General features: G+C 42.9%; 6 protein-coding genes across 16 annotated transcripts; 3 read left to right on the top strand and 3 right to left on the bottom strand.

The window, feature by feature from the left end:
• Positions 1-539: 539 nt before the first annotated feature.
• Positions 540-30,485, top strand: heatr5a (HEAT repeat containing 5a). 5 transcript variants are annotated; one of them, XM_019263223.2, is made up of 43 exons: positions 540-694; positions 3,407-3,554; positions 3,780-3,990; positions 4,080-4,291; positions 4,434-4,542; positions 4,646-4,795; positions 4,871-5,042; positions 5,144-5,307; positions 5,382-5,631; positions 5,815-5,970; positions 6,329-6,579; positions 6,974-7,085; positions 8,438-8,590; positions 8,676-8,775; positions 9,784-9,893; positions 10,079-10,248; positions 10,434-10,597; positions 10,712-10,817; positions 10,950-11,140; positions 11,906-12,065; positions 12,202-12,391; positions 12,485-12,654; positions 14,015-14,041; positions 14,713-14,857; positions 16,011-16,193; positions 16,368-16,607; positions 16,691-16,869; positions 16,979-17,047; positions 17,166-17,345; positions 17,771-17,978; positions 18,109-18,213; positions 18,285-18,419; positions 18,524-18,651; positions 19,154-19,301; positions 19,574-19,747; positions 20,002-20,103; positions 20,207-20,299; positions 20,921-21,097; positions 25,264-25,409; positions 25,710-25,817; positions 26,207-26,309; positions 27,057-27,210; positions 27,357-30,485. In XM_019263223.2, exons 3-43 carry the CDS (start codon positions 3,865-3,867, stop codon positions 27,514-27,516), a joined length of 6,180 nt encoding a protein of 2,059 aa, XP_019118768.2. In that variant the 5' UTR covers positions 540-694; positions 3,407-3,554; positions 3,780-3,864; the 3' UTR covers positions 27,517-30,485. The 5 variants fall into 5 exon arrangements, with proteins under 5 accessions (XP_019118768.2, XP_019118769.2, XP_019118767.2 ...); XM_019263224.2 differs by lacking the exon at positions 3,407-3,554 and having other exon boundaries at positions 5,147-5,307; XM_019263222.2 differs by lacking the exon at positions 3,407-3,554.
• A 2,171-nt stretch (positions 30,486-32,656) lies between these two features.
• Positions 32,657-60,368, top strand: hectd1 (HECT domain containing 1). Of its 4 annotated transcripts, none has more exons than XM_027289853.1 (44): positions 32,659-32,893; positions 37,953-38,119; positions 38,296-38,445; positions 38,531-38,765; positions 40,529-40,756; positions 40,831-41,112; positions 41,211-41,481; positions 41,601-41,677; positions 41,894-41,992; positions 42,134-42,248; positions 42,565-42,739; positions 43,017-43,155; positions 43,468-43,638; positions 43,984-44,206; positions 44,321-44,656; positions 45,130-45,341; positions 45,462-45,608; positions 45,724-45,818; positions 46,601-46,706; positions 46,805-46,939; positions 47,040-47,179; positions 47,342-47,554; positions 47,638-47,748; positions 47,853-48,019; positions 48,114-48,290; positions 51,406-52,260; positions 53,488-53,709; positions 54,808-54,941; positions 55,067-55,223; positions 55,318-55,388; positions 55,480-55,631; positions 55,724-55,778; positions 55,866-56,094; positions 56,180-56,262; positions 56,395-56,522; positions 56,725-56,926; positions 57,045-57,182; positions 57,298-57,782; positions 57,876-58,034; positions 58,276-58,354; positions 58,463-58,556; positions 58,914-59,064; positions 59,219-59,363; positions 59,531-60,368. In XM_027289853.1, the coding sequence occupies exons 3-44, from the start codon at positions 38,306-38,308 to the stop codon at positions 59,666-59,668; spliced, it is 7,671 nt and encodes a 2,556-aa protein (XP_027145654.1). In that variant the 5' UTR covers positions 32,659-32,893; positions 37,953-38,119; positions 38,296-38,305; the 3' UTR covers positions 59,669-60,368. The 4 variants fall into 4 exon arrangements, with proteins under 4 accessions (XP_027145655.1, XP_027145654.1, XP_027145653.1 ...); XM_027289852.1 differs by having other exon boundaries at positions 51,256-52,260; XM_010754973.3 differs by having other exon boundaries at positions 32,660-32,893; positions 44,321-44,584; positions 51,256-52,260.
• A 15,090-nt stretch (positions 60,369-75,458) lies between these two features.
• ap4s1 (adaptor related protein complex 4 subunit sigma 1) lies at positions 75,459-77,976 on the bottom strand. The gene is made up of 6 exons (XM_010749130.3): positions 77,670-77,976; positions 77,027-77,167; positions 76,858-76,944; positions 76,573-76,641; positions 76,469-76,480; positions 75,459-76,355 (listed from the first exon to the last, which is right to left on the bottom strand). Exons 2-6 carry the CDS (start codon positions 77,162-77,164, stop codon positions 76,227-76,229), a joined length of 435 nt encoding a protein of 144 aa, XP_010747432.2. The 5' UTR covers positions 77,165-77,167; positions 77,670-77,976; the 3' UTR covers positions 75,459-76,226.
• Positions 77,516-97,430, top strand: strn3 (striatin, calmodulin binding protein 3). 3 transcript variants are annotated; one of them, XM_027290424.1, is made up of 17 exons: positions 77,516-77,532; positions 78,318-78,887; positions 90,458-90,561; positions 90,676-90,749; positions 90,958-91,036; positions 91,919-92,080; positions 92,163-92,301; positions 92,438-92,573; positions 92,688-92,830; positions 92,916-93,094; positions 93,558-93,605; positions 93,811-93,932; positions 94,087-94,254; positions 94,380-94,520; positions 94,649-94,756; positions 95,072-95,158; positions 95,323-97,430. In XM_027290424.1, exons 2-17 carry the CDS (start codon positions 78,609-78,611, stop codon positions 95,490-95,492), a joined length of 2,139 nt encoding a protein of 712 aa, XP_027146225.1. In that variant the 5' UTR covers positions 77,516-77,532; positions 78,318-78,608; the 3' UTR covers positions 95,493-97,430. The 3 variants fall into 3 exon arrangements, with proteins under 3 accessions (XP_027146225.1, XP_010747431.1, XP_010747429.1); XM_010749129.3 differs by lacking the exon at positions 77,516-77,532 and having other exon boundaries at positions 78,124-78,887; positions 92,691-92,830; XM_010749127.3 differs by lacking the exon at positions 77,516-77,532 and having other exon boundaries at positions 78,124-78,887.
• A 1,643-nt stretch (positions 97,431-99,073) lies between these two features.
• Positions 99,074-103,958, bottom strand: LOC104933625 (dynein regulatory complex subunit 2). Its single transcript, XM_010749126.3, has 8 exons — positions 103,799-103,958; positions 103,184-103,351; positions 102,935-103,104; positions 102,428-102,578; positions 102,168-102,338; positions 101,646-101,864; positions 101,434-101,568; positions 99,074-100,491 (listed from the first exon to the last, which is right to left on the bottom strand). The coding sequence occupies exons 1-8, from the start codon at positions 103,940-103,942 to the stop codon at positions 100,204-100,206; spliced, it is 1,446 nt and encodes a 481-aa protein (XP_010747428.1). The 5' UTR covers positions 103,943-103,958; the 3' UTR covers positions 99,074-100,203.
• Positions 103,959-109,477: 5,519 nt separating this feature from the next.
• coch (coagulation factor C homolog, cochlin (Limulus polyphemus)) lies at positions 109,478-131,694 on the bottom strand. 2 transcript variants are annotated; one of them, XM_010749124.3, is made up of 15 exons: positions 131,537-131,694; positions 129,585-129,626; positions 128,124-128,168; positions 122,366-122,522; positions 120,674-120,807; positions 119,306-119,371; positions 117,972-118,025; positions 117,162-117,309; positions 116,815-116,918; positions 115,832-116,058; positions 115,579-115,693; positions 114,949-115,092; positions 114,703-114,859; positions 113,966-114,060; positions 109,478-113,863 (listed from the first exon to the last, which is right to left on the bottom strand). In XM_010749124.3, exons 2-15 carry the CDS (start codon positions 129,616-129,618, stop codon positions 113,691-113,693), a joined length of 1,653 nt encoding a protein of 550 aa, XP_010747426.1. In that variant the 5' UTR covers positions 129,619-129,626; positions 131,537-131,694; the 3' UTR covers positions 109,478-113,690. The 2 variants fall into 2 exon arrangements, with proteins under 2 accessions (XP_010747426.1, XP_010747427.1); XM_010749125.3 differs by having other exon boundaries at positions 131,541-131,694.
• Positions 131,695-141,998: the final 10,304 nt, after the last annotated feature.

Raw genomic sequence — 141,998 nt, 5'->3', positions numbered from 1 at the left:
GAAACGATAGTCACTGTATCATGGAGTCTGGCAAGTTGTTCACCCATTTTCATTATTTTAATGTTGTGACATATTTCATATAATCTGAAAGTATATTTATATGAACAATAACGTGCATGTTTGTTCAACTGCAGAATTTTATCTGTATGTTCATTGAAACATTATAATATATTATGAATATTATGTTATTTATATTATATTATCATATGATATAATATATAATATATATGTTTGATGATGAGTGGCTGAATACTTTAGGTGTAAATTAAATTTAAAAATGTCTTTACTGTACCGACACTGAATTTTTGACCAACATACTAATTTATATAAATGAGACTGAGACTATTACTCATTCAGCAGAGAGAAGCCGTAAAGCTATAATGTGATGGTGTTTGGTACTTAAAATACAATATATCTTCTTATGATACCAACATTTCAAATATAACACAGGAAAACTCTAAATTTTACAAACGACCCTGTCTTATTTTATTTGACAAACATAAACCGGATGTATTGCCTTTTAACTTCCGCTAACTTGACAGTGACTCCGTCAGCGGGTCGGTCCGGTCGCAGCTCAGCTGTTTTTACGGTGACATTAAGAGCATCAACATAAACGGGGTCAAAGTTTCTGCTCGGGGGTTTCTGGACCGTCACTTTTCTGTATGGATGAACGACCTTCAGCCGACACCAACAGGTAAACAGAGCCGCTTTTATCTCGGTGTGTCTCTAAACTTTTGCTCCTTAGCTAACCCGGTTAGCCACCCAGTGCTAGCAGCGGAGCCTGTTTGTTTTTTAAAACACCAACGAAGAAGCTTCGTTTATAACGGCTTATAACGGTCTGTGTATCATATATGAGCCGTTAAACACTGCAGGGCTAATGACTGATCAATAAAGCGTTAGCAGGTCTGTGGTCTGTGTTATTCTGGGTAATTTAAACTGAACGTAACAGAGACGATCTGTGAGCTGAAGCAGTCTCACTCTCAGCTGAACCTCAGCGTTTATTTACGAAGAACTAAATAAGTCTTGAAGTCTGGACTGTGAGCTCAGAGAACCAGGGGAGTGTTAGTGTTTGTACCACAGGAGTGTTTGACCACTGAGAAGAAGAAGAAGAAGAAGAAGAAGAAGAAGAAGAAGAAGAAGAGGTTTACAGGCAGGGGGAGCGGAGCAGGTGTCGTGCCAGAACAGGAGCTGGGCAAGCGGGCAAGGTAACAGGGCTCAGCAGCCTCTATGGACATAATGACAGAGGAGAAGAGACTGAAGAGGACGTTGACGGAGGAAGCTAAGAAGAGAAAAGGAGAAAGTGAGCGAGCAAGAAGCCGCCGGACAAGAGTAAATGTGGGACTGATTTTTAGTGGTTGGTGAGAGCTTGGTGAAATAAAAGGCTGAAAGACAGACACCGAGCTGGGCTGACTGCTGTTGGACTAGTCAGTAATATTAGCTGCTGCTGTTAGCAAAGTTGTCGACTCGCTAGTTTTTGATCATGAGTAGGTTTGCAAGGGGGTGTAAAATTTCCAGAAACTTTCCATGGGAAATTAAGCTGTGGAATTTTGGAAATATTCCAAATCAGAAACTTACGTAAATTTATGGGAATTAACTGGAAATTTAGGAGAATTTAGTAATTGGTGGTAAAACAGAGTCGTGCTAAGATCCTCATAGATTGCTTATTTAGCATCTAACCTATCAGCTCATGTTCTGTTTGCAGGTTAATCACATTTCAGTATAAAGAATGGACAGAGCCTGAGAGACGTCAGCCGTAGGTTTCTGAAGCTCTGTTTTGAGCTTTGAAGCTCATGTTGGATGTACTGCCGCTTCTTTCTCCTATCTAATCTAAATATGGGTAAGTGCGGTGGACCTGTGACAGCACTTACCTGTCAAAAATGTGAAATTGGACATTGTAGTACAGTTACTTATAGAGGTTGACTTACTTCTGCAGCCAGCCTCAAGTGGAGGAATTACACTTTTTAGCACTTTGGCTTCATTTCCCAGCACCCAAGGCTGCCGCTTAAACATTAAATACATTTACCACAAGCTCAAATTTGTGTCTTCAATAGTCTCTGTGTGCTCTGGGCTCTAAAGTGTGGTCCAGGTACAGTAATCACCTGTGCAGGTAAGGGGCGTGGCCTCAATAGCCCTGCAGTAAGCAGTGTGCTATGTGCATGTGATTGAGCAATAGCAAGTGTACCTGCATGAAATGTGTCTGTTTTAGTCCAGATTATGCTAAAATATATTTTATCAACTATATTTAAGTTCCCTGTTCAGAGCCAATCTTAAATTTTGTAAATTCCCGGTTTATTCCCTTTTGTTCCCATTCATTTCCATGGAAAGTTTTCAATGTTAAAAATTCCCAGAATTTTGCAACCCTATACTCATCCTTAATAAAAAAAAAAGCTTTAACTTTCATTCATTCATGTTCTACAACCAAAACTTATCATCATTTTTTGTCCTCTCCACCAACAGATGTGTCAGAACCAAGTAGCAATGTGCCTGTGCCAAAAACAGTTCCTCAAACGTCCACTTGTAAACATGTTTACGGCCTGGCACAAAAAACTGGTCTCTATAGCTGATTTCCCCATTCATGACAACTGTACTATACGCTTAAAGTTATGCAGAACCATCCGGCCAGAAGCTTTGCCTTAGCTGCCATAGCTGCCTTAGCTGCATGGATTGCAGATCTAATTAGCTCGCTGTAGCTGAAACAGTTAGCTACTTTAACACGTCTATCAGTGACTCCACCTCTCCTGTTGTCAAACTGGCCCCCGTCTGTCTGTGAGGTTCAGTCCTGGTCGGGTCGTCTTCACTGGGAAGCTGCTGAGCTTGTTTCTGTTGCATTAACAACAGCGACAGCAGCAGGAAAAAACTGATGTTTCTCATAAAATATGATCCAGTTTAAAGTTGAGTCATGAATACAAGTCAAAGATTGATCGATTGGTGGATAGCATGACATTTTTGGTTGAAACTGATCGATTGGTTTTAGGAAAGTAAAGCTAATAGATTTCGATGTCTCATTTCAGCTGGACTTTAATGTGGATTTGTCACATTTTGGCTGGTAGGTGGATCAGTTGATCTCCAGTCGATTAGAGATTAATCAGCAACAGTTTTGATCATTGATTAATCAGTAACACTATTTTTTAGTTGTTTGTTCAGTTGTCGAACAAAACAAGACATCTGAAGATCTTGTGGAAACCTGTGATGGACATTTCTCTGGCAGTGAAAGGTGTGTTATCACGCATCTTTAGCTTAAACACACACTCTGGATGGTGAGGATGTTTCCTCTGCGGTACAGTGTCGGTGTTTCTGTGGGACAGGAGGTTATTTTTAGAGTCTTCCTTTGTGAGCAGTGTGTGTGTTAATGCAGGAGACAGAGTTGTGCTGGTGAATAATTTATGAGCTGCTCTCTCTCTCTCAGATATTCATCCAGCGTCCGGCGGCTGAGCTGCCAGCGTCTCTTCTCTCCCGTCCTGTTCTGGTCCGATCCGCTCTGTTAGCTCTCAATGGGGGACAAAGACTGAACAGTCCCTCAGCTGAGCTCCCACTTCCTTCAGCAGCTCCGACAGGTTGTTTTGTTCGTTGTTCGGTGGGGTCGGGTTTTTCCCACAGATGCTGAGCACGAGTCTGAAATATGTGGCTGTTGGACAGGCTAACAGAGTCTAATTCAAAGATGCTGCTGAGTTGCATTATGGGAAATGTAGGAGCCTGTCTTTGCTGTGTGTGCCTTCATTTTTTGGAAGTGAAATATTCACTTTCTTCTGTTTATTTCTCCTCTGCCTCGTGTCTGACAGGATCCAAAAGAATGGCCGGATTTCAGTTTAACTGAGAGGAGAAGAAGAGGAGGTGCAGGAGGAGGAGAACTGGTGGAGGTTCATAATGGAGCAAGCTCACAGCCTCCTGCTGAACGAGGAGGCGTGCAGTCAGCTGGGTGAACATCAGAGGGCCGAGTTCATCTTCGAATGGCTGAACCACCTGAAGAAGCTGCTCCCCGCCACCGACAGGGTGAGAGCTAGTGCGGTCACGTGATTCTAGAAAATAAACCTGAATGTTTAATTTTAAAACCTTATTTTAAATCTCTTTCATCCCTCCAGGCCGACATCAAACACAACCAGCGGCGGCTGATCGACCAGATGTCGGACATTCTGATTGGCTCGCCTGGCCCGCCAACCCGCTGGCTCCTGGCTCACTGCTTGGCACTTCTCTACCGCCTGGGAGACTCCGTTCCTTCCAGCCTATTGGTCGAGAGGTGCAACGACATCATCTGCAGCAAAGACGACTCTCCATCAGGCCTCCCAACCCGGCTGTAAGTCTGGCTATGTACACGGCACACGGGAAAAGATGGGAAAAATTACTTACTAAAGTTTCAGGGTCGATATATTTATGTCAACTTTAACCAATTAAAAGAAGAAGTTACAACAATAAATGAATTCATCTGTGTGTTTCAGGGCAGCCATTGCGTGTCTAGGCGCTCTGTTCGAGCAGCTCGGTCGGATGCTCGTCGGCTACTTCAAGGACACGCTGGCCAACCTGCTGAAGGCCATGAAGAGCGCCGAGGTTTGTCAGCGTGTTGTGTCACCAACAGAGACCTCACATTTATTGAAATACATATTGTTCCACAAAACATGTTAGAGAGCTAAAAGAGAAACGTCCCTCCCAGTCTCAGGGTCGGTATGAGATCATGTTGAGTCTGGAGAGGATCCTGCGAGGCTTGGGGGTGAGCGCCATGCCGTGTTACCGTGACGTCTACAAGGCGGCGAGAACCTGTCTGACGGACCGATCAATGGCCGTGCGCTGTGCCGCTGCCAAAGTAACGACCTTTCTCTAAATAATCAGCTTTTAGACCGTCGCTGCAGTCTTGAACATTTCTGTGTTGTCCCATCAGTGTTTGCTGGAGCTGCAGAGGGAGGCCGTGTTCCTGTGGACCAGCGAGCTGGAGAATGTGGCCACTCTGTGCTTCAGAGCCTTTGAAGGATCAAACTACAACGTGAGAGTGTCTGTGGCCAAACTGCTGGGAACGCTGCTGGCTGCTGCCGTGGAGCCCAGACAGCCCATCGGTACTGATGGATGAACAACCGTTAGACAACATGTTGAGCCTGTTATCAGAGCCGGCGATTGAGCTCCTGTCTTCTTCCCTCTCCTTATTTGTTTCTCCCAGCAGCCCCCAAACAAGGCGGGCGGGGTCGAACTTCCCTGGAGGAGGTGATGGATTTGTTGTCGGTGGGGTTCCTGCGGGGCGGGGCAGGTTTCCTCCGAGCCAGCGGAGACATGCTGAAGGGGACCAGCTCTGTTAGCAAGGACGTCCGAATCGGAGTCACGCAGGTGGGTTGCTGTGACCGCTGGATTTATTTATTGACCTTGAAGAGCAGATTTAAACGACTCCTTCTCCTCCTCAGGCATGCGTTGTCTTCGTCTCCACCCTCGGCAGCTCCTGGTTGGAAGCAAACTCCCCGGCCTTCCTGTCTCTGCTGATGGAGTTGGCATCCCATGGCAGGGCCACGCAGACACCGGGTGATGCCGTGGTGACCCGCCGTTGCGTCTCCTTCATCCTGAGGAGCACCCTTGGGTCTCTGCTGGGAGAGAAAGCTCAGACCAACGCCGCCAAACAGCTGTGCCTCGCTGTGGCTGCACAGAAACGAGGCATCGGTGAGCAGAGAGGGAGGAGAGACTCTGAAGACTTAAAGGGATAGTTTGTGTTATTTGAAGTGTGGTTGTATGAAGTACGCATCCAAACTAACATTAGTTGCTGTGGATTGAGGCAACGTTAGACCATCGTTGTGCTTCTATAATCGGTGAGTGGCATACATTTGCATATGTCTGTGTGTTTAGATGCAGCTCTGACTGATGGGAACGTGGAGACCAGAGTTTCGTCTGCAGACGTCTCAGCCAGTCAGCATGTGTTGGTCTGCTGCCTGCTGGAGCTGGGAGGACTCATACAGGGACTGGGATCCACGGCTGCCCCCCTTCTTACTGACAGCAGCACAGGTTTGACACACACACACACACACGAACACACACGAACACACACTGATCTGTATCTGTTACATAGAGGAGAGGAGGAGAGCTGATGCCTAAAACAGACAGACTGTGGATCAATAAGCAGAATAAACTCTTAATGTTCAGCAGATATTAAAGCTCTGATTTGCTCTTTTTGACCTCTGCAGTGAAATCAGAGATCACAGTTTGTCTTCTTTCTGTCCATAGCTGATGTTCTCAGGTTGAGACCGAGCTGATTAACTGGTCACATGTTTCTGGCTGTGTTTTTATCTTTTGCTGCCTTTGCTTAAAAATGTGAAGTTGACGTGGTTTCATTTGGCTTCTGATGTCCATTCGTCTGTTGCAGCCCTTCTGGACACGGTGATCTCCGTCCTCCTCCACCCCACCGCCTCAGCCTGTCTGGCCGCTGCTTGGTGCCTGCGTTGCGTTGCCATGGCAATGCCGTCCCAGGGGTCCTTGCTGCTGGATCGCTGTTCCGAGCGGCTGGTGGCGCTGAAGTCATCCCCTGAAGCTGTGGCCGGGTATGGAGCCGCTGTCGCCGCCCTGGTGGCTGCAGTGCAGCACGGCCGTCTTGGAATACCACACACCAAGGGCATGGTGGGTAACATACACCGACACACGTGATGGTCATGTCGAGGGTTGGGGTAATGAGGAAACATTTTCTAGCACCATTTTACTACTTGGTAGCACATGACTCCGATACTCCAGGGTGGAACACGTTCCTGCAATTTTTCACAATAAAAGCCTTGTTGAATAAGGGTTTTTCTCCACCAAACTGCTAGAGGGCCTTTAATTTGAAATGGAACAGGAAGAGTTAGATCAAAACGAGGCTTTGTACTTCTTCTACATTCAAAAATAGAACATGATGGGCTCATGTAACACAGTATAACTAACAGGTAAGGTTTCAGGTAAGGAAACTGTATTACCCAATATATATTAATGTATTTATGTGTGTGTGTGTGTGTGTGTGTGTGTGTGTGTGTGTGTGTAGGTGGTGCTGGGTCTGGCTGAAGACCTGCTGCGTTCAGCCTCACAGAACAGTCGGATCTCTCTGCAGAGGACTCAGGCCGGCTGGCTGCTCGTCTCCTCCCTCATCACATTAGGTACAACGTAACTGTCAACGTAACTGTCAACGTAACTGTCAACGTAACTGTCAACGTTACTGTCAGCGTCGCTGTCAACGTTACTGTCAATGTTACTGTCAGCGTTGCTGTCAACGTTACTGTCAGCGTTGCTGTCAGTGTTACTGTCAACGTTACTGTCAACGTTACTGTCAACGTTACTGTCAACGTTACTGTCAGCGTTACTGTCTACGTTACAACGTTACTGTCAGCGTTACTGTCAATGTTACTGTCAGTGTTACTGTCAGTGTTACTGTCTACGTTACTGTCAGCGTTACTGTCTACGTTACTGTCAATGCTACTGTCAATTTTACTGTCAGCGTTACTGTCAATGTTACTGTCAGCGTTACTGTCAGCGTTACTGTCAGCGTTATTGTCAAAGTTATTGTCAAAGTTATTGTCAAAGTTATTGTCAAAGTTATTGTCAACGTTACTGTCAGCGTTACTGTCAGCGTTATTGTCAGTGTTATTGTCCACGTTACCGTCAACATTACTGTCAATGTTACTGTCAGCGTTACTGTCAACGTTACTGTCTACGTTACAACGTTACTGTCAGCGTTACTGTCAGCGTTACTGTCAGCGTTACTGTCAACGTTACTGTCAACGTCACTGTCAGCGTTACTGTCAGCGTTACTGTCAGCGTTACTGTCAGCGTTACTGTCTACGTCACTGTCAATGTTACTGTCAGCGTTACTGTCAATGTTACTGTCAATTTTACTGTCAGCGTTACTGTCAGCGTTACTGTCTACGTTACTGTCAATGTTACTGTCAATGTTACTGTCAATTTTACTGTCAGCGTTACTGTCAACGTTATTGTCAAAGTTATTGTCAACGTTACTGTCAGCGTTACTGTCAGCGTTATTGTCAGTGTTATTGTCCACGTTACCGTCAACATTACTGTCAATGTTACTGTCAGCGTTACTGTCAACGTTACTGTCTACGTTACAACGTTACTGTCAGCGTTACTGTCAACGTTACTGTCAACGTTACTGTCAGCGTTACTGTCAGCGTTACTGTCAATGTTACTGTCAATGTTACTGTCAGCGTTACTGTCGGCGTTACTGTCAACGTTACTGTCAGCGTTATTGTCCACGTTACCGTCAATGTTACTGTCAGCGTTACTGTCAGCGTTACTGTCAACGTTACTGTCAACGTTATTGTCACGATGCTGGACAAATGTGACAACGAGACGTTTTTTCACTCCACTAGTGACAAAGTTTTGAGAAAATGAAAGTTCTTGTTCGACAGTTACATTTTCTAAACTGTGTAATTGTGTGTGTGTGTGTGTGTGTGTGTGTGTGTGTGTGTGTGCGCGCGCGCACACACGTGCTCAGGCCCAGCTGTAGTGGAACACCACCTGTCCCGTCTCCTCCTGCTGTGGCGGTGTGTGTTTCCTGCTTCCCTCAGGGAGCAGGAGATGGAGCTGCGACGAGGGGACTATTTTACGTGGCAGGTTACACTCGGGGGACGTGCCGGGGCACTTTGCGGTCAGTGCGTGACACCTTGTAGTCCGTTCTTGTCTTTGATTAATGAATGAAAAATGAAAATAACCGTGTTGGTCTGTTTGAACAGCGATGAAGAACCTGCTGCTGCACTGCAGGGAGCTCGTCACTGATGACATCATCAGCCGTCTGCTCACACCATTGGCCTGCGCTGTGGCCCTGCTTACCAAGTCAGTACCTGATTGGTTTTAAATTATTAATTAAGTCTGAAGATACTCCATATTTTTTATGTTGTCAACAAAGTACCTTCTCACACACACACACACACACACACACACACACACACACACACACACACACACACACACACACCATCCTGCTGCATCAAATACTCACTAGACCAGTGATTCTCAAACTTTTTACAGCCATCCCACCTCCCTTATTTATTTCTCAACAGAACTGGTTCTACTGATCCGCACTTCTTTTCCTGTTATTTCCAGCATGGAGCCACAATTGCAGTTTTTTAAATCTTATTTTAATGAATCATTTTAGCTTGTAATCAATCACGGATGTGTGTGCACTATGTGCAAGAACGTAACAAAATATTCTAAATATTCAAATATTTTGATTGAGCAACAATTAGTAGATCATCCGTCTGTTGAAGTTTAAGATACAGGACTGTATATCAGGACCAAGCAGTATTAAACACAAACATTTGAGAAATAAAGTAACAAAATATATGTAATTAATAAAAAGGAGAAGTAGGTTAAGCCTGCAAAACTTAATTTGACTTAAATTCCTTTGATCTCAAAGTTTCTCAAGTATTCTCATTTGAAATTTTGTAAATATTGTTGTAATATTCAGGTTTTCAAATCATTTATTTCAGTGTTTCTCAATCCTGGTCCTCTGGGACCACTGATATATTTATTTAAGCGCCACCAGTGGTACTGAATGGTACCACCGTTTGATAACCAGTGCACCAGAGCACCAAATGTGGTCCCCAACGCATGTAATATTTCTTTCACATATCTGAGGTGTCTTTGAGTCATTGTAAATAACTGACAAGCATTTCATAACATTAGAAGTGTCCACATGATATTATTAGAAAAATCTCTTTCTTGTCTCAAAAGAAGGTTTTACTGACCTTGGGGTTAAAATGATCTGACTCACTGGATGTAAACTGTTAGTATAAGTGTGTGTGTGTGTGTGTGTGTGTGTGTGTGTGTGTGTGTGTCCAGGTTGCCTGCTCTCGTCAGGTCTTACAGCAGTTCAGTTCGTAGCTGGTCGGTCATCTACAGGCTGAGAGTCTACGAGCTGCTCGCTCTGCTGCCCCCACACAACTACCAAGGTAACGACACACCTCCTTCGCTGCTTCCTTTCATCTCTCCTTACTGCCTCTTTCTCATCTTTCTTTCATCTCTTTATTTCTTCATTCCACCCTCTCCTTTCTTATTCTGTCATGGTTATTTTCTTCCTCCTCAGTGTGCTATATTAAGATAGATTTGAATTCTTCTTCCTCTCGTCCTCCTGTAGAGAGTTTTGGTTTGGTGATGAACCAGCTGGTGACTGATCTGTCCGGTCAGGATAACCTGAACCAGCTGTGTTCAGAGCTCACCCTGCTGCCTCCACTCTGTCACCATGACGACCTGCCGCTGGTCGGCCCCACCCTCCACGACACCGACCACAGATACATTGAGGAACAGGTGACGAAACTTTACTGATTTATTTTATTTTGAAGGCACCACATACCGTGTAAAAGATAAATGTCCATTATTATAGCTTTTAGCTAGTTTGCGTGTGTAGTCACTGAGTCAGGTCAAAACAAAGAAACGGTACATTGCGGGACTGAAGCACCTTGTAATGTTTGTGTGGTGTGTTTGGGTTTCAGCTCCATGGCAGCAGTGTGGGAGGAGGCTCTCTGGACAACGATGCCTTCAGCCTGTGTGAGAGGACTTATGAAGCTCCCGCTCCTCTTCCTCCTCCCATCGCTCTGACCGCTGCCGCCGTCCGCCTCTTTGGAGTGCTCTTCCCCCACATCATCTCTGCTCAGAGGTAACTCACCTGCTGTCAGCTGCACTGCTGGTCGGCCCTGCTGCCTACACATGTTCACAGCTTGTTTTCTAAAGCCAATCTGTGGATAACTGATTGTCTCTCTGTCGCTCTCAGAGTGAAGATATTGGAGCAGTTTGTAGAAACAGTGAACCAGCTGAAAGGTCAACGCCAACAGACCGTCCGGACCCACGTCTGTGCTGCCCTCTGCAGTCTGCTTAAGGTACGGCACCTGTCAGCATCAAGATTTACACCAAACATTTGGTTAGAACGAGAGTTAGTTTGTCCACAGTTAGTTAAGTCTCCTTAAACACTGGCTAAAAAACATGACCATTGGACGTGTCCTCCTCCTCAGCACCAGGGTGGCATTCGAGGGTCTCTGGGTCCGGAGGAGGTGCGTTCCCCAGCGTTGTCCCTCCTATCGGGGTCTCTGGAGAGTGCCAGTCCTCTGCTGCGCTGTCTGGCAGCTGAAGGTCTGGCCCGGCTGGTTCAGGTGGTCGGAGACCCCGGCTTCACTGTCTCCGTGTCCCTCCTCTGCTTTGACAGGTAGGGGGATGTTAACAGTCGGCTTTTAGTTGTCAGTGTTGGATTGGACTCTCACTGCAAGAGGGGATACGAGGAACGCTCTGATAAATGCAGCTGATAAAATGAAAAGTCTGAAGATTCATCTTGATTCAAGTCTTTCATCTCTTGTATCAACAGCAGAAACGTATCAGTTCTTGATCTAAAAATATTCACAACACGAACAGATGGTTACATAAAGAACCAGAAATAGTCCAAAAAGGTTTTTAAATAACTAAGTGGAAGAATCTGAATCCGTGTGTTTTGAGTGTGATGTCATGTTTTAGTGCAGAAAGTTGGTAGTTTGCTCATTGAGAGCTGTATTTAGGGCAGGAACAGATTCAGTGTAGGAAGTTTCACAGTCATACCATACCGATTCTTTGGACATGGAATTTCAGCAACACTCTGTTCACTTGATGTCAGAAAACTCAGGATGAGAGGAAAACACAGCAGCTTATTTCCACAAAGAAATTCAACTGAAGCGTCTTTTATCTTTAAAAACAGCTGAAGCTGACATGGTATCTATAACCGACTGTATTATATGGTTTGAATGGTGTAAGTGCCATGGGAAAAGGTTTCTTAAAGATGATGATACGGATCGACCTTTTCACTCAATCAAAAATCTTTGTTTCAATGAATGACTCGTGTTTGTGTTTAAAAGCTGCTATGCACAGATACACAGAAAAAGTACTACATCTCCAAAATCTCCTGCTACTGCTGCCACTAACCGTACTGATCACGACTGTTCAGGCTGAAGACGGCTCGAGACGCAGCATCTCGAAGTGGCTACGCTCTGGCTCTGGGGGCACTGTACCGCTATACCGGAGGAATCAGCTCACCACAACACCTGTCTACATGCCTGGGTGTCCTGTTCACCCTGAGCCAGGACAGCACCTCACCTGAGGTCCAGGTACGCATTAAGAGTTGTTTTGTTTTTTTTGACACTTGCGAGGACCTTAAAACAAAACATTTCACCCAAGTCCTGACGGTGATGAGCGGACAAAATGTCCTCACGTTCCCTGTCGCTGTGTGTCTGTTGGGTCCAGACCTGGTCTCTCCACAGTCTGTCTCTGGTAGTCGACCTGTCTGGCGGTTTGTACCGCGCCCATGCTGAGCCATCCTTCACCCTGGTGCTCCGGCTGCTTCTGGCAGCTCCACCCACCCACCCCGAGGTGCACCACAGCCTGGGACGCTGCCTGCATGCCCTCATCACCTGCCTGGGCCCCGACCTGCAAGGTACGAGCCAAGTGTTCAAGTGGTGTGTGTATGTGTGTTGTATTTGTCAGCTGAGGGTCCAGCTGTGATGTGTGTGTGTGTTGTGTTTCTCAGATGAGGGTTCTGCAGTATCCGGTCTGCGCTCCAGCTGTCTGGTGGGATGTGAAGTGATGCAGGCCGGTCCAGAGTGTCTGGTTCAGGCCAGAGCCATTTCCTGTCTGCAGCAGCTGCACATGTTCTCACCACCACACGTCAACCTGGCCAGCCTCGTACCTGCACTCTGTGTGAGTACACCTGACCTCACTCTGTTTTCTATCGACAGATCTGTTACGTAGTCATATTTTCAATATGCGCAGTGAAGTATGGGGGTGCTGTCAGTCTACACAAGGTGCTTGAAGGCTAATGTGCAATAATGTAATGAGAATGAAGAGAAAAAGTGTATATAGGAGCTTGTTCATCTTATCAATCAACACTTTACCCTCAGAGTCTGTTTTTTGTCCTCTGGTGCACCTAATGAAGTCAAAGCTCAACACACAGAGAGAGATAATGATAATAATAAACTTTATTTAGTATTATTATTATTTATTATTTCGATACATCAAGGCATCGCAGAGATTTTGGCCCACTCCCTGTTTGGCGGTGTCGCCACTGAGTTTAATTGGCTGCTACGGGCAAACGGAAGTGAATTTAAAAAATCCACACAATAACTTTTGTGCGGCTTGGTCTGAAAATTCTATGTGTCAAGTCTTGTGGAAATCGGACAGTTTGCGTGACCTGAAATGCTTTTTGAAGGTTTTTGCTAAAATGCCAAATGCAGGAAAATCCAATATGGCGCAAATTGACGTCATAGTTGAACTCATCCTGACCCAAGGATCCCAACGGTACCTCATTTGTGAAATTTGGACCAATGGGTCCAAAGTTATGAAGCTGGATGCACTTTAAACTTTGAAATTTTGGTGGCACTTCGCGGTACGGGCATGACAATTCTTGAGGTTGACCATGGGACTGTCCTGAATACATGTGCCAAGTATCAAAACTTTTCACCATGGCGTTCTAGGGGCTGCCATAGACTTCAATTGCAGAGGAAACGGATCAATAGGAAGAAGAAGAAGAAACACAGTGGGTGCTTCGCAGCTCGCTGCTAGGCAGACTGTTAAAGCAGGTCTGCTTTAGTCCTGAGGATCTGAATAAAAGGTGACCTGCGCAGATTTTTAACGGGTTTCAGTGCAATGCAATATAGTCAACAAGCTAAGTTAGCTGTTTGAGCTAAGGCATGCTGACTCGTTAACAGATATCAAACAAAAGTGTTGAGTTGCTGTGAGCTGTAAGTTCAGATGAAGATCCTCACCGGGCAGCCGGCCTGCGTCACACTCGGACTCGCTCTGGGTCCTGGTCTAGACACAGCAGATGGATTTTACCTCGAGAGCACAATGATCGACTGGAATCTCAGCCGTCTGAACGTTCTCCAACTGATGATTCAAATCTTTGACTTTCAGGGGGCAGCACTAAACACAGGAATATGAAAATGAGTGTGATATAGATGTTCAAACGTCTGTTTGTTCATCATCCTGATGGTTTCTGTTGGAGTCTAGATGAGTTCATGTCCAGTTAGCAGTGTTTGTGACCCTGTCTTATGTCTTGCAGGAGATCTTGTTGGATTATTCCATGTTGGTAGGTTCTCTCTCTCTCTCTCTCTCTCTCTCTCAGGCCTGAAGCTGCTGTTTGTCTCACTTTCTTTTCAGCTTCTTTCTCCCTCAACACTTTTCTGTTGTCGTTGAGCTGTTTAACACTTTTCTGTCACCGATTCTGAAACCGTTTTGTGTTGCACTCGTTGGTTTTGATAGTGTATTAACTCACTCATTAACACCAGCACGTCTTCTGTTGAACAACCATTAACGCATCCTTCCCTGCTGGCTGTTTTTATCTCCTACCTATTATTATTATTATTATTATTATAATATAATAATAATAACAACAACAACAACAACAACAACAACAACAACAACAATAATAATAATATTGTGATTGACATAAAAATATGGAAATAAATATAGAAAATTAGATTTGCTCTTCCAGCTTCTTAGTGGTGAAAAAAAGACTTGACTAGATTTGAAGATGCCACCTTGAGCTTTGGGAATTTTATCACTATTTTCTGACATTTCATAGATAATTACAGAAAATAATTCATATTAATCAGTAATTAAAATATGTCTTTATTAATGTAAACCATGTTTAATTAGTGAGTCTGGAGGAAACACTGCCTGTAGGTGCATGCCTCCTCTGATGAACCCGTTAACAGTACAACACATATGAACTCTGTTGATGTAATCTGTGTGTTTCAGGCCAACCTGTGCGGCTCGTACCTCTGTCTGCGACGGGCCGTGGTGGCGTGTCTGCGGCAGCTCGTGCAGCGGGAAGCTCTGGAGGTTTCCGAACACGCCGTGACTCTGGTCAAAGAGCTGCCGAGACGGGACAACACACAGCTGGGTGAGACGGCTGCTCGACTCTGATCAGGAATACCTCTCATTGATGATGCTCTTTAAGGATCACCTGCAACACGCTCCGTGCTTGGAATTATAAATTAAATCTGATATGTTTTTTCCACAATAGTTCAACTTCCTTAAATATATATCTCAATGTATATTTATTCTTTTTCTCTCTTGTTGAAAAAAGTACCTTTATCAAACAAGCACCTTTGAAGAGCAGAACATCACAAAGTGCTTCACGAATAAATTAACAACTGACATAAAAACAAAGAAATACAGAATTAGGATGAATAAAACATGATATAATGGAACTTCATTAAAATGAGAGTCGACAGAAAGTTACCCCAAGGCTAGACATCTAAACAGGTGAGCTGCTTTTTGAAGGTTATATATACAAAAAAAATTCACGGCCACTAGAGCAGCAGCATCTGAGATCTGAAACGAATCACATCTTTAAGCATCTTTAATAGTCTTTTCAACAATGGCTTGTTCAGAACAAACACTTTGAGTCAGTTGTGAAAATGATTCAAAGTAACGGGCAGCAGTGGCAGCGACGTAACATCTGTCAAAGTACGTCCAGAGGTTCAGATTGTCTGACAACATTTAGTTTAAGAGTAAGATCTGTTTGTTGAACCAGAAACCGCCCATACATCGATCTCACCACCAGACTCAGTCCGAGTCCTTACAGCAGCAGCGCAGTCTCATTTCTAGTCTGTGGACCTTTGCTGTATGTGACCCCCTCCTGTGTCATGTCCCTCTACAGCTGCTGCTATTCAATAAAGACAAGTCCAAAAAACTACTAGGCAAGTCAAGGATAGCAGAATATTTACAGGCTTGCAGGACCCGTACCATTCATCAATTTTATTTGTACGAGACAAATTGTGAACATGATAAATTACTCATACTATTTAAGAACAAATCTGTCATCAGTGTCTCCATTACATGGTGCAGTTTGAGCTCCACATGTTTGGATCACCGTTCATTAAGACCCATATTTATGAATCTATTTCTAATGATACTTTTATGTTTAAAAAAAAAAAAAAAAAAAATATCAGACAATAATATGAGATTAACATCACCTTCAAACACAAGTCTTGTCAGACTCTGGTGAAGTATTTAGATTTTAAAGTCTTGTTGTTTTATTTCCTGTGCAGACGTCACCATAAAGGAAGTGGGTCTGGAAGGAGCTCTGTTCACTCTGTTGGACCGGGAGTCAGATCCAGGTCTGAGGAATGACATCCAGGAGACTCTGGTCCACATGATGGCGTCCAGCGCCACCAGTGGAAAACTGGGACACTGGCTGAAACTCTGCAAAGACGTCCTGTCTGCAACCACCGGTGGGTTGAATCTGTCAAAGGTTTTCTGCTTCATGGTAAAAATGTTTTTTTGTTTTTTTTTAAAGAATTTAATGAGTCTAAATTTATGATCACATGATGGAAAGAACATAAAACATCTTCAGATTGATTTGGTATGAAGCTCATGAATGAACTTTCATGCTGACTCTCCCTCAGATTGTCAGACTCCGGTTGAGGCAAGTCAAGAGGACGAGGAGGCAGACCCCAGCAGAGACGACGACTCCTCTGCTTTCAGAGCTCGCTCAGAGTCTGGCGGCCCGTTCACGGCTCTGCGCTGGGCCACGCGCCGCTTCGCCATGGAGTGTGTGTGTCGCATCATAGCTCAGTGTGAGACTGCAGACCCGGCTCACTTCGACATGGCTCTGGCTCAGGAGAGACGGCTGCATGAGTCCACTGGTAAGACCCCCCGCAGTGGACCCATTCAGTTTGTGTTTGAGGATGCCGCAAACCTCCCTGACACTTCGCCTGGCTCTCTGCAGACTTTCTGGTCCTCCATCTTGGTGACCTGGTCCGCATGGCGTTCATGGCGGCCACAGACCACAGTGACCAGCTGCGGCTAGCGGGTCTCCAGACTCTGCTGGTGATCATCAGACGCTTCTCGGCCATCCCCGAACCAGAGTTCCCCGGTCATGTGATCCTGGAGCAGTACCAGGCCAACGTAAGGATGCCACACAGAGTAGTGTGGACGAGAAGACTGTATTCTGATTGGTTGGAGGCTCTGATACATCATTTGCTTCTCTTTAATGTTTGTGTGTTCATGTGTGCAGGTTGGAGCTGCTCTCAGACCTGCCTTCACTGCTGACGCTCCTCCTGACGTCACCGCCAAGGCCTGTCAGGTGATCAATCATCAATAATCATGTTGATCATCCTGACTGACTGTTAGACTCCGGTTATCTCAGTTAAACCAAACATCTGGGCTCTGAGTGATGTGTAAATGTCTAAACCCATCTCCAGGTCTGCAGTGCCTGGATTGCCAGCGGTGTGGTCAGTGACCTCCGTGACCTGCGGCGAGTTCATCAGCTCCTGGCCTCCTCATTGGCTAAAGTCCAGGCCGGGAGGGACACGTGCAGCCAGCTGTACAACGAGGCCACCGCCACTATGGAAACACTGGCCGTCCTGAAGGCCTGGGCTGAGGTGGGCGTTTCACTGTTTATTTATTGTTTGATGTAGCAACAACGACTGCATCAAAATTGATCACTACGATCTCTGATTTGACCAAACATTGTAGCCTCAACCTCCCAAACAATATTCGCCTTAGCTGCTAATCGAAAATGACCTCAGGTGATGCAAACAGAACAGAGAGTCACTTCAAATAACCTCGTCTGTGTCATAACCGTACACATCTTAAACCTGAAGAGACCGCTGCAGTCCTGTGGGCGCTCTTTTAATCACAAAATTCTGAAACGAAAAACAACAACAAACTCTGCTCACTGAATGTTCTCTTAAACACATTGTGACACAAAATATTATGTAGATAACTTGAAGAATTTGTGTACACAAGATAAAACACTGAGCCTAATTCAAATCTGCTGATGTCTGCGTTGGATCACTGTCTTCAGGTTTACATTGTCGCTGTTCAGAGGAGCAGACAGAAGGAGAGCTCCTCTCTGGCTACCGAAGGCTCGGGCTCTGATTCAGGAGGCGCAGGCCTTCTGAATCTGGTCCAGTCAGATCTGTCGACACTGAGCCGTCTGTGGTTGGCGGCGCTGCAGGACTATGCCCTGCTCACCCTCCCACAGGAGTACACACCACAGCTACCAGCAACAGGTAGGAGACAAGGAGAGAGGGGGGGAGGGAAGGAAGGGTGGGAAGATTTCTTGTTGTGACTTGTTTCCTTGCTCTGTCGTTTGATACTGTTTGACATTTGACGGCGTTCACCCTCCTCTTCCTCTTACAGGAGGTTCTTTCTACACGGCGGAGACAGTGAACCAGGCCAGAGCTCATTACTCTTCCTCCTGGGCTCCCATCCTCCATGCCACTTCCCTCTGGCTCCACAGCACCGGTCAGTGCTCCTCCTCACTCCTCACTGTTCTCTGTTTGACCTGAACAGTCAGGTGTGACTGTGTGTTGCAGGTTTTGTGATGTCAGACGATACACCTGCCAACCTGTCCAGACCGGCCACGCCCACCTCCATGGGACACACCGGCTCTATGGGCGGAGCCAAAAGTCCAGAGGACATCAACTCCGACAGACTGCATCTCCTACTGGGTAGAAAACTGGTTTCAATACAAAACCCAGCAGAAATCTGAAGACCAGAGAGTGTATTTATTTTCACTCACTTTAAATTGTTTGGTTACGTATTCTTCTGTCAGGGATCAGTGTGGAGTTCCTGTGTTCTCCACACTCTGAGGACCAGATGGAGAACATCACTTCCTGTCTGCGAGCTCTGCAGGCACTGCTGGACGTACCCTGGCCCCGAACTAAGATCGGAAACGACCAGGTGAGACTGCGTAATCCAGGATACAATCCTCAAGGCCAGATTTCAGACTGAAACAGTTTAGATCACAGTCCAGGGCCAATTTCTAGACAAGACTCCAGGTCAGATTCCAGGCTATAAATTTAGCTGGAATCCCGATGTCCAGAATCCAAACGAGATTATAGACGTTCCAGACAGGAGTTTAAAGCCAAAAATTTGAAAGCAGATGAGAATTCAGACAAAAATCTAGGCTGGAATCCAGATTAGATTTAAAATCCAGATCCAGGCCGGGATTCAAGCTAGAATTCAAGGACCAAACCAGAATCTAGGCTAGAGGTATGATCAAAGCCTGGTTCAGATTCTAGACCATAAACTTACCAGAATCCAGGCTGGAATCTCAAAGTCTTTAAGACTTAATCCAGGTTCGACAGACAGAACTGAACATGACTTTTTGTCCTCAGACCCTGTCTGTCTGTCTGTCTGTCTGACTGACTGTCTGTCTGTCTCTCTGTCTGTCTGTCTGCAGGCTCTCAGTGTGGAGCTGCTCAGCGTACTCCACCGGCTGATGGTGACCAGAGAGTCAGTGTCCGTTCAGCTCGCTGTGTTGGATTTACTGCGACAGATCGTGACGGCCGCTCAGGAGCACGTCAGGGAGAAACGTCACAGCGCTGAAGGTGAACACACGCTGTCAGACGAACTGTACGGCAGTACGGGTGCCCATCATGACCAGTATTCATATTCGACTCTTGATTAATGTGAAAAAAGTGAGACATAATTGTCAGATTGAGCACAAACAAAAAAAACAAACACAGTCCTCTTACTGTCGTAGCTTCTTCCAGAGCTTTCAACCATGTTCTAGATTCTTTATCAGGTGGAGGAGTCTGCACGTATGTCCTCTCCTTCAGTTTGAATAATGTTAAATAAGAAAACTTCTGTTGTTCCACAGTGGATGACGGAGCGGCGGAGAAGGAGACGCTGCCGGAGTTTGGCGAGGGACGGGACACCGGAGGTTTGATTCCTGGACGCTCGCTGGTGTTCGGAGCACTGGAGCTCTGCCTCTGTGTACTGGTCCGGAAACTTCCACAGCTCAGTCCCAAACTGGCTGGAACCAGCCCAACTGGTACGAGGGAGATGGGGGAGGAGGAGGAGAGATGGGGTGGGTACTGAGAGGAGGAAGAGCTGAAGGAAACTGTGGGTCAGGTGAAAGGAGGAAAAAGATGGAGGTAATTGTAAGAGGAGTCCAGGGAACATTGACAAGGAGGGGTGAGGAAGAAGAAATCAGAGAGGAGCTGTTAGATTAGTCTTGTTGTGGGGATGAAATACAAGACGTCAATGTATTTTTAAACGTGTGTGTGTGTGTATGTGTGTGTTTAGGTCCTGGCGGCTCAGTCTGGAGTCTGAGCGACAGCGACTGTCAGCTGGTGTCGTCGGCTCTGTGCGTCCTGTCTGAGCTGCCGTCCGTCTGCTCCCCAGAAGGTGAGGGCCTGGAAACGCTAATGTTAGCATGTTAGCGTTAGTAAAGTTTGTCGATGATGTCATTTCTCTGCATTTGACTCGACGGCTGTCTGTCCTCCTGCAGGCAGCGTCTCCATCCTACCCACTGTCCTCTACCTGCTGCTGGGAGTCCTCCGAGAGCTGGTCCACCAGTCCAGCACGCACATTGCTAACACAGGTGAGGATGCTTAAAAAGAAATGTTTAAAACCTGGATCTGATTTCTTTTTTTTTTATATATTTTGATATTGAAGTGACAAATGGGAAGTGACTTGACAAAATTATGGTGAGGACTCTACAGAGTCACCAGACTTTCTTCGTAACATTGTAACACTTGCTTGACAGAACAAAAAGAAAACTCACTCCACATGTTCAACAATCACCAACTCTGATTGGTCAAAATAAACTTTCATTCACAGAGTGTTCAGTCTCTGCACACTGTATAACCCTGTCACCTCTATCTCACTCCTCTCCTGATGTTTCACATCTAACTGAATTAAAGATTTATTTATGAAACTTTGGCTTTGTATATATGTGTTGTGTAGGATACATAGTTTTTGCAGTAAATGGGGCAGAAACCACCACCATTAATAATGTTACAGTTCCTAGAAAATTGCACAAAAACTTGACTGACTAACAATTATGGACTGTTCAGTAAAAGTACTAATGTAACATCATAAACATACTGTTATGTAAAAAAGCATTAAAACTGTTAATCAGGAAAATGGAGTCAAAGTGTTTGTAAAAAGTGAGAACTTTTTTTGAAAAGTTCCATTTACCCATGTGTGTTTCCTTTCCCAGGTGCCCCTGTGGCGGGCTCGGTGGGCGGTGCTGGTCTGGGTTCGGTAGTTCAGGCGGCCCTTCAGGCTCTGAAGTCCGTTGTGACGTCTCCGATGAGCCGGCAGGAGAAGAGCCGAGGAGCCTGGAACCTGCTGCTGAGATCAGCTCTGAATACTCTGCTGAGACTCTGGGACAGTGGTACAAAATTTAAAACTATTCAAATATCTTTAACTTAAAGAGAAATGTTTCTAAATGTACCTGATGGAGGACAACGTTCAAAAGATTATTTCTGCATGTACAGTGGGTACGGAAAGTACTCAGACCCCTTTACATTTTTCACTCTTTGTTTCATTGCAGCTATTTGCTAAAATCAAAAAAGTTCATTTTATTTCTCATTAATGTACACTCAGCACCCCATCTTGACAGAAAAAAACAGAAATGTAAAAAATTTTTGCAAATTTATTAAAAAAGAAAAACTGAAATATCACATGGTCATAAGTATTCAGACCCTTTGCTGTGACACTCATATTTAACTCACATGCTGTCCATTTCTTCTGATCCTCCTTGAGATGGTTCTACTCCTTCATTGGAGTCCAGCTGTGTTTAATTAAACTGATTGGACTTGATTAGGAAAGGCACACACCTGTCTATATAAGACCTTACAGCTCACAGTGCATGTCAGAGCAAATGAGAGTCATGAGGTCGAAGGAACTGCCCAAGGAGCTCAGAGACAGAATTGTGGCAAGGCACAGATCTGGCCAAGGTTACAAAAGGATTTCTGCAGCACTCAAGGTTCCTAAGAGCACAGTGGCCTCCATAATCCCTAAATGGAAGAAGTTTGGAACGACCAGAACTCTTCCTAGACCTGGCCATGCAGCCAAACTGAGCAATCGTGGGAGAAGAGCCTTGGTGAGAGAGGTAAAGAAGAACCTAAAAATCCCTGTGGCTGAGCTCCAGAGATGCAGTAGAGAGATGGGAGAAAGTTCCACAAAGTCAACTATCACTGCAGCCCTCCACCAGTCGGGGCTTTATGGCAGAGTGGCCCGACGGAAGCCTCTCCTCAGTGCAAGACATATGAAAGCCTGCATAGAGTTTGCCAAGAAACACATGAAGAACTTCCAGACTATGAGAAAAAGATTCTCTGATCTGATGAGACAAAGATTGAACTTTTTGGCACTAATTCTAAGCGGTATGTGTGGAGAAAACCAGGTGCTGCTCACCACCTGCCCAATACAGTCCCAACAGTGAAACTTGATGGTGGCAGCATCATGCTATGAGGGTGTTTTGTCCTGCAGGGACAGGACGACTGGTTGCAATTGAAGGAAAGATAAATTGTGGCCAAGTACAGAGATATCCTGGAAGAAAACCTCTTCCAGAGTGCTTAGGACAGGCCTGGCCAACCCGCGGCTCCGGAGCCTCATGCGGCTCTTTAACTAGTTTCATGCGGCTCTTCAGGAGCTTTCACATGACATGCGTCAAATATGCTTGGCTGGCGTTGACATTCATTCCCCCTACGGCTAGATGGCACGCTGACCATGTAAGCCTGTTTGAGTGACAAACGCGCGCCAAGAGAATCTTTGGCCCGACATAATTTGCGTTGTAAACAATTTCCGTCATGTTAGCTCTCAAAATGGCAGGTAAAAAAAGCACAGCCAAACGAAAATATGAAGAAGAACACAGGACGTTTTTGACAGAGTGGGAGAGTTTATATTTTTTTGTTGAACGTAATGGCAAGCCGATCTGCCTTATATGTCACGCAGCATTAGCGCATTTCGAAGCTTCAAATCTTCAGCGTCACTTCAGCTCACTCCATCCTAACATCGAACAGGAATTTCCAAAAGGGACTGAACTTCGCAAGCACAAGTTGGTCGCTTTGAAAAGTCAGGCAGAAAAGCAGATGCAGTTTTTCCAAAAATTTACGAAACACTCGGAGACCGTAACGTTTGCATCATATCAACTGGCTTGGAACATAGCACGGGCTAAAAAGCCATACAACGAAGGGGACTTCATTAAAAAATGCCTCATTGACGTCGTTGAAATCTTGTCTCCTGAAGACGACAAACTAAAACGGAGCGTATCAGGCGTCCAACTGTCCCGCCACAGTGTTGAACGCAGAATATCGGATATTAATACGGCTGTTGAATCACAGTTGCACTCTGACCTTCAAGCATGTGAGTATTTTAGTGTGGCATTGGATGAGAGTTGTGACATACAAGACAAGCCTCAGTTGGCAATATTTGCACGGTCTGTGTCAAATGAATGTATGATCAAAGAAGAACTCCTTGATATTGTGCCATTAAAAGACAGAACCCGTGGCATAGATGTGAAAGAAACAATGATGGCTGCATTTGCAAAAGCAAATCTGCCCATACCGAAACTAACTGCAATAGCCACAGATGGAGCGCCAGCCATGATCGGATCCGTGAACGGGCTTGTGGGGTTGTGCAAAGCTGATCAAACATTTCCCGACTTTTGGAATTTCCACTGCATCATCCACAGGGAGCAACTCGTGTCTAAGTCATTGAATTTAGACAACGTCATGAAGCCTGTGATGGAAATCGTCAACTACATCCGCACACATGTGCTTAACCACAGGCAATTCAGGAATCTCATCGCTGAGCTGGACCAAGGGCTTCCAGGTGACCTGCCGCTGCACTGCACTGTGAGGTGGCTGTCAAAAAGCAAGGTACTCTCTCGCTTCTTTGAGCTTTTGGATGCCGTGAAACTGTTCATGGAAGAGAAGGACAAGGACTATCCCGAGCTCTCGGACCTCGAGTGGATTATGGATCTGGCATTTTTAGTCGACATGCTGTGTCACTTGGACAGACTGAACCTGACCCTGCAGGGTAAGTTAAAAATGCTGCCTGACCTGGTGCAAAGTGTGTTTGCGTTTGTCAACAAACTAAAGCTGTTCGAGGCGCATATTCAAAAGGGAGATTTAACGCATTTTCATACTATGCTAAAAGCCAGTGAGCAAGTCACCAGTGCCGCCCTGAAAAAGAAAAGAGACAGATATGCAACACTGGTTGCAAACCTGCACAAAAGCTTTGTGACCCGGTTCTGTGATCTACAACTGAAAAGACCACAGATTACGTTCCTCGTCGACCCATTTAATGCGGAGACAGACTGTTTGAAAGCCCCGCTCGTCACAGATGAGGCTGCGGCTGAGTTGGAGATGATCGATCTTTGTGAGGAGGATCAACTGAAAGCTGTTTTAAGGGAAGGGGCCATTGAGTTCTGGAAAACTGTGCCAATGAAAAAATACCCCAACATCAAATGGGCTGCGCTTAAGATACTGTCAATGTTTGGGTCAACATACGTCTGCGAGTCTGTGTTTTCTACCCTGAAACGTGAAATCAAAGCATCGATCTGTTCTGACTGACAGTCATTTGAAAGAATTGCTTCGAGTGGCAACAACAGAATACAAGCCAGATTTGAAGAGGATTGTTCAAGATAAGGAATGCCAGAAGTCTCACTAAGCAGCATAGTAAGAGAAAAATGTTATTGAAAATTATTCTATTTTTGTTTGTGGACTTGCTTGAACTGAGAGTTTGTGTGTGTGAGACAGTGCACACAATGTTAACTGTTGAAAATAACTGATATTATCATGTTGGTGTGGTTATTTTCATTAAATCTGGCTGAGCAGAGGTCTGTGTGTGCGTGCGTGTATGGGAATGGGAATGGGATCATGTTCATGTGTGCCCACTTGTATGATGTGGCTCTTTGCAGTAACACAAAAAAAAAAGTGGCTCTTAGTCTCTGACTAGTTGGCCACCCCTCAGACTGGGCCGACTGTTCACCTTCCAACAAGACAATGACCCTAAGCACACAGCTAAAATAACAAAGGAGTGGCTTCGGAACAACTCTGTGACCATTCTTTACTGGCCCAGCCAGAGCCCTGACCTAAATCCAATTGAGCATCTCTGGAGAGACCTGAAAATGGCTGTCCACCAACGTTCACCATCCAACGTGACGGAACTGGAGAGGATCTGCAAGGAAGAATGGCAGAGGATCCCCAAATCCACGTGTGGAAAACTGGTTGCATCATTCCCACAAAGACTCATGGCTGTACTAGCTCAAAAGGGTGCTTCTACTCAATACTAAGCAAAGGGTCTGAATACTTATGACCATGTGATCTTTCATTTTTTTCTTTTTTAATAAATTTTAAAAAATGTGTACTTTTTTTCCCCCTTTGTCAAGATGGGGTACTGAGTGTACATTAATGAGAAATAAAATTAACTTTTTTGATTTTTAGCAAATGGCTGCAATGAAACAGAGTGGAAAAATTTAAAGGGGTCTGAGTACTTTCCGTACCTACTGTAGCAGGATAGAAGGTGTTTGACTGGTTTTGTGTGTGTGTTCAGGAGACTCTGTGGTGGATCAGATCAGCCTGCTCACAGCTCTGACCGTCTTCCTGCTGTCTGCCGGTCCTGACGTCTGCACCGTGGAGCCTCTGCACGCGCTCTGTCTGCAGCGCTTCACAGCCAGCATGGACGCCAAAGACCCCCTGGTCAGCACCAGAGAGACACTTTCTGTTTCTTGAATTAAAGAAATAATTTGATGACAGGAAACAGAAAGCGAAGCTCACACCCCAAAACACACAAATACAAACAAAACAGACTGAAGAAACATGAAGAATTTATTAGGATGTGAATGAAGGAAACTGTGCATCCAAATTGTGATAAATGAAAACTGCTCAATCATATCAGCCCCCAAAACTCATCTGATCTACATGAATCACACAAAGACCAGGCTGTTTCCTCTGTGAGGTCAGTGATGTGAATAATAATAAAACTTCTTTCCTCTGCAGGTTGTGAGTCGGTGCTATCAGCTGTTAACGTCAGTGTTTCAGGCTCCGCCCGGCGTGGCCGTCCCATACATCCAGGCGCTTGGACCGCCACTGGTTCGATTCCTCCAGGTACAGAACTGAGCACCATTTTATCTTGGCGTTTGATGCAGATTATATTTGACACTCAACATTTTTTTTTTCCTGTAGGACAATAAAGATCTGAAGTGAACTTGTCAAAATTAAATCACTGACACACTGATGTTAGAAAATAATTCATTAAAACAATTATATCCTGAATTCTGAAGTGGAAAAAATGGAAATGATCATAAAGTCTGAAGTTAAAATCAAATGAAGCGAACACAGAAAGAAACAAACTTTTAATTCTGATGAAATCAAATTATCATGAAAAAAAAAGCAAAGATCTTATTTTGAAAAGAAACTGCTGTCGTCTATCCGATCAGACAGATTGATGTATTGATCAGATGATGTCATCATTATATGATGCGTTTCTTCTTTAGAAGGTGGAGAGGAGTCGTCCTCAGAGTCCAGAGGAGCTGATGGGAGTCCTGGAGGCAGTCCGAGCCATGGAGGCTCTGGTCCAGGCTGCGGATGAGTCACAGCGTGAGTCGAGTAGAAATACTGAATACTTTTTTTTCCTTTTTTTTTTTTTAACTTTATTGAAGAAACAAGGAATTCAGTCAAACTAGTTCACATTGTCCAGTAGTAACATAGCATCTGCATAGTTACATGATTGTATAAGAATCAAAAAGAAAAAGCATGAAAACGGAAAAAGCAAAAATAAAACTTAGATGTGACAGACTTTGTAATTTTACATATAAATAAAGTTCTAGTTATAAGTGTTGTGACAGGTTACTGGTTGAAAATATCTGCATGAATATTCATTATAGATAGACATTTTTTTATTAGTAATTAACTTAAGAGACTTAAAATAATAATCAACTTCAATCAAAAATAGCTTAAATGATGGTGATGAATCTTATAATTTACATTTATGGATGTGAAATTTCCCTAATAAAATATAGAGGTTGACAATAATGCATAGTTTATTTTGTGTGTATTCAAAATAAGTAATGTTTTTTCCCTCAATGCTGGTTTTATGTTTTGTTTTACACAGTATATAGTTCTCAGGTTCTTTCCAAAATGTACTATTATATGGGTAACCATAAAAAAAATGAGTTACATTTTCAGGTTCGGTTTTACAAAAGGTACATTTGTTATCGATGTCAAGGAATTTTGATAGATATGCTTTAGATAGAACTACTGAATACTTTAACGTGCATCGGCACACTTATGACATCATGTCCTGTTTGTCACAAAACCGTACATTGAGAGTTTTCTGACCCTCAGGTCCTCAGCTGGTGGCCATCTTGTTGCCCCTCCTCATCTCCTTCCTCCTGGATGAAAACGCTCTGGGATCGGCCCCCGCGGCGTCCCGGTCCCTACATGAGGCGGCGCTCAAAGACCTGATGCGTCTCGGCCCTCAACACTCAGCCGTGTTCCGGTAACATGTTACAACTAAATTATAGTCTGTTACAAACCTTGTTTGCCTGGTTCAACATGTAAAGCACTTACAGTTCATATATCATTTAGAATTGATAAAAGATCTAAATCGGGAGGATAGATTTGACGTGTTTCTGCCCTCTTCAGGTCTCTCATTGCGTCGTCCCCTCACCTGAAGTCTCGCCTGGAAGCCGCCGTCAAAGGAAACCAGGAGAGTCTGAACGCTAAAGCCAGCAGCGCTAACGCCGCCGCCCGCAGCACCGCCAAGTCCTCGCCCAGCATCACGCTCAAAACCAACTTCCTGTGAGACGCTTCACCTGCAGCACCGCAGGCGGGACGTCAGTGTGACCAACGCACCGTGCTGCGCTCACTGTCCCCTCAGACAAACGGTACTTTTGTTGTCAGAGAATCTGATCGGTAACATGAAGAATGAAATTCAAGCGGTGGGTCGGGCGCGCTGCCATGTTGTAAAAATTAGGAAACAAAAGCCATATCATGACATCCACGTGTTTTAATGTTCAGGGTAACAATCTTTGATGTCATCATGACTTTTCCAACATGGCGGCGTGTTCCTCTGATAGCAATTGAAACATACGCCGCATGTCACTAAATCATACATCACTGTTATTGTTCATTCTGTCAAGACGTTCAATTCTGGTGGTTTTACACGTTTTATCTCATCAACTACGAATCTGAAATACTCTCTATCCCTGCTGATTATTTTTCAAAAACCTCATCAAATTTCGATTTCCTTCTTTATAAGAAGTCGCTGCTGTCAGTTCAACGCTATGGAAATCCAGATAATCCATCACAGTCAGCTGTTAGAGTGAAACTCTCCACGTTTCTCACCTCTTAACTTAGGTAATGTTGGCAAAATGCTAACTAACTAGCTAACTAATCTACAGCATAGCCAGTGATTAATTGAGGAAGTGTTCCAGCTCGTAAAATGAGTAAAGTGAGCAGTGGAAGTCTGGAGGGAAGAAGGAAACTGTCAGCGGTGATATGAAATATTGATGACGCATCGATGAGCGGATTGAATCAGCAGAAGCAGAATATATATATATATATACTTTTTTTTTTTTTTTTTTTTTTTTTTATGTTGAATGTATTTTTCGTGTTTAACTTGGAGGTATTGCAGATGGTTCAGTGTTATGATCGTCATTAATGAGTGAATTTATTCAGTCATCAGTGAGTTTAAACTTTATGAAGTGCAGTGATTCATATTTCACGTCATATATGATGAATATGAAATGTTAGATTTTAACATCTGAAGGTTTTTCATCCCAAAATCACGCTGATGAAATGTTAACGTTCATCGTGTCACTGAGGAGAAACAAAAGTCATTCAAGTAGTTTGTTTTTGGTTAATGTCATGACAAACTACAGACATTATTTTAGATCTTGATTATGCTCTTAAGTTTTGTAAACACAAGTTTTTAAAAATTGTTTCTGGGTGTCTGTTGGTTTTGTTGGTGTTTGTGATGAAAAACTTCATTTTGTTAGCGAGGATCACGGAGTGAACAGACCTGAGTCAAACAGCTCAGATGGGCAGATGTGAGTGTGATTTAACTCAAACAGTTAGAAGTTGGATTCAAAAAGACACCTTTATAGGGCGAAAAGAACAGAGTGAGACGACTTTTAAACTCTGAACATTGAAATTAAACTGAAGTGAATTTGGGCCACGCCAGGAAAACATCAAAATGCCAAAATTGTGAGATTGAAGTCTGAATTTGGAGGAATCAGATTGATGAGAATTATAAACAAAAAGAACAAAATTGTACGTCTCAATTAAAGGTCCATGCGTTCCTTTTATTCAGTGGTATAGGCCACGCCCATTTCTGTCTGTACATGTTTTTGCAGTTTTATGCAAAATATGCAAATATACAAACTTCGACACACTAAAAAACGTTATTTTAATAGTTAGTTGTTAAATAGTTAAATGTTAGTTTTTGGTAACAAACATTGAGCAAAAGATTCTCCAGATTATGCAAACTTTTGTCTTTCAACCCCGTGAGTTCTCCAGATCTGTAAAACCAAATATGATGCAAATGCACCAATAGGTAGGACTGTAACACAATTTTGTCTTTGGACCAACATTTTTCAAATTTTAGACACATCTGTAAACATTTATTTGAATATTCAAAGTTCATATTTTAGCGTCAGAGCAACAAGAAATCCAAATGAAACTGCCAGTCCCATTATTGAAGCAGATTTACTGAATTTAGTGCAAATCTCAGATGGACATTTGGAGGTGTGACGACACAATTAGCTCGTAGCTAACTTTCAAAACTTTAAAAAATAAACTGCCACTAGATGGCAGCATGGCCCCATAAAAGAGTTCCAAAGAGCCTTTTTTAGTTTGGAGTTGTGTTGGCGTGATTTTTTTTTTTTCCCGGTGATTCAAAAAAACAACTGAAAGTCAAATGTTGGAGTGAGACTTTAATCTCAGACGTTTACCATAAAGAATACACAGGAGAGCGTCTCAAAGTCTCCACCCGCCTGAGCCACTTGTGCAATTAAACAAACAGTAGCTGTCTGTGCTGTTTGATCAGGTCCGTCAATGAAAGGGAATATTCAGTCACTTGAGGCTTTTATTTTGAAATAAGTGTCATCGTCATGTACGTCATGATGTAAGCAGGAAAACAATCTGAAGCTGGCTGAAAAAGAAGCTGCATCACTAACAGTGAAGGAGGTCAGAGGTCATGTCCACACATCTCCTGACCTCCGTCTGAATGTCAGTAACAGAAAAAGAGTTCTTTATTTTTTTAGTGAAATGTTGATCTGTTGGTTTTGAAGTCGTCTGACAAATCATATAAAAATGCAACCTGAAGACTCTCTGATTGTTATAAGTCATATGGTGGCCTGTGAGGGACAATTTAGTCATCAGCACTTTAGTTTAAGGACACTACACCAACCACGTGATGTTTTCTCGGTTGAGTCGTGCGCAGACTGACCTGAAAGAAAGTACGTTTGGTTGTCTTAATGTGAATGTTCGTGTCAGTAAAACATTTCCAACATGATTTCATTGTAATTCTCCGTCTTAAACAAAAACACTAAAGATTTACCTGCAATAAGTGTATCGACCAGGTGAGCTGTGTGCTTCCAGCTTCAGCAGTTTCTCTCTGCTTCACACACACACACACACACCAGCTGTACAAGTGTGTGTGTTTCCGAGTGTGTGAGCTCACCTGTGAACTGTACAGGTGTGTCCTGAATGAATGAGTTAACATGTTGTTTTCTAACGGCAGTGAGTGAATAAAATCTGTTTTTCTTCTAATACAGTTTCCAATTTTCTTTATTTGTCTTTGTTGCATGAACAAACTGAAGAACCTAATGTTAAAGTCAGATGACTAATTAAGGCAGTAGGATTTATCCTCTGGAGACACAAATGTCTGTAAAAATTGTTGAGATAATTTAGTCTTGATTAAAGTGAAAGAGTGACATTATCACCCATACAGTCACACTGCTAGCATGGATAAAGACCAAAAAAACAAAGTGAATGAACAGTTTTTTTTGTCTATTATCAACAGAAATATATATACAATGCCTTCAACATAATAAAAATAAAATATAAATACCATTAGTGGCATTTTTGCAAGCTGAAAAACAATGTTTCTCTGGTTGAAGTCCACCTAAACATCACAGCAGCAAGGTGAGAAGTAAAAACACTGTGAGTCATAAAAATTAATGGTATAAAGAACGGACAGAGTCTGAGTGATGTCTCCTGCAGGTTTCCAAATCATTTTTTTGAAGCCAAAAATATGCAGCGCTGGATGCAGACAATGGATGTACTGTCCCTTCCACCTCCCGGTTAATCTAAAGACTGGCAAAGACGTGGATCATCGGTGGACCTGAGGCAGGCCTAGGTCCTCAAACAAGTCATCTGTAACAGCACTCACCTGTCAATCAAAGCATTCACACTCTTAATTCTGCATAACTTTAAGCCTTAATATAATGTGAACAGGTGAGTTGTATATAAATTCACCCTCAGTACAGTTGTCATAAATTGGGAAATTAGCTATAGAGACCAAAACATTTTTTTGTACCAGGCTGTAAACATGTTTATTTCTGCTGTGAAGTTGGACGTTTGAACATGGGGACTTATGGAGACTGACTCACTTCTGGAGCCAGCCTCAAGTGGACGTTTGAGGAACTGCAGGTTTTGGCACTTCTGCATTGGCTTCATTCTCCAGCCAAGAAGGTTGCTGCTTGGTCAGAAAACACAAAAAAGCAGATTTTCAGGGTGTGCAAAGTTTCTCTTTAAAGGTCCAGTGTGTAGGATTTAGTGGCATGTAGTTGAACTTGTTGCAATTGCCTCGCCTCACCTCAGTCTCTTTTTCCAAGCAGGAAGGAGAAACTAGTGGCGAGAAACACAAAAGTCCCCATCTAGAGCCAGTGTTCAGTCCATTGTGGGCTACTGTAGAAATCTAGAGATTCAATGTGGCGGACTCTGCCATGGAGTGGAAGAGGACGGGTGGTGTCTGTAGATATTTCAAGGTAGCAAAAGAGTCTTATTTTCAGGAGATTATACACTAATAGTTATGAATTTTATTCTGTACATAGAGCCACCTAAATCTGGCACACTGGACCTTTAAATTTTGTATACTGCATTATTTAAATGTAAATATAATAACTTGATTTGATTGATTTAATGAAATTTGAAATACGATTATAATAAAATGAATATATGTGATAAATCTGTGTCTCACAGTCACTTTCTCCATGTTGTCTTGTGTCTGGTGGCCTCACTGAAACTTTATCTTTGATCTGAGACAAACAAACATGTTGCAGCGCCCCCTGACGTCACCTGCGTCGCCTCCTGATGCTGCCTTCATGTACTGTCGTAAACCGCAGCACAATCAAGATGAAGCGTGATTAAGTAATTTTTTTGTTGTTGTTGTTGTAAGCCAAATAAAATGAAGACTGTTTCTAGAGCTAAAAATGTACCACAAATCTACACCACACTCTGCTATCGTAGCATATCAATGTTTGTCATGTCAAAAATGGTAATGATCATAAAAGGCGGTTTAACATACCAGTTCATTTAGTACAAGATCAAACACTGCTTAAGGTAAATAAAAGCATGTAATTCATCACACAATAACAAACACTGATCCTGGAGTGTTTTTACTTGTTAATTTGTGATTTTAATATTTAATAATTTGTGTACAGATGTATATTAACCTCTGACTGTGCTTAGTGTATAGTAAAGATGTAATTTCTTTTTTTCCCAGGTCAATCTAAACGTGTTAACTGCACATTTTACTTACTCGATATTATTATTTGACCATCTTTTTTAATTCCAATTGTTCATACCACTCACATAGGACAGCACAGGCATGTATTTATACAACTGACTGGCACAGACATGTGAAATAAGAAGAAAATATCGTAAAATGAGAAGGAAAACATGACGATCGTTGCTGTGTTTCGTATTTCCGAGGCCAGCGTGGGCTCCTGAACGCGGCAGAAGCAGTCGGCTCGGCTCTCCATTTCAGTCCGGTCCGCTGTGTTTGTCGCCTCGCCGTCCACTCTGACCTTTTCAGACCAGCTCTGAAGAAATGGGAAAGCCTTGATACAACCCCCGGCATCGGCGATAGACACCGCTCTTCACCCTTCAGTAGGACCTGAAAGATTTTTTTCATACGTCCGCCTGATCGTCTCCGTGCCGAAAAGAAAAAAACGGTGAGTGGCTCATCCCGCAGGGAGAAGCGAGTCCGGGGCCGGCGTCGGCTCGTGGTGTGTGTCCGCGGCTGCGCTACGGCCTTTCGGCTCTCCCGGAACTCGAGTGCCGTGGTTCGCGTTTGGCTTCCGAGGCCGCAGTAATAGTTTGCTCGCTAAACCGCGTTTTAAACACGCAAGCCCGGGCAACATTTGTGTTTCTCGGCAAGGCAGTTTGGTAGCGAAGGTTTCCTGTGAGTAACAAACGTGAGTTTATCACAAAAAGCCGAGGTCCGGCTAACGGAGTAGCTAGCGAGGTGCTAACCGGCTATCGTTAGCCGGGTTTGGTGTGTTATAATTAATCTGTGTGCTTGACAACAAACCAACACATAATGTCGTCTGAGCCTGTCGGGGTCTGTGTTACATGTTGGCGATATTTCCTGGGAGTGGTGGTTTGTTCTACAGGCCTGACAACAGCGCAGTCAGGAGACAGGCTTAGGTTAGCGGCGAAGCTAACAGCAGCTCTGTAACTCCACAGAAAACCTCTGACCAGCTTAACGTCGCTGCTAACCTGTCACTGAACAGCCATATGGTCCCCCCATCTGCTCTACTGGAACTTTCTACCACATCACACTGTCTTCTTCGCCTGCTGGAGTTTCCCAGCTATGGAGGAATTGTTGACTCTAAGGCTTCATGTCTTCATAATCATAGACGTTCACAAAGGTCCCAAAATCCAAGGTGATTCCCTAAATGTTCATTTAGTCTGACCAGAAACCACGAGAGGTTTACCCTGCAGGGACGTGACGCACTGAAGGAGCACCTTTAGATGTTCACCTGACACATTTCAATGATTGAATCATCACGTTTGTCATCGGTTTGTTGCCAAACCTCAACGCGTATTTAATATCTACAACTGCTTATCCCCGGCCTGCTTATCAGGCGGATTAATGACAATTGTTTGAGTCAAACACGACCCAGTTTTTATCACGCGGATTGTCTGTTTTCCTCAATCTGATATCACAAAGCAAAACATTTAAAGACGTCACTTTGGGTCTGTTATCTTACACTACAAAATCCAGTTGGCTCATTGATATAGTAATAATAATGCTAATAATTGCAACCCTGTCACAGACTTGAGTTATGGAGACCTGGAGAAGATGTGAGCAGGGTTTTTTTTTTTTTTTAAGGTTAGGAATACACTTGAATTCAAAAACTTGAATGATTTTCAAAATAACCCGGCGTCTCGTCGACACAGTCATGTCTCACGGACTCCACAAATCTTTGATATTTGGAACAAAGCGACCCCATTGTCTCCTGGAGTCCTCTGTTCATCCTGTAACTGTGGAGGTTCACAAGCAGACACAAAGATTCTGATCAAAACATACAAAGTTCACATGAACTTCAAATAATTTCTGTGTGTAAAGGAAGTCTGTGAACTTGGTTTTGCATTAAATAGTAACAGTTTAGATGTCTTTGATCTTAAGTTTAGGTCCCTTAAATTTAACAATGCACTGTGTGAGTGATCAACATTAAAATTCACTCTTTCTGCTGATGGTTGCATTAATTCAGTCGAGGAGAGCAGCTGACTCCATCTTAGAGACCCCTCGCCTCATGCCACCTGACTTTAAAATGACTTCCACACGGTGAGTTGTGCAGATGTTTAATATGTGAATAAAGCATTCGTATTTGGTGTCACAGCTGCCATGAGATGACTTATCAGGATCTCTTAACAGCAGCCTGATTCAGCCTCACACTGAGGACTTAAACATGAGTTTTAATATCAACACAGTTCACCGCTGTGAAACGGTGACCCATCACAAACCGCTGTATAAAATCAATTTTCTCTCAGTCTGGATTGTGTCTCAGCTGCTGCCGATGTCCAAGGTTGTGTGTGTGTGTGTGTGTGTGTGTGTGTGTGTGTGTGTGTGAGAGAGAAACCTGACAGCCATTGTTCTGCTGAGGAAAAGAAATGCGTGTTTCGACCTCAATCTGGTCTTAGAAAGTGGACACAGGACACCGTGAAGGGTTAAAGGGGGTGAAAGCTGAACCCTGTGACTAGCTGAGGCTGGACGCCGGGTCAGCTACCTACAGCCCTGCTGTTGTCTCCTGGGCCTCGGGAGGGTGGAGGAGGAGGAGGAGTGGGGGGACGGGGACGGGGTAGGAGGTCAGGACGCACTCTGGCAAGTTGTGATGAGATTAATCCGTTGATAAGAGGATCTGTCCCGCGCAGCCTGTTTCTATCCAGACAGACCGGGTGGCTTCAAATTAGGCCCTAATCAACTTACCCCGGACCCAACCGACTCCCAGCATGCCGTGCTACCAGAACAGAGCTGCTGCCCCGTCGCTGTGTTCCAGATATCACGAGAAAACGTCACCATCACCAGCGACTGTTTCAATATCGATGGATCATTTGAGTCAGAAAATCTGAAACTTTTGATGGTTCCAGGTTCTCGTATGAAGATGTTCTGCTCGAATTCAATCTTTGGGTATAAAAAAACTGAAATCTACATTTAATAATGTCGCCTCGAGCTTAAAGATATTCTGATTACGTTTGAAGGGTGAACTGCTGCGCCAGGCCGCTTGTATCTGGATAACCATATATAATAAGTAATCCGCGCTCTGGTCAGCATTGTGATTGGATCTTCTCGATAGATAAATTAGGTGGAGGTTAACATGTCTGAGGTCAGCGTAGGTCTCCACAATTCATCAAATACAGACTTCCGACAATTAAATGAACATGAGCGAATGAGATGTTGATGCTGCTCCGCTCAGAGAAAGCTAATCAAGTGTCAACCTCACTGGTGGTGATCGATCCGGCTTTGGGGGACTGTCGTGTCCCTGAGCGCGCGTCCTCTATCTTGTTGCTTGTATTGTGTATATTTGGGAGATTAAAGAAGTCTGATATAAACAAACATTTGATCATAAAACCTGACCGTTGTTTTGAATGAGCATCTTTCAGTCTGGGCTTTGTCGGTGAGGATCATCAGTCTCGTCTGGACTCTGACCTTGTTTTTTTCAGCTCCCAGAATCCTCCACGTGAAGAGTTTATGCAACTTTGGACACAAGAATCAAAGTTTCTGAAAGTCAACAACAATCCCTCACCTTGTTGTTAACCAACAGGCTCCCGGTGTCAGAATATTCTGGTCTGTGGTGGATCAGAGACTTTCAAATTTTTGTGTTTTGTTCAAATGAACCATCGTTGGACTTCATTTATCTAGGTGACCTGCCAAACCACTTTCCCCCACCCAAAAACATCTTTACATTGATTTATTTTATTTAAATGTCTCCAGCTGAGGTTTGAAGCCTACAGGTTGAATAGATGAGTCAGAGTTGTAGGGTTCGATGTTCTGCGGGTTTCAGATCTGCTGCTCACTTTCACTAAAAGCTCTTTCCACTCGTTTCCACTGTCTGATGTCAGCGCAGCGGCAGCTTTTCATATCGAGGAGCTTCACATTTGCGTATTGACAGATTATGGGTCCGCTGTGGAAGTTCTGTGGAAGCTTTCTGTCAGGCAGAAAGCGGGGGCGTAGAACTTATGAGGTTTCAATTAGCTGCTGCCATGTTTGAAGGAAAAACCACATCAGTAATTCACATGAAGCTTGTTTGCCTGTGACGACGGCATGGAGTTAGCTTGTCAGATCCTGAACTTCCTCACACACACACACACACGCACACACACACACGCGCGCACACGCACACACACGCAGCAGTTGAGTTTGTTTTACTGCCGTCAGTCTGTTTGTTGCAGGACTGTTTCCTTCTGTTGAGCACGCCGCCCTTTGAACTGAATAATTAGGTTTTTACAGACTAATTAGGACTCATGTGAGGAGCATAAATTGTACCTGGAAAGCTTTGGCAGTTGGTTTGTCATCAAGGAAAGCTCCACTTCCTTTTACAAATGAGATCATGTTGGAGTCACACAACGGGTGCAGGGATCAATATCAAACCCTTTGTTTTATGTGTTTAACCACTGAGATTGTACGCTCGTTCATGAACCCTGCCCTGACACATTCTCTGTGTGCTTGGAGTGGAACAGTGGAAATGATCACAACAAATATGAATCAATTCCAGATTCTCCTGCAGGAATGATATGATGCGCTTGGCGTTAGCTGAAGGGGAAACTGTCATTGCACTGCTGCAGGTCAGAGCACCACCCGGGGGATCGAAGCGGTGATAGGTCAATGGTGAGACGTAGCGATGGGAAACCAAGAACCAGTTCCAGACCTTCTGATCCAATGAGATGGTGCGCATCCGAGCACAAGAATTAGTTTTAGCGATGCTGACACGTCAGGAGGAATAAACGGTACAAAACATGGTTTCATTCAACGCAGAAAGAGAATGCAGTGCTGATGGATGTCTGTAAAATAAATGATCATTTCAAGTGCGATGGAAACAACAGCCGAGACGCTGCAAAACACTTCAGACTGCCAAAGAAGCAAACAAAATGCTACAAACATTAGATTTGAGCCAGTCCACCTGTCTCCCTTCTCCTTACCTTGCTTGTTTCGGTGAGATCATGACTTGACATGACACAGATCAGAACCAGGCCTAGCCTAGCTTCACTTTTCCCCGATAAAAAGAAAATTGTTTGGGAATCAGACCCATCCTTAAGCATTCGATTTGGTTGACTTTAAGATTCTCTAAGAGGTTTACTACAGAAGATTTACTGTTGGTAGGTTGGCCACGTTCAGTCAGTCACTCTTGTAAACGGCTGTGTCAGAGGCCGAAGAGACGATCTGAGAGAGATTGTGGGTCAAAGAGTCGAAGCAGGATGCTTTTTCTGCGTAGGTTAAGGTTGAATTATGGGTATTTAATTATGGGCTTAATGTGGATTTTACTGGGCTGGAACCGGATCTGTGCAGTACAAACAAGCTGCAGTCATTCAGCAATTATCTGCAGCCCTGTGTATATACAAGCTATTGTCATCCAGGAATTATCCAGCTCTTTTATATAAACAACTGTTTGCTGGAGTCATCCTCTGCATCGACGAGTACCAGCTACAGTTTGTAGTCTGTATAAACCGCGATGAACACATCCATTTAAATTCCGTCTCCGTCACTTCCTCCCATTGTTTTGTCTGCAGGTGAAGAGACTACATGTCCCAGAAACCCCTGTGAGAGCAAGTTACTTCCTCCTTGTCGGCGTTTCCTCTCTCCTTCCGTCCGGTTGGTTGGATGAGTCCCAAACAGCGACAGGACTTTGAGCAGTGATTGGGCGCTGAGCCAGACCGGGTAGCCAACGGGAAGCCAGGTGAGAGGTCAGGTGACACAAATGAGACTGTCAGAGCAGGAATACAGTGTGTCCAATCAGAATTTTGCATTTCAAATAGAGTTTATGTATCAGAGTGTTCAGGACATTTATGAACCACATATGAACTTCTTATTTTCTGTTAAGCTCAGTGTGTGTGTTGTGTGTCGTCCCTTCAGGCTAGCCATCATGGCGGACGTGGACCCAGACACCCTGCTGGAGTGGCTGCAGATGGGTCAGGGCGATGAGCGCGACATGCAGCTCATCGCTCTGGAGCAGCTCTGCATGCTGCTGCTCATGTCGGACAACGTCGACCGCTGCTTCGAGACGTGAGTTTATCGTCTTTTTAAAAAAAAAAAATTTTATCCCACACCTATACGATCAGGGATCTCTGACCCTCTTGTCTCGTTCCAGTTGTCCTCCTCGGACGTTCCTCCCAGCACTCTGTAAGATCTTCCTGGACGAGAGTGCCCCTGATAACGTGCTGGAGGTCACAGCCAGAGCCATTACCTACTACCTGGACGTGTCCGCCGAGTGCACCCGGAGGATCGTGGGAGTGGACGGGGCCATCAAGGCGCTGTGCAACCGGCTGGTGGTGGTGGAGCTGAACAACAGGACCAGCAGAGACCTCGCCGAGCAGTGTGTCAAGGTACAAGGACGGGATGAGGCCGTGTATGTAGTCATGATGACATCAGAATAATCCAGCCCCGCTCACAATCAGAAAAAATTATGTTATTGGCTTAAATTTTTGAAAAAATGAAATGACATATCCTTTAAACAGCCTAACAAAAGAACATTTCACATACAGAAGTTACAGATGTCTCATTTCTAAAAGTATGGAGAGAGAAGATGAATGATTTTGACCTCCTCTCTCCTCCTGTAACATCAGCTGCTGCTGCCTGATGATGATGATGATTGTTATTGTTATTGTTATTATTATTATTATTATTATTATTATTATTATTATTATTAACACCATCAGTATTACTTTCTTGTCCTTCATCATTCCTCCTCTCCTCTTCATCTTGTTCATCAACCACATCAGTTTTTTATTTTGGGTTTTTCTAAAGAAGCTTCAGACACTGTGATATGACATTTAGTGATAGCTTGGCTATGTCCTAATTAGAATGAATGTAACCGCTGTGAAACAATCAGAAAGTTTTATTTCTCTGATTAATAACAGCTTTATTGAGTGCTGGTGCTCGCTCTCTGTTATGGCTGGCTGGCTGGCTCCCTTCCTCCCTCTACCTGGACAGTCTCTGCTTCAGAGACATTTCAGGCTGTCTGTGGAGGTTTGACCAAGTGTCTGATTGGCGGCTGGAGCGTGAGGAAAGAGCTTGTTTTATCTTGGGATGACATATTCTTACCGTTAGGAATGTTTTTGACGATGTATCGTAAATGATGATTCCTAGTCCTGATATCTCCGACCAATGAGATGCTAAAGTCAGCTGGACAGTGAGGTCATGTCAGATCATGTGGTGATGTGGTTATTGACACTGCGGTATATCAACCTTCACATTTTTTTTAACCTTTATTGTGGAGAGAGAGAGACTTGCAGCAAATGGTCACAGGTCAGATTCAAACCCTGGGTCAGTTTTAGCAGAGTTCAACAAAGCCAGACTCATTTGACGCTGGTTCCAAGTTTTAGGTTCCGTTCATCAGCTGATGAACGTCGACTCACTCCGACAGACTACCACAGTCTGACTCGCAGTGTCAGTCTGGCAGGATTTCTCCCTGAGAGGATTAAATATAACTCAGGAAGTCCAGTTTGAGTGACAGAGTTTAAATGTTTATTAGATGCAAAACTCTTGACAGAGGCGCATAATCCTCTATGACACATCATCTCCTCATTCAGCAGCTCAATTATAGAAACGGTAATTTTAGCCTAGCTGAAAGTTTCCCTTCATGCAGCACCTCTTTGCTCTGAGTCAGACGGTCAACTTGCTGACTTCAGTGTTTTTATCAAGTCGAGTCACGATGATAACAACAAATCAGAGATCAGCGTGCTCCTGTGTTTGTGTTTGTTTTGTTTTTTTTAGCAGAGCTGCGAGCATGTGCCACTAGGTGTTTATTAATACACACCGCGGGTCAGTTGTGTTCTTTATTCAGGCCTCGGTTTGTGTCTCATGTCTTAGCGTTGATGTACTCTGTAGATAGGGGCAGAAAGACGCCGTTTGTCCATCACTTCATCTATTTTTATGCCGTCGGGTGCTGTTCCCGTGTTGTTTCAGACACTGAATATCTTCTTTGTGTCGTTGTGGAGGATTTCTCGTTAATTCAGGGAACTGTGACACAGTCAGGATCGTTTTTTTTATTTTTTTTTATTTCAAGTTCAGCTGACTCAGGTTTGACGTGGGGCTCAGATGGTGGAGGCAGGTCGTCCTGCTTAATACCCGTGTGTTTGTCATCCAGGTGCTGGAGCTGATCTGTACCCGGGAGTCCGGTGCCGTGTTTGAGGCCGGCGGTCTGAACTGTGTGCTCAGTTTCATCAGAGACAGCGGTCACCTGGTCCACAAAGACACTCTGCACTCAGCCATGGCCGTGGTGTCCCGACTCTGCAGCAAGATGGAGCCTCAGGACTCGTCTCTGGAGACCTGCGTCGAGTCTCTGTCCAGCCTGCTCAAACATGAAGACCACCAGGTAACAAAGGAGTCCATGGTTTGTTTCTCAGCAGCTTGTTCCTCAGTCGATCTAAACCACTTCCTGCCCTCCAGGTGTCAGATGGTGCTCTGCGCTGCTTCGCCTCACTGGCCGACAGGTTCACTCGCCGCGGCGTAGACCCTGCCCCTTTAGCCAAGCACGGCCTGACGGAGGAGCTGCTGTCCCGCATGGCGGCCGCCGGCGGCACAGTGTCAGGCCCTGCTTCTTCCTGCAAGCCTGGCCGGACCTCGACTGGCGCCGCCCCCTCAGCCCCGGACTCCAAGCTGAGCAACCAGGTGTCGACCATCGTCAGCCTGCTGTCCACGCTGTGCAGGGGCTCACCGCTTGTTACACATGTAGGTGGACACACACCCTGACGCACACCATTAACATTTTCTTGAGATTTTCCTGACACGTCTGACATTTTCTCCTCCCTTCCTCTCCCTGTCTCTAGGACCTGTTGCGCTCGGCGCTGCCCGACTCGATGGAGTCCGCTCTGGGAGGAGACGAGCGCTGCGTGCTGGACACCATGCGGCTGGTGGACCTCCTGCTGGTGCTTCTGTTCGAGGGGCGCAAGGCGCTGCCCAAATCCACTGCGGGGTCGACGGGTCGGATCCCCGGCCTGCGACGCCTCGACAGTTCAGGGGAGAGATCGCACCGACAGCTCATCGACTGTATCCGCAGCAAAGACACAGACGCTCTGATAGACGCCATTGACACCGGAGGTAACGACACGCTCGTCCCTCAATATTCAAACTTCAGTCTTGACCGTTACAGACTACAGCTGTCACCTTGTCCTGAAGGCTGTTCGTGTTTTCAGTAACCTTCCTACTCTCTGTTGCAGCTTTTGAGGTGAACTTCATGGACGACGTCGGGCAGACGCTGCTCAACTGGGCTTCAGCTTTTGGCACACAGGAAATGGTACGCAGAGAAACGTTTATTAGCCGCTTGAATCTGAGGGGTGACGATGCAATATTTCAACTTTTAGACGACTCTGTGAAATTTGGCTGATGGAGTTGAAACGATGGCTAACATAGCTACGCTAAGCTTTTCTAAATATTTGTACCATCTCGTGTCGACTCTCATTTCCCGTCTGGGATTCTAGTTTGACCAACCACATGCTCGATGTTTTCCTAGGTGGAGTTTCTATGTGAGAGGGGGGCGGATGTCAACCGAGGTCAGAGGTCATCCTCACTACACTACGCTGCCTGTTTCGGTCGCCCACAAGTAGCCAAGGTAATGCGCGCGGATGTCTGTCAGAGTTTATGACTAGAGTCATTTTCTTTTCCAAACATTTAAGTGTGTGTGTGTGTGTGTGTGTGTGTGTGTGTGTGTGTGTGTGTGTGTGTGTGTGTGTGTGTGTGTGTGTGTGTGTAGACTCTGCTGCGCCACGGAGCTAACCCTGACCTGAGAGATGAGGACGGGAAAACTCCTCTGGACAAGGCCAGGGAGAGAGGACACAGTGAGGTGGTGGCTATACTGCAGTCCCCCGGTGAGTAAAGTCATAATGCTGCTGTTCACTCACTGCTAAACAACCGACCGCTTTTAAGATCCAAATACTCTGAGAGAAATGTTTTCATATCTCGTGAAATAAACTGCAGGGACCCCCCTTCGAGTACTAAAGTCCAAACTATCCCTTTAAGAAATTGCTGCACATGCAGCGGGTGTCCTTCACACCTCATCACTGTGAAAACAGCGGAAAATATTATCTGACATGACAGATTAAAAAAAAAAAAAAAAACTGCTTCTGCTACGAGAGGGGAAGTAGGTGGAGCTGCTCATAGCAAACCTGTGTGTGTGTGTTGCAGGAGACTGGATGTGTCCAGTAAACAAGGGCGACGACAAGAAGAAGAAAGATGTGAACAAGGAGGAGGAGGAGGGCAGCGAGCCCAAAGGAGACCCAGAAATGGCTCCGATCTACCTGAGGAGACTGCTGCCTGTTTTTGCACAAACCTTTCAGCAAACCATGCTGCCTTCTATTAGGTAACCAGACGCAGACAAATCAAAGCCCTTTTTTTTTTTTATAGAGTCAACACACTCTTTCTTAAATTAGAGCCGGTGAAAGGTGAACCGCTGTCTGCCATTGGATAAATCGTCAGCGGACCTGTAAATCAAAAAAGAAGTAGTTCCCAGTGAAAGAAATCAAATGTTTTAAGTGCAACTCCTAACATGGTGTGTGTGTGTGTGTGTGTGTGGGTGTGTGGGTGTGTGTGTGTGTGTGTGTGTGGGTGCGTGGGTGTGTGTGTGGGTGTGTGTTTAGGAAAGCCAGTCTCGCTTTGATCAGGAAGATGATTCACTACAGCAGTGAAGTCCTGCTGAAGGAGGTGTGTGACAGTGAGACAGGACACAACCTCCCAACTGTGCTGGTGGAGATCACTGCTACTGTCCTCGACCAGGAGGTACGTGGTTATGTTCTGCTCTCTGATTACATGACTTTCAAACCATATAAACATCTGTCCCCAACTCGAGGTCCTCTCCCTGGACATCTTTCAGTGTCTTCACAGTCTTCCTCAGCTGTTGAAGTTTGCTCCTTATGTGACCTAAATAATAAAATCTCGAGATTTTTTTCATGAAGTTACTTTTTATGGAGGTCAATATTAAATGTCAGGCTCAGTCTGTCCCGTAGATTTTATTTCTACGATCAGGGAGTGACAAACTGCACTCATGGCTACAAAAGTGATGTGAAACAGTGGAATGTTTGTGTGTGTTAGGACGACGACGACGGCCACCTCCTGGCTCTGCAGATCATCAGAGATCTGGTGGATAAAGGCGGAGACGTGTTCCTCGACCAGCTAGCTCGACTGGGAGTCATCAACAAGGTGTCCACTTTGGCTGGACCGGCATCCGACGACGAGAATGAGGACGAAGCCAAACCCGAGAAGGTAAAGTGTGAGAGGCTTCAGATTTAAAGGAGAATTTTGGTTTATTGTACGTACTTATTTTGTAGTTTTATCCATCTGTTCTGTGTGTGATGTCCTGCACTGAAGCAGTATCCTCCTTTTTAAACTTGTCGCCTCAATCACTTGATATAACAAGTTAGATTTTTTGTGAATTAAAAACAGTAATTCCAACTGTAAACTTTTAGTTCAGGCATGTTCAGATATCTGAGAATAGTTTCATGTTTACTTTGATGGTCATTGTGTTTGCCCAAAAAGGAATAAAAACATTATCATTTTATACTCAGAGCTAAATGTTTGTATCCCTGTACCATTGATCCTTGTTTGCAGGAGGAAGAGGTGCAGGAGGATGCGAGGGAGATCCAGCAGGGGAAGCCGTATCACTGGAAGGACTGGTCCATCATCAGAGGGAGGGACTGTCTCTACATTTGGTCGGATGCTGCTGCACTCGAGCTCTCCAATGGCTCCAATGGCTGGTTCAGGTTCATCCTGGACGGGAAGCTGGCCACCATGTACTCCAGCGGGAGTCCAGAGGGAGGGTCGGACAGCTCCGGTACGAATCTTATTTTTTTCCTATTATTCTTATTTATCTCTATTTTATTGTGTTGCTCTGACTGATCTCCTCCTGCCTCTCCCTTTTCCTCTGCCCCTCCCCCCTCTCGTGCAGAGTCTCGCAGTGAGTTCTTGGAGAAGCTTCAGCGTGCGAGGAGTCAGGTGAAACCAGTAACAGCCAGTCAGCCCATCCTGTCCAGTGTGGGTCCCACTAAGCTGACAGTGGGCAACTGGTCTCTGACCTGCCTGAAGGACGGTGAGATAGCTATCCACAACTCAGACGGACAGCAGGCCACCATCCTGAAGGAAGACCTGCCGGGCTTCGTGTTTGAGTCCAACAGAGGAACCAAACACTCCTTCACCGCCGAGACCTCACTGGGTGTGTCTCAACATTTGCCAGCAGCTCCACGTCTCTTCCTACAGCACATCAACATAAACTCAAAAAACTATGGAAAGTTTAAAATCTTGTAGTTTATGTCCTCACTGAACATACAGTTAAACACAGGAGCAAAGTCATTGCAACACAGGACTAGATCTACAGATACAGGCTGTTTTGTTTTTATCCACAGGATTGTTTTAAGAACTACAGTCCAGGAGATCCAGATAGTTTTTGTGACACCCAGCCACTCATTGGTAGAATCCATTTGAAGTTGTTCATCAGTAGACAGATGGCTTGTTGAATGTGATAGAGACAGCTGATGACACTACTCAGCTCAAATAAATATTAAAAAGGAGTGGCTCTAGGATGGGAGGAACACCTTGAGGAACCCCACAGGGTTTTTAGACTCTTAGACAAAGACACATTTTGAAAGCCAGTTTCAAACAGCCCTGCAATTTCTTTACAGATATTGGACATAAACTCAGATCGTGTCGCTAATCTAGGTTTATGTTGTTATTAACTTCGTCTTGTACTTGTGTGCGCAGGCTCAGAGTTTGTGACTGGCTGGACGGGGAAGCGAGGCAGAAAGCTGAAGTCAAAGCTGGAGAAGACGAAGCAGAAGGTGAAGAGCATGGCGAGGGAGCTGTACGACGACCACTTCAAAGCTGTGGAGAGCATGCCCAGAGGAGTAGTGGTCACCCTTAGGAACATCTCCACACAGCTGGAGTCTGCCTGGGAGCTGCACACCAACCGACAGGTACACAAATACACAAAAAACGCTCTACTGCTTTATCTGGAAGTGAATCCAGGATTCCAGAAGTCATGCTGAAGGCCTTTTTAATTTGGCGTGTTGTACGGCTGTTGTGTGTTTTAACAGTGTATTGAAGGAGAGAACACGTGGAGGGACCTAATGAAAACCGCTCTGGAGAACCTCATCGTAGTCTTGAAGGACGAAAACACAATTTCTCCGTATGAGATGTGCAGCAGTGGCCTGGTCCAGGCTCTGTTCACCGTCCTCAACAATGTGAGTTTTTAAAATCTTTGATCAAATCTGCAGAATATCACATACAAACATGACGGTGTCATTTTTTTTTAAAGCTGTACAAAGTCACTGAGTTCTTCTGTGTGTGTGTGCGCAGAGTGTGGAACCGGACCTGAAACATGATTGTAAGCCTTTAATGGAGAGGATCAATGTCTTTAAGGCGGCTTTCAGCGAGAATGAAGACGACGAAAGGTAACGGCGACAAACACGAGCTGACATCCCGACTTTAAAGGATCCGCACGCCCACACAGGCGTTGCATTACTCTGATCAGACGTCCTGTCCACATCAGAGCTGAAAACACAAGCAGGGTTTGAACTATGAACAAACACTTCTTTGTTTTCTTCTCCATCTTTTAGGACGGTCATTCTAATGCTCCATTCTAGCAAGTTTTGGGTTGATACTGATTTTGTGCAAACTTTAACCATTTTTGACCTCATGGATAAAAATCTCACATTAAAACACCAAGACTTTGAGAAACACCGTTAAGGGTTTGAAGATTTCTGTCTTCTTTAAGTTTTTCAGCGATTGGATGTTGAGCACTTGTCTTGTGTACATTGCTCATAAAAACCCACACTGTGAATCTCCTTTGAACCTCAGCCCCTAGCTTGTGGTTGGACGGTTTCACGAGACTCTGATTATCCCTGAGGTCACAACAGGTCATTTTATACATTGAGCTCAGTGAATTGGCTCCTACGGGGACTAAAGTCATCACACGTGAATCCACAAGAGTATCAGCTTTCCAGTTTGTCCCAATTTCTAACATTCAGTCCTGTTTATGGACCCATTCTCATTCAGGGATTTTGAGGTCAATGGGCCCCTTTTTGAAAATGGCTATACCGGTTTGCCATTGCTACAGTTTAGCCAATCTTTGGAGCGATGTTCAGCCCCCCTACCTGAGAAGCTAGCATGATGTGGTTGGTATCAGTGCATGTTTTAAAACGCAGCCAGCTGAACTGTTTGTTTGTGTTTGCAGCCGACCAGCTGTTGCCTTAATCCGTAAACTGATAGCTGTCCTGGAGTCAATAGAACGTCTACCTCTGCACCTGTACGACACTCCAGGTTCCTCATACAACCTGCAGGTGAGTTGCGGCGTGTTCTGGATCCAGCTCTGTTTTTGTCCGATGTACGCGCTCCCTCGGGGGCAGAATATAACGCAGGCTGTGTTTGCACTGATCAGATCTTGACAAGAAGATTGCGGTTCCGTCTGGAGCGGGCGCCCGGCGAGACGGCTCTCATCGATCGGACGGGCCGCATGTTGAAGATGGAACCACTCGCAACTGTGGAGTCTCTGGAGCAGTACCTGCTGAAGATGGTGAGAACAGAGCCTCGATTCTAGTTCCTGAGGACTGCAACCAAAAAGCTGTCTATCTAAATCAAGTTTTAACCTCCTCTTCCCTCTCTTCGCCTTCTAGGTGGCGAAGCAGTGGTACGACTTTGAGCGTTCATCCTTCGTCTTTGTGAGGAAGCTGAGGGAGGGACAGACCTTCACCTTCAGACACCAACACGACTTTGACGAGAATGGAATCATCTACTGGGTCGGAACCAACGCCAAGTAAGTTAAAAGTCAAACTGTATTATCCATTATTTCTTACTATATATTCAAGGCAAATATTCATTTGATTTTCAAATGCAGAGTTCGGTGCACTGTATCAAAAGTTCTGCCTTTTATCTGTGGTAGTTTTGGACCCTCACGCCTCATTTCTGCTCCATTCAGGACGGCCTATGAGTGGGTAAATCCCGCCGCTTATGGCCTGGTGGTGGTGACTTCATCCGAGGGGCGGAACCTCCCCTACGGGCGGTTGGAGGACATCCTGAGCCGGGATAGCTCCGCCCTCAACTGCCACACCAACGACGACAAGAACGCCTGGTTCGCCGTCGACCTCGGCCTCTGGGTCATTCCCTCAGCTTACACCCTGAGGCACGCCAGGTAATAAAACAAACACACCTCTTCAAACGAGTCAAGTACTAAATGAAATCTAACACATGTTTTCGCTCCACCTCCACCTGCAGGGGTTATGGCCGCTCTGCGTTGAGGAACTGGGTTTTTCAGGTGTCGAAGGACGGTCAGAACTGGACAACTCTCTACACCCACGTAGACGACTGCAGCCTCAACGAACCGGGGTACGTCATGTGCCGACACTGATCAGTGAATCAACTGTAGTGAATGCAGCCCAGAGCTGATTTCATGACAGAAGCTGATGTCTTCAACTCTCTCTGTGTCACAGGTCGACTGCCACGTGGCCTCTGGACCCGTCCAAAGAGGAGAAGCAGGGGTGGAGACACATCCGCATCAAACAGATGGGGAAGAATGCCAGCGGTCAGACTCACTACCTGTCGCTGTCCGGACTCGAGCTGTACGGCACCGTCACCGCCGTCTGTGAGGACCAGCTCGGTAAGACGACTCTTCTGTTTTTAATCTTTCTGTTAAAATACAGAGTCTGTTTTTAAATGATTTAAATCTTTGATACAAACCTTCCTCCCATCAGGTAAAGCTGTGAAGGAGGCGGAGGCGAACCTTCGCCGCCAGCGGCGCCTGTTTCGCTCCCAGGTGATGAAGTACATCGTCCCTGGAGCGAGAGTGGTCCGCGGCATCGACTGGAAGTGGCGCGACCAGGATGGCAACCCGGCCGGAGAGGGCACCGTCACCGGAGAGGCTCACAACGGTAAGACGAGTCCAGACAGAAAAGTGACAAACACAAACTGACCATCGTTCCTTTCACAGTTTCAGAGGAGCACGGACTCAGAAACCAACTGTTTAAAGTGATGTCATGTCATGTTTAACACCTTTTCTTGTCTTTAGGTTTTCATTCAAAACGTCCGGCTCATCTGTGGGCAGATATTTGTGTCAACAAGTTCTGAAAGTGGAAATTTAAATTTCTATTTTCCTGATTAGAAATCCAGAAGTTCACATGTTGCTACATTCATTCGATTTAACGCCTAGATATACAAAGACACGAGGTGAAAGATCTAATCAGCGCTGGTTTTTCACTCTGTTTTGCGCCCGGCTGGTTCAAATATCGTGTTTCATAACCGGCGTCTCTCCATGAAACAGGATGTCAAGTCAAACTCACGATGGAATATTTCTGCATTGACTCCTTTTCCTCCTTGAACTTTTCTACACGTGACGTTTAACACGGCCATGGAAAGACATCATCGCATCAGTCTGCGATGTCGCGATGGTGCTAATTAATAACAATGACTGTAACGTCCCCCGGCATGCCGTGACGCCTCGGTTCATCACTGCTCCGTCGTCCAGCTGACGCAACAAACTCTCCAAAGGTTTCTTTTACACCTGGCGGCTGCCCTCCAGGTGCAGTTTAACTCCCACGATTTACGAAAACAGCGTCAAGAGAGTACAAGAGGTACACAGACTGATGCTGTGTCTACACAGTATAGTGAAAGATGAGTTCAGGTGCAGTACTGTATGTAGGTCACATGGCTGCAGCTGAAAATTGTAAAAAAAGACATTTAAGGACAGATGATGCTGGCTGTTGTCGTTCCTCTTCCACTTTGTCATGTTTACACTGTCTGAGCTCTCTGTGCTGTGACTTGTTAACTTCACCGATGCAGAGTGAAATTTGGCAGAAACATTCGGATGCGCTCGTCTCTCTGTCCAGACATTGCGAGGCGTCGGTTGCCTGACACACTTGATTGGTCCATTCAGCGTGGCAGAAACGAGCGTGATTGTGAAAGTAGTGAGCGTAGTCTGTCATGTCACGAGTGTTTACGACAAACCGGACACATTAGTCGTGTTTCCATTAGCGCATTTTGATGCATTTTGAAGTTTGGCATCAGAAAAGTTAGATGGAGACAACCGAATTTTCAAATTCTGAATAAGTCACATGACTGAGTTGTTCCCTCATGACGCCACATAGATCTGACATAACCCTCGTCACTTTAGTACATGAAACATGCACAAATGTCTGACTGGAGAGTTGGCGTCACCTTGTGCTTCACAAGGTGACGCCGTTCATTCACATTTTCTTCTGCGTCACATCTGGATGCAAACACGATTAATGCCTCTAAAACTGAAATATTGAAATATTGAGCAGTCTGATCCTGACATCAACACGTACAGCCCCCCCCCCCCCCCATCAAAGCTCCACCTCACGTTCTGATTTGTGCTCTTGCAGGAAGTAACAAACCCCTTCCTCCTCCTCCTGCTCCTCCTCCTTCCTCCCTGCCTCTTGCTCCTCTCGGTGTTTCTGTGTTTTGAACTCAGATCTGACGTTGTGTCCGTGAGCTGAGCGCACGGAGACGCCAGCAGCAGCAGCTCTGATGATTATCATTTAAAAAATCATAAAGCAGGATTATTGTTGTTTAATTTCTTTCTTTGTGGCTTTGACGCTTTGCATTTTGCCAGAAATATTTTCTACTTTTGCTTTGATTGTCATTTTCTGTAACTGTGTTCATATTTTTCTCTCTCATCGCTCCACCTGGACCAAAAACCTTTTTAAAAACACGTCGATAGTCAACGCATCGTTCTTTAAAGCATCGATTCTCCAAGATAACTGGAGTCTGTGATGCTTTGAAGATGTTTATTATAATTTAATAAGTTAAGTAATATAAGCTCTTTCTAACAAACCAGTTCATGTGTTCATCTGTAAATTTGGAGATGAGCAGATGAACTTGAAATACTGAATTCATGTAAGTTCACGTCAGACGGAGTTGAAGGCTGAGCTCCTACAAACCTCTGAGCTGCAAAGCGTGTTGGATTCAGTTGCATTCATTCAAATTCACTGTCAGAACTAAATGAAACTTCTTCATGTCACTATTTTGTAGCGTAAATTGAGTCTGACTCAGAAGCCGGATTTAGAAGCTGGTAAATGAAATAAACAAAGCCAGAACACACACACACAGGTAGAGTTTCAGAGACATTTCAGGCTGACTGTGGAGGTTTGATAAGTCTGATCGTGTAATTAGCAGCTGCAGTGATTTTTCCAAAAGTTGTATCTGGCTCAACGTCACCGTTGAAGGTCGGTGGGTTTTAGTTTTTTGCCAGGCAGCCAGCACCGCCACAGTCTAAACAGACAACCCCTTCTTCTGTCCTTGGAGGGTCGAACATCACACAAAATGTAGTTAATTTAAATATTGCCTTTTTAAAAATGTGGTTAAACTTGTCTTTCTAAAATAAAATTCTTAGTATGTAACAATAGTTTTGGGTAAATGTTAAAACAATTATCAATATTTAAAAAAAAAAAAGTCAATCACAAACAGAAGTCAGCCTGTATTTCTGCAGCACTCGATGCAATTTATTTATGACTTATCAAAGATTTATACCTGGCTACCTTTTTTATATATTTATTATTACAATGAGACAAATTTGGAACCAGGTTTGTGGTTTGGCTGCGATGTTAAAGGAACACAAAGTGTCCTGTGGTGATCTGGTCCAGTGTGGAGCTGCTCTGACTGTAAGCTGCTTCTCTGCTGTCTGTCTGTCTGTCTGTCTGTCTGTCTGTCTGTCTGTCTGTCTGTCTGTCTGTCTGTCTCTCTCTCTCTCTCTCTCTCTCTCTCTCTCTCTCTACCACTCTTTCTTTCTCTCTCTGTCCGTCTCTCTCTCTTTCTCTCTCTCTGCCGGGTCTCTGACATCCATCCGTCCGTCTCCCTCCTATCTCTCTGTCCATCCAGGCTGGATTGATGTAACCTGGGATGCTGGCGGCTCTAACTCTTACCGTATGGGCGCTGAAGGGAAGTTTGACCTCAAGCTTGCTCCAGGGTACGACCCTGAGTCGGCTGCCACAGCGCCGTCACCCAAACCTGTCTCATCCACTGTTTCAGGCCCCGCCTCCTCCATGGTGGGACCCTCTGTGACGCCGGTGGCCAGCGGCGGCGGCGGCCCCACCACCACCACTTCCTCCTCGTCCTCCTCCACCTCATCCTCCTCGCAGCAGCAGTCGTGGAGCAGCCTGGTGAAAAATAACTGTCCCGACAAGGGCGGGGCCACGTCGCTCGGCGGGGCCAGCTCGTCCAGCAGGAAGGGCAGCAGCAGCTCTGTCTGCAGCGTCGCCTCTTCCTCTGACATCAGCCTGAGCTCCTCCGTGGGGCTGCCAGCCGCGGGGGGTCTGCGGCTGGAAAGGAGGGCCGAGGGGCTGCTGCTCGACCAGGGCTCCGGGGTGGGAGGAGTAATGGGGGGCGGGGTCGGCTCTGATGGACAGCAGCAGGAGCCAATTGTCGTGCTGTCCTCTGCTGCTGAGGGCGGCTCTGGCTCGGCGTCCAGCTCCGGTACGCTCACCGCCGACACACCTGCCCCTGGCGACGATGCCAGAAACAAGGACTCATCTACAGCAGCCACCGACCCGGCAACGGCAATCTCCATGGGGCTGGTGAGCGTGAGCTCCCCCGACGTCAGCTCGGTGTCAGAGTCATCCAGCAAGGACACGCCTTCCCAGCGGCCGATGTGTTCGGCGGCTAACGCCCGGCTGTCTGTGAGCTCCCTGCTGGCCGCTGGCGCTCCCATGAGCTCGAGCGCCAGTGTGCCCAACCTGTCGTCACGGGAGGCCAGCCTCATGGAGTCCTTCGTCCGACGCGCGCCCAACATGTCACGCACCAACGCCACCAACAACATGAACCTTAGCCGCAGCAGCAGCGACAACAACACCAACACGCTGGGCAGGAACGTCATGAGTACTGCCAGTGAGTACTGCAATATTACTATACTAATACTATACAGTGAGTGCTGCAACAGGAATACAGTGAAAGAGTTTTAGTCGTTAGTTTGAATGAAAGCTTTGAAGGACAGAACATAAGCTCATCAGTGAGCACAGCAGTGTTGTTAAATGTAGTCTGGACTAACGAGTCAGCTCTTACTAACTTTAACAACACTGAAGAACACAAAACAGGAAGCAGGTGCAGAGTGCCGGGGCAGCTAGCACAGTACACAGTACCTCCCGAGGTGGTTTTCTTGCCGGGTGTGGCTCCCGACATCAGAAGAAAAAGCAGCAAATATATTGTGTATAAAATCTGATCCAGTTTCACCAAAATAACTGAATAAAGTTGAAACTGTAGCAGTCCTCACAATCACTCATAGACTGTATCAAACAGGAAGCACTCCGCTCCGGCAGCGTCAGAAGAGAGAAAGCGTTTGATTGGATGTAAAATTAGTACACGCCCCCAAGTGCAGGATGACATCATCAACAAGTTTTTATGATTTTTCAGGAAATGACAAACTCTGAAATACCATAAAGAATACTTGAAAATACTGAAAACATGACTTTGTGTCAGTGTTGGTGCAGATACTGGAGGACAGAGAGGACACAAACACTTAAAACACGGTTGTACTCCTGAGTCTTTGTTTGTTAATTTTCTGACTGCAGGTAGTTTGAAATCTTTTTACCTATTACTTCATTCATCCATAAAGTCAACCGGTCAACTTAACAGCAACATATTGGACGTATATAAAAAGTGACTTTCACTCCTTTTCATCATCTCACTCTAGTTTAAAGACTAGTCGACTAGGGTGTCATTTAAAGGTCTATAATAGAAAAGATTCACCAGCACAGTTCTAATAGTAACATGTTGTAGCTGCATGTCTCAGGTTTAAGTCCCTGGGCCGTCAGATAGTGGTGAGACACACAGACTGTAGGTTCAGGACCCTGGACGTGATCCTGCTGCATCAGGGCCAGAATCCACTGCAGTGCTGAGACCTGAGATAGACTCAGACCTGAGACCAGATGCAGGGAAGCTGCTCCAGCGTGCATCCTGCTGGGTGAACAGCATGAGCATCCTCCAGCCAATCAGCGGCTGTTTCTGGTCAGCTGACTGGAGCTTAACGAGCTTGACCTGCCGCTTTGTCTCTCTTTTGGTTTGTGACAAACTAACCGCCCTTTGTTTGTGTTTGTTTGTTTGTTTGTTTGTTTGCAGCTTCTCCTCTCATGGGCGCTCAGAGCTTTCCTAACCTCACCACCACTGGCACCACCTCCACCGTTACCATGTCAACCTCCATAGTAACCAGCAGCAATAACGTAGCCACAGCCACCACAGGTCTGTCGGTGGGCCAGTTGCTAAGCAACACCCTGACGACCAGCCTGACATCCACGTCCAGCGAGAGCGACACAGGCCAGGAGGCCGAGTTCTCGCTCTATGGTTGGTGACCCCACACACACACACACACACACACAGCCTGCTTCGACTAACTTGCTTCCTAACGTTTCTCACCTCAGGGAGCAGAACAGCAAATTAAAATATCAAATTATTTCTGTCCCTGAAAGATTTTCTGCAGGTGAACGTACACGTCACTAAACCAGAGTGAGATGAAAATGTTTAATGCAATATAATATTCACGCACACAGGATGTACATTTGATGTATTCATAGCGACTTTCTTAGAAAATTCCATAGAAAAGGAAAAAGAACTGAAGTTCAGCAAGCAGACATGAAAATGATCAACAATCATGGCCTCCTGTGTATCCACACAGAAGAGTCTCCTTAAATAAAATGAATACAAATACACTAAAAGAAAATAAACACTCGTTTTCTAAGTGTTTGTAGCATCTCATCATATTGGTAATCCAGATGAATGAAGTACAGAGCCCGTCAGTTCAATCTGTTGCTCTTTACGTGGAGAAAATGAAATGATAAATTAAGTTTATTTATGGACTTGATTTAGAGTTTGTGGCAGTGCACTCAGCCAAGAAGTGTTTTTAATTTTATAGCCACCAATAAAAACATATGAAATTAAGCTCTCAGCACATTTGTCTTATTTTGAAATGACGAATGGGCATGGGTTGTTTTTGATTATTCATCAGAATGATTTCTCTGCGAGTGTGTGTTCCGTTCCTAATGTGACAATTTAATAATTTTCATCACTGATCATTTCTTCAGTTCATCTTGTAAACTACAAAATGTCAAGAATATGAACAAATGCCCTGCTTGTGCTGAGGTTTCATTTAAATCAGTTGTGGTTTCACTTTTTTTTTTCTTTTATGAAAAAAGTTTTAACAATTATTCAGACAATTCATCAGTGACTTCAAAAATGAATTTACTTCAGGTAACTTTGGCTTTGCACTGTCAAATCTTTGATTTGCAGAGTTGGATGTGAAAATCTGTTTCCGTCTTCAGTGTTTGAACACAGATTAGTTTTCCTGGTCAGCCATCCGGTGCCAAAAACAATCTGTGGAGCTGGATTTTAATATTTTGCTTCACAACTTCATGTTTCCTATCTGTCTTTTTAAACCTTGTGTAGACTTCCTGGACAGCTGTCGTGCCAACACACTATTGGCTGAGCTGGACGACGAGGAGGACCTGCCGGAGCCGGACGACGACGATGACGAGAATGAAGACGACAATCAGGAGGACCAGGAGTACGAGGAGGTCCTGGTAATAGACTTTTTAATTTTTATTTTATTTTATTTGATGGTTAAATAATTTAGCAGCGTGAGTAATGAGTAACAGGAAGTGATGTCAGAAGGTGTAACAAACATGTGTCTGCTGCTGTCTGGCAGGAGGAGGAGGAGTACGAGACCAAAGGGGGTCGCAGGAGGACGTGGGACGACGACTTCGTCCTGAAGAGACAGTTCTCTGCTCTGGTTCCCGCCTTCGACCCTCGGCCAGGAAGAACAAACGTCCAGCAGACCACCGACCTGGAGATCCCCCCTCCAGGTACAACACATGAGACTGTGTCGACCTGAGCTCCACATAGTCTGTTACAGCTCTGAGATCTCAGTGTTTTAACCGTTTCTTTTTCTTCTGACAGGAACTCCTCGATCCGAGGTTCAGGAGGAGGTGGAGTGCGCTCCGTCTCCCCACCTCTCTCTCACCCTGAAGGTAAAACAACCACATCTGTTTACCTTCAGAAAACTGAAGACAGATTTTCTTTAACTGATAAACTTATATAACTAAATCTGTGTGTGTTTAGGTGGCAGGGTTGGGTACGACCCGGGAGGTGGAGCTCCCTCTGTCCAACTACAAGTCGACCATCTTCTACTACGTCCAGCGGCTGCTGCAGCTCTCCTGCAACGGAGCCGTGAAGACGGACAAACTGCGACGCATCTGGGAGCCCACCTACACGTAAGAGGAGGGACATGGACATGGTCTGAATTTGATCTGACATGACCGCCTCACAGAGGTCTGAGTTTTGATTCTGCTCTTGTGTCCTGCAGGATAATGTACAGAGAGCTGAAGGACTCTGACAAAGAGAAGGAGAGCGGGAAGATGGTGAGTCACACTTTAAATCTCTCTTCTCGTCTTTTATTTTTGTCGTCGTCCCACAATCCTGACCTCTGAATCGTACCCCTTCTCCAGGACGTGTGTGAACACAGCATCAGCATCGGCGGTCGCTCTGGTGGTCTGAGCCCGAGCTCCGTTTCGGCCAGTCAGAGCAGTGAGATCTTGGGCATGGCCAGAGAGGTGGCACAGGCGAAGGCAGGCTGCAGCCAGAACGCCTGCGGGGTGGAGGACGTGCTACAGCTGCTGCGTATTCTCTACATCATTGGAGGAGACGCCGCCTCCAACGCACGCACGCTGCAGGAGGGTACGAACACACACACACACACACACATACTTTTCACTTTGTCTTGTGTCAGTTTGGAATCAGTTCTGTCTGTCTGCTTGTGCAGATTTCGACGAGCTGCAGTTCAATGCGTCTCCAGAGGAGTTCACCAGTAAGAAGATCACAACCAAGATCTTGCAGCAGATCGAGGTCAGTGTTACTACACACTTCCTGCCCAGAGTGCAGCGGGTTTAAGAGTCCTGCTGCATGAAGGTGAAGCTTACAGTTAATAGATGATGGTGCGTGTGAAGGATGTTGATCTGAGTGTGTTTCTGCTTCCAGGAGCCTCTGGCTCTGGCCAGCGGAGCTCTTCCCGACTGGTGTGAACAACTCACCTCCAAGTGTCCTTTCCTCATCCCCTTTGAGACACGACAGCTCTACTTCACCTGTACAGCGTTTGGAGCCTCCAGGTGAGTCTGAAGTCCACTGACTGAACCTCCACTGACTCTCACTGTACAAACCGACGTGTGACAGGGACACGCTGAGAATATAGCACAATCTGTAAAATCCTTGGGTTGGAATCCCGATGAACTGTGGAAAGAGTTCAGAGATTCATTGAAAACCACTCTCTCTGTCCTTGACGTCCGACCTTGGACTCCGGTGTGTCCACAGGGCGATCGTGTGGCTCCAGAACCGGCGGGAGGCGACCATGGAGCGCTCTCGGCCCTCCACCACAGTGAGGCGGGACGACCCCGGAGAGTTCAGGGTGGGTCGTCTCAAACATGAGCGGGTCAAAGTGCCCAGAGGGGAAGCCATGATGGAGTGGGCCGAGTCTGTCATGCAGCTGCACGCCGACAGGAAGTCTGTGCTGGAGGTGAGAGAGGAGATGATGATGATGGTGATGGTGATGGTGATGATGATGATGGTAAATGCTCGTAAGCAGCAACTTTTTGCATAAAAACACTCGTGCTGACTGTGTATTTGGTGTTCAGGTGGAGTTTCAGGGTGAGGAGGGAACCGGTCTTGGTCCGACTCTGGAGTTTTACGCTCTGGTGGCTGCAGAGTTTCAGAGAACCTCACTGGGGATCTGGCTTTGTGACGACGACTTCCCTGACGACGAGTCCCGACAGGTGAAATGCTTTGTTGATGCGATGTTGCACCCTCATTTAGTCCATGCTGTCCACGTACTGTGATCTGAAAACCTTCACAATGACCCGAGCCACGTCCCATGTCTCTGCGTTTCAGGTGGATCTGGGTGGCGGTCTGAAGCCTCCCGGTTTCTACGTGCAGCGTTCCTGCGGTCTGTTCCCGGCTCCATTCCCTCAGGACAGTGAGGAGCTGGAGCGAATCACAAAGCTCTTCCACTTCCTGGGCGTCTTCTTGGCCAAGTGCATCCAGGACAACCGGCTGGTGGACCTGCCCGTCTCTCAGCCCTTCTTCAAGCTGCTCTGCATGGGAGACATCAAGTCCAACATGAGCAAGCTGCTGTACCAGTCTCGCAGCTCGCCGCAGGGTCACGACCCTGAGCGACCCCACCTGCAGCCTTTCCTGCTGCTGTCCGAGGTGCAGTCGGAGGCATCCACCGAGGAGAGCCAGGAGACGTACTCTGTGGGCAGCTTCGACGAAGACTCCAAGTCAGAGTTCATCATGGACCCCCCGAAACCCAAACCGCCCGCCTGGTACCACGGCATCCTCACCTGGGACGACTTCCAGCTCGTCAACCCTCACAGGTGAGAGGACGTGAATCCACATGTTGTGCGTCGTTTTTTAATTTCACATCATACACTCTCGATAAATGACAACATCTTTGTCTCCTGCTGCAGGGCGAGCTTCCTGAAGGAGGTGAAGGAGCTTGCAGTGAAGAGGAGGCAGATTCTGTCCAGTAAGAGTCTATCTGAAGATGAGAAGAACACCAGACTGCAGGACCTGATGCTGAGGAACCCACTGGGCTCCGGACCCCCCCTCAGCATCGAGGACCTTGGGTAAAACACACACACTTTACACACACACACTCCTCCTGATTTAGGTTTTTCTGCTTTTCTGACTGGAGAAATGGCGCCACCTACTGTTTATCTCATGAACCAGCTGATGATATCACATAAGGACAAGCAACATTTTTAATCTGATCCTTTGAGATCAAATATTTAAAATACAGATCAATTCTAATTATTGAAAACTGAAGACTAAAATGGAGTTGTCTCTTCTTGTCCTCCTCTCCTCCAGGTTGAACTTCCAGTTCTGTCCGTCCTCGAAGGTTCATGGTTTCTCAGCCGTAGATCTTAAACCAAACGGAGACGACGAGGTAAAAACAAACACACAGAACAAATCTACATCAATGTTTTTATTCTCTGAACGTGTCTTGACATGTTGGTGTGTGTGTGTGTGTGTGTGTGTGTGTGTGTGTGTCTAGATGGTGACTATGGAGAACGCAGAGGAGTACGTGGAGTTAATGTTTGACTTGTGTATGCACACCGGCATCCAGAAACAGATGGAGGCCTTCAGAGGTAACACACACACACACTATAACTATTAACTGAGGGGATCTTCACTTAACTTATCTTTTGTCAAACCTGTTATCAGTACGAACTCCTGTAGAATATCTGATGATGTCGTCATGGTGACGGCAAAAAAGTTTATCAAGAGAAGTGGTGTGTGTTTTTGAGAGCTTCATGAAAGATTGTCCTCCTTGTCTCCTCTTCTCGTCTTTCGTCTCCTCTTTTGTCTCCTCCTCTTGTCTTTCGTCTCCTCTCGTCTCCTCTCCTCTTTTGTCTCCTCCTTCTCCCCTCCTCCTCTTTCATCTCCTCCTCTCCTCTCTTCCTCTCTTCTTTTGTCTCTTTGCTCTCCTCTCGTCGTCTCCTCAGAGGGCTTTAATCGAGTCTTTCCGATGGAGAAGTTGAGCTCGTTCAGCCATAAGGAGGTTCAGATGATCCTCTGTGGCAACCAATCACCTTCCTGGACTGCTGATGACATCATCAACTACACGGAACCAAAGCTGGGTTACACCAGAGACAGGTGAGTACAGACAGACATACAGACATACAGACATACAGACATACAGACATACATACAGACATACAGACATACAGACAGACAGACAGACAGACAGACAGACCCTCCCTCCCTCCCTCCCTCCCTCCCTCCTGTGACCTGTCTGTCTCTCCTTCAGTCCTGGCTTCCTGCGCTTCGTCAGAGTTTTATGTGGGATGTCGTCAGACGAGCGGAAAGCGTTCCTTCAGTTCACCACCGGCTGCTCCACGCTGCCCCCCGGAGGCCTCGCCAACCTGCACCCCCGCCTCACCATTGTCAGAAAGGTAGACTGTCCTTCCTCGTGTGATCTCCAGTCTCCTGCTTCTCTCTAATGATCAATTCATTAAACTGAACATGCAGACTGATATCTTAGCTTCAGGAGGCTGATGGAGAAATGAAATCATTTATTTTTGATCTTGTGTAAATCTGACCGGCTGCTGCCTCCCCTCAGGTGGACGCCACAGACTCCAGTTACCCATCAGTCAACACGTGCGTTCACTACCTGAAGCTTCCCGAGTATTCCTCCGAGGACATCATGAGAGAGCGTCTGTTAGCCGCCACCATGGAGAAAGGCTTCCACCTCAACTGACCGCCACCACCACCGCCACACTGAGCATGCTCCTCGAGTCCGTCTCACCACCCGCCGCGTGATTGACAGATCAGCCAGCCAATCCAAACCAGCCGACTGACTGACCGACCGCCTGCTGGAGGACGAGGAGGAGGATCGACAACGTTGCAGAATAAAACAAAAGAAATGCGCCCAACTTCAACCTTCATCAACTTCATCACCCATCTGAGCTGCTGTGTGCGTGCGTGTGCGTGTGTGCGTGCGTGTGTGTGTGGACCTCCCTCCTCCTCCTCCTGCTGCTGTTTGTCCTCAGTTTAGTGCCTGGTTTGACTCGTAGCTTCTGTTTTCAGTTCCTCTTCTGTCAAACAATCATGCTTCTCCTCTTCCCCCCTGTTTTTTGTTTTTATTTTGTTTTATTGCTTTTTGTTTCCGTGTGTGTGCGACAGTTTTCCGGGTTGTTTCTGACCGGCTGTAGAGGTCAAAGGTCAGAGTGCATTTGTTGTTCTTTTACAATGAAGCTATAGAGACAAAAACACTGGTCGTGTGCGAGGCACATCTAAAGAGAAGAAAACAAATGTAAGAAGCTCTGCTCTCCTTGTATTTTCTTTGTATATTATAAACATTTATTTAACTCAAGTTGCAGTTTGAGGTAAACAGATATTTTCAAATGTGTATGCTCCAAAAAAATAATCATTAAAATGTTTGCAAAGTATGAAGTAAAGATGGAGTCCTGTGGTCTGTGGTCTGTGGTCCGGTCTCCCTCACATGACTCTCACACCTGATTTAAAACAAATGTACGTGTGTGAGGTGGTGGATGATGCTGCTTTAGGAAGAGTTTTCAAACTTTTGTAGCTAAACTGTGACATAGGAGTCTATACGAGAAGATTTCCACCTGATAAAATAGTAAAAAATAATCTGCTAATTTAGTGGAAATCACATGAAGACACTGAGAACGTCACTGATTGTAAATGTGGAGTTAATCAAGAACAGTCGTCTATGGTCATGTCAGTAAATTGTTTCATACTGATGATTTTTGGACAGTTTATTTATTTTTTTTGAACATTATTTTTGAACACAAAAATAGGGGACAAAATCAAATCAGGAAAAAAAAGTCAATATCCACAAGGTGGAAACATAAAATTAAAATAAACTCAATAACCGGACAATGGAATAAAATACATCATGCAATAATCAAAAATACAAAGAGACAAAGGGTAGCATAACTGCTCATAGATCATGCCAAGCTTAGCTTAAATACAGGGACATTAGTCAACCTGGTGTGCTGGTATATTTTCCATATAAATTAAAAATGGTTGCCATATTTTATAAAAAGTCTTACTTCTTTTCTGCATCCAATAGGTGATTTTCTCTAGGGGTACACAGCTATTGATTTTATAAAACCACATTTGAAGAGCGGCATCTGATTTCCACTTTATCGCAATACATTTCTTAGCAATTGTCAAAAGGATTTCTGTGAGTTTCTTTGCATAATTAGTCTCAAGGTTAGAGTTAGTAACGTTCCCTAGCAGACAAATTTCAGGGTCCAGTGGAAACGTAACCCCATGGATCTTTGCTAAAGTTTCACATACCCCCTGCCAAAACCCCTGCTGTTTAGAACACTGCCAGGTAGAATGAAGGAATGTTCCTTTCTCCGTGTCACATCTAAAACAGAGAGGTGATATATTGGAGTTGTATTTGTGTAATTTATGTGGGGTAATACACAGCTGATGCAGGAAGTTGAATTGTATCAACCTGTACCTAGCATTTAAATTAGAGGTGACCCCATCTCTGCACAAGTTCCTCCATAACTGCTCCTCGATAGTTATTCCCAGGTCCTTCTCCCATTTAACCCTTGACCTGTCCCTACCTGGTATCGATAAAGTCGACAAAAGAGCTGTATACACCCTTGAGATAGTTCTAAATAATGGTTGGCCAGCATGACACAGATGCTCAACTGGAAACATGGGGGAAAATCCCAATTTCCTTTTTGATTGGCTCTAATAAAATCACGTAGCTGGAGATAAATCTTTTTTGTCAATCTGTACTTTTCTTTAAACTGTTCTAGATATATAAAAACTCCATCTTTATAGCAGTGTTCTAGGTGGCAAATGCCTTTCGCCTGCCAAAATCTAAAGTTGCCACTCTGAAGGATCTTTGGTAGCAATCCATTTCCCCATAATGGGGGTTTAGGAGAAAGAAATCCTTCTATCTTAAAAAGTTCACAGAGTTTTTACCAAACTTGGGTTGAATGGATGATTAAAGGATTGTCAGTTGCAGTTCTGATTGTTTTTTTTATCCCATTTGTACAATAAATTTGTTGGTATCTCCTCTTTCATCTCTATCCTTTCAATATTGAGCCATGAAGGAGAAGGACCCATCTGTGCCAGGAATCTGGATTGAGCAGCATAATAATACAACTGAAAATTGGGGAGTTTCAGACCTCCATCCTCATAATCCAGTGTTAATTTATCCATGCTGAGTCTTAGAGTCTTACCATGCCAAATAAACTGTCTGATTAATTTTTTTTAAGGGAGGAAAAGAATGCTATTGGGACATGAATCGGAAGTGACTGAAACATATACAGGAACCTAGGCAGGATATTCAAATTTTATGACACTGAGTCTACCAAGTAATGTAAGAGGCAAATCCATCCATTTTTTAAAATCTCTTTCCACCTTTTGGAGCAGACTAACTAAATTGAGCTTGTAAAGACTTTTAAGGTTACTGTCAACAAACACACCCAAATATTTAAAACCCATAGGAGACCATTTAAAAGAAAATTTATGCTTAACTCTACTGAAATCAAATACAACAGCAAAATCTCACTTTTGTCAAGGTTAACCTTGTACCCAGAAAATGAACTGTATGTACCCAGTAGTTCCTGGAGGTGAGAAAGAGGGTGTTCGGGGTTAGCCAAAAATAAAATAATGTCATCAGCAAAAAGTGAAATCTTGTGTGTATCAGTGCCAATCTCAAAGACACATATATTAGGAGTGCTTCTAATGGCCTCTGCCAGGGGCTCAATAGCAAGCGCAAAGAGGGCAGGGCTAGCCAGATCTCCCTGTCTGTTGTCTGAAGTGAAATAACCCTAGCCTTAGGGGATCTGTAAAGAGAGTTTATCAAATTAATAAACCCAGCACCGAAACCAAATTTCTTCAAAACACCAAATAGATATGACCATTTGACCATATTAAAAGCCTTTTCGGCATTCAGCGAGACAGCGATACTTGGTATCTGTTTCTTGTTAGCAAGATGTATTATGTTAAATAAGCGCCTTAAATTATTAGTGGACAGTCTATTTATAATAAACCCTGTTTGATCTCGGTTGACAAGCCTGGGAAAACACAATCTTTTGATTATCATTTTAGTAACTAATTTATAATCTGTATTACAGAGTGAGATTGGTCTATAAGAGGAACATTTTTGAGGATCTTTCCTTTTTTTGTGAATAACTGTAATAACGGCTTGAGAGAGAGCGTCCGGAAAGCACCTGTCCCTCCTGCTCTGCTCGAGCACCTCCATCAGCAGCAGTATAAGATCTTGAAATTCTTGCATGAACATTTTGCCGTCTAGAATTGTAGGAGATGATCAGTGTTGTTGGTGCTCAGTAATTCATATAATTTTTCAGAGAAAAGGTTCAAGTCATAAATAAACTACAATATTTCTAAAGAAATTTTGAGTGTGCCTGACTCTGGCCCCGTCGCCCCCATACATTATTACTGACACTGCTCAGCAAATTCAGTACTGGAAAATTCCTGCAGAAATTTTGAGACTGACGAGTGGGCTGTTGCCAGGGGTCTGTATTCAAAAAGCACACCTCAAATAATCATTTTTAACATGTTTATTTAGACACAGAAGCAAGCCATCATCAAGAAAGCCATCATCCCCAGGTGATTTATTTGCAGGAAGTGACTGAATAGAGTCCAACAATTCAGCACTAGAAAAGGGTCTTCCTCTGATAAACATGGCAAGTCAATGGAGGATAAAAAGGATTCCATTTTAGATAAATCTCCATGAGCTTGTGATGTATAAAGGTCCATGTAATACTTTTTAAAGGCCTCATTCATTTCTGTGGGATTATAAATTATAACTTTAGACAGTGTTTCTATTATTATTAACCCTTTTGTATAGGATATAATTTGGCCCCTCAGAAAGGCTTTTAATGTGTTCCAAAATAATGTGTTTTATTTTTGTAAACAGTTCTCTCGTCCTGGAAAATGTGGAGAAAATTGGAGTATAGAACATTATTTCAATGTCCTGTTTCCCTCTTGACTGAACTACAACTTGTGCAGCAGCTCACAGAGGGTGGAATTCGCCTGATCAAAGACTCACAAATACCAATAAAGGTTAAATTATGATGCGGATACGATGAACATGAGACTTCATTGTGGACGGGGGCGTGGTGCATCAGCTGCAGGAGAGAGGTGTGGGGAGGGCTCAGGAGAGCAGCGCCAGGTGAGTGTGATTGGCACACCGGTGCCCAACTGGCTAATCACTCTCGCCCTCTTTTGCCAACACAGTAGCGTGCTGGACCGGATGAGGAAGCAGGACGGACAGACGAGGACGCTGGCAGACGGCAGCAAGACGCCTGCGAACGGCTGCAGTGTTGACTCGCTCATAGCTGAATAAAGAATCCCTCATAAACTGTCTTTGGTCTCTGACTGGTCTGTGCAGTGACCCACAGTGGCAGCAAGCCTGTCACATTCATAACTAACAAACTCGACTGACTTTGAATTGAACATTTTGCCGTCTAGAATTGTAGGAGATGATCGGTGTTGTTGGTGCTCAGTAATTCATATAATTTTTCAGAGAAAAGGTTCAAGTCATAAATAAACTACAATATTTCTAAAGAAATTTTGAGTGTGCCTGACTCTGGCCCCGTCGCCCCCATACATTATTACTGACACTGCTCAGCAAATTCAGTACTGGAAAATTCCTGCAGAAATTTTGAGACTGACGAGTGGGCTGTTGCCAGGGGTCTGTATTCAAAAAGCACACCTCAAATAATCATTTTTAACATGTTTATTTAGACACAGAAGCAGCTAGCGCTTACGCGCTAGCAATTAACATTGACATGTTAACATTAGCATGTTAGCGCTGATGCGCTCACGCGCTACCAATTAACATTAGCATGTTACCATTAGCATGTTAGCAATAGCATGTTACCATTAGCATGTTAGCACTGATGTGCTAACAATTAGCATTAGCAAGTTAACATTAGCATGTATTTAATTCTTAGTGGCTAATGCTAATTAACATTAACATGTTATCAATTATAATTTTTTTAATTCCTAGTGGCTAATGTTAATTAGCACCAATTTTAGCATTGGTCGCTAATGTTAACAAATAGAGAAAAAGTTTACAGCTAGTGCTAATGCGATGCCGGTTTGGTGTGGCATCTGCAGCACTGCAGACGTTGTGCCGGACCGTGGTGGGGAAGAGGGAGCTAAGCCAGAAGGCGAGGCTCTCGATTTTCCAGTCCATCTACGTTCCAACCCCACACTTAGTGACGGAAAGAATGACGTGGCAGATACAAGCGGCTGAAATGAGTTTTCTCCGCTGCGTGGCCGGGCTCAGCCTTAGAGATAGGGTCAGAAGCTCGGCCATCTGGCTGGAGTTCAGGGTAGAGCCGCTGCTCCTTTGCGTTGAAAGGAGCCAGCTGAGGGGGAGATACTTGAACTTCCTCACATGGGCCAGTAACTCGCTCCCAGGCGCCTCCCTTTGGACGTGTTCCGGACACGTCCAACTGGAGTGCCTTGCTAAACTTGTTGTTTTTATGTTTTTCTCCATGTGGTTAGGTTCTCAAGTCAAACCTCAGATATTGTTTGACAACATTAACCAAATTCTGTTTAAATTTCTCTCATTTCAGAGTTGAACGTGGATATGTCCTACTAATTCTGTTTGTTGTGTTTCTCTTTATTACTTTAGGTTGTTGGACCAGACGTAACTTATTGATTGTCAACAATAAGTCTGTGTAATTAACGGTGGAATGCTCTCTCCGGTATGGGAGCGACTTACTGCCCCAAGCGAGGGAGTTCAAGTATCTCGGGGCCTTATTCACGAGTGGGGGGAAAATGGAGCGTGAGATGGATCGGCGGTTTGGTGTGGCATCTGCAGCACTGCGGACGTTGTGCCGGACCGTGGTGGGGAAGAGGGAGCTAAGCCAGAAGGCGAGGCTCTCGATTTTCCAGTCCATCTACGTTCCAACCCCACACTTAGTGACGGAAAGAATGACATGGCAGATACAAGCGGCTGAAATGAGTTTTCTCCGCTGCGTGGCCGGGCTCAACCTTAGAGATAGGGTCAGAAGCCCGGCCATCTGGCTGGAGTTCAGGGTAGAGCCGCTGCTCCTTTGCGTTGAAAGGAGTCAGCTGAGGGGGAGATACTTGAACTTCCTCGCTTGGGCCAGTAACTCGCTCCCAGGCGCCTCCCTTTGGACGTGTTCCGGACACGTCCAACTGGAGTGCCTTGCTAAACTTGTTGTTTTTATGTTTTTCTCCATGTGGTTAGGTTCTCAAGTCAAACCTCAGATATTGTTTGACAACATTAACCAAATTCTGTTTAAATTTCTCTCATTTCAGAGTTGAACGTGGATATGTCTTACTAATTCTGTTTGTTGTGTTTCTCTTTATTAGTTTAAGTTGTGTGACCAGACGTAAGTTATTGATTGTCAACAATAAGACTGTGTAATTAACGGTGGAATGCTCTCTCCCTTATGGGAGTGACTTACTGCCCCAAGCGAGGGAGTTCAAGTATCTCGGGGCCTTATTCACGAGTGGGGGGAAAATGGAGCGTGAGCTGGATCGGCGGTTTGGTGCGGCATCTGCAGCACCGTGGACGTTGTGCCGGACCGTGGTGGGGAAGAGGGAGCTAAGCCAGAAGGCGAGGCTCTTGATTTTCCAGTCCATCTACGTTCCAACCCCACACTTAGTGACCGAAAGAATGACGTGGCAGATACAAGCGGCTGAAATGAGTTTTTTCCGCTGCGTGGCCGGGCTCAGCCTAAGAGATAGGGTCAGAAGCTCGGCCATCTGGCTAGAGTTCAGGGTAGAGCCGCTGATCCTTTGCGTTGAAAGGAGTTAAATTTCTCTCATTTCAGAGTTGAACGTGGATATGTTTTACCAATTTTGCTTGTTTGTTTTTTATTCTATAACCTGTTGTTGTCCGGTGGCCCCTGTCCCCTATGTCGATCTGGCAGTCAGTGGGGCTCTAGTACCTTTGGTTGTCCGGCAGTCCCATTCTCCGTAATTATTTTGTCGATCCAGCAGTCAGTGGGCCTACAATACCATAGGTTGTCCAGCAGCCCCTTGCCCCGGAAAACCAAAGGTCTCCTCCGTCAACCCGGCTGTAAGCCCAATGCCTGCCAAATGGCGTTCCTCAATCCAGCAGTCAGTGGGCCTACAGCACCTAGTGTTTTTTTATCCTCGGTTGTACTTTGTGTCCTTCACGTGTAAGGCATTTTGATACAATTAAATGAATCTAATCAAATCCCATTAAATTCTACATAGACACATTATTAAAAACCTACTAAAAAACCTTGTCACATCATCAGAAAACAGCTATTTTTGCACAAACTTGTCTCATATTGACAGGGCTTTGAAAAGTTATATTTTCTTTACCTGGTAGTCCTTGATCAACTCTTCAGTGTTTTCACCAAGGTAGAGAATGAGGCCTCTTATCACAACTTCTCTTCGTGACTCAATGTTGCTGTCCTACAAAAATCTGAAATGAGATATTTTCTTGTCTTTTTTCCTACTACAGAAGAATATTTTACAAGAGACATTTGCAATTTAACAAGATTTTAATATTCAGTTTCATGGTCAGGAGTGTGGTTTTATTACTAATGTTAACTTCAAATTACACTAGAATCATCTGTTTTGTATCCACTTAACTTGCAAGTTAACGCCACACACAAGGCCTTGAATAAAGCCACTTGCTAATGTTCATCTTCAAATTCAACAAAAATACTCTACAAAGTTATGAAAACTAGAAACTAGCATCCCAACAAGCTGGCACCATCTTATTTCTGGCCGTCCTGTTGGCTGGTGTTTCGAGCCAGAACACGGAAAAACCACATAGCCTACAACATTATGAAAACTGAAAAAACAGTAATATCTAATTTAACCACCTACTTGGCAAACTTTACTCTTACCTTAAAGTTCAAATCAAATCAAATTTTATTTGTATAGCCCAAAGTCACAAAATACATTTAGCCTCGGAGGGCTTTACAATCTGTACAGGGAGTGACACCCTCTGTCCTTTTTCAGTCAGTTCAGTCAACTCAACTATGAGCTCAGCCTCTGGAAATGTGGCACTATTTTCATGCAGGATGTAACCAGAATGCAGGTGTCAGTTGGCTGGCTTACGAAACAACGTAAACGAAACAAAGTTATTGTTTGTTGAGTGTTTGTACTTGAGAAGATTGACTGGGATAACTAAATAACACTTGTAAATGAAAAAAACACACAATATATTGTATTTTGAACAAATGCATAATAATTTCAAGAGATTTTTATTGTTGACTTCACAGATTTTTATTTGTTATATTTACAAATGCTCAGAATAATTTTTTTCAGTGCAGTTTGTTGTTGTACCTTCCGTGGTAACACGGAAGTGATTTAGCTAATCCGTTTTGTCTTCCAACTTATCAATACACAATGAAATAAGAATCCTATACACTACACCCAAGCAAAGGCTGGTATCTACATTAGAACTGCTGAGGTGAAAGTACAGATTTCATCTGAATGCAATACAACACTCATAGAAGTCACATACATATCACACAATTCTGACCTGCTGTACCATAACCCTAAGTAAAGCACCATCACTGTTGATCTGGTTACACTAAAAGCCCCTTCATGAAAAACTCTTACTAAAGAAAGGACATGGTTTCAACATGACTGTAACGACTAAATTCCACCAGCCACGACATCACAACACTGTATTGGTCCATCCTCTTGAGCTTTGGCAGAACAGTGAACCCACAATGCAGACCACAAACAGGAATTGCTTCTTAAGGTTTTTATTTGCAAGACGTAAGACAAGGCGTCTAGAAACAGGCATCTGAAAAATAAACAACAAAAACATTTTTAACAAACTGAAGGATTTCTGGGCAAACCATATTTCCAATCATTAAACCGGCTTAACTTTGAGCAGGCTGAGCCCTTCCTGAACGTCTACATAGGCATATTGTGTTGATAAAGTGAAGAAATGTGCCCTTGAGAGCAATTCAGAGAAGCGTTACTTCTGCTTTCCTCCCGAAAATTTCCCGCCTTTTTAACATGGGCGTCTATGAGGCTGTCGATGGTACGTTTCGGGAGGGGGCGCTGTCGGTCGGTCGCCATGTAAGACGTGTTTCTGCGTTGCTCCTTGAGTTTGTGACGATTTTCGATATTTTGAGCGTCTTTTATTAATAGATACTTCTGACACCATGTTTCAGTTCAGACTTTTATTAGAATGCCCATAATGCAATTGCACCGTATTTTATACTCTGGCATAACACAACATGACCACTATGTGGCGGTATCAACACATGTAGCTCTCTAACAGATACCTTTAATGTATTCTCCCCTGGTTTGATTTTGGAATACCTTTTTTACTCCTGAGTGGACAATGACCTCTACTCGCCCGAAGACCTGGGCTCCCCGCCAAAGCCAGATGCTTTCCCGACTGGGACCGGCTCGAGCATATGCTCGCCTCCATGAAAGGGGATATATGCGGAAGGATTGACTCGCTGGCTTTTGACCTTCGCTCTGAGATCGCTTCGGTCCAGACCATGCACGAGCTTGAGCGCGCATGCACCGACAACAGCACCGAGTTGTCCAGGCTGGACTCAACGGTGAATTTACTGAAAGCCCAAGTGCGAGGACCTAGAGGGGAGGTTGAGGAGGAATAACATCCGTTTGATTGGTGTCCCGGAAGGCGTGGAGGGCCCTCGACCGACCAACTTTATTGCGCAACTCCTAAAGCCGACCAACTTTATTGCGCAACTCCTAAAGGACATATTGAAGCTGGATAAGACACCACTCCTTGACCGAGCCCACCGCACCCTCCGCACAAAACCTAAGGATGGAGAGGCGCCCCGTCCTTTCATCATCAGGATCCATTACTTCCATGTCTGTAATGAAATTTTGCGGCATGCCGGTGAGATGTCTCGGGTCTCTCCACTTCTCTACGAGGGGAAAAAAAGTCTTCATCTTTCCTGACTACACCGCGTCTGTCTCCAAGAAGCGCGCTGCCTTTGCAGGAGTGAAGCGGCAGCTCCACTCCTGCCCCGGAACAAGGTTTGGACTTCTCTTCCCGGCTGTCCTAAAGATAACCCTGCCAGGCGGATCAACGCACACATTTGATGACCCGGACTCTGCCATGGACTTTGTCAATGCGAATATTAAGAAGTCTGTTGCCTCAGACGATGTGGTGTAAGTAGGGTATAGCACCACTTTCGTTTTATACATTTTTGCTTAATTGTTCATTTATTTATTTATTTATTTTTAGTTAGTTTGTTTGTTTTTGGTATCAACAAGGACACAATATACAATGTTTTCCTTTCAAATATTGACGCTCTTTAGTATAAGCGTATAACCCAGTGGTATGTCGCATACCTCTGACGGAGCCTTAGTTTAGGTTTAGTAGAGAGTTTAAGTAGAAGATGGGTCTAGCGCGCGTCTCGTTTAGAATAGAAGAATAGATCTTTATTGTCATTGTCACAGGTACAACGAGATTGAAAGTGTTTGGGGAGACACTTATGCAAAGGGAGGTGGGGGATGTGGGAGGGGTTGTTCTCTTGTTCCTTGTTACTTGTTTCTGTTGTTATGTAATGTTTATGTCTTTAGGTCACCATACTTTAACCTATGTAATGGCTGTCTATTTATTACTGATTACACCTGTACACACATTTTCTTTGAGATCAGTATGTGCTATGGCTCAGAATAGCCAGCTCTGTCAGTCCAGGAGGAGATTAAAATTTATAAATTGGAATTGTAGAGGTCTCAATCATCAGATTAAGCGTAGTAAAGTACTCCATCATCTTCAACACTTAGGAGGGGATGTTGTCTATCTCCAGGAGACTCATTTAAAGGTATCAGATCATGCTAAATTGCGTAGGAGGTGGGTTGGTCAAATGTATCATTCATCTTTCCAGGGTAAATGTAGAGGTGTTGCAATCTTGATTTGAAAGTCAATCAATTTTACTTGTTCTGACATAGTCTCTGATGCTAATTTAAGATATTTAATTGTTACTGGTCAATTATGCAATACTCCTGTTGCGCTTGTTAATATTTATGGTTCTAATTGGGACAATGAGGCTTTTTTCCAGTTAGTATTCTCCAAATTAACCAACATGCCCTCGTATTTACCCATTCTTGGAGGTGACTTTAACTGTTGGATCAACCCAACATTAGATCGTTCCTCTACCAGAAATGTAGCAGCTTCAAAATCAGCCAAAGTCATTCATCCTTTATGGATGAATTTTCCATATCAGATCCCTGGCGCCGATTTAATCCCTCGGGAAGAGCTTATTCCTTTTTTTTCAATGTGCATCATACCTTTACACGGATTGACTACTTTCTGTTGGATAACCATCTCTTATCATTAGTACATTCCTGCTCTTATGATACTATTGTAATCTCAGATCATGCTCCTGTTATTTTGGATATCCGATTTGAGGATTACAATGTTGCGCGTCCTCCTTGGCGTCTTAACACACCGTTGCTATCCAATGAAAACTTTGTGAGTTTTATCTCGCAACAAATAGACTACTTTTTATCATTAAATAAAACTCCTGATGTCTCCATGTCCGTGATTTGGGAGGCTCTGAAGGCCTATTTACGAGGGGAAATTATCTCATTTTCAAGCTATGAAAGCAAGCTTAGGAAGAGAAAAATGTCGGAAGTGAAGCAACGAATAGCTCAGCTTGACAATGTGTATGCTACTTCTTCACTTCTTTAGCTCTCTTAACATTCCTAAAGTAGACCCTGAGTCTGTTAAGACTTTGGATGGACCAGTCACTATCGCTGAACTTAGGCAGGCAGCTTTTTCTATGCAAACAGGGAAATGTCCAGGTCCGGATGGATTTCCAATAGAATTTTATAGAAAATTATTTGATAAATTAGCTCCAATTTTAATAGACATGTTTAATTAATCTTTTTTGTTATCTAAACTCCCACCGACTCTCATGCAGGCTACAATCTCACTTATTTTGAAGAAAGATAAGGACCCTCTACTGGCCGCAAGTTGTCGACCCATAAGTTTGTTATCTGCGGACCTAAAACTCTTGTCTAAACTACTTGCCATGCGTCTTGAATCAGTTATTCCCTCCATCATCTCACCGGACCAGACAGGGTTTATTCATGGTAGATATTCTTTTTCTAATCTCATGCGGCTTTTTAACATCCTGTACAATTCCTCTTCATCATACACACCAGAAGTTTTAATTTCGCTGGATGCAGAGAAGGCCTTTGACCGGGTGGAGTGGGATCATCTTTTCTATACGCTACAGAAGTTTGGTTTTGGCAATAAATTTATTTCCTGGGTGAGACTGTTATACACTTCACCCACGGCCTCTGTTAGAACCAATAACATCCTCTCTGAACATTTTCCTCTCCACCGCTCCACCCGGCAAGGCTGTCCTCTGAGTCCCCTCCTGTTCGCTATTGCCATTGAACCTCTTGCTGTGGCCCTTCGGTCACACCGACGTATCAGGGGTGTACTCAGGTATGGTGTTGAGCATACTATCTCGCTGTATGCGGATGATCTTTTGGTGTACATTTTGGACCCCTTGATCTCAATCCCAGCTACTTTAGATACGCTAACCTGTTTTGGCCGTGTGTCTGGCTATAAACTTAATCTGTCCAAAAGTGAGATTTTGCCCTTTGCAGCAAGAAATTTCCCACTGCACAACTTTCCATTCAAATTTCCTTCGGATAGTTTCGTATGGGGGTATTCAGGTCACAGCTCAGTTCAAGGATTTATTTAAATCTAACTTTCTTCCACTGGTTGTTAAGATGCAAGATAACTTTGAGTGCTGGACTTTATTAAATGTATCCCTCGCAGCCCACGTCAATTCTATCAAAATGAACACCCTCCCAAAGTTTTCCTACTTATTCCAATGTCTACCTATCTTTCTTCCACAGTCTTTTTTTTTCTAAGATTGATAAATTAATATCCGAATTTATCTGGAACAAGAAGACTCCGAGACTATGCAGACCCTGGCGTCTAGCATTGCCAAATTTTAGATTTTATTACTGGGCCTGTAACCTAAGAGCAATCCAGTTCTGGCTTCATTTCGAGGGCTCCGGTTCTCCCCCAACATGGATAGTTATGGCATCCATGTCTGCCAAACCAGCCTCTCTGTCTTGTTCATGCTCCTGTAAATCACCCCATTTTACCTTATTCAAAGAGTATAATAGTTAAATCCACTGTGAGGGTATGGAGACAATTCAGGCGATATTTCAGCCTTCAGGCTCCTTCTCGACTGGCCCCGCTAGCACCAAACCTGTTATTTCACCCTTCAATGATTGATGGAGCGTTCTCTTTCTGGCAGGTGCGGGGTATCAAAACAATCAAGGACTTGTATAACGACAACATATTTTTATCTTTTCAGCAGTTTTCAAACATAAAAAATATTTTTTTCAGATATTTACAGATCCGTAGCTTTGTAAGGAATGTTTACCCTAGCTTTCCTAATTTACCAGAACCTACTGGCCTGGACCCATTCTTGACCCCGCTGCCTGCTACGAAGGGCATGATCTCTGTGTTATATAATTTCATTCACTCTATAAACCCAGCCTCACTTCTTACTATAAGGACGCTATGGGAGAACGATTTACAATGTGAACTCACGGATGATGTTTGGGATGAGTGTCTGCGGCTGGTCCATTCCTCCTCCATATCTGCTCGGCACGGGTTGCTACAGTGTAAGATTCTTCACCGTTGTCATTTGACTAAGGTCAGACTGTCGAAAATATATAGTGATGTTGATCCCATTTGTGACAGATGCCGCCAGTACCCGGCTACTCATTTCCATATGTTTTGGGCATGCCCTTCCCTGAATACCTTTTGGTTGGAGATTTTTAATACTATTTCACAGGTCACCTCTGTTTCTTTCACACCATCGGCGGTTAATGCCCTGTTTGGAGTTGCCCTCATCTCTGCTATACCAAATTATAAGAAGAACCTGGTGGCCTTTGTGACCCTCTTAGCTAGGCGTCTCATTCTTATAAAGTGGAAATCCCAGACTCCACCAACCTGTCAAATGTGGATGAAGGACATTTTTTACTTTATCAATATGGAGAAAATTCGCTGCACACTGAGAGGTTCGTCCGCTTCTTTCAGGAGAACATGGAGACCATTTTTTGAGTATGCGAATAAATTGACTTTTCCTAACATCCCAAACTGACAAACAATCCCTTGTACATTGTCTGATCTGTTTTTAATGTCATGCTTCGTACAGTTGTGTGTGATTGTTCTCTATAATGTGCCTTTAACAACGGCCATCTATGTAGCTGTCTAACTCTTCATTCTGTATAGGTGACCTGCCTTTTTTTGGTTTGTTTTTTTGTTTATTTGCTTGTTTTTTTTATTATTGTTTGTTTATATATTTATACACAAGTGTCTTGTACATTATTTGTTTTTATCTGGGTTTAGTGATAATGATAATGAGAAACTTGATACTTGCTTTCTTATAGCTGTCATTTATGTGTTTGAAAATTCAATAAACAAAGTTGGAAAAAAAAAAATTCTTACGCTTCTAGCTATAAATCGTGTCTGTAGTAGTGCATTTGAGGCCACGGTAGTCGAATACGTTTTATTTTTTCTCTTATCGTTGTCTCTCCTCTCCACTCTAGCGATGACATCACACACTAGCTCTCGAACATTCTCGCAATACACACCCATTCATTTTTTTGGCGTGGTTTTTGGTGATTTTTTGGCAAAACCGTTTGCCAAAACTCTTAGAAAAGTCACAGCACACTGATCCTGGCCGAGTTGCACGTTTTGATACCTGTTTTGTGTGTGTGTGACAAAAACTCTGGGAGGAGATGCGAGCCAAAAAAACGGCGTAAGAATAATAAGTTGAAGAAGAATTAGGCGCGGTGGATAACATATAGTGTGCGCTTTCAGGCACACTCAATGATGCATTTACATAACACTTGCCAAACATAAAGCACAAAGGCTTTTTTCGAACCAAACAAAAAAACATGACATTAAAGCAGAGTAAATCTTTGTGTGACATGTCACAGGAGTGAGTGACAGAATGTTTAAATCAGACTTCAGATTGTTGTGTGGAACTGATGCCCAGAAAACAGCTGAACCCTGTTAACCATGTGACTGCTGACATTGAGCACAAAAACTACAAGAAGCTAAATGATAAATGAGACTTGACATGATAAATCTGATCAAATGTATTTGTATTTCTGCAGCAGAATCAAGCTGTACACACGAAGGCATCGTGGATAATAAACGTAGATATCGGTGGAAGTTATTTGGGTGAAATGACCCTTTAATCCAGCAGGTTTGGGATCATCAGATTTCACCTGAGTCACAAACTAATAGCAGCCTGGTGATGAGATCATAGACTTTATATCAAGATGGGCGACATGTCTCCACTGATACCCAAAGTATCTCGGACACAGCTGCAGAGTCTGCACGGTAGTGATCAGGGTCGAATAGCTCCGACATTCACAGCTGTTCTAGTAACAACAGATCAGAGCTCTGATCCAAACACGTTATTTCATATTGGAAGTTCGTGGATGATGGCCTGACTTCTACCTAATCAAGACTTTATTAACAACAAAGTTCTGCTACAGTTAATTTATTTTGGCTAAATCTGTTTTTATTGGTTAAAACATTGGTTTGGTTTTATGTTTTTTGGTCTCTTGGTGTACAGAAGGACTCTGTGTGTCTATGTGTACAAGACTAACGTTATGAATGAACAGCCTAATTCCATATCCATGAATGTAAATTTACTGGCAGCCTGAACAGTTAAAAGTCTTCATGCTGATCTGTATAACATTAAGAATTAGATTGTTTCTTCTTATATGCACTATCTTTGGTACATGTTTTGTATATGTAGTTTATTTGTATTATTAGAAAAATAAAATATATATACAGTATATAGTGGTCATAGTTGGACCTGCGATAGAGGTCCTGTGCGTGCGCACGCACACACACACACCCACACACTCACAGTACAAAGAGGGCTCAGCTGTCAATCATAACTCTTTTTATATCATGAAATAACTCATTCAATCCAAACTTATCAGGAAAATAAACACAAACATCAGCTGAAATGACAGATGTGTGATTTTTTACTTTGTCTGGTCTGTTAACATGGAGGGGGCAGAGTTTATGACCTATATTGCTGCCAGCCACTGCAGGGCGTTCCAGATGTTTTGGCTTTGGTTACGTCATCCATCTTTCTATACAGTCAATGATCCAGTATACTAATTAGCATGCTAACATGCTAAACAGAGTTCGTGTTGATTTATTGGCATCAGAACATGGGCACCGATTCAGCTCACAGTCGATCACCTGCTGATGCCCAAAACAGTCTGTGACATCACTTCCTCTACGCTTTTGAGTCTCAGTTGTCGGCCATCTTGTCGAGGGCGGTGAGTGGTGCGAGGATGCGACTCTTGTTTGTCTCCACGATGTGTCCGTTCTGGATCATCTCGTCCAGGATGATGTGAACTCGGTCCAGGTTGAACATGATCTGACGACGACTCAGAGTCAAAGAAACAAAACCAAGAAAAAAAAAAAAAAAAACACATGCTGGCATTTAAACATCAGACTGAGACGGTGGCTCATGGTCACATGAAAGGATACGTCCAGTTCACTCTGTTGGCAGACAAACACAAACACAGTTATCAGACTGGAAAACAGATGTGGCTTAGTTCAGTCTCAAACCAGATCTTAAAGTCTGAACTCACCACGCGGCTGAAGTATTTATCCAAAACCTCCACGAAGTTATGAACCAGCTCGTAGACAGACAGCTCGTTCTGTGGAGACGAAACGTTACTTCAAAAACAGACAGAGTTCAGTAACTCGAGTCCTCGGCTCAGAGACAACAGGTGGAATCATTTCAGTGACATCAATAAATATGCCTGGTGTCGCTTTACTTCTTTTCAACAAAGACTCCCTGTCCGGTTTCCTGTTTAAAAGGTTGAGTAATAAAACAGCTGATCGCTGTATCAAACAACATTTTATTAACTCACCTCGCTGTCTGTGACTCCGACCACGATATACAGAGCAGCGTACTGACGGTAGACCAGCTTGAAGTCTTTATACTCCACAAAGGAACACTGAAAACAGCAGCACAGTTAAAGGTCCATTCATGATGCATTATTGAACACCATGTACACACAGACAGACAGACAGACACACCTGGTCCTTCTTGCGGCTCAAGCAGCAGCGGACCACGTCGGCCTCCAGCACCGCCCTCCTGCTCAGTTCCACGGGTTGGTAATACCTGGACAGTCTGGTCTGACCCTGCCGGTTCACCATCAGCACGAACTTGATCATCCTCTGATCACAAACACACAGCACAGCTGCCACTCATTTAACAGATCCGTCACAAACACAACCACCAATTGAAAATCCACCCATCCTTTTTTGTAAAAACAAGAAAGTGTTTAAATGAGAATATATGAGAAGTTTAGAGCTGTAACTTATATTATTTATTATATATTTATTTCACTTATGGACATCAGATGTCTGTGAGGAGTCAACAACACACTGCTTTAGTAAAAGTACAAAAGTATCCTTTAAGTACCCAAAGTAATCCTGCAGACTGTCCCCTTACATTCAGAGTAATATGACGTCATATTATCCCATCACCGTTTACTGGGACAGATGTTGCGTTTACGGCTTCCGATTCATGCTGTACTTGAGTGAGTACCTGAAGGTAGCATATTGTCGTACTCGGATATAGCCAACCAGTTTACAGCCGTTAATAAATTATAACATTTAAAATGACGATATTTAGTGTCATGTAGCAGTTAACGTCGTGTGAACGTCTTCCACTCACCGGCGGCTGTTCGCTGTCTGCCTGTTTCTACCTGTTTCTGCCTGTTTCTACCTGACCTGCAGCAGGCTGAGCCCCATCACACAGCCTAGCAACAACAAGCTCACTTATGTCAGCCAACTTGTTTTAACATTGCCAGCAGCGACGCGGCACGGCCGCTCAGACACTCACAGTCAAATTCAAGTTACATTAAAGTGATTTTTATGTGAAACAGAGTTTCAGTTACCACTACAAGGAAGCTAACTAGAGCTGTTAGCATTCGTAACGCATGCTCAGTATAGTCCTCATCTGGTGCGTTCACAGAACAAATGGTAAATGGGAACTTAAACACTCAGCCAGTATGGAGAGACAAATGTACATACAGTTTGGTGACATTATCATTTTTAATCAATTTGACAATGAAAACAAAATTGTTACAGAACAGTGCTTTTTTATATAACTTTTTGTTTTGTTTTTTTCATTTTTAAAATGTTAGTATTGGCCCAGGGGTGTCCAACTTTTTTTTATTTGACAATGTGAAGATGCCCGATATATATTCATAGGCTCCAGATAGGTGGTCAGATTTCCTGCGGTTTGCCCGTGTCTTGAACGTCACACAGTGTTTTTGGATGACAGGAAAAAAAAGCAGGATGTATCTTTCCCGTCATGCAGCGCGCCCGGGTTCTCCCTCCGTGATCATCGCATCCAGGGAGAGAGAGAGAGCAGTAATGGCGGCCGGGTAGATCCACACACAAACACCGCGTCCGCAAGCAGCCGCACTCACCGCAGCGCTCCGGGGGCAACCAGCCTCACACACCGCGGCGGAGTCAGCGTGAGAGACACGGAGCGGAGAGACGGGATTCAAGGGGGACGGGAATTGTTTAGTGGAGCGTTGCTGGCTGGGACTTTCCTTCTACTTTTCTAAAAAAAAAAAAAAAAAAAAAAAAAAAAAAAAAAAAAAACATGGATGAGCACCCCGGCGGAGGAGGAGGGGTCGGAGCGGGCGCCCCACGACAGCCTCCGCCGCCGCAGCAGCAGCAGCAGCAGCAGGGGAGCAACAGCAGCGCTAATCCGTCACTTGGAGGTGGAGGTGGTGGAGTCATGGTGCCGCATCAACCGGACGAGCTGCCCCGGCCGCAGCAGCAGTACACCATCCCCGGCATCCTGCACTACATCCAGCACGAGTGGGCCCGGTTCGAGATGGAGAGGGCGCACTGGGAGGTGGAGCGGGCCGAGCTTCAGGTTAGCCCGCTTAGCTTAGCTTAGAGACTAACCCAGGCTAAGAACAACAACAACAACAACCCGGGGGTCTCTGCCCAGAATGGCGTTAGTTGTTAAAAGGAAAGCTTTGCTGTTGACCACATTGATCATTCGTCACGGTGTTTTACTTTATAACTTTAAAACTGTTGCTAACGTTCGCGGCCAACCGAATGTTTGTAACCTAGCGGCTAGGTGGCTAAGCTAACGGGTCAGAGCGGAATGCGCGAGGTTACCGTTAGCGCGGCGCGTGCTAGCCGTTAGCTCCGCCGCGCTGTCAAACGGTTAACCTAGCACTTAGCATCCACTGCTGTCGTCACTTTCTCCTGTTAGCTCAGAGTTTACACTCCGACCCCGCATTGGTGACAGTGACACTTTTTCCATTATGGACACGGAGTCGGTGCTCGGTGAAGGAGAAGTGAATCCAGCTGACTGTCAGCTAATCTCCGTGCAGCCATTTTGGTTTGTCACCCTAGCTCAGGCAGCTGCGGTGGCACGTTAGCTAATGCTGCTGTCTGATCAACAGCTGGGCCTGAGTGACCACACAAGTGTGTGTGTGTGTGTGTTTGAAAGGCCGAGCTTTAAAAAGCCTTCATGCAAATAAACGTGTCTGCTAAAGCTGTTAGCATCACACACAGAGTGTGTGTGTGTGTCTGTTAGGCTAACACGCACACACACACACTCATTGACCATGAATGAGATCATTTGGAGTTACTCATAATGATTACATTTTCACTGTAATCTGAATACTCTGACAGACTGAAGGACCACGCCGGTTATTTAGACCTCGTCACCCCGTCTGTCATCAGGGCTGTTATGTGCTTTTCCAGGTCTTGTTGCAGTATTTATGAAATCCACCACAAAGGAGATGTCTGTCTGTCTGTACCGAGCACTGATCTGATACCGGTGTGCTCCTTCCCTCGAAGTTCTCGTCCATGTGCTTGAGTGGAATTCGTTGGACCGAGCATGGTAACCTGAGGCAGAGGCCTGAATGAATGGTTCAGTCACGTTAAAGCATTTTACAAGGACGCAGAGAGAGAAACGTTGTTTTAATGTCGATTTGTGAAGCTTATTTAATGTGGGGCTGAAGGGTACAGCTTCGTATATGTGATGTTCAGATAGAAGCAGGAAAAGCTCATGCCTATTATGAGTTTAAAGGTCGAGAACAAATTTAAAGAGAGAGATGACACAGTTGATGTGTTGTGTCACACTTCCAGGTGTCTCATCGTGTCATTTTGTTGGTTCAGGCTTCAGCTCCTGTGTGTGTGTGTGTTGGAGAAAGATGGTGTGTGATGTGCTGAAATGTGGAGCAGTTCATGTCTTTGTCATAACACACCCTGCAGCAGGCAGATTCAAGTGTGTGTGTGTAATGACATGGTTTAGTACACACTGTTTCCTCTGCTCTGACTTGTTGCGTTGTGACACTGGATGCCTTCAGCATGACTCTGCCAGAGTTCCCGATAAGAGTGGAACACACAAACGGCTGCTGAGGTTTGAGCAGGGCGAGCGAGCAAAGGTGTCGACGGTCCTCAACGTTTACTGTAGGAGGTGGCCGATGAGTGCTCGTACGCTTTCTGGAAACGCTTCATCGATGCAGTGAACTGACTGTTTAATTTCAGCTTTTAGGAGGTTGCTTTAAATCTTTGAGTTCCAGGCCAAAAGCTGTATATTGTCCTACTTTCCATTTAGGGATTCACTGACACTGACCTTATTAGGCAGACTGTCAGACAGATATGACCGATCCACAATTAAACACAGTTCATTTGTCTTTAGAGCATTTATATGAAGTGAGCTCTGATAATCCCAAACACTTTGAAAAGAGACATTTGATGTGGATCGTTGGATTCAGGACTGATGATTGATATATGCACATTGTATCATTATGAATTAGTTCAAAAGTTGTTAGAATTGAGTGAGACCTGTGAAACTCCAGCTGTCCAAAACAACGACAAAAGCTCATCAACAAAAGTTGACTCAGCTTTTACTGAAGTCAGTAACTTGTCTGACTTTTAACAGGCACATGATGTTATTTATTTACAAAAGCAATATAAGTGCTAAGTACTGCTTCACACACTGTGGTATATGTACTACCAGCGATATACAACCTCCCCAAAATGAAATGAAAAGCAAGAATTAATTTCCTGTAACATTTGTGTCTGTATCATACATCCATAATTAGTTACGAGCTATGTGATGCTTAAAATATTAAGCAGAGGTAAAATGAATGCTTCAAAAGCACTGCCACTGTGTTTATTATATAAATAAATATTATATTATTATGAATATTAGAAGGAGGAGTCCTGATCATTTTGGTCTGGACTTTCTGTCTCATTCAAGTCAGTCAAAGTGCAGCACAGCGGTCTTCGTTATAAGCTTTCAAATCCACATTATTTTTGTTATTTAAGTATTGACTTGTATGATGGAATAGTTTTTATGTCTCGACAACTGTCTTCTTTAAAAAGATGAGCTACACAGGATCAAGTCAGTGGAAAATTTACTACTAATAACTTTTTGAAAACCTCATCGTCTAGCAGCCACTAACGGATAAATGAGACGACAGACAAAGTCACTCAATAACTCGATTATAATTCATTGTTTTGTATCTCATATTTTACAAACATTTGGCTGCTGATAATTTCCCACACAAAGGTTACAGGGTCAAATTAAAATGATCTATTTGAATAAAGCAGGTCCAGATATTAGGGAAAGGAAATTCAACTATACTTTATCTGCTGATATTCTTTATATGAACACACAACATTTCTTCAAATGAGCCCTCAAACATATTTATCAACACTTAGGTAGGACAATCTAACAAATGAACAATTTTCTGCTTTGTCTTAAACATATACAGCTGTAATAGGCCAATATCAGGTGGTAATATAAGCCTATAGTTGCAGCCTGTAAATAACAATTTCCAACAGCTTACCTGTAAAATCTTGTGGCACCATCCTGCTTTTTTTTTTAGGCTCACTTCACTTGACTTAATGGATGCTACAGTGAGGCAGGGAAGGAATACAACGAGCAGCAACAATGAACTCCCAGTTTAATACGTGTTCAGCTGTCAAACAGCGATGAAGTCACGAGTGTGATCGTATCAAAACTCAAACTGTTGGTCCAACTGATGACCACGTGTGAGCAGTCGGTCTGTCTGTGTTTCAGCGTGTGATTTGTTTCATTGTTGTTGGTATTCACACAGCCGACATTCCAGCTGGTCTCAAAGAAGTATTTTGTTTTCACATTGTTTGAATTGTTTCTCCACCAAAGTGGAGAAACAAATCAGATAAAGTACTCGTCATATTCTTGGCACGTCCACCCATCCAAACATCCGCCACACAGCAGTAAATCCCAGAGAAATGACACGAACGCATTTTAATTGTTTGTCTCATTTGCCTAATCTTCCTGAAGCTTCTTCAGACGTGGAGGAAACGACACAGAGCGCGAGCTGAACTCCTGCTGAGCGCTCCTGCGTTCAGTTTCTGGGATTATTTAGTCTAAAACGTCTTAACGGCCTTGTCATGGGCATGAAATCTAAAGGTTTTCTGTTCTGGTGAACAGAGGCGACATGATTTATGTTGGAAGTGACTGCTTATTTCTGCCACCTATCATTCATCAGTATCTGTTGATAGGCCTGTATTGTGTCTCTGTCCTTTCCTCCAGCACGCTGAAACCCTCTGATTGGTCCACTTAGTTCATGTTTGCTGTGTAAACTGGCAGAGTGGACAGACTGCGCCCCGCCTGCACTTTGAACGTGGTTTTATCCAGAAAACACTTGATCCTGCACAGCAAGGCCCCTCTTCACTTTCACTCGCTGTGCATGCAGCACTGTTTGTTTTGTCCAAGCAGCCTCAGCTCTGATTTGAACTGTGCAGGCGCAGCAGTGGCGATGAGCTCTGACGCGTTACAGCTCCACAGGAAGCAGCAGCTGATCAGTTTATGGTCTGCGCTGGTAAAAAGGACCCGAGCTGTAAAATGTTGATGCTCGGTCAGTTTCTGTTGCCATCACAACAAGTTGGAGGATGTGAGGCGTTGTCAGGAGCCCAGACTTCCTGCTTCAGTGTCCATGTGCACACACTGACCTCTGACCAGCCTTTCACTACGCATGACAGTGAACTCAAGTTGTGGAGTCATCTCAAACAACTGAAACTGTTTCTTGGCTCTTGTGATGGAGCTTCTTGTTCGTCTGGTTGGATGACATGTTAAAATAAGTTAGATAATTTTTCAGACTCAGGCGGCGGAGTTGAAGGGCAGTGCAGAGAGGAGACGTGAGTTAAAGATACTGTGTGAGATGAAATGTATAATACATATAAACATATACTTTTAGCCTCAGTGTGACTTAAACCTCCCGAGCGTACTATAATCTCACAAATAATGTCCCAATATCTCCTTAGAAATCAAAATATTCCTGGAGGACTTGTCTGTTTTGAAGTTGTCTTCAGTGTCACAGTGATCCAGTGAGAATTGTCTGTACATCCATGAGTGCTCTGCAAACAGGAGCTGCTAACAGCGAATTCAGCTGACTGTTAGTTACAGCCTGACTGATAAATCGGTCACAGCCTTCATGTTGCCTGATATGCGTCAGTATTACTCTTTAAGGCCGTGCAGAAAAAGATCTGTTATGTTCTGTTTGTATCATGTATCATTTTAGAGTGTCTTGTTAAGTTGTGAAATATCCTGCTTCTGTTACATATATTACATCATACATGCATATAGAATATCTGCTGCTATATCAGATTCTTTTACTGATATCAGCCAAAAAGTAAACAAATTCAGGATAATGTTGAAACACACAGCTAATTAACTGTCTCCATGGCAACATTATATTAATACGTCATGTTTACATCAGCATCACTAAGGCATCTTTCCCTTTAGTAAGAATATGAAGAGTTATGAATAGGGATGCACCGATCCGCTTTTTTCACCTCCGGTACCGATATCTGAGGTTTAGTATCCGCAGACACCAATCCGATACCGATTTTATAAAAAATAAATAAATAAAAACAGTGCAGAATTACGGTAACAAACGGTACGTCTCATTGTGTGGACAAGACCGGGATCATGCTTTTGTGCAAGGCAACATCAGACTTGACTTAAACATTTCTTTCCTATTTTTTTTAAAAACAAATAAATAGATAGAAATGTACTGAATTATTTATTTAATAACTGTGCACCAGTTCAATAATCTTTAAAAAAAACCCAATAGCTTCACAAGCTTGATAGACATTCAAAATAAACAGTCAGTTCTCTGTAATGGTTTAGTTAAAAATGATTTTAATATTTTACACAAAGGTGTAAACTTTTCACCTCTTTCCTTCATCTCCTTCAAAGTTAGCGGCTTCATATCGCCTCTGTTTTGTTTACTGAATTCAGTGAACTCCACGTGCTCTCTGGCGTGAAATTTCTGTAGGTGCTTGATTAAGTCTGAAGTAAATGTTCCCCATGGAACATTTACTAGAAAATTTAATTAATTATGGGCTGTGATTAATTAATCTAAATTAATCATTTTTTTTACTTTGAAAAGCATCCAAACATATTCAAACATGTTACAAATCAAACTGAATTTGGTACATAAATAAATCAATGACTAGCAGACATTATTATAAACATTAAAGTTCTTTTGAAAATGTTCATATTCAATATGAGCATCTCAGGACAAACCTATAACCTCAACCTGACAACAGATTAACAGTCTCTCTTAAGTTAGCTCAGCGGACAGCCAGGAGAGGTCGTACAGATAGCACCCTCTAACACCGGCAGTCCGTTTTGTGAGGCAGTTCGTTTATCAGTCGCTAGTAGTAGCGAGGCTGGCTGGTAATGCTAGCATCAGGTTAGGGGTGGGCGATATATCGAATATACTCGATATATCGCGGCTTGTTCTACGTGAGATGTATGAAATGACTATATCGCGACCATCGAGTACTTGTCATGTAAATGTTTTAAGCCGTCGGCATTTAATTCTCGGAGTTTTGCCTGTGTCACTCCTGGTGCTGCTCACAGCACGCAGCACACTGCCCCGCCCACCCAGAAAAATCCCCTGCGCGCATGCGTACTTTTTGTAACAGGTGAGGAGAGACGTGAAGAGCCCGAGCGAGTTAATTGAAGATGGAGACGGACGACTTGGTTCCGAAGAAAAACAACTGCGGTCACGCCAGCCGTCTCTCGTTTTCGCGTGGTCACGTCAGCTGCTCCAATATTTTCAAGTGCGCCCTTATTGCGACTTTATGTCAAATACTTTGAGAAAACTGGGAAAGTCAGCGCTAGCTTACTGCAGCGTGTGGACACTTCCGGTTTTCAAAATAAGACGTGGGTGTTAAATTTATTAAAGGTTTATTTATAAAATATGAAGAATGGTTAAAATTTGATTTAAAAAAGTGTGTCTCATAAGCCAAGTATGATCCTGCACTGCTTCAGTGCTCATATGTACATTATGAAATATATTAAAAATTCATAAAAAATATGACAATGCTATCAAGGTAATAATGACATTATTATTTATTAGAAATAAACAATACAAAACAACAACAACAAAAATATCGAGATATATATCGTGTATCGCGATATAGCTTAAAAATATCGAGATATTGGTTACAGGCCATATCGTGCAGCCCTACATCAGGTGTAGTTCTTCTCGTCTGCTTCCATCATGTTTACAGAGCAGGTGTGGGTGGAGCGTTTTCCCGATTTAAAGATGGCACCAGCAGGTACCACACAGCCTGATTCGCCTGCTTTCATATCATGGTGGACGGCAGCGAGCGTTTAAGGAGCATTACCGCCACCTACTGTGTTATTTTTTTTCTATAAATAATGAATCAAAATGAACGCATTAATTTGACAGCCCCAGTACTAATAAATTATACACAGACTCCTCTGTCTGATTTCCCACAGACAGTCGTGCCTTCATTTTGTGTTCTCCTCCTCCTCAGCCACGCTGAATTTGTCCACACAAAAAAACACACGTCTCACACACACCAAAGCGAGCTGCCAGAGGTCAGGGGTCAACCCCGTTTACCTGGAGAGCAGTCACAGGGCCAACATTTATCGGCAGGCCGGGCAGCGCCACGGTGACTCCGTGTTTTGGTAAAGGGGGCAGGGCTGCAGGACGGCAGGCTGTAATTAGGCGGCCTGGCCTACTGGGCCCTACTCTGACAGCCCGATCCCAGCTGGACGCTAAAAGTAGACTGGCCCGAAATAACACTCACACACTCACACACTCTACTCACACTCATACTCACTCACTCACTCACTCACTCACAGTGGCTGAAGTTCAACTGCCAGTCAGTCATAAAATGAAAATATGATTAAAGTAATGTGAAAACCTTTTTTCTTTTTTTTTAGTTTAAACTAGAGACTCTTTAGCGAGTTCTTTTGAGTAAGGACAGTATTGGAGTATTTGCGTTAGTTGTTCAGAGGAATGGCCCTTAAGACCCCCACCACCCCCCCCTCAGCCTGATCTGTCAGCCTGGTAAATCTGGGCCAGTGAGCTCACTCCTCCTTCATCATCATCACCCATGCGCTCTGACCTCACTCCAGCTCTCAGAGGGGCGCTTGATTCATTTTTACCAGGTGCACTGTCCAGGAGGGGTGGTGTGACTTCAGTCTTAAGCTGAGAACACTCGACACGCTCCGGTTCAGATTAGTCCAGATTCTTGTTGTCAAACCTCAACAGGTGTAAAGTGGTCGTGACGCCTCCGACAGTCTGCCGTCACACAAACACGCCTACATTTGATTTATTAGATTTTTCTAATAGTTGGTCAGACTTCAAATGGCAGCATGTTTGAGGACTGTTGATGTGTTTCTTCAGATCCATGCTAAGAAGTTTGACTGAGATGGAGTCTGAAGCTTTTTCATGACAGACGTTCATAAAATTTGAAATATAAAACGTACATGAGATGATTCTGTTTATCTACATCTTCATTTTACACCTTTAATTAATATTATGGGTGGTATTGGCAAAAAATGTGACATTTTAAAATGAAATATTGATATCATTAATAACACACACAATGACACATTTTTATCATCCAATAATCATTTCAGTTTGTTTCCACTCTCTCTTTTGTACATTTATTTACAGACTCTACCTCCATACACTCATGTTGACTGTAATTCATTTGACTAAAGAGACAGAACACACACATAAAAAATGACTTCTGTCCATAAGTAATGTTTAGTTATCCTGAATTCTTTATCTACATGACACTGTTACCAACAAACACACAGACAAATGTTTGGCAAATATAAATTTCTCCTTATTGAAATATCATGCGTCTCTTTAAATGATTTACTTATTAAACTTAATTAGGAATGGGTTTCAGTCCTCAGTGGAAATCAGATCACGTATTAAAGAGTGTACAAACACTTTATGTTGTGAAGCAGGTCGACATCCACACAGGCCACCAACAACTGGAGCACATCATCACAGATCATCATGTCTGACAGAATATACTGTGTGTGTGTGTGTGTGTGTGTGTGTGTGTGTGTGTGTGTCATGGCCAATTTCCTGTAACTGTTAATGACTCACGGTGACATCACTGCTCAGCTGACAGTTTTTCCTTTTAAGTAATTTCTCTCTATCACCAACTGCCGTCTGCTTGTCTTCTGAATGTCGAACCTGAAATACTGAATTCTCTCTCTCTCTCTCTCTGTGTCTCTCTCTCTCTGTGTCTCTCTCTCTCTCTCTCTCTCTCTCTCTCTCTCTCTCTCTCTCTCTGTGGCTGTCAATCACAGAGCTGACCAATCAGAGCAGGGCTGACTAAGTGTGGTCTGTTATGTAATCCTCCTCCCAGACGTCCTGGTTCACTCCCTCCCTCCCTGTCCCGGTTTCCCTGTCGTCATGGCGACCTTCACTAGAGGAAGTCGCGACCCCCAGTTTGCCTCTGAATCCCCCCTGTTGCCATGGGCACCCTGGCAGAGAGCACTCAGTGTGTGTGTGTATAAATAGCTGTCAGCCCTAGGCCTTCGTCAGTGTTGGGTTTCAGGAGCAGCTGCTCACAGACAGACAGACAGAGAGACAGGTGGGCTGACAGTGAGACAGGAGGTGCTGCAGGTTGAAGGAGGTGATCTGATGTTGACTGATGACACACAACTTGTCTCTTTGTTATTCGCAACATGGTACGTGCTCGATGAAACATCGCGGCCCTCGTCAGTCGACAGCAGAAACACTGGTCGGTTACACTAACTAGACAGTGTGAGTTAACAGTTGTCTTTATGGGGCTCCCTCCCTGCACTGATGACCCTGCTGGTTGTACAAGATGTCTCCTTTGTCCTCTTCTTTAAGGATCCAACCTGCTCACTGATAGGTGATGTTTAGTTAGCTAACGTAACATTCAAACTTAAAATAAAACTTTAGAGTCGTCATGTATGAAGTTATGCCACAACAATTAAGCAGCCATGACAGTGATCTGTCTGTATGTTGTCCACATGTCCATGTCATGTGTACTGACATTTAATTGCTGATAAGGTAACAAACCCCGTGCCTCGTGTCTGTAACAGGGTATGTATGTACAGTGGGGCAAAAAAGTATTTAGTCAGCCACCAATTGTGCAAGTTCTCCCACTTAAAAAGATGAGAGAGGCGTGTAATGTTCATCATATGTACACTTCAACTATGAGAGACAGAATGGGGGGGAAAAAATCCAGGAAGTCACATTGTAGGATTTTTAATGAATTCATTGGTAAATTCCTCTGTAAAATAAGTATTTGGTCACCTACAAACAAGTTTTCTGGCTCTCACAGACCTGTAACTTCTTCTTTAAGAGGCTCCTCTGTCCTCCACTCGTTACCTGTATTAATGGCACCTGTTAGAACTTGTTATCAGTATAAAAGACACCTGTCCACAACCTCAAACACTCCACCTCACACTCCAAACTCCACTATGGCCAAGACCAAAGAGCTGTCAAAGGACACCAGAAGCAAAATTGTAGACCTGCACCAGGCTGGGAAAATGGAAGACATACGCTCCACGCAAGCTCTCACCCCGTGGGGTCAAAATGATCACAAGAATGGTGAGCAAAAAAAAAGGCTACCTTCAGAAACACACTACGCCACCAGGGACTGGAATCCTGCAGTGGCAGACATGTTACGCCCCCTGCTTACGCCAGTACATGTCCAGGCCCATCTGAAGTTTGCTAGAGAGCATTTGTATGATCCAAAAGAGGACTGGAAGAATGTCATATGGTCAGATGAAACCAAAATAGAACTTTTTGGTAAAAACTCAACTCGTAGTGTTTGGAGGAGAAAGAATGCTGAGTTGCATCCAAAGAACACCATACCTACTGTGGAGCATGGGGGTGGAAACATCATGCTTTGGGGCTGTTTTTCTGCAAAGGGACCAGGACGACTGATCCGTGTAAAGGAAAGAATGAATGGGGCCATGTATCGTGAGATTTTGAGTGAAAACCTTCCATCAGCAAGGGCATTGAAGTCCTGGAGCCAGTCTCCAGATCTCAACCCCATAGAAAATCCTTGGAGGGAGTTGAAAGTCTGTGTTGCCCAGAGACAGCCCCAAAACATCACTGCTCTAGAGGAGATCTGCATGGAGGAATGGGCCAAAATACCAGCAACAGTGTGAAAACCTTGTGAAGACTTAAAGAAAACGTTTTACCTCTATCGTTGCCAACAAAGGGTATATAACAAAGTATTGAGATTAACTTTTGTTATTGACCAAATACTTATTTTCCACCATAATTTGCAAATAAATTGTTTAAAAATCAGACAATGTGATTTTCTGGGTTTATTTTTTTTACTCATAGATGAGGTGTACCTATGATGAACATTACAGGCCTCTCATCTTTTTAAGTGGGAGAACTTGCACAATTGGTAGCTGACCAAATACTTTTTGCCCCACTGTATGTTTCTGACATCACGAGAGAGCTGGTGGATTTGGAGGAAACAAAGTAATACATCACTATGCTCATGAAAGCTGTTGTTTTTTGTTTTTATCATAGAATATAAATAGTAAACCTCAAGCTCGTGGATCGATGAAGAAACCTCAGTGACGGGTTGTTTAGATGAATAAGGTGTATTAAGCTTTTCAGTTTATAATGTCTGTTCTTAGATTCCTGCAAGCTTCAGGTTGTATTCGGCTGCTTTTCTACTCGAGTTTGGAAACGGCACAAAAGAAGAGCGTTCTGAAATCTCGCAGGATAAACGCTGATTTTTAAATCCTCATTTACAGTTGAATGGCACGGCTGGATTGTTAAGCAACGCTGAAATACCTTCAAAGAGATCAGACGCTTTAAACGTTGGATTTTTTTGGAGTGTGTTTTGTGAGGTATTTATCATAGCTGGTCTGTTACCTACAGCTGAGGGCCTGTGTTTATATTCATCTACGCTCTCTTCAAAGCCAACAGATTTCATTTATTCAGTTTGCCATTTGAACAGGAGGACTGCGTTCATGAGGCTGCAGTTATCTAAAGCTGATTTCTAAATGTCTGGCCATGGATGTTGAAGTCATCAGCCTGTGTTTGACGTGTGTGTGCTCCTATTCTGTATTACCTTTGACCTCTGATCATCACCTTCAGTTACATGAATGATCATCTGTCTGTGTGTCTCCAGGCAAGGATAGCGTTCCTGCAGGGGGAGAGGAAAGGTCAGGAGAACCTGAAGAACGACCTGGTTAGAAGAATAAAAATGTTAGAATATGCTTTAAAACAGGAAAGGTAAGAAGAGACACTGTACTGCTGCTGTGTCATGTATGACATTAATATTTGCTTGGTTTGAATAATTTGAAATCTGATTTTTTTTGTTTTGTTTATTTGTTTGTTTCTCCTCAGAGCAAAATATCACAAGTTAAAATATGGAACAGAGTTAAATCAGGGAGAGATGAAGATGCCAAGTTTTGAATCAGGTATGTGAAGAAAGAAACATGAGGAGACCTGCTCTGCCTCCTCTTCTTCTTCTTCTTCTCCTTCTGCCTTCAGCTTTACACCCTCCTCCTCCTCCTTTAGTTTGCTCCTTTTCAATTGTTGTGGTGTTATGAAGGATTTCTCCTCTGAGCTTATTTTCTGAAGGCGTCCAGCAGGTGATGACGTGTTTCTCCTCTCGGCCTCTTGCAGACACCAAAGACTCTGAGGTCTCTGCCGTTCCTGCCAACAGTCAGCTCACCTGGAAACAAGGAAGACAACTACTCCGACAGTAAGAACACCCACAACGTTTTAGTGTTTACTCAGAGCTGAGGTGACTGCAGGTCTAACATTACATCTCTGTACAAGGTCAGAATAGACGTGCAGACGTTTGTCCTTGTAGAATCTGAAAGGAAACGCAGCCGGCACTCCGAAAACTGAATCAAGTTATAGCTGCAACGATGAGTCACTGGACAGGATTTTTTATTATTTTTATTTCGAAAAGGCACCATGACAGTATGTAAATGCATAAAACCCTCAGACATGAACAAATCCACGTATACTTCTTCACATATACAGATTTTACACATCTATATTCAACTTCACGTGTTTTGTCCGCTCACATCTGGGTTAGAAATTCAATCCAGTGAATCTGAATTTGTTTTTTTATTTATTTTTTGAATATTTCCACATTTGCAGTCTTGTGATGTTGTGGTGTTGGACTACTAGTCTTGAATATCGTGTTTAATCCTTTGTGATGCCATTCAAACATAAACTTAGTTTGGGACAGTCCCAGAATATATAGAAACTGAGCCTCATTGTCTCCAACATCAGATTTTTTTTTTCTGGTGTGCAATCTTAAAATACCTTTTTTTTTTTTTTTTTTTTTTTTTTTTTTTCGGGAGTGTTCTCTCCAGTGCACGGAGCTCTGCCTCCTCAGAAAGTCTTACTGCTGCTTCTTTTCATTCATGTACAAGCTGTTCTCATTCTTGGTATTAAAGAGTGTTTGTAGACCTGAAGATGGTTTTGTTTGATTGATTAAACTAAAGGCTGATTCCAGGACATTTATGGTACCGGGATCTAACTAAACAATGAATCAACCAATCCAGAAATGAATCTACAGATCACAGTTCAGAGGTGATATAAAACTGTGTGTGTGTCTGTGTGTGTTCAGGTACCTGCAGGAAGTAGGATACACAGACACCATCCTGGACGTTCGTACTCAGAGGGTTCGCTCTTTGCTCGGCCTGTCGGGCTCAGAGCAGAACGGATCAGTGGAGAACAAGAACCTGCAGCACCTGATCAATGGGACAGAGCGTCGCAAGGACAGCAAGAGGTACACAAACGCACACAAACGCAGTTACTGGGTGTCAGAGGTCACACACCGGTTACACCTTTGCATCTGTTTTTGTGTCTAGGAGTCCAGGCGACGTCCTCGAGACGTTCAACTTCCTGGAGAACGCAGAGGACAGCGACGAAGAAGAGGATGAGGAGGGAGACCTGATGGACGACATCAGCACCGACAAACATCACCGAGCCAAGAAACACAAGTCCAAGGTACACACACACACACTATTTTACTACTACTTTCCTGTCATCCTTCCTTCTCCTCTACCCCTGCTCTCCTCCCTGATTTCTTTGTTTCCTCCTTCACTTTTTGATGTCTTACGCTCTTCTCCTCTTCCTCCTCCAGGTGGGGAACGAGGGTTTGGCGTCGGAGGACGATGCTGACACAGAAGAGGCTCTGAAGGAGTTTGACTTTCTGGTGACGGCGGAGGACGGAGAGGGAGCAGGCGAGGCTCGGAGCTCTGGAGACGGGACAGAGTGGGGTGAGAGACCTGGGGCAGTTTAGAAGTTGGAAAGAAGACATGAATAATTAAGAATAATAATTAGTCAATTCTTTTGTTTGAGGTTTGTTAAATTAAAGTTAATTTTTCTCTCAGTAGCAGAGCCTCTACCATTTCCTCCTGGCGGTGGGAAGTCCTTTCTGTTGGGGGGATCGGACGACGTGTTGGAGAGCGTGCTGGGTTTGGGCGACCTCGCCGACCTCACCGTCACAAACGACGAAACAGACTACAGCTATGACGTAAGACATACAACCAAAGCACGGCTGCAGTTCAGGACGATCACTGATCGATCTAATCACACCATCTATCGTTTGTCGACCTCAGCTGCCGTCCAATAAGGAGTCTTCGTTCAGGAAGACGTGGAACCCGAAGTATACGCTGCGGAGCCACTTTGACGGCGTTCGAGCGCTGGCCTTCCACCCCGTCGAGCCATGTCTGGTCACCGTGTCTGAGGATCACACCCTCAAGCTGTGGAACCTCACCAAGACCGTCCCTGCCAAAAAGTACCTCCACACCAACAGCACACATCCAACAGTGTTCTGACAAACACAGCAAAGGCCCTCTGTGCCTCATGCTCTTTTTCTTGAAAGCTGGAGGCCTTTTATTTTGAAACAGAAACAGAACATACACGAGTTTGACACACAACCTGCAGTAAAATGCAGCTCTGTGTGGATAGAGGAGAGTCTTGTGGCTGGTTTGTGGATTCTCTGCTTCAGAGGAAAATCCTCTGAGCCGGCGGATCTGTCAGAATTTACATCTCATTTTCTTCAGTGCAGCCTTTCTGACACTATTCAACTCGACTTCAAATACAGACCTCAGATCAGTGTCCTCCTCATAATCCCTGCAAATAACTGCAGCACAGAATATCAGAACAGAGCTCAGCTGCTCTTCATCATGATGATGTGTTCAGGAACAGTCTGGATGTTTGCGTTCTGACTTCTAGTTTTTTGTCTTTGTGTTTTTCAGAAGTGCCTCTTTCGACGTGGAACCAGTCTACACTTTCAGAGCTCATGTGTATGTATCTAAACACACACACACACACACACACACACACACACACACACACACACACACACACACACACACACACACACACACACACACACAGCTAATGTAACAGTAAGTACATTAGTTGTTCACTGTTTGTGCTCTGGTGAAGATGATAAACTCTGTTGTGAACTAGTACAAAGCTTTCAAAGGTCTCTGTGTGTCTCTGCAGTGGCCCAGTGTTGTCATTGGCGATGACCTCCAGTGGTGAACAGTGTTTCAGTGGAGGAATCGACTCGACCATCCAGTGGTGGAACATCCCCAGCTCTAATGTGGACCCCTACGATACCTACGGTACACACACACGAGTTTGTAGTTTTGTTCTTGTTGGTATCGTCAGTGGAATAATACACGTTTTATCATTAAACACGTTTGTCAGAAAATACAGAAGAGAAAAGCTGCAGTTCACTAACAAGCCCCTCCCCTCTGTTTTCTCTTGTCCAATCAGATCCCAGCGTCCTGGCCGGGTCATGGATGGGGCATACAGATGCTGTGTGGGGATTGGCTTACAGCGGCATCAAGAACCGCCTCCTGTCCTGCTCGGCCGACGGAACGGTCAAACTGTGGAACCCAACGGAGAAGAACCCCTGCATCAGCACTTTCAACACAAACAAGGGTGAGGACAGGAGTAGGGACAGGAGTAGGGACAGGAGTAGGGACAGGAGGGGAGGTCAGGAGGAGTCCCCCGGAGGACCCGACAGGAGCACGTCAGACTGATCTGTGTGTTTTGTGTGTTTGCAGAGCACGGCGTCCCCACGTCGGTGGACTTCAACGGTTGTGACCCCGCCCACATGGTGGCATCGTTTAACAGCGGAGACGTGGTGGTGTATGACCTGGAGACTTCCCAGAATGCACTGGTGCTGAAAGGGCAGGGAGAAGGCAGTAAGGGACACGCACGCACGCACGCACACAGTGTAATGTGGTAACATTTGTATAATAATAACTTCTTTTCCTTATTGTTTTTCTCCCCTCCCTCCTCTTCTTTCTCTTCTTCCTTCTCCTCCTCTCAGCCCTGCCGGGGTGTAATCATATCAATAAGGTGGTCAGTCATCCCACGTTGCCGGTCACCATCACCGCTCATGAAGACCGACACATCAAATTCTACGATAACAAGTCAGGTCAGTCTGCCTCTCTGTCCTGATCATGTGACCCACACATTGACATCCATGTGCTGATGTCATGATTATGTCAGCGGAGCTATGATGAACAGAAAGAATCAGAACGATACCAAGTGACGTGAATGTTGTTGATTTATCAGTCAAGTTCAAACTGCTAATCTGTGATCTGCCTGCTGAACCTGGACATCACAGTGATGTCATCTAACCTTCAGAAACCTTCATTTTAATATAAAACTGATAATTGCTTAAATGTTTGTGTGTGTGTGTGTGTGTGTGTGTGTGTGTGTGTGTGTGTGTGTGTGTGTGTGTATACAGGTAAAGTGATCCATGCCATGGTTGCTCACCTGGACGCAGTGACCAGTCTGGCTGTAGATCCAAACGGGATTTACCTGATGTCAGGAAGTGAGTCTGTGAACAAACAGGAAGCTGTGATGATCAGTTTAAAGTCTGAACTCAAAGTGCTCATTGTTCTGCTCCTCACCTCCCCCTTTTCCTCCCTTTTGCCTCACTCCACTTCCTTATTCCTCTTCTTCATCCATCCTTTTCTTCCTCCTGCTCCTCCTCAGGTCACGACTGCTCCCTGCGGCTGTGGAACCTCGACAGTAAAACATGCGTTCAGGAGATCACAGCTCACAGGAAGAAGAGCGAGGAGGCCATCTACGACGTGGCCTTCCACCCCTCCAAGGCCTACATCGCCTCTGCTGGTGCCGACGCCCTCGCCAGGGTCTACGTGTAGATGAGGAGGAGAAGGCAGGAGGAGGAGGAGAGGAGCGCAGGGCAAGAGACACAGACAGACAGAGAGAGACAGGCTGGTCACATTAACAGTATTCAGGTCTGTTCAGGTCTCTGAACACAGAATATATTAATGAAAGACTGAACACACACACACACACCCCTACACCCACACACTCACTTTAAGTTAAGAGCTGTGTGTGACCGACTGAAGAGACTGAGAGACGTTCAGCAGCAGCAACACAGAAACGTTGTGGAAACGTTGTTTAAAGCCTGCAGATCGACACTGAGCAGCTCACCTGTCCTGTGATGTCACCTCTGAAAGTAGCTCCGATGACACTACATGACCCCGCCCCCCTCATGTTGACACTAGGACCGACTTAAAGAAAAAATCCCCCAAAATCCTCTCTGCCGTTTGTTTTCCTCTTCTCTCTGGATGACATCACATCCAGGCTGACACTCAGCAGATCAGAAAACACTTCCTGTTATAATAATTAGAACCTGTGCGTTCATAGAGACTCATTAGATACAGGTTACTATGGAAACGCGGAGTCCCTCCTTTTCTCTGGCGTCCTCACAGACAGCGATGGACGAGGCATGTTTTTGCTAAGCTTGAGTCCTCATGACGTCTGTGATGCAGGAAAGACTAAAATTGAGTTAACGGTTGATTCAAGGACACATCTGTTTGTGCTAGTTCAGACGTCCATGCAGGAGAATGCGTGTTGACGTCTTACTGTTCGTCTGTCGTCATGCTGGCATTTGACTGGTTTAGTCCTTGTTGCTAAATATGAGGGGTTATAGTTAATTCCACCTCCAGCTCAGAATTAATGAACTCCACTTTGCTGTTCATACAGTCCGAAAAACACACATTTTTGTTTTTGCTCCCATTTTATCATGAGTCAAGGTAAAAAAAATTCTAGTTTAACTAGTTTTGTTTTTGTTAACAAATGTTAAATTCTGCCAATGAGCACCAAGATGACCCAGGTGTGGCTCCAAAACATGCAGTTTGATCTTTATTAGACACTGAACTATGAATATCTCACATAGTGATACACATACCAAAGTCCTAACCCGCCCTACTCTGCCTCTGATTGGCTAGTACTTCATTGGAAAGTCAGCATAAGCCAGTCAGAGGTGTGAAATATTCATATCTTTTCAAGATGAAACTGTTCGGAGCGTGCTTTTATTTTGACAGTTGAAGACTCACCTGTGTCACAGGCCTGCTGTTGAATCACGTTGATGTGACAGATTTGTGAAGAGAAGAAGTCTGAGCTCTTTGACTTTAACTCGTGAAAAATGGGAGCCAAACCAAAAGTTTGATTGTGAACGCAGCATTTCACATCCATCGAAACTGAAGTGAACTGATCTCTTGTTAAAGTTACACAGCCATAAACCGTAAGAAAAGAACGTTTTCATTTTTGGAAAAATGTTCTTGTTGCTCGTTCCTGCTGTTAAAATTCTAAATTAGTATCAAAGTTTGCGTTCAGCGCTGCTAAAACAGAAGACTGCAGCAGGAGAGTGGACACAGTGGCAAAGACTTTGTCCTCCATCAATGATGGTTTAAGTATCTGTTTAACGTTAAAAGTTTTCACCTCGACAGTAAACAAATTTTGTTTAGTTTTTGTTACGCTGCAAAACATCAGTAATGCAGCCTGACAGGAAACTACGTTCACCTGAAAGGAAATGACTAAGACAACCACAGAAGAAGATGTGAGGGGGATTTTTCCTTTAAGACATTGACCTCTGAGAAGAAGAGAATCAACAGAACGTTTGATGTTTTAATCCTCCGTGGTTTTGTTGTATTTAAGTTTTTTTTAATCTTGAAAACTGAACGAAAAGCTTCAGGAAAAGAACAAGAAAAAAAGATTTTGATCTGCCTAATTTTTTACCGTGTTTTTAAAGAATATAAATTAAATGTGAAAATAAAATAAAGTGAACATTAGCTGCTGATTTTGTTTCAAATACTTGATGAAGACCACGTCGGGTTAAAAGTCAGATTTTCTGTTTCCGTCTCTCTGACGAGGTGTGAGCTGATTGGACGTCCGTCCCAACAGGAACAGAGGATTGGTTAATGCAGCCCTGCCTCAGCCTGCCCCCCTGGCAGGCCAATCAGAGCCCTGCATTTAAACCACCAAGGTAACGAGCAAAGGATTCAGACGTTCAGCGTTACTGTAGTTCCTTATGGACGTTTTCTGTTTGTGTAAAATAAATCTAGTTTTTATAATCGTTTTTATAAACGTGGAAACGTCTCATTAACGGCACCAAGGAGGATTCTGGTTCCTCATTCCCGTCCAGTCCTGTCATCACAAACGCTCACGGACCCCGCCCTTTACTTCCTGTTTCCTGTTGCGTGATGATTCTCGCATTACATCTCCATCTGACGCATAAAGATGGAGTTCAGTTTCTGGATCTCAGTGAAGATTTCACAAAACGTAGAGAAGGCGAGAGGCGGAGGAGCTGCTGAGGAGGAGGAGGTTAACTATGTTTGTCTGTCCTGCTCGCAGCTTCAGACAAACAAATGATCATCAGTCATTATCTAAAAGAGAAGGGTGAGTGCTATTGCGGCATTCAAGTCTTGGGACAGATGGTTAATTTATGTCAAGACCTTATTACAACACCACCAGTTATCCCTGAACCCATCCACTAATCCTACCAGTCCCTGAGGACTTGAATGTGGCTGAAGGACGCTGCCCACCTTCGTTCAGAGCTGTGGTGAACCAGGACACCTGAACACACCTGTGTGGGTGCCCTTTATTTTTTTTAAAACACTTCTCATTCTCATATTTATTACTTTCATAATAATAATTTCATAATATTTTCTGTCAGTTGCTTCTAAATATCATCTTTAGACCTCGTTAACTTCCATGATTCATTTTGGAAAAGTGAGTTTGTACTGTTCAGGTGTTCATTGTTCATGAAATGGACTAAAGTCTCACTGGATGTTAACGACTCAGAGCTGGTGGTGACTTGTGGTAGTGTACTATGAACACTTGGGTTTACAAATTGGCCCAGAGCACCTGAACACATCGCACTCTCCTCATTAGATGGTCTCCTTTACGGTTGCTGCTGGTTCATGTGGAGGCTTCACCCCTCAGCTGCTCCTCCTCTTCATCACTGAGTTTTCTCTTTACTTTGAATTTTCTTCATCACAGCGTCATCAAGCAGATGTTTATTTATATCGTTAGACGGTTTTTAATCTCGTCCTTCAGAGGAAAAAGTACTGGTTTGAGCTCCAGGAGAAACTGTCCAATCAGAGTTGGGGATCGGATTTTGTAAACAAAGCTGCCATCTGATTGGCTGATTATCCCGACCTGCTCTGACACAGTTTTATTTCATCGTTGTGGTTTGTTTGTTTTAATTTAATTTTTTAACTGAAGGGATTTGTATCGCGGCTCCTGATTGATCACAAAATCAAATCTTTATTTTTCTTTTCACCCACGCTACAACTTACTGTGTAACTAAAGACTTTTTGTTTGTTTGTGTAATGCATGATTAATACAATAAAAGTATTTTTTCTAGTCTTCCAAAAAATGGGGAAAAAAAAAAAGTTCTGATCAGTTTGCGAGTTTTGATGAGTTTTGTAAGTTTTTTTTTTTTTTTTTTGATTTACAAACTATGAAACAGCAGATTTTAAAGATTGTACCACATAGCAGAATACAACTGTATATAAAATGTCTATAATAACTATTAAATGGTGTACCTGTACAGAGGCTGCTGCTCCGCTGATCATTCTGTACCAACACGCTGATGGTTTGATTGCAGTTCATTCAAAAGGAAATATACCATCAAAATAAAAGTTGGGACAAAGTTCGACCCCTTTCAGGAAAAGATTCTGTAGATTTTTACCAAAGTCAGTCATAAAATTTTAAATGACCTCACAACACACTGAAAACACTCCACAATGGTTTATTCCTTTATTCATTCTGTTTCTTGGAAAACACTTGATAGTGTTACTTCATTATTGAGCCATTAGTGCTGCATATTTAACTTTTGACGGGGGTTGCAGGTAGACTTTGTTTTGCAGGTCAGATTTATGTGATTTCATTTACAGAATATGGCAGAAATGTAATATTGGTATGTTTTCATTTGCGTTTAATCACCTGGTTCTTCTACATGCTTTAAAGGAATGTTGAGATCAGGGGTATTCATTTGGTTGCAATCTGCAATTTCACCACTAGATGCCACTAAATCCTACACACTGTACCCTTTTAAAGGGATACAAGTCAAAAAGATTTGGAGATCTGAAGTCAGTGCTGCCACCAGAAGAACTCCTGTGTGTTTTGTTTTGACTAAAACGTTCAAAGCAAATCATGTTTTGGGGGTTTAGTTTTTTCTGAACTGTGGAGTTTGCAAATGTTGATTTGTGCTGGATGTTTTTTACTATTAAACCGTACTTTATCGTGAAAAAAGTTTTGGTTCTTCCTGTAACAAACTTCACAAGCAGCTCGGTAACCAAAACATCCTAATGATAGCTGTGATGCATTCAGGAGCATGTAACAGTTTGTGTTTGTCCTTTTTATTGTTTCAACATATATGTGAGGACATTTTGGGATTTGGCAGCTGTGCAACCTCCATTAGCTGATGAAGACCCTCAGATGTGGTTGAAAGCTGCTGCTGAAGTTCACCTTGAGTTTATATTCATGAAATCGGGGAGTTTGTTCTAATGTTTTATCAAAGATTATCCAGTGTTTTGTATCAGAGCTGCAGGAACAGCTTTACAAATAGTGTTTGACAGTGTGAACAGCCTCGATGACAGTGTGGCGTCTGTTGGTGTCCGGTGGGTTTGTGGCATACGGGGCCTGGTACACAGCGAGCAGAGCATGGGGCCCGTCAAAGGCGTCGTCGCTGACCATCATGCCGTCCAGGCGTTGGCGCAGCAGCAGCCTCAGCTGCTGGTTCTCTCGGATCAGATCACCTTTGTGTTTCTTTAGAGCTTCTCGCCGCAACATCGCATCGTTGATGGACCGCATCACCTGCTGCAGCTCCGGAATCTCCGACCCCTCCTACAGACAGAGACCCAGAGGTTGAATAATTTTCCAAATAACCAAATAAGTCAACTGAGAACCAACTCTTATTTACAATGATGACCTGAATGAAGTCCAACCTGTCAGTTTGTTTCCAACCTGACTGATCATTGACTGGTCGGATTTCCAGATCTCTGATATCAACTTACTGATCCGGATCAGTAACAACACATTAACACTAACTTTTCAAAGTGGTTGCCAAAAGCGAAAATTTGTAATGAAAATGTGACATCAAAGACAAAAACATCATCAGGCCCAACAACTTAATAAGTAATAAAACATCAAAGAATTAAAATAAAGAATAGATTAAAAAGTAATTAAGAGTCTGACCGAAGCGTTGCCAGTTCACACCACTGCAACTTTTCCTTACAACCCTCATGTTTCATGGTTTCATGTGGTTCAATTGTAAATCTTTGGTCTGAGTTAGCACTAGAGGTTTCCTTGAGCCTAATTACAGGGGCCTCCAAACGTTCTCTTTGGTACTTTTTGGAGGTTACAGGTAAAAGTTTTCATGAATCCATTTCCTTTTTTCTGGGTTGTGGTTGCAGCAGGTTTAGCAGGGTGTTCCAGACATCCTTCTGTGGGATCCTGAGGCGTTCCCAGGCAAGATGGGTTCATAGTCCCTCCAGTGAGTTCTGGGTCTGCCCTTGGGTCTCCTGCCAGTTGGACTTGTCTCCAAAGGAAGGCACCCCGGAGGATCCTAATCAAATGTCTGAACCGCCTCAGCTAGCCGCAACCTTGGGCTCTACGTTAAGCTCCTCACCCTTTACTCTAAGACTAAGTCCAGACACACATGAGGAAACTTATTTTGGCTGCTTATATCCACGATTTCATTGTTTTGGTCACTACCAGAAGCTTGACCACAGGTGAGGGTTGGAATGGGAGCAGTTAGTCGGTCAGTCGAAAAGAAAAAGAACCTACCTTTGCTGGTTCCTCTGTCTCCAGTCCAGTTCTCTCGTGTCGGTCTTCCTTTGTAGAGAACAATGTTGCTGAGACACTTTGCTGCTTGCTCTCCAGCTTCTGACACATTTCAGTGACACGCAAAACTTTCTCGCCCTGGAGTGAAAACACAGAGTGAACACAAGGGAGAACACAGCTGTGAACAGTGAACCAACGGGTGTAAGATGGTTCACCTTGGCGATAACTGCCCGCAGTTTCTTGGCAGCGTTGTCGCTCTGGACGCTGAGGTTCGTGAGCTGCTTCCTTGACGCTGTTTGAGCCCGAGCGAGCTGTTCTCGAAGCTTACGAATCTCTTGGTTCACCTGGTCTCTGGCAGCTATCAGATCTTGTTCTGCCGACTGGTTTTCTGTCTTATTGTAGTTCAGCCTTTGCCTCAGCTCAATGACAGAATCCTGAGAGAGGGAGGTAACCAGATGGAGGAGTCAGCGTCCTGCTCTTGTTTCTGTGGATGTTTGTTTAGTTCAGAGACTTTTCACATGAACATCATTTACAACCAGAAGTCAGGAAAACCCAATCAGAACTATCAATGTCTGATTGCAGAAAATAATCTTTGAAGGGACAAAGAGGGAGCCCAGAATCTACGGATACTTCCTCCTCCTGTGTCATAGAAACACCATTCCACTTTTTGTGGGCACAGCATTCACCTTCAGTAATCTATGCTTTATGAAAATCACATTAAGTACACTTCCACTGACCTGCAGCTGCTGCATCTTCTTCATGTCTTCGTTGGTCCTCTGAATCAACTTCTGGTTTCTTAACATCATCTCCTCGAGCTTTTTTGTTTCCTGGCTGCAGAGCTGCATGGCCTCCTGGTTCTGGATCATCTTCTCCTTCAGTTTCTCCTCATCACTCATCACAGCTCTCTTCTGTCCTCGTAGAGGGGAGACAGGCGACAAATCAGGACAACTGCATATCTGACTAAAGAAGATGAGAGCGACCTGGTTCTGTGAGATACCCTTTCGATGAGAGCGCTCTCATATGATGCGATGCTTTCACTGTACAGTCTGTGGATTTCATCCATCACTTTTTTGTGCTGCTGCTCCAGCGTGAACGTCACATCCTCCGAATGAGCTTGCTTCTGCTGAGTGTTCGTCAACATCTGCTTCCTGAAATACAAAACCCAGATCACACCAGAGAGACAGAGGGATGATCCCTGATGGTTTGGGTGACACGTGACTTTCTACTTGTACTTGTCTTGTAGAGTACTGAGTATTTGAGTTCTACATTAAAGTCATAATTTGAGTTATTTGAAGTGAGGTACTGATGCACAGTCAGGGTGCTGAAAACACAGGAGTTGCTGGTCCACCACTGCCCACCAAAGTCACATAATAACAAATGAACCAATCAAGGCAGCGGTGGACCAGAAAATCCTGTGATCTGCGAGGTAAAATGATGGTCTTACTGCAAGGTATAGCGTGCACTCAATTTAATATTGATATTTTTAGTTTTGTCTTTGTCTTACCTGTCAGAGTCGAACCTGAAGCTGATGTGCTGCATGCAGTCCTCCCACTGCTGCTGCAGAAACATCAGCCGTTTGTCCTGCTGAGCCCACAGACGCTCCAAGTGCTGCAGGTGAACACGGCGCACCTGGGCCGACTGACGCTCCGCATCCAGCAGGTCACGTTCCAGATTCTGCAACACAACACAAACAGGGAGTGACACACCGAGTGTCAAACATGTTGACTTATCAGTGTGAAGAGTGTCGGTTCACCTTGATGACGCTGTCCAGGCTGTCCAGGTGCCTCTCAAATGTCTGACTGAGCACCGTGATGTCTTGGCGCAGCTCAGCCGCACGAGTCTGACGGAAAATGGCCCTCCAGCCGTCGTTCAGCTTCAGCAAGTTCAGCGCAGTGTTCCTCTCTTCCCTCTGTAACTTGTCCTGATTTCAAACAGACAACACATTCAGGGGGTTAATCCTTGAAATCAGTTCAGTCCTAAATCTGTTTTAATTCAATAGTTGATCTGATTTAATGAGCAGAGATTAAAAAGAAACTGTCAAACATGAAAGAAATTAGAAAATATTAGGCAACGTAAGTCAAAGCAGCTGATGTGTCAGTTAAAGTATAAGCCACAGGTTCCCAACCGGGAGGTCATAACACCCACTAGGGGTCACCAAAAATTCACAGAAGGTCTATCTCTCAGCTTTTCATTCATTTCTGTGCAGAAGTAAATATGTCTTTTCAAAGTTTCAAAGGTGTAAATTTAAATAAATGTGACAGGATAAGATCTGAAGAAGTACAGGAGGTAGTTGTTAAAATTTGAAGCCCTGACAGTTGTTATGTCAGTTGAGCTGAAAGTCAAAGCCGTCATTTTAAGTAAGCGTCACCTTCAGAAACAACGCGAGGATCTCTTCTTTCTTCTTGGCCATCTCTTCCTCAGCCTGAGCTCTCTGCTGCAGGTACAACAGTCTCTCCTCCTCTGTCTTTCCACCACCTTTTCCTCCTCCACCTTTCCTTGCTTTCTTTGGCATGATCCCTCCTCCTCCTCTTCCTCTTTTTCACTCTGCTGCTGCTTTGTTTGATATCTGACTGCAAAACACACCAATAAAAATCAGAACTTAGTTGTTTCATTTCAATGTTAATACGTTACTAAAAATAAAAAGTGTTCAGACTGTTTCATAACTAATGAAAACTAAAAGAGAAAACATGGACTGCACACACATCAGACCAAAAACTAATTCTGAACTCAGTCCCACATCAAGTTTGAATTCTTATGTCTTTTTCTTTATGAGTACATGTTCAAACATGTCACATCATCATTAAATTGTGTCATGTGTTCTGTTTTCATGTCTGCAGGTCTGTGTATAAAAATCAGTAAATTTGCAACTATTTTGATCATTTACAGTTTGAGGTCAGAAATTCTCTGAGTCTGTGATGTCAGGGTGTTAAATGTTTTCTGTCTCAGTGAACTGAATCTATCTGGTCAAACAAAACAAGACGTCATCTTTCACTCTGAACTCGTGATGGCCGATCAAATAAATAGACTTCAAAAAGTCTTAAAATTCATTGAATTGTATACGTCTGTGTTTAGAAAATTATATATATATATATATATAGATATATAGATATATATATATATAGATAATAACACGACCAGTCAAAAGTAAAAAAAAAAAGGTTTGGTTACCCAAAACTGAAAAATAATGTACATTTCAGAATTATACAGAAAGGCCATTTTCAGGGAAGACAAAGTGGGTCAATATCCTCTGATGAACCACCCATAGGAGGGGTCACAGAGGGCGTGTGCGGAGAGAGTCGGGCGGCAGTCGGAGGCGGGGACCCTGGCGGTCCGACCCCTGGCTGCAGAAGCTGGCTCTGGGGACGTGGAACGTCACCTCTCTGGCGGGGAAGGAGCCTGAGCTGGTGCGCAAGGTCGAGAGGTACTGGCTAGATATAGTCGGGCTCGCTTCGACACACAGCGTGGGCTCCGGAACCAGTTTCCTTAAGAGGGGTTGGACGCTCTACCACTCTGGAGTTGCCCCCGGCGAGAGGCGCAGAGCGGGGGTGGGAATGCTTGTTTCCCCCCGGCTTGGCACCTGTACGTTGAGGTTCACTCCAGTAGACGAGAGGGTAGCCTCCCTTCACCTTCGGGTGGGGGACAGGTCCTGACTGTCGTCTGTGCCTATGCACCGAACGGCAGTTCAGAGTACCCATCCTTTTTGGGGTCTTTAGAGGGGGTGCTGGAGAGCGCTCCCTCTGGGGACTCCCTCGTCCTCCTGGGGGACTTCAATGCTCACGTGGGCAGCGACAGTGAGACCTGGAGGGGCGTGATTGGGAGGAACGGCCCCCCTGATCTGAACCCGAGCGGTGTTCTGTTATTGGACTTCTGTGCCCGTCATGGACTGTCCATAAACAACACCATGTTGAAACATAAGGGTGTCCATATGTGCACTTGGCACCAGGACGCCCTTGGCCACAGTTCGATGATCGACTTTGTGGTTGTGTTGTCGGACTTGCGGCGGTGAAGAGAGGGGTGGAGCTGTCATCTGATCACCACCTGGTGGTGAGTTGGCTCCGATGGTGGGGGAGGATGGCAGTCAGACCTGGCAGGCCCAAACGTTCTGTGCGGGTTTGCTGGGAACGTCTGGCTGAATCTCCGGTCAGAAAGAGCTTCAACTCGCACCTCCGGGAGAGCTTCACCCACGTCCTGGGGAGGCGGGGGCATTGAGTCCGAGTAGACCTTGTTCCGTGCCTCCATTGTCGAGGCAGCTGACCAGAGCTGTGGCCGTAAGGTGGTCGGTGCCTGCCGTGGCGGCGGCCCCCAAACCTGCTGGTGGACACCGGCGGTGAGGGATGCCATCAAGCGGAAGAAGGAGTCCTACAGAACCTTTTTGGCCTGTGGGACTCCTGAAGCAGCTGACGGGTATCGACGTGCCAAGCGGAGCACGGCCTCGACGTTTGCGGAGGCAATAACTCGGGCGTGGGAGGAGTTTGGTGAGGCCATGGAGACTTTCAAACGGCTTCGAGGAGGTTCTGGACCAACATCCGGCGACTCAGGCGGTGGAAGCAGTGCACTGTCAACACTGTGTTCAGTGGGGGGTCGTGGGGTGGGGTCGTGGAACTGTGGACCAGCTCTATACACTTAGCGCGGTCCTGGAGGGTGCATGGGAGTTCGCCCAACCAGTCTACATGTGCTTTGTGTTCGACCGTGTCCCTTGGGGAGTCCTGTAGGGGGTGCTCCGGGAGTATGGGGTTCCGGACCCACTAATACGGGCTATCCGGTCCCTGTACTCCCGGTGCCAGAGCTTGGTCCGCATTGCCGACAGCAAGTCGGATTGTTGCCAGTGGGAGTTGGACTCTGCCAGGGTTGCCCTTTGTCACCGGTTCTGTTCATAACTTTTATGGACAGAATTTTTAGGCAGGGTGTTGAGGGGTTGCGGTTCGGTGGCCTCAGGATTGGGTCGCTGCTTTTTGCGGATGATCTGGTCCTGTTGGCTTCATCGGAGTGTGACCTTTAGCTCTCTCTGGAGCGGTTCGCAGCCGAGTGTGAAGCGACTGGGATGAGAATCAGCCATGGCCATGGTCCTCAGCCCGAAAAGGGTGAAGTGCAACCTCCGGGTCGGGGATGAGATCCTGCCTCAAGTAGAGGAGGTCAAGTATCTCTGGGTCTTGTTCACGAGTGAGGAAAGGATGGAGCGGGAGATTGACCGGCGGATTGGTGCAGCTTCTGCAATGATGCGGACTCTGCACCGGTCCCTCATGGTGAAGAAGGAGCTGAGCCGAAAGGCGAAGCTCTCGATTTACTAGTTGGTCTACGTTCTTACCCTCACCTATGGTCACGAGCTTTGGGTAGTGACCGAAAAAGAGAATCGCGAATACAAGTGGCCGAAATACGCTTCCTTCGCAGGGTGGCTGGGCTCTCCCTTAGAGATTTAAAAGGGGTTGAAAAGCTCGGCCATCCACAAGAAGCTAAGAGTAGAACCGCTGCTCCTCCGCATCGAGAGGAACCAGCTGAGGTGGCTCGGGCATCTAGTGAGGATGCCTCCTGGACGCCTCCCTGGTGATGTGTTCTGGGCACATCCCTCTGGGAGGTGGCCTTGGGGAAGACCCAGGACACGCTGGAGGGACTATGTCTCTCGGCTGGCCTGGGAACGCCTTGGGGTCCCCCTGGAAGAGCTGGACGAAGTGGCCGGGGAGAGGGAAGTCTGGGCTTCCCTGCTGAAGCTGCTGCCCCCGCGACCCGGCAACGGATAAGTGGGAGAAGACGAAGACAAAGACAAAGTGGGTTAACAATTTAAAGCTGTTCTGCAGCAATGAAGGTTGAATCAGGCTTGAAAGCTGGTGCTACTAATTCCTACAGGTGTTCCAACTTTTCTTGATTACTTATAATCCCCTCTGTCTGCATAAAAGCAGTGTTGGAACACACTGTGGTACCAGACCCTCATGAGCATCAGGTGAACAGTACTGTACTGCAGAAAGTAGTGTGTTGCTAAATGGCAAGAAAAAGGCAATTAACAATGGACGAGAGACAGACCATCATAACACTTAAAAATCTAGGTCTTTCCTACAGAGAAATTGCAAAGAAATTCAAGGTGTCAGTAAGTACAGTTTCCACAGTGTGTGACATCAACTGTCAAACATGGAGGAGGAAGTGTGATGGTCTGGGGCTGTTTTGCTGGATCCAGGGTCGGTGACTTGTACAGAGTGAGCGGCACCCTGAACCAAAACGGCTGCCACAGCATTCTGCAGCACCATGCAATACCCTCTGGTATGCGCCTAGTTGGTCAGAGGTTCATCCTACAGCAAGATAATGACCCAAAAAAGTCCAAGCTATACCAAAACTACCTCAGGAAAAAAGAACAAGATGGTCAGCTTGAAAACATGGAGTGGCCAGCAGAGTCTCCAGACTTAAACCCCATCAAGCTGGTTTGGGATGAACTGGACAGAAGAGTTAAAGCCAAGCAAACGTACAAGTGCCACACATTTATGAGAACTTCGGCAACAGACTTGGGAAGAACTTGAAGAATATTTGATTTCTATTGTAGAAAGAATGCCACGAGTGTGTTCAGCTGTTATATCTGCCAGAGATGGCTACTTTGATGAGTCAAAAGTTTAGAATACATTTTGGTCTATAAATTGATTCTATGATTTCTTTTTCAACTCAAATTGCTTATTTGTTCTATCCTTTCATTTCAGAGTGCAATGACACAATGAACTGAATAATCTTCAGTAAAAAACTAAGAGAAAAAATGTGGTGTTCTAAAACTTCTGACCAGTTGTGTGTGTGTGTGTGTGTGTGTGTGTGTGTGTGTGTGTGTTGTGTGTATATATATAATATATATATATATAGATATATATATATATATATTATAATATATATATATATATATATGATCTGCATACATAATCATGTTAGTTAATAACTGGATGATGTTTCATGTCTCATGTCTCATTGTTTAATTTAAACTCTTCTCTCATTACAACAGTCTGTTTAATAAAGATAAAGATCCATCCACCGTGAGCTAAAGTCAATGTTTATAAAGTGAAGTTTAACGATTGTAACTCACCTGTGAGGAAAGAACTTGTCATCTGTCGGCAGCAAAGGTGCTGTGTTTGTGCTCCGTCTCCATAGCAACAACCCTTAGAGACGATCCGCCATGTTGGACCGAACCAACTTTAAAGGGGGGACACTTCAGGTGAAACTAACAGATATCACCGTGATATTAAGATATTAAGTTATTTCTGTATTACAAGTTTAAAGCTGAACTATGCAAATTAGGCACGCTTCAATCTTCATAAATTTCCACAGCAGAAATGTGAACTTTGGATAAAAATGTTGTTGACATATTAGAGTCGAAGGTTTTTACAGAGGGGAACTTTGGATATCTGTTTTCATCACTCCATTAATCATAAAACGTTGTCAACAGCCATAAAAACTCCTTTTACAAAAAAATGACATTTTGACACACTACAGGTGAACATAGTTAACATTTGAACTCTGATTACTCCCATTTTTATTATGGAAATGAAGCAATACTTTAATTTTATGACAAAATCTACTTTAGACAAAATCTACAGACAAAGTGAAGTCAAATAAACAGGAATATGGATTGGGAATCATATGACAAAAACAATATTTTTATGTATAACCAATATAAAATGGAGCCTGTGAGCAAATGTGGCCAACAATGTAATTAATTAATTTGCATAATGAAGAAATAGCAAAAACTGCACATTACATGAAAGTGGGTTTCATGTGGGTTTCTTAGATTTTAACTAGTTAGTAACCAGGAATACCAGTAACTATTAACTAGTAGGTATCGTCTTCATTTGTATTAAGCTCTTCTTTGTGTAACCTTCTTTTATTTTGTCAAAAAATCAGTGTGATGTCAAGTCTGTTTAATGCATTCATATGTAAACTTGTTTGTCATTGTTTTTACAACAGATTTAAACAAAATTATAATTTTTTTTTCTTTCAAAATTCAGTTTGTTCTATTGTGATCTGCAGTTTGGACACCAGATGGCATCATGACCCTGGCTTTACATGAACACCAATGGACAAGGTGTAAAAATAACTAATCTTTATTGAGAGACAAAGAAAACAGGTAATAAATACAGAAAAAGGACAGAATTATCATTTGACATCCAAATCGCAGAGATGGTTTCACTTATATAGACAGAAAAAAAATCAGATTTTCTTTCCAAAGTGTTATATCTGTTCTTAAAGTCTGACACCTGGATGACCCCTGGTTGGCAGAACCAGAACCATGCAGGTGATTTCAGCCCTTTAATTTCCTTCCATCCAGGAATTCCCTGGTTTCACTTTACTTCAATGAAAATCAACTTTTAAAAGATGGTGATATAAATTTCTCTTCCAAAATAATCTAACATCATGGAGGAGAAAATCTAATTCATGCATATAAAATAATAAACTGTGCTCTCAAATTAACAGAACGTTGACATTTTGCTTTTTTTGACAGCCACAGAGACAGGAATCATGAGAAAAGAGGGAAATACAACATGCAAGATGCCAGGAATCAAACTGTGGACGTTGCAGTTAGGAGGTATGTGCTGTAAACATCAGGTTAGAAGCACCCCAACAATGGTTTACATTTAACATGTTTGAATGTCAAAGAATTCAAAGTTGTTCAACAGCATATCCACATATCTCTGTCCAGAATCAAGGCCATTAACATTTTTTGTGTTTATCTTGCTTCCCTATGACAGACCAAAGTCGCAACAAGAACCTGAAACTCAGTTCCTACTACTGCTTAATTAAAAATGCACTAGCTAATCTAAAGCTTTGAATCTAGATGCATACATTTACTTTAGATTTAGCCAATTAAACAATGTTGTGATATCAAATCTTCTAAAATATGTTAGAATGTCAACAGATTCACAAAAGATGATGTTTGTAGATATTTGGCACATTTTTTTTTTATTAATGTCTAAACATTACTGCATTCCAGCTATGCATTAACAACACAGTTACACATCAGGTTTTCGTGTCCCTGTGAATCTGTTTTCCTGCAGTAAGTCAGCTTTTCTGTCGCAAAATCAATTCAGATTCCAGTTTAAGAAAAATGCTGAAATCTAAGGGTTTGGCAAATGTACATCAGGATAATTACAACATTAACAAGGATGGAGCTAAAACGTTAAAACAAAGTTAAAGAGAAAAAAGTTAAACAGATTTCTGTTAACAGGTCATTCGATCCCGTTTGACAGAAATCAGAAATGCAAACAGAAGGAGAGTCAGTGCATTTTCATTTATTTTGCATAATGTTATTGTCTAGTTGATTAATGATGAGTTTAAGCTGCTTTCTGTTCTGTTATGATAATCTAAACTCAAAGTTTACTTACTAGCTTTCTATGGAACTTTCTATGGACTGCATCTTACAGACATGGACCTCCCTGCAGACCAACTGTTTTATGACAAAATACAAACAAGAATTTCCCACGCAGAGATGACTTTGTTGGTAAAATGAACTGAGCTGAACACACACGTTAAGATTTTTGAGATGAACATCTGAAATCATTCACTTGGTCACTGCTCATTTAATAAAGTGTGCTGATAACTAAATGTTTTTTCTTTTAGACACTAAAATGTATCAAATTCACCGGGATCATAAGAATAAATTGTGGTCTTTGAATCAGGTAATTATTTTAATTTGGATTATCTCATTTTTTGTGTACATTTAGGACTGTATGCTTAAGGGCCTAATTATTTGCCATTTTACGATATAAATTACAACAGCAAAAGCAATCGGCTAGGCTGAAAATGAGGCTTTCCTAGTCTGTTGCAGGCCATATTTTATTTTTATTTTGGCCTTTGTCATGGCTGAAAAACGGTAGAAATGTTTGGTCTCATCTTGAAGCAGAGTATCTGCAGATTAATTCCATACCTGATATGTTATAATTTACTAGTTAGACACGATGCAAGATTAATAATTCCTGTTTGTGAACTTTGTCGCAATTGTGCCGAGAGCGAGACACATTTTTTTTTTCCCCACTGGTATTCCAGAAAGACCTGCCCTACTCTGACTCTGATTGGCTGGTGTTTGTTGCCTTTTTTGGTTACGTTAGGGTTGTATAAAGGACAAATGCAAAGTCAGCAGGTTCACCGTATTCACATGGCAGCCATTTTCTTCTGACGTCATGCTCAGGGTGGGAAGCTCAAGTATTGTACTACCCTGTTTCAGGTTGCAAGTTGATAATCTGACAAATTCTAATCATTTCACTACATCCCGATTAATCAACAACTGGAAAGCCAATGGATAGTGAAAACCTGGAGGGACACTGGGCCACATTCCAAGGAAAAACAAAATTTTTGATAACCCATTAGCTACTGTTGGACAACACCTAACCTTAGCATTTAACTACTTCTTAGCTAATGTTACCGCTTGATAATTACGTTTGATACATTAGGAAACACGTAAATCGCTCACTGCTAAAGTTTTTGGAACACACTTTTGTCTTGGATGTAATCTGTACATTATACAAAATTATGTGTTCCAGTGAGCATAATGTCACATAACGTAACCAGAACCAGAACATTTCTGAGGTCGGGTGAAGAGCTAGAAAGATGGTTAACATTACATGACAAACTTGATTACAGTCAGTTTGTTTTACAGCAGGCATAAATAAATGTGTCCAAGACATGCATTGATAGTTAAAAAATAATTTACGCCTTTCCTATTGTATCTTTTAACACTATCAAATGGTAACGTTAGCTTGAAACTAGTTGAATGCTTTTGTCTGACGGTAGCTAACTGGCTATCATGTTGTTTTATGTTGAAATGTGGCCTCAAATGTCTTTTCAGTTGCTGATCAATCATTTGAAGCCTAAAACACAGCAGTACAAAGTTTGAGGAAAATGGCTGCCATTTGAATGTGTTAAACAGTATAGAAAGTGAGAGAAAGATTCACATGGGAAAAGGGTTAGCCAGTCAAAGGCAGAGTAGGGGTGTTTTTTTTGTGTTGTTTTTTTTTTTTCCAGAATAAAGGTCGGGGGCTACCTGGTACATGCCCTGCACTTTTCTAGTTTCAGTTTTATTGATGGGTAAATTCTGAAAATCAACAATTACTTAAAAAAAATAATGGAACAATGTAAAAAATAGGTCACTGTGAGAATTATTGAGTATCTCATAATTACAAAATTCTAATCATATAATTACAAAATCTGTAATACACAGTTAAGATCTCACAATTACAACATAGAAATCCTATAATAATATGGCAGAACTATTTCCTAATCACGACATCTTTATTTTGTAACCACAAGATAAAAAATAAATGTAATCGTAATGTAAAAATGTGTTTTCTACATTTTCACAATTTTATTGTAGTTACTAGAGACAGTTGTCTTAATTACAAGAAATGTATGTCATTATTATGTGATCTTTATTTTGTAATTATATGATATGAAAGTCATAATTACAAGATTCAGTATCCAATGTTTTTTCTTTAATCTGTGGTTTAAAAGTGGATCCAACAGGATTTTACTTCATAGTTAGCTATCTATTTTATATGTATTAGCTTCCTTAGCTTCTGCACTACAAAGCAACTAGCAACTCTGCCTAAGCTATTACACGAGTGCTGATTATGGTTCCTTTAAATATAAAATTAATAAAAAATCAATTTAGCTGGCTAATAGGACGTTAGCAATGTTTTAACAAGTTGCTGACAACTTTTTACTGTTATTACTATTACTGTAATAAATCTGATTATATAATCAAACACACTGACAGTGGATTGTTTAGTGAAAAGTGAAAGATTTTGGTTCCTATAGTTGATAATGATTGGTTGTTTGGTGATTTCTTGACATCTCCTTCTTTAAATAGAAAAAAATGTATTTTGGTAATTATGTGTGACTTTCTATGTCGTGTGTCTTTTATATACATGTGTTTTCATGTGTATGTATCCGTATTAATTGGTATATGTGTACAGTATATATACAGTGTGTGCGTGTGTCCTTGTACTTCTATCTTGGTGAGGACTTGATTTCATACCTACAAAGTGAGGACATTTTGAAAAACAAGGACATTTTGTCTAGTTTTCACTTATTTAAATGGTTGCTTGGCAGTTAGGGCATTTTTATATTAAGAGGCTAGAAGTATGTCAGTGAGGGATCTCATCGGTATACAAGTACAAATTCTATTTTTGTGAGGACCTGTTTCTCTACCTTCAAAATTAGTGTATTTTTTCCAGAATTCAGACTTTATTTTTAAGGTTTGCGTTATGGTTGTCATCACAAGTATAGAAGTACAAACATGCGTGTTCTTAGTTCTTCTCTGTGAAGTCTCGGCAAATGCCTTGGACCAAAGCAGGGGCTAAGTTCTCAAGGCCGGTGAACTCTTTGGTGAAGAAGGTGTGCCTGTCCTTTGGCTCTGATGCCATTGCTTTGAGGTCATCTATGGGTGCCCAGGCCACACCCACCGTGTACATGGTAATGCCTAGTGATTGGTGGGTAGGAAAAACAGGATATGAAAGAAATATGAATTTTAGCAAGAACTGCACACAAACTATTGTTGATTTTTCTTTATTTTAACACATACCTTGTCTCTGTGCCTCCTTTGCCGGGTTTGCAACATCGTCATATGATTGGCCATCTGTCACTAAAATTAGGAAGTTGCGGCCTGGTCCTGTCCGCCTGGTGGAGAAAAAAACAGACATGATGAATACTGTGTGTGACCTGAATTTTCCAGCAGGAAGTTCCTAGTTATTTTTGCCATCTCACAGACATTTATAGTCTTCCCAGAATGATACCAACATTTCTTTGCTGTCTGTGAAAATATTTGTTCAAAAGTTGGTTCCCCTCAAGCTAAATTTTATCTTTTATCTTTTTTATCTTTATTGAATCTTCAGACAAAGTATTCTCTACTTGTGCCACATAAATTAATCTGAGAAGATAAAAAATGACTAACTGGTCATAAGTTGTTTACATATGCAACTTGTGAATTTCAAAAATGCAATACATCCTCCTGTCTGTCAATAGGTTCCTACTGAAGATGTGACTCTTGTCAGTAGTTTGTAGTATGTTTTAAAAAGGCTCAGTAATTTCTTAAAACAGTTGCTCACCATATTTTTTTTTATCAAGAAGAAAGAAATTCCCAATTTTTATCAGCAGATTAATTTTCATTTGGTTGAATATATACAGCACCAGGACATCATATCTTGAATGAATTCATTTTTGGTTTGGAAATTAAAATACAAGAATATCACCAGCCTTATCTATTTATAATTAAAACCTGGTTGAGTTTTCTAATGGAAGAGAACAAGTGCTCTGTGGTACCTGAACAGGTTCTGCGCGGTGTAGGCGATGGCTGCTCCGGTGGCTGTTCCTCCACTCATGTAAGTGATCTTCTTCAGAGCATTGAGGGCATCCTGCTTGTTTTGATGGTCAGACAGGCCAAATTCCAGCCTCTGATCGTAGGTGAACTGCACCGCACCTGGACATCCAACACACAGTCAGTCAGCCAATCAGCTCAGTCTATTCATTGATCAATTAAACAAATCATTTTCATCCTGTGAAGCTGACCAATGTGAGCTCCCAGATCTGAGATGTCAAAGCTTCTGGCGATTGCTGCCAGGAAGTCCAAGACCAGCTGGAAGTTTGGATCGCCAACGCTGGATGAACCATCGATAAGGAACCCGATGTTCACCGAGTTGTAGCAGGTTCTACCTTAAAAATACACGCACACAATTTTTGCCATCATGAATTCAAAATGTACAACATGTCTTATGGTTATGTCTGTGGTCTAACATGACAATATAACATATTATGACCTGGTGACAGGCTGCAGGTCACTGCTATATATAAGATTCAATTTAATGAATGATTGATTTAATGACTTATTTTTTTTAGCTCCTCTATTGTTCTTTGTTCATATTGCAGCTTTAATGAACACTGCAGCCTCTAGGGGATGCTAATAAGTAGCTAGTTAGCCAACTTAAGATGTAAATATTTTATTTTCAACACAGATGATCCTAGCATGTAGCATATCTAAGGCATCAGTATTAAACTGAGACTGTTTCACAACCTGTGAAACCAGTATTTCTTTAATTTTTGGTGTTTCGGTCTTGGTGAGATTTATGTTTTGTTGTCCTGTGTCTGTCTGTGCTAACAAAGTGACAGAATGAAGTAAACTGTGTTGTATTTGTGTCTTACTGCAGAGCAGTCCCTCCAGCGAGCAGAGTCTCTGAGTGAGAGGTTTGATATGTTTGGTGGTGGTGAACCAGCTGGGGATCAAATAATCGAAGAAACCGTTGTCTTTACATACCGCCTGCAGGGAAAAGAGGAGATGGTCTGTTGTCATGGAACCATGTTATATCTTCAAAACCCATTCAAAATTAACATTTTAACATAAACATATAGATGTTTGACTGATGTAAATGACTGAAAATGTGACTAAAGAGCAGACCTTCTTCATGAAATCTTTGTCCCGCACAAAGGTGAGCTCCTCAGGTGTTGGTTTAGCCACAGACACCATGAAGACGTTGATGCCGGTCTCTCTGGCCACTGTGGCTGCCTGGTCCAGGTCATCAGATGGCCATCCGTCAATCAGCACCATCATCACCCTGGGGTGACCCCGCCTCCCGCCATTCTCCTGGGTGAAGAAGGTCCTTGCTGTGTGCATGATGGCCTTACCTGCAGGTAAAGATTTAAACACACACATTTTGATGTGACGCTAACATCATACCAACAACATATCCGATGAGTTTTATCCACACAGCAACTGCCAAAGCATGTGGTTGATGAATCCTAACAAAATAATTGTTTAGTTTTTACATGTATTCAGTTTTAATGAACAGGTGGTAACATAACTTAACAAGCCTGTGTCAACAGTGATCAGTGATTGGTGGGGATTAGAAAAGTCTGCTAATGTTAACAACCCACAGAGTCCAACAGCTAGACTAAATCCAAAGCTAACATGACTGCAAAGCATGTGAAATATATTGTGACAATGTGGTTTTAGCTGGCTAACGTTAGCTTGCTTGCTAACATGGACAAATTGCTAGCTAGCTATGCCAAGAGTGTGCAAAAGGTGGCTACTTTAAAGAATCTAAAACATGAAACAGATTTTGCTTTGTTTATTCCATAATTACATGTGTTATTTAATAGTTATGATGTTGCCAGTGTTAAACTACAGTGTAGAAAATAAAGATAAAGGAAAAACATTGAATGACAAAGTGTGTGTGTGTGTGTGTGTCCTCTTGTATGCCTATATTGTATGTGGGGACTTAATCTATAGACCTGGAAAGTAAGGACATTTTGTCTGATCTTTGTCTCTTCAGTTGGCTACTTTGGAGTAAGGTCTGTGCAATACTTGAATAAAAGCCCTCACATATTTAGTAAGAAGTACAAGTGTGTGTGTGTGCGTGTGAGTGTGAGTGTGTGTGTTACCTGTGTTGGTGTCTCCTCCCAGGTAGTTTAACTCCTTGATGGCAAGTGCCAAGTCTTTAGGCTGAGTGAAGTTGTTCAGTGAGAACTCTGTCCTGGGAGAGTCACTGTTCACAAACATCAGTATTCATATCCTTTACTTAAGTAAAAGTCTTATCATCAGAGTGTAGTTAAAGTTAAAGTATTACAGTAAAGTGTTTATTCTACCTGATGTGTTTGGATTCAGTTTGCTGTAGATGTTTCAGGTTGAGTTCATTTGAACTACTTTGTATACAGTTGGCTAGTTTACAACCCACCACTGATGACCCAGAAGCCCATTGTGTGTGTATGTGTGTGTGTTTGAGTCTGACCTGATCTGGACCAGGCCTATATGTGGTCCTGTTGGTCCGACTTTCAACGTGGCCGTCAGTTTGTTAATAAAGTTTTTTTGCAGGTTGAACCGCCGCTGCCCGATGTTGCTACTGCTGTCCATCACAATGACGATGTCCATCTGACATTCTGTACACACACACACACACACACACACACACACACACACACACAAGCACTTTGTTGACTATCTTTAGACTTCCCGTTATTTCAGAATCATCAAAGAGGTGAAACCTGCTTTGAGAGAGTGATACTGAAACACAAGTTAGGCCTACTTCAGTCGCTTTCTCTGCTAACAAGATGTTTGACTACAATCTGCCGTCCCATCAGGACCAGTATGTGGCTTTTTGTGTAGTGATGGCTTGTTCTTCTTTAGCACAGCAAAGACAGAGCAGCGATGATTCAAAACCTCAGGTTTTGTTTGTGCAGAAGTGCTTATGAGGTCTAACACTTCACTGTCAAATCTGATTTAGACCACATATGAAAAAAGTGGCTCAAAGATCAGATTTCATGGGTGTTATTTAGCTTAGTTGGTTGAGCAGCCACCCCATGTACTAAGGCTCAGTCCTTGCTGCGGCAGCCCAGGGTTCGAATCCGACCTGTGGGTCATTCCCCATCTCTCTCTCTCCACATTCCTGTCACTCTTCAGCTGTCTCTTTAAAATAAAGCTCAAAAAGGCCCCCAAAAAAATCTTTAAAAAAAAGAGATCAGATTTCACGTTGTTCACACTGTTAATACAAAAACAGATCTATTGGCAATGAACCTAACCCTTGATCTCATTTCAACATTACCTTTATTTCCGACTGGCAGATTTTTCTTCACTGTCTTCTTCACTGGTTTCTTTCCTGAAACACAAACACACACAGAGAGTCTGTCTGGTGGAAACATCACACTTCTGTTGTGTCTGGAAGCTTCAGGAGAAAAAAGGCACCGACAGCAGCAGCAAAAGTTTCTTTTTTCACTTCTGTGTCATTGCTGTAAATTTTCAACATAAAGCCAGTATTCAAGTAACAACTTGAACTATAGCTGGCATGAAGATTGAAGGAGGGGTGGAATTACCGTAACTGTAACCACACTGTAATTTTAGTGTAATTTATATTTCCACAGCACTAATTACTTCCAGGTGCTTAATTGCTGTTCGCTGTGAATCTGTCATCAACAACACCCAACACATCGTGCAGGGGTTTTTAAATTATATGCCTACCAAAAAGAGAGTTCTTGGAGGACTTTTAATTTGAAACATCTTCACAGGATGTGTTGTCTCATTAACAGTGACTGTACAACTTCATAATGAGTATACCGTGAGTCTGCTGTTGTACTGATGGAATTAGTGCTGTGGAGATGAACTTCATGCTGAATTCATCAGGATGACATCAACAGGAGCCTATCAGAAAACTTATTAAATATGAAACAGGAGAAATCAGAAATAAAAACATGTCTCTAATATACAGTACCAGCTAAAAGTTTGGACACACCTTCTCATTCAATGTTTTTCAATTTTTCAATGGATGAATGGATGTCATCTGCATGTGTGGTTCCCACCATAAGGCCAGCAGGAGGAGGTGTGATGGTGTGGGGCTGCTTAATCAAAATTTAAGGCCAGCATGACTACCACAGAATTCTGCAGCAACATGCCATCCCATCTGGTTTGAGCTTAGTGGAACCATCATTTGTTTTTCAACAGGACATTGACCCAAATCACACCTCCACGCTCTGACCAAGAAGGAAAGTGATATTAGATTACCTGGCCTCCACAATCACCCACCCTAAACCTAACTGAAGCAGCCAATAAGCAGATATGGGATAACCATTCCAGGTGATGACATTGTGAAGCAGACTAAGAGAATGGAGAGTGTGGAAAGCTGTCATCAAACAAAAGAATCTAAAATATAAAACAGATTTCTTTGTTTAAATGTTTTGTTTACCAAATAATTCCATATGTGTACTTTCATAGTTTTGATGCCTTTAGTGTTCATCGACAATGTAGAAAATTATTAAAAAATGAAGAAAGTTGTGTCCAAATGTTTAGGTATTAATAGAATTTATAGTATTTACAAGTTCAGTTTGAAATACATAGTATCAGTAGTTACAGTACTATAGTATAGATTAGTATATGAACAATTACCTTTTCCTGCAGGCAGAGCTGTGTCACTGGTATCACTAGTCAGCTCCAGTGGAATGCTAATTGGTTCTGGTTAAACGCAAAGACATATTCAGATCCTTTACTACAGTAAAAGTACTGGTATACACTGTAAAAATACAGTAAAGTATTATTACAAATACATTCAAAAGACTCCAAGGAAGCAGCAAATCTGCAAACAGGAAATATTTGGACATGAAGAATGATTTCAAACATCATCAAAAGAGTTCACCATTCATTTTCTGCCAATCACTGATGAATGGATTTTAATTTAGAAAAAAACATCACATTTTATAAACTCTTGATGTGTTTGTGTGTAAAAAATCTTCTAAAGCTGTCACATAAATGGAGTGAAGTAAAAAGTACTAAGTGGTAGTAAGTAAAGCAATATTATTCTGAGATGTGTTGGATGGCAAATAGAAAGACTCAAGTAAAGTTCTTCAAATTTGTATTTAGGTACAGTACTTCAGTTACAGTTGCAGAGGTTTCATGTGAAAAATGAAAAAGATTACCCAGTAATGTAAGGAAATGAACATTTAAAGTTGCATTGAGTCGGTTTTGGCCTCTAGGGGGCAGTAAAACATACAGCATACAAAGTACCTTCATAGTGAACTCTAAACAAATCAATAATTGACCCTTGAGATGAGATTTGGTCGCAAGGTTGCAAAGACAATTGTTTTCATTGATCATTGATATCTATTTTATTCATTCATTTTTTAATCTTTAAAACATGGGAATACTAAAATATCATAAGTGACTTCCTCAGTGTGTTTAGTCCAAAAGCAGAATCCAGAAATGGTTAGTGTCTTTGGTCATCCATTTTTCTTTTCAGAAATGGACATTTAAAAAAAAAAAGTGTTGTGTAATGTGAGAAATTATCACTGTTATGTCGTCTCTTTTACCCACTCCAGACACCGGTATCATAACAGTGTAAATACATGTGCATCAAAATCCAAGAGGTGGCTTGCTTCCACAAGTTTTTTATTGAATGATGGCTCACTTGCACATGCAATGAGATTTCTGCAGATTGTATTGTATTGTCAAAAATAATGTTGTATTCATGTTTGTAAAATGATCCAATCAAAAAAACAAAACAAAAAAACATCAGTTTTCTAGTGATTTTATTTCTTGTTATGTGAAAATGCAAATCAAATAATTTATTAATTTATTTATTAAATCTGTTCATTTCTTGTGAATGCCTTGTGTTTCATTCTAACTTTTGTATTTCAAAAACGTTCTTTGTTTTTTAATACCTATTTTTCTACAGAAAATCTAATGACCAAAGGATACACTGACTTTTACCTGAACAGGAAAATAAACTAAATAACTAATAACCAAAATGGCTCCACCTACTGGTGAGGGTGAAGGAGTTGGACCAGTGAGACAAGGTCTGTGATTGGATGCCGTGGGCATAGGAGCTCATGTAGTTGTATCGTCCTGGCTGCCTGTGAACCTTGACAGGGCCTCCAGACGGACGCAGCACTCCACTACAGAAGCGAGACAGTTTATAACAATTTACTGTATAATTCTTAAAAAAACAAGTTGCAAATTATAAATAAGAAATAGAAAATAAGAAAGAATAAATAATCATTTAAATCAACACTGTGTGATTTTTCTCTTATAAACTAACGTCTGTTAACTCCTGTTGATGCTGCACTGACTTGTAATCAGGTGAATGGTGTCTCTGTCATTTGTACGTCTGTTCTCACACTATGTAACTTTGGGCTCCGGGTCGGGAGAAGTACATAACACTTTACGGCACTAAGTCACACACCACCAACTATTTGACTGATTTTGGTGAAACTGGATCATATTTTATGGAGAAAATGTTTTCTGCTTTCCCCTCTGATGTCCTCCGGCTGCTCCACCTCAACTCTCTGTGATTTACAGAGTTTCCTGATGGACAGTGAAGTAAACTGCTGCCAACTGTAGCTGCTGTTAGCTAATGTTAGCTCAGTTTGTTAGCCGGGCTGCCTGGACTGTGAGCTCAGAGCACCAGGGGAGTGTTAGTGTTTAGAGGTTAGCGCATAGAGGCGGTGTTGTGCCAGAACTAGAGCTGTAACCGGGCTCAGCAGCCTCTATGGACATAATGGCAGAGGAGAAGAGACTGAAGAGGACGTTGGCGGAGGAAGATAAGAAGAGAAAAGGAGAGAGTGAGCAACAAGAAGCCGCTGGACAAGAGTAAATGTGGGACTGACTTTTAGTGGTTGGTGAGAGCTTGGTGAAATAAAAGGCTGAAAGACAGACACCGAGCTGGGCTGACTGCTGTTGGACTAGTCGGTAATATTAGCTGCTGCTATGTCTGCTGTTGGTGATCTATGATATTGTAATAATATAATTGAATCTATAATAAAAAATCCAAGTTTCTTCACAAAATGAAAGAAGTTAAGTTTATCTCAGTTTGTTTGATCCAGATCGACTCGCAGTCTGTCTTAAGGTGAAACCTTGTTAAAAGGAAGATTTCCTACTGTCTCCATACTGACCCTGGAACTTTGCATAAAAAACATCTTAGAAGAGGAAGCATTGTTCAATATGATTTTAGAATGAGACTCAGACTTCAGAGAAAAATCTCTGAAACAAAAACAGAAAACAGGAAGATGAGACTGAAGGATTGAAGGACAGATCCTGAGGGAGCCAAGTCGTCGTGGTCCAGAGTTTTTCCTCTCGGGGCCCTCTGCAGAGGAAGGAGGTCATTCAGAGAGCTTAATCCTTCATTCCTGCACATTCCTTCATAGTGTTGGCGTTTTGTTGAGGTTCAGCAGACCGAAGGACTCATGCTGTTCATTATGTCACATCTGCAGCTGCCGTTAGTAGCAGAACTGTGTTTGATCCACATGTAAATCTACACCCAAAGTTCTTGACTCCAACCCAAACTGCTACGAACCTCCAGAACATCAATCTAACCAGTCAGCGTAAACATCTGCTTTTGTGTGATTTAGCAGTTACACAGAGAGGTGGTGGGGGCCCAAACAAAGGAATATTTAAAAACCAGAGACAGAAAAAAGAAGTGAAGAAAAGCACAGAGACAGACGGCAGGAGTCCCACCTGTGGACAGCAGCTCCACAGACGGAGGAGACGGAGGCGTAGATTCCTGTCCCAAACACTGACACCCTCCACTGGGTGCAGTCTGGAGGACACAAAATCACCATGCCGTCATCCGTCAGGTCGGCTCCACGGGTCACGCAGGTCACTGGGATAGGCACTGAACAACGAAGAACGTCAACGTTAATGTTTGATGGTGTTTACGAAGGAAAAAAGTCACGTTTGATCCAAACATGTCTGTGTTCATTTCTGCTTCTGTCCGTGCTTTAGTTTCTTTGTGTTTAATTAATACGATATAAAAATCTAATATATATCGCAGTGTTGTGTTACTTAATATGTGCAAAATATAATAGTAATGGTCAGCGCCGGTCCTGGCCACATTTGCGCCCTGGGCGAGCCCCCCCACCCCCCGGGGCGAACATTTTCTCGTGCGCCCTAACGGCCGCCCGTGCGCCCCTGGATGCGCCGTGCGCCTCGGGATGCGTGCGCCCCCATCGGTCTGTCCGACGCCCCCCTCTGCCTTGTCAACACCCCGCTCCCGGGGCGCCCGCTCCGCTAACTTAATGAGCGGTATCGAAAATTACCGAGGTTTTTTGCTTTTTCGGGCGTTCGTGTGCCCCCCACGGAGAATGCGCCCTGGGCGGCTGCCCACATTGGCCATAGCTAGGACCGGCCCTGGTAATGGTAAACATAATATTTGATGTATTGTGTAGGGGTGTCATAATATAAATCTCATAGCAACAATTGTTTTCAATTTCAGGTATCAAAAGCTGGGTCGATGATTCCTCCAGTTTTTGCAGGTGAGCTATTGTTTATAAATTATTGTTTTTTAAACAAATGATTTTAATTTTACCATTTGGCCTAATTATGGTACAAACCAGAAAACAATATAACGGTTCTGTCAGATGATACTGTGTAGTTTATGTTTTTAAAGAAGAAAAAACACTGAACACTCTATTTTGGACCCGGAAAACAGTAAAAATATTCTTCTTAATATTTTCAAGCTGATAAAAACTAGATTTTTTGTTGCTGTTTTAGCTAGTTACACCAAAATATGATGAAAAAGGAACTATATTTTCATTTTACAGTTTTTTTTAACCCTCTCAGAGGGTCATCACCTCCACTAGGAGTAACCAAAGCTTCACAAGGACTTGATTTTAACAAAACTTCGAGGCGGTATTTTTAAAGTTTCTCTGATTGTTTAAGACGTTAATAAATTTAATGTGACAGGATAAGTACAGATTATTGTTTTAAAGTTCCTAAAAATCTCAGAAAGCTCATCTGTGATTGACAGGAAATAATCTGCTCCAAATTCATCCAAACTTCCTGCAGTTATTGTTTTACCGTTTGGCTTCACTGTTCAGTTGATCAGCTCTTCTGTTATTGTCATGAACTGAATATAACATGAAATATACAGAAAATATGAAGTCACTTAGTTGAAAGGATAGAAATGGTAGTCACGACAATTTTAGCATCTCGCTACCATCCATCCCATAAGACGTAAACACGACATGAACATTAGCATATTAGCATTGTGACAGTGTTAGCGTTTTTGCTTAATGGGCTGCTGTTTCTGAGTATAGCCTCACAAAGCTGCTTACATCAGGAACACGTTCAATACAATTGTTGGATAATTGGTTTCTGCTGAGGAATTTTAGCCCCCAGGACGCAAATCACTACCACTTGTTGTGCTCCTGTCCAAATGAGAACACTTTCTGGGGTAAGATTACTCAGAATTAGTCACTGTAGTTGGAACAAAAAAATACTTTGAACTGGGACAAACTCCTTTTTCGGCTTCTACATTCAACATCTTACAATATCTTATAACACTTATTGGTCACCATTTGAATTTGGAATATAAATTGTGGCATGTACAAAATGTATATTTCTCCATTTTTTGTTAAAATTTGTGTCATTGCTCTCTTTTTGTAATTAAAGATGACTCTGTAATCTGTTGTTACAGCTCTGAATCCAAAAAAGCTGGGACATTGTATAATGTTAATCTAGATCAAGCAGTAATCTCCATGGCTGTGAAGTGAAGCCAACACAGGAAGTGCCAAAAACTGCAGTTCCTCAAACGTCCACTTGAGGCTGGCTCCAGAAATGAGTCAGTCTCCATAAGTCCCCATGTTCAAATGTCCAACTTCACAGCAGAAATAAACATGTTTACAGCCTGGTACAAAAAACTGTTTTGGTCTCTGTAGCTAATTTGACAACTGTACTGAGGGTGAATTTATATACAACTCACCTATCCAGATTATATTAAGACTTAAAGTTATGCAGAATGAACAGTGTAGATACTTTGACTGACAGGTAGGTGTTGCAACACGTGTCTGGTTTCAGTAACCAGGCTTCATTCAGACTGCCTCCAGACACTCCATCTCTTTGACCATTTTTGGAATAGCCGGAAGGCGGTGGAGGCAGGACTGCCAAGACGGAGATGACCAGAGCCATCACAATGAGCTTCACAGCGGCTCTTCAGAAACTTGTGGGGACGTCACTGCCATTGAACCACTATGTTTCTAAAGTAGCCCAGAAGGGACAAACTAAACACTGGCTTGTTTTTTTTAAGTTCTGTTGCCGCTGTAGAGGTCTACAGTTGGAGGGTGAATGGTATTCAGTTGGTTGCATCTGCAACTTTACCACTAGATGACGATTTGTCTGAATGGGCCAAAAGCCAAAAAGGCTAAAAGCTAGATAGATAGATAGATAGATAGATAGATAGATAGATAGATAGATAGAAATAACAAAAAACTGTTTTGGTCTGTAAAAGTTATGCAGAATTAGCAGCATTGACACTTTTATTGACAGGTCGGTGTTGTCACACGTGTCTGGTTTCAGGAACCAGGCTTCAATTTGATGATTTTTGGCTAATCTGTCACAGAGACTACTTCCAGGTTTTATACAGTCATGATCTGCCCGGAGGAAAAGAGGTCCATGATTTCTAAAACCAGTTTAAAATGTGGAATCGTCAGACCACTTTCCATTGGTCTGTCTCAGTTGAGCTCAGTCTAGAGAAATGTGCATCTGGATGTTGTTGATATCTGTCTTTCTGTCTGCACAGTTGAGTCTTAACTTAATTTGTGATTCTCTGAATATTTGAATCATATTCTGGATTGTAGATGATGAAATCCATAAATTTCTTCAGACTGTGTTGACGTCATTGTTCATTTTTTCACTCTTTTGCTGATCCTGTCAAATCTGTATTGAGTCATATTGCTGCATGAATCATAAATTACTGAGTGTGTCTTATAGAGGAAATAGTAAATGTGGAGTGGAATAAAGATGCAGCTTTAGTTTTGTTTTTTAAATGTGAAAAGTTAGCAAAAAAAAAATGAAAGTACAAAAAAAGGTTACTGCCATAGTAATAAAGTTTCCTGCTGGTTTTAGTACAGTTAACTTCCAAGTGATGTATTGACAGTTAAAATAACACAGAGCTCCTATAAAAAGGATTAAAATGAAAACTGGAAGGAATCAAGTCGATTTACAACTGGGAATAAAAAGGGTTTACTGTTACATAAAAGCATTCATGAGAGTCCGTAATTCATTGAAATACAGTCAGAATAACAAATCTGCTCCCTGGAAGGACTGACTCGGGATAAAAGGAGCTTTTCATCTGTTTCATCTATTAGAGAGGAAAAGTTGAGCTGTTTAGTTTAAATTTCAGACATTTGTAGGATTCGGACTCTGTACAAACAGAGTTCAAACAGTTCTGAGGATCCACAAAAAGTCACACAGGGAGGTTTAAAGTTACCCCTGCCTGCCCACAGACACAGAGGGACTGTTTCGGAAAAAGACAGAAATAATTCAGCAAGTGAAGAAGAAGAAGAAGATAATAAAGATCTATCTATCTATCTATCTATCTATCTATCTATCTATCTATCTGTTTCAATACAGATTTGACAGGATCAGCAAAAGAGTGAAAAAATGAACAATGACGTCAACACAGTCTAAAGAAATTTATGGATTTCATCATCTACAATCCAGAATATGATTCAAATATTCAGAGAATCACAAATTAAGTTAAGACTCAACTGTGCAGACAGAAAGACAGATATCAACAACATCCAGATGCACATTTCTCTAGACTGAGCTCAACTGAGACAGACCAATGGAAAGTGGTCTGACGATTCCACATTTTAAACTGGTTTTAGAAATCATGGACCTCTTTTCCTCCGGGCAGATCATGACTGTATAAAACCTGGAAGTAGTCTCTGTGACAGATTAGCCAAAAATCATCAAATTGAAGCCTGGTTCCTGAAACCAGACACGTGTGACAACACCGACCTGTCAATAAAAGTGTCAATGCTGCTAATTCTGCATAACTTTTACAGACCAAAACAGTTTTTTGTTATTTCTATCTATCTATCTATCTATCTATCTATCTATCTATCTATCTATCTATCTATCTATCTATCTATCTATCTAGCTATCTAGCTATCTAGCTTTTAGCCTTTTTGGCTTTTGGCCCATTCAGACAAAGTCGTCATCTAGCGGTAAAGTTGCAGATGCAATCAACTGAATACCATTCACCCTCCAACTGTAGACCTCTACAGCGGCAACAGAACTTAAAAAAACAAGCCAGTGTTTAGTTTGTCCCTTCTGGGCTACTTTAGAAACATGGTGGTTCAATGGCAGTGACGTCCCCACAAGTTTCTGAAGAGCCGCTGTGAAGCTCATTGTGATGGCTCTGGTCATCTCCGTCTTGGCAGTCCTGCCTCCACCGCCTTCCGGCTATTTCAAAAATGGTCAAAGAGATGGAGTGTGGGTGGAGGCGGTCTGAATGAAGCCTGGTTACTGAAACCAGACACGTGTTGCAACACCTACCTGTCAGTCAAAGTATCCACACTGTTCATTCTGCATAACTTTAAGCCTTAATATAATGTGAACAGGTGAGTTGTATATAAATTCACCCTCAGTACAGTTTTCATGAACGGGGAAATTAGCTATAGAGACCAAAACAGTTTTTTGTACCAGGCTGTAAACATGTTTATTTCTGCTGTGAAGTTGGACATTTGAACATGGGGACTTATGGAGACTGACTCATTTCTGGAGCCAGACTCAAGTGGACATTTGAGGAACTGCAGGTTTTGGCACTTCCTGTGTTGGCTTCACTTCACAGACACGGAGGTTAATTAATAGAAGTTTGCTCAAATTAAGCTTCCTGCTTCTTATTCATTTTGCTGTACCACACAAATGCAGACACTGTATGACATCACCAAGATTCAATCATGACATCACAAAATCATTTGTTGTTTGAATACTGCAGCCTGTAACCCTAAACTGAATTCAAATCTTAACCAGAAACAAAGGACTTATCTGAAGAAGTGAGGAGTGGACAGAAAGAATGTTCTCACTCATAAAGTCTAAAAGTCAAACTGGTTCTCACAAAGATAGAAGAAGAGAACACATTCATCGGGAAATATTTCAGAACACATGTGATTCTCCAAAAGAACAAAGATGGTCTGTGTTTAAATTCTCCTTCATGTTCTGGAGCGGCTTTGTAGTCAGTTTGTAGTCCTTTGGATCCCTGGCTAAATCTCACCTGCTAACGGAGCCTGAAGCAGCACTACTGTTTCTATAGTTACTTGTCGGTTAATATACCTTGAGTTCTGATTCAAAGCATAATACAGACAAACAGCCAGACACACAGAGACAGACAGACAGACAGACAGACAGACAGACAGACAGACAGACAGACAGACAGACAGACAGACAGACAGACAGACAGACAGACAGACAGACAACATTTAAGACTGACCACTGGATTCTGAGCCAATTGTTGAGGAGATCAGGAATAAAAGGCCTGCAGAGAAACAGATCAGAGATCAGATTAATGTGTCATCAAAAGGAAACAGGACCAGAGCACATGATAAGTCTACACACAGGTATTGAGAAGTATCACTACAGAAACATAATAAATATGAAGAAATGTCCTCAACATAAATATAATATACTACAGTTTATACAGTAAATCTATGAACACGATAGTTGTATGTAAGAGAAAAAGTGAGAAGTATATTCAGAAGTACTGTACAAAGTATCAGTCCTAAAATATGAGTAAAGATCCTCATGGAGAAATAAAACAACACCTGAGGCTGCAGCATATAGAGGACAACAAGTGCCATTTATTAATAACTAACTGTACAATTAAAATAAGCCTCAATTCATTTGTGAACAAATGAATGTATTCATTTATGAACAAATAGATTAAATGACAAAATAATTAATTCATTAAATAAAAAGATGAGTTGTAAAAATAATTTAAAAAATCAGATTTACAAATTTAAGATTAAAAAAGGGTTTACATAAACAACAAAAAACAATCAATAAATACATATATTAAAAATACATTACTGAATTCATGAAGTAATAAAGTTAAATAAAATAATATCTTAAATATTAAAAGAAAAATAAATAACTGGATCCACAAATTGAATTAAGAGCACCTTTTGGATCAAGCAAATAAGTATATAGAATATATAGAAATATGTGTACATGTAGATTAAATTAATTATAAATTAAAATTAATAAAAATAAATTAATTAATATAGAAATAAATAAATAAACATAGATATAAACAATAGAATAAGAGAATAAGAAATAGACAAATAACTTTTAGATTATATATATAATATTATTATAATATATATCTATATATATATATATATATATATATATATATATATATATATATATATATATATATATATCTATATCTAATGGCCCCCTTTAATTTGTGGTTTACTTATGGAGACAATTAAGTCATAAATCATATAATCATTTATTTATTCATTCATTATTGATATTATTCATTTAAGCATTTAATTATATAATTATATATGTACAGTCATTAAAACCTTCCACTCAGAAGGAAATTCAGGTCTCTGCGTTTAGGATCTGGATCGATGAATCCTCTGTGAACGGGAGTCGATGTCAGTCTGTTTATAATGTCTGGCAGTAATTCAGATTTGTACGAATCTTTCAAGCTCCAAAAAAACAAAAAAAACAAAAAACATTTCAGCATGCAGACAATGTGTGTGCTGCTGCAGTTTGTGATGTTCTTTGTGTCAGTATGTGGAAATATTTGGTGTCTGACTAGACTAGACTAGACTAGACTAGACTAGACTAGACTAGACTAGAATAAAATAGACTAGAATAGACTAGAATAGAATAGAATAGAATAGAATAGAATAGAATAGAATAGAATAGAGCTGTGTACCTGTGAGAGGCAGCAGGACAGACAGCTGAGACATTTCTGCACCTGAAACACAGACTGAGCTCAGGTTACTGTGAAAAAAACAAACAGTCATTAAATCTCTTCATGCCATTTTAAACAGTCACAATACGTGACATATGACTATGACTATGATGAATTCCAGTCAACAAATCAGTCAGCAAACTATACATTTACATGAAACAAGCAGTAAAGAAATCACCAACCAAGTCAATCTTTTAGTATACAAGTTAGACCAAGAACCACTTAGCAAGGCAGGCAACCAGTGGGTAAACCAGTTAGTTAACAGTTTAGAAATTTACTCAACTAGTACAGATTGTCTAGACTGGTTAGATGTCAACAGCTAGCTCAGTAAACTAAAAAAAGGCAGAATGAGGGGACTAGTTAAGTTAGTTTAGGGATTAGCTATCAGTCTGTGGGTTAACCAGTCAGTAAACCAATTAACAATTGACAGAGTTAACCAACAATTATAAGCCTGGCAGTAAGTAAGGCACTGAAACAGTTGGTTAGTGTCCCAGTTAGTAACAATTAGTATGTTAACTAAAACTAATTAACCAGCCAGTAAACTAGTTAATATGTGAATACAATGGAAACATAATGGAAAGAGGTCAGTAAACTGGTTAAAAAACAGTTAATCAGTAAAACAATCGACAAATCACTGTCAGCCAGTAAACCAAACAACCAGGCAGTGAACCAATAACAATAATGATAAACAAGCTAATACACATGAGATGGGAATATGGGAATACAATAATAACCAGTCAGCAAGATACAGTTACCTAATCAGCACACTCGTCTAATAAACCAGTAACTAGTCATTGACCAGTTAAAGAATGCCAGTCAGCTCAGCTTAGTTTCAGCCAATGAGTAAAACAGTCAGTAAAGACTGAGTAGAGTGGTCAACCTAACAGTTAACTAAGTAAAACCAGTCAGTCAATAAAACTGTTAGTAAATGAAAAAAAAGAATAAACAAATAAACCAGTCGGCAAACCACTCAAACAATGAGTATACCAGTCAGTAAAGACTGAGTGGAGTGGCAAACCCAACATATTAGCCAGTAAACCAGTCAGTCAACTAAAATGGAACTAAAAATGGAAAATAAAATGAGAATAAACTGTATGAAACCAGTCAGCATGGCAGTTAACCAGTTACCCAGTTAACTAACCACCCAATGGGTGAACCAGCTGGCAAACGAAGTAGTGAACACTTAAGGCACTGAAATTGAGTAGACTGGTTTAGTCAACAGTTAAGCTGTCAGCCAATGAGTGATATTGAAAGCCATTAATAAATTAGTAAACGAACCAGTCAGTTCACTAGTTAACAGAGAAAAACAATCAGCAAAAAATAACTGAACCAGACTGCCAACTATTGGGCAGTAAACCAGTTAGTAAACTAGTTCGTATGCGTGATAGAGAAAGTTTGAGTTAAGTGAGTTAAGTCAAAACTTAACTCAATAAACCAATCACTGGCTAAACCAGTCTGCAAATCAGGCAGTAACTTGTTAAAAAGTTCAGTCAACCAAAAAGGAACCATCCAACTGCAAACTGTCACTCACTAGAAATGTTAATCATTAAACAGTCAGTAAACAATTAACAGACACAAAAAAAAATCAGCCAGTTAGTAAACACAATTTACACAGTAAATAAGCAGTTAGTTTGTAAACTAATTGGTAGCCGAGGAAATAAGAAACAGTTGGTAACGAACCAGTCAATGGTTAACAAGCAAACCAAATAGCTAGGTAGTGAACCAGCCAGCCAGTCAGTAGTCAGCAGTAGGAGCAGGAAAGGAAGCAGTCACTAAATCAACTATGATCTTTAAGCCTGTGACCTGAATCAGTTGGTCAGTCGGACATTAAATCAAAAAGTCACAAAAACAGTCATTCCTTCAGACAGTAAGAATATCTGAGTAAAGCAAAGAAGTAAACTCAGTCATCTTACTGACTGTTTCTTCAGCAGACGTCTCTCAGGAAAACTATTCAGACTTTATTCCCTGGAAGCAGCAGGCGGTAAGCTGATGATGCTGAGCTGGTGTTGATCGCCCAGCGAGAGAGAGTCAGCCCTTTAAATAAGCTCACACACACACACACACACATACACATACACATGCACACACACACACATACACATACACACACACACACACACACACACACACACACACACACACACACACAGATACACACACACCTTACAGTTGTGACATCAGAGGAGGAGGTGGGAGGGGCTTCAGTGACAGGTCAACCTGAGAGAGAGAGAAAGAGAGAAAATGAGACAGACAAAAAGAATGAACAACAGAAGAAAAACTAAAGAAGTCTCCATATCCACTGATTTAAAAAAAAAAAAATATTTAGAAGACAACTCCTCCTCCCAGGGTCCAACTAAAAATGACATATTTACAGTAGGACCATCACACCCAAGTGAGCCAGAATCTTTCAGGTTCCGTTCCAGAAGCCACATTTTAAATAGCACAAAGCAGTCCAACCTTCTTCAAAACATGTTATTTTACCACATCTTACTATCTTACTGTCACATTTGAGCTTGTAACTAATCAGGCTACACATCAGGGTGATTTTATAACAAAACAATACAGGAAATGCAAAACGTATTTTAAATAACATTCCGGCAATCTTGATATATGTTTGTGTACTTCTGTAGTATAATATGTTTTTTTTATCCTTTTATGGTAGCACCACCAGTGGTGTATGTACATGTACACCATAGTTGAAGAACCAGTAGTCCAGGGCTTTTGGGACACATGTTTGTTAAAGGCCATTAAAATACAGTGGATCAGCAGCAAGACTTTTTTAACAATAACCATCCCTGTCTAAACATATGTGGTAAAGAGCACTCTGCTTGAAATCAGTGCAATCATGACTCCAAACAGGAGAAGTGCAGATCAGGAGTACCCCTTTTCTACCAAATTAGTTCTGGATCTTGTTCAGTTCAGGATTCTTCTTACAGGGTCGGTCTATGCTGCTGTATTTTATCTTCTGACATAACCATGAGACTTGGAGAGTCTAATGGGTGTATTACAGTACCTGGATCAATTTTGCCCAGTGGTCACTTGCAGTACTACAGCAAAAAAAGAAACCAAGAAGCATTTTCTTCATAGACCACCAGAGACATCTATAAGACTGTTAACAGGAAAAACAAGGTCAATTATGACTCTATACTATTCTGTTTGCTGATTGGTTCCCCGGATGGAGGACTTTATAAGTGTGGTTAAGAAACCCAACACCATCATCTACCTACATTGCTAACTACTTAGCTACATCCAGAAAATAGTGACAGGAAAGAAACCAACCAAAATATGAAAATAAAATGGACAAAGATGTACAGGCTGTTGTAGCTGTTATACAGGGGATTGTGTGCTGGATAGCAAGACCTATCTACAGTCCGCTATTGGGGAAAAGAGACTAGGATGCATCAACGGTGCAACTCTAAAATAGTATTGGGAGGCGGCTTGTTTGAGGTGAGCCCTGGCATTAAAATGGCTCAAAATTTAAAGCTGCTTACTTGATCACATTTCTACTGTTAGCAACCAGGATAGGGTTTAGGGTAACTTGCTATTTTCATTTCATCAATTAATTTTATTTAATATTCAAATGTGAGTCATACTCTGGCAAAGATTTCTGGCTCCCTCAACCATGCCCCCATAGGTGTATATAGGTCTAGTACAAGTGTGAGCACTGTGGACAAGTGTTGAAAAAACTCTTTGAGTGGTCTAAAAATCGTCAAGGCAGTCCTATATAAATACAAGTCCATTTACCAATCCCCATTAATCAAATTGAATATATATACATATTAAATTGCATCAGCACTCAAGTTCAAATTAGTTGTAAGTTAACAAAATACAGGTCTGAGTCTGGCTAGTTAACAAAACTCAGTTCCAAGTCATTAATTAAATCCTAAAAATATTTTATTCTGAGTAAACAATACGTTTCAGTGGTCAGTGTCAAGCTCAGCTCATATGAACTTTCCAAAGCGAAAAACACCTTTTATTGGATTAGATTATTGTCTTTGATTACCTTGAAGTGAATGTGAGAACAGGACTGTATGCTGTGACACATGAGAGAGAATCAGCTTCTCTGTTTCCTGTTTTTTTGATCATCTCATAGAAACATGACTAGTAAACTGAAGGGGAACGCTAGAAAAACACAAGGACACAAAGGATGTGAAGGATATGAGATGACTTGACATATATGTTACACATATCCCCTGCTGTCAATCAGTCCTTGAGTAGTTTTGTTGTCTGATGCTGATGTCATGATGTCAGTGAAGCCTGAGGGTTGATCTGGAGTTTAAAACAAATCTTTTACTGTTCAAGAAGAAGAAGAAACAGAAAAAGAAACAGCCGATCTCCGGTTTTGTGTTTCAAAATCTGTATCGACTTTCTGAAGGCTTTTTTTTTTCGTTGCCAAAGATAAAAATGAGTAAATATTGTGTGTGGCAATATTTGAGTTATGTTTCTAGGAAAGGAGATGAAGATTTTTCTTTCTAAGGTGTGACGATTCTCTGGTTCTGTTGAAATGTCTGGACTGAGCCCTGCCAGGAATGTGCCTTGGCACCAACCATGGTGGTGACTTTCATGGAAAGAATCTCTAATCGGTGCTGAGGCATAGCAAATGTCCAGTGTGATAAAATCAGACTTTCATCTCCACTTTTTGATAGACGATGTGGTCTTATTCATTAGTCATGTAAAGACAGCTAGCTACATGGCTACATCCAGAAAATAGTAGCACTAAAGCCAGATCGGAGTGATGTCTGCAGTAATGCAGTATCAGACTATTGTAAAGAAGAAAGACCTGAGCCTAAAGGCCTTGCTGCCAATCGAACAGTTGTACTAGTATTAAACCCTCAACTACAGTCATGAGCTTTAGGCAGTGACCTAAAGAAAAGGATGACAAATACAAGCCAATTTTATATATATATATATAATATAATAATATTGTTATAAAAAAAACCTGTTTGGAGCCTATTTGGCCCTGACACTATCCCTAAAGGATCCCGAAGGTGCTTGGGGTGTTCGAGATGGGAATCAGTTCCCTTTGCAGTGTGTCTGATTTCTAGGATGACACTGTAATCACATACACATGCTCACTGTGTACTATAGTCATAAATTCATAGTTCACTATCTTTCATGGCTTACGGTGATCAGAAAGGGGCCAGGGATCAACTTCATTGTCTTCCACTATAAAACACTACACAAAATAAGGAAAAAAACAAAACTGGTAACTGTTGCATGAAAAGTCTCATTTTCACCAGAGTAGAACTAGTGTTCCTTCACTTTGAAAGGAGTCAGTTGCAGTGGTTCAGCATCTGGATCAAAGACTTACAGAACATCAGAGATTCAAGGGTCCAAGTTCAATTTAATCGAAAAAAAACCCCAGCACAATATGTGATTTGTGCTTTTGTTTTGATAGCCCTGTTTAGAATCTGGGTGGAGACCCTGGAGAAAGACCACTGCTCTGTCATGCTGAAAGGAGCCAATTAAGATGGTTCAGAAATCAAAACAGGATGCCTCCTGCATACCCCTTCAGTGGTAGTCAAGGCATGTCCAACTGGGCAACCGGGAGGAAACCTTGGAGTAGACCCACAACACAAGAATTGCACATCATTCTCTCTGGTGTATTCTGGGCAGACCGAACTGGGATGAGATCTTGGGGACAGACCCAAAACACATCTGACCAGGGAATGCCTCTGGATCCCTCAGGAGGGTCTGGAGGACTTTGCTAGGAAGGACGTCTGACCAAGTTCTGAATAAACTGAAAAATCATGGATAGAGGGATTTATGATGGTTTAATACAGATATTTCTATTACATTATTGAACCAAAGAAACACATAAACTGATATTTAACCCTATACGAGGTTCCTGTCACATGTGGTCGACTCATAGCCGTAGGACTCTTCATGTTAGCCTTGTACTATCACCTCTGAAGCTCTAGATATTGTCGAGGGCCAGGCGGAGCTCAGGGTCAGCTCGGTAGTGTTACCACTCATAGAGGAGTGTACCTGTGTGCAGGTATACAGGCAGACCAGACAGCAGCAGTCAGGAATTCAGCTTGGCCAGCTCCCAGCATGCAGCTGGTAAAATGAGAAGGGCGAAGAAAATGTCTTGGGGAGGAATGTAACTGAAGCAAAGCAGAACATTTTCTTAAGTCTTTCTTCGATAGATAAGTATAGGTACAGATGGATGAATAGACATATAGTCCAATAGATGCGAAATATTAATATGAACCATACATTAAGCAAATCTCTGCATGCGATTTAGTATTAATTTGTTGCAGATGGAAAAACAATCTCAGTCACTTCTTGGACTCAGTTGTCAGGGAATTGAATAATAAAACGTACTTGTACACGTACTCATGTGTGTCTGTTTTTGGTCTCAGCCTCTCAGCAACACTCTTTTCCGTATGATGGAAGCTTCAGTCAAAACAATGTTGTTGCCAGGCAGATTAACTGATCAGTATCAGCAACATCTTTGTCTAAAAACAGCTTTCTGTAGCTCAGAGGTGCTATTGTGTAACAATAGGAGATGGAACATTGGATGATTGTTGGGGCCGATCAGCATGATATGCTCCGGGCTGGTTTCTTTTCCCGGATGAAAAGAACATGTACTCTTTATTAAGAACAGTAGTTGTTCTACTTTTAGAGTTTGGTTTAAAGGATGTGTAAGAAAAGAGTGGACAAATCTCAGTCACGCTCAAATAAAACTTCAAGCAACAGCAGTTTCGATGATGTGACAGGATGTCATGTTTCAAAGTTTCTCAAAGTAAAAATCTAGTTTGTTTGTGATGGTTTCAACATGAAACTTTCAGTTTATTCATCTGTACAAAAGTACCAGTACCAGTTTTAAAATAACTGGTTCTGGTACTGATCAAAAGTCAAGAAGCGTGTGGACATAAAAACATTTCAACTGCAACCAGTCATACAGCTTCAGATTCTATTGTGTGCCTCATCACGTTGAGCTGAAGCTAAAGTAGAAACCTGATGTAACAGCAGTTTTAAATCAGTTCACTCCCACATCCTGGATCAGTTTGGATGAATTCAGTACATGGCTACAAGGTTTGTTCCCTACTGAACAAACTGTTATACCAGCATTTAAAGCTATTTGCAATGCTAAACTAGAAGAGAAAAACAGGGTTTCTTTAAACATAACAAATAATCAAAACTGATGGTCAAACACAAGCCTACTAGGCTCTAGACTTGATTTAATTTTGTTTTGATTATACTGCCGGTCATATGATTACATTACAAAGTTACAAGGTGAAATTCCTTGTATGGTCATGGTAAACATTATATCTACTAAACATTAACATGTTATCGTTGGAATGGACAATTGGAGTATGTCAGCATGCTGACGTTTGCATTTAGCTGTAATGTACAGCCCTGCAGAGCTGCCAATGTAACTAAGATTAGTTTAGCACTGAAGAGGAGTATCAGACAGCATTAGCTAAGACAACAGCTTCCTCCATTTTGGACTCTTAGTTTAGCAAATTCCTTGTTTCAAATTCTGTTTGCAAATAAACTGCATTTGTGGAAAATACATGCTTATAATTGAGGCTTTTAGCTTGTATTAATAACAGAACTATATCTTGTATGAATTGAAAACCCTCAGCACTGGAGATCTGGTGAGGGACCTTGAGGATTTAGGATGCTTACTGTGAAAACTCCAACTGTATCCAGGTTGTCTTCAGTAGGGTACACATATTTTGCTGTCTGCAGTGCATGAGGTTAAGCAGGACTGTTATCAATCTTAACGTGATTGAGAAAAGCTAATGGGTCTGTCATGTGTGTGTTTTCATGGATTGACATGTTCTCATTACAAACTTGTTCTGGGATTTCTGAGCAGATGTTTGGTTCCCTTGTGAATCTTTTATCAGATGGGCATCCTGTGTGTCCAGGAAGAGAATGAGATCTGTGTCTGGACGCTGATTTTAATTTGAGGCTGAAACTCAACTTGAAATCTGTTACCTCATTGCAGTTTACATCTGAAGACTACAGAACTACAATAAGAATTTCAATTCAAATCACACTTCTGTAGTTATGACTTCCTTCCTATTTTTATAGTTGTTTTGGGGGCCTGTTATTTAATATGGCAGGAATATTATACCATTTAAAGTTCCCCTAAACAAAAACTCCAGGCAAGTACAACAAGGAGAGTTTTTGACAAATTCATGGAGCTAAATCAACATTGTCACTTTTCTACAGTAAAATAACAGATTCTAAATCATGTTGATGCTACGCTGACTTGTAATCAGGTGAATGGTGTCTCTGTCATTCGTACGTCTGTTCTCACACTATGTAACTTTGGGCTCTGGGTTGGGAGAAACAAGAAAAGCTTTAAGTCACACAGCACCTGATTACTGATAGCCGCCTGTGGCGGCTGTGGCTCACAGGCAGAGCGGGTCGTCCACTAATCAGATGATCGGCGGTTCGATCCCCGGCTGTATGAATTGAAAACCCTGCGGTCTGCATGTCGAAGTGTCCTTGGGCAAGACACTGAACCCCAAATTGCTCCCGAAGGCTGTGCCATCGGTGTGTGAATGTGTATGAATGGTTAGATCCGCAAACTGATGAGCAGTTGGCACCTTGCATGGTAGCCAATGCCATCAGTGTATGAATATGGGGTGAATGAGATATGTAGTGTAGAGCGCTTTGAGTGGTCGGAAGACTAGAAAGGCGCTATATAAGTACAGTCCATTTACCATTAAAGTAAACTGCTGCCAACTGTAGCTGCTATTAGCTCAGTTTGTTAACCAGGCCTTCTGGACTGTGAGCTCAGAACATCAGAGGAGTTGTCCAGGATTACACACATTAGCAACTGCCAAATTTTGGGGCTTACATGTATTCAGTGCATAAGTCCAACCATTATCTGTAAACGCTTATCTTCATCAGGGTAATACTGGGGCTGAAGCCTATCGCATCTGACCTAGGGCGGGAGGCATCCAGTGGATAAGTAAAATATATATATATAATCAAGTATGAGTGTGTGTTTGAATACTAAAGCTACCTGGGAAACAGATACGCTAATGTATATCCAGATGTATATACAAATAGGAAACAGAACACCAATGCTAAAGTCTTGGTCCCTTGCCTACATGCAGATATCTGTTTATAGAGGTTAGCTAGCTACAGCTAATGAAATCTGTCAATGATGGTTGTTATTTCAATAAAACTGATGTTTGTTGGCTTGAGCTGCTTTTATTTCTCTGTGGAATTGTTAAAAAAGACTGGATTTTAAAGGTAAATCTACCATTGTAATTGTCAGATGAATGAATATGTGCAGTGTAGAAACTAACAGAAAGTTTGAGTGTGTCCTTGGTTTGACTTTCTGTCAACACAACTCATGAATCACTGTTCAACAGCCAAATCACAAACTCTGGATGGTCAGAGTGTCCTTGAATGCATCAACACAGTGTTCTTAGAATGTCACAACTCAATAAACCCATCTTGTCAGCAGAAAAAAAAAAGTTGATTTGAAGCCCCCCAACTGCCTGGAAGGAAGTAAACCAGTCTGACGGATGAATTGGAAAATGCTCTCAGCGGTTGAGTGAGAATCTGAAACACCTGTATCATCTTCCACCTGGATTAGTGTAAATGCTGCAAATAACTTTCCCCTCATATAAAAAGCTGGTCTCTCTTCACCACTTGAGAAGCTGGTTTCAGGTGGAGCTCAGAGAGTAAAAAGCTGCAGACACCTGATCTATGTGTGTCCTCACCCAACAATCAGGTCTTTGTATGAACCACCAGAACATCGGACACCACATTATCTCAGTCCTGCAAAAACCTTGTGGACAGTGGGACTGTTTGGCCTCTGTGGGCTGTAACTCTGTAGGCTGACGTGGTTACTGTGAAACATCAGATCAGGACGACAGATTTAAGTATTTACATGGTTCAAATAATTTATCTGATGGTCAGCTGAGGTCACAGCAGGAGCAGGATGGGAACCAACCAGATCTTTCATACAAAAAAAGAGGGGTGGAGCTATGGCTATGACACCGGCTCCACTCTCTGGGCCTGTGAACCTGCTCTTCTTCTTTCTGTTGGTCCAAAACTCCTGTGGTACAAACACTAAGACTCTGCTCTGTGTTCACAGTCCAGGCAGCCCAGCTAACAAACTGAGCTAACATTAGCTACCAGCAGCTACAGTTGGCAGCAGTTTACTTCACTGTCCATCAGGAAACTCTGTAAATCACAGAGAGTTGAGGCGGAGCAGCCGGAGGACATCAGAGGGAAAAGCAGAAAACATTTTCTCCATAAAATATGATCCAGTTTCACCAAAATCAGTTAAATAGTTGGGAGCATCAACAGTATTTAACAGACGTCAGTTTATGAGAGAAAAGGTTTTCATTTCAGTTTTATATTAAACTTTAATATATTACAATCTATTAATGAATCCAATAACCATTCCAATAAAAAAAGAAGAGAAAACGAAATACAACATTAATAAGGGTACAAAATTAAAAGAGTGAGTTTTACAGTGTAACTTCATTTATACTTCATGATCTTTGTATTTTCTCTTATATAGCTGACTCTGTAACCAATGCTGGAGTTAAATTACTGCTATTATAAACAAGATTTAGATCTGTCGTCAGCGAGTCAGATTCACGTCTTGCATTTCACCACTTAATGAAGCACAGAAGCCACAAAAATATTGAGTGCAGTTATTCTGTTAGTGACATGGAAAATGATATGTTTGTTCGGTGTCTCTCAGACAGAAAATTTAACTTAATTTCACGCTGAAAGCTGAAAAGTGGATTTGCAAACCAGGCAGACGACTGGAGACAGAAACAGATGTTTCTTAGAAAAAAGTGAAAGAAACAAACAAATCAGAATTTCAGGACCTAAATGAAAAACCAACCACACACGTAACCTAAATATCTGGCTTGACCTTAAGAACAAGTGGTGATTTATTCTTTTGTTGTCACAAACTCACTTCTTTACAGACATTTTTTTACATTTCTGTTGACGCACTTGCTGCAGAGGGCACATTTCTGAAATTTCAGCAACGTGTGGGTCAGCACATTTTCTCGCTCTTCAGCTTCATGCTCTGCCTGCCGTACAAATGAACAACTTTATATCTTTATTCAGTGATTTTGGTGAAACTGGATCAGATTTTATACACAATACATTTGCTGCTTTCCCCTCTGATGTCCTCCTAATTTAGTTTCCTGATGGACAGACAGCTTTAGCCCACTGGTTTTCAAACTGTGTTAGAAGCACCAAGCTCCCTTGAGCTGTACACAGCACAGGGACTCTCTAAAATATATATTGTTAATAAAAATACTTAAAAAAAATACTTACTTTGACATCCTGTCATTTGTTTCGGACTGTTTTTACAGGAATCACATAGAAATAAAGAAACAAACAGCTCTGTTTCATGAGAACCTGAAGAAAACCTGAGAAAAGCTTTTTATTTGTTTCCTATCACATTTAATGAAATCTGGTCGTATTAACATGATTATAGAGTATTAAAGAGTTTTGGATATTCTGGTTGATTTGCAGCATTACAAGGAGGACTCGGATAACCTTGAATAACATGTGTGTGTGTGTGTGCATGACAGTGTGTTAAAAGAACAGCAAGAAAAAGGGCATCAGTGTGTTTAGCCTAGCTTAGCACAAAGACTGGAAGCAGGGGGAAACTGTTAGCCTATGGACACCGAAGGAGAAACATTACACTTTCCAACGTGGCCTCTTACTAGAAATCCTCCATCCTGAACCTCCTTTACAAAGTTTACTGAGTAGCATGAGGACAAAACTTGTTTTTTATCCTCCTTTTGTCCACATCAACCTTTTATTATCAGCCTTAATCCATCATTTTCCTTCTCCTCCTCCTCCTAAAACTTCCTGTCCTTCTCTCCCTTCTCCACCTTTGTTTTCCCCTTTTCTTCACTTTCTTGCTGTCCTCATCTTTTACCTCGATCCTTTCTGTCTCTTCTTCATCACTTCCTTGTAAAACATTTTTCCTCCTGTCCTCTCCATCTGCTTATTTCTAATCCTCCACTTGTTTTAGTATAAGTGGTCAAATTATTGTTGATCTTCATTCATTGTCCTCACTCTCTTTCTGTCACTCTTACTCTCCTCACTCCTTCCTCTTCACCATAGTCTTCTTGTCCACTTGTCCATTTTAATGTCTCCCTCTGCTTCTTTTCACCTCCTTCTTATCCTCCTCTCTCCCTCTACCATTCTTGTCCTACTTTTCCTTTCCTCCTCTTCCCCATTTTAAAGTCCATCCATCCTATTCAGAACTTTTTTCCTTTTTAACTTCTTCCCCTTCATCACCTCCTTGTAAATTCCTTACTCCTTATTTTGTTCAGTTTATCCTCATTTTGTTACCCCTCTTCTCCTTTTTTATTCTCATTTTCTCCCTCTCTTTTCTCTTTATTCTTGCTCTTC

This window comes from Larimichthys crocea, chromosome XVII, assembly GCF_000972845.2.
Source record: "Larimichthys crocea isolate SSNF chromosome XVII, L_crocea_2.0, whole genome shotgun sequence".
NCBI classification, from domain to species: Eukaryota; Metazoa; Chordata; class Actinopteri; family Sciaenidae; genus Larimichthys; species Larimichthys crocea.
The sequence above is the reverse complement of the archived record's forward strand: the minus strand, read 5'-3'. Positions and strand labels throughout refer to the sequence as shown.

Bases quoted from the DNA above. Each gene is read 5' to 3' on its own strand.
- heatr5a (XM_019263222.2), top strand. From the start codon at position 3,865: ATGGAGCAAGCTCACAGCCTCCTGCTGAACGAGGAGGCGTGCAGTCAG. The intron at 12,066-12,201 runs GTACGCATTAAG...TGTTGGGTCCAG, and splicing joins GCACCTCACCTGAGGTCCAG to ACCTGGTCTCTCCACAGTCT. The intron at 17,048-17,165 runs GTGATCAATCAT...ACCCATCTCCAG, and splicing joins TCACCGCCAAGGCCTGTCAG to GTCTGCAGTGCCTGGATTGC.
- hectd1 (XM_027289852.1), top strand. From the start codon at position 38,306: ATGGCGGACGTGGACCCAGACACCCTGCTGGAGTGGCTGCAGATGGGT. The intron at 43,639-43,983 runs GTAAAGTGTGAG...CCTTGTTTGCAG, and splicing joins ACGAAGCCAAACCCGAGAAG to GAGGAAGAGGTGCAGGAGGA. The intron at 46,707-46,804 runs GTGAGTTGCGGC...TGCACTGATCAG, and splicing joins GTTCCTCATACAACCTGCAG to ATCTTGACAAGAAGATTGCG.
- ap4s1 (XM_010749130.3), bottom strand. From the start codon at position 77,164: ATGATCAAGTTCGTGCTGATGGTGAACCGGCAGGGTCAGACCAGACTG. The intron at 76,945-77,026 runs GTGTGTCTGTCT...TGCTGTTTTCAG, and splicing joins TGAGCCGCAAGAAGGACCAG to TGTTCCTTTGTGGAGTATAA. The intron at 76,642-76,857 runs GTGAGTTAATAA...TCGTCTCCACAG, and splicing joins TCGGAGTCACAGACAGCGAG to AACGAGCTGTCTGTCTACGA.
- strn3 (XM_027290424.1), top strand. From the start codon at position 78,609: ATGGATGAGCACCCCGGCGGAGGAGGAGGGGTCGGAGCGGGCGCCCCA. The intron at 92,831-92,915 runs GTAAGACATACA...TGTCGACCTCAG, and splicing joins AAACAGACTACAGCTATGAC to CTGCCGTCCAATAAGGAGTC. The intron at 93,933-94,086 runs GTACACACACAC...TTGTCCAATCAG, and splicing joins GGACCCCTACGATACCTACG to ATCCCAGCGTCCTGGCCGGG.
- LOC104933625 (XM_010749126.3), bottom strand. From the start codon at position 103,942: ATGCCAAAGAAAGCAAGGAAAGGTGGAGGAGGAAAAGGTGGTGGAAAG. The intron at 103,352-103,798 runs GTGACGCTTACT...GTTTGAAATCAG, and splicing joins TCCTCGCGTTGTTTCTGAAG to GACAAGTTACAGAGGGAAGA. The intron at 101,569-101,645 runs GTGAACCATCTT...TTTTCACTCCAG, and splicing joins TGCGGGCAGTTATCGCCAAG to GGCGAGAAAGTTTTGCGTGT.
- coch (XM_010749124.3), bottom strand. From the start codon at position 129,618: ATGTCTCAGCTGTCTGTCCTGCTGCCTCTCACAG. The intron at 120,808-122,365 runs GTGGGACTCCTG...TCGCTTCTGTAG, and splicing joins TGTGGAGCTGCTGTCCACAG to TGGAGTGCTGCGTCCGTCTG. The intron at 119,372-120,673 runs GTAGGTGGAGCC...GCGTTTAACCAG, and splicing joins CAACTCCTTCACCCTCACCA to AACCAATTAGCATTCCACTG.